Source organism: Hemibagrus wyckioides, linkage group LG25 (genome assembly GCF_019097595.1).
Source record: "Hemibagrus wyckioides isolate EC202008001 linkage group LG25, SWU_Hwy_1.0, whole genome shotgun sequence".
Classification (NCBI taxonomy): Eukaryota; Metazoa; Chordata; class Actinopteri; order Siluriformes; family Bagridae; genus Hemibagrus; species Hemibagrus wyckioides.
In genome coordinates this window covers 4,547,987-4,689,187 of record NC_080734.1, presented here as the reverse complement: position 1 = coordinate 4,689,187, position 141,201 = coordinate 4,547,987, and the positions used below count along the sequence as shown (strand labels likewise).

Below are 141,201 nucleotides of genomic sequence, written 5' to 3'. Positions count from 1 at the left end.
GTCAATCTTTTGCAGAGGGTCATTTTTTACGTGAACAAAGGAGACCACGGTTTTAACAATCAAGAAATGGACATGAAGACAATATTCCGAGCGTTTGGACCTGACTTCAGGAAAAATTTCCTAGCTGAGCCGTTCGACAGTGTGAGCATTTACCCTCTGATGTGCAAGCTGCTGGGAGTCGATCCAGCTCCACACAACGGCAGCCTCAGTGACACTCAGGCCATGCTCCTGGATCACACAGATCCTGGTAAGACGTGACTTATTGGTGTTGTTGTAAGATACCAGGATACAGTGATCTGTCTACAGATCCTAGACAATTCAATTCAATTCAATTTTATCTGTGTAACGCTTTTAACAATGTCTCGAAGCAGCTTTACAGAAGAACATAAGAAATACTGTACAAAAAGTTCAGGATTAATATTAGACTTATATTTAAATTTATTTGTATTCATCCCAAATGAGAAAGCCTGAGGCGACTGTGGCGAGGAAAAACATCCTTAGATGGAAGAGCAAGAAACCTTGATAGGAACCATCATTGAGCATCTGAAGGCTTCAGCATGTTGGAGTTGGTGTTAAATCTATAAGAGTGATTATAAATGATTATAAACACCAGAGAGTGATTATAAATGATTATAAACATCAAAGAGTGTGATAATAAATGATTATCTGAGTTTATTATAGATTTAACACCAACTCCTCCATGCTGAAGCCTTCAGATGCTCAGTGATGGAGACAGCATATGTAGAATGATATTTTGTGTATTCATTAGAAGGTTGTTGTCCTTAAAGGCCACATGGGGATGATGTATTCTTCCATAAGTTGTGTCTTTTTATTCAGTACATGTTAATGAAATCAGAGTAAAATGTGCCGTGTTTGTTGTAATGTCTCCACACCAGGACGTTTTCATGTCCATTTAAAACCTTTTAACCTGTTAAAACACTTCTGTTCATCTTATAATACTGTATATTAACCACTGTACAAGATTAGTGCACCGTAAAATAAATACATTACATAGTCTTCCATAATATACTGAGTATCTATTTAAACTATTTATTTATTTTTATTTATTTGTTTATTTTGTTTCAGGTGGACACGCTGGGAGAATCCAGACATCTCTCGGGCTTTTTGTCATCATGATGTTCATGTTGCTCCTCCTTTGAACTGCAGAGATTTATTAAAATGTACTAAAAACTAATCTATAATCAAACTAAATGATAAAAAGACTAATGCTAATTTATTTATATATTATATTATGTTGTATTTAATCACAAAGAATTTTAGTGATGCACTATGTAATCAAGGTATTTGTGAAAAACAATGGAAATAAAAAATAAATTATTTTAAGGAACTTGATGGATGATTCTTTGAGAGGGAGAGAATGAATGAATGAATGAATGAATGAATGAAAGGAAGGAAGGAAGGAAGGAAGACTGCAACATTCACAGAAAACTCTGATGGATAAAATCCTGCATGGACTGATCAGTAAGCGGCTCCGTAGTCTCTGCCTGGAACACTAGACAGAATGGTGGGAATATTCCTTGCATAGGATTCCAGTCCTCTTACACACAGGGCAACTTCGAGTCACCATCCATTGTCTATACCCGCTTTATTCCTAATCAGGGTCACAGGGATCTGCTGGAGCCTAGGCAAAAGGCAGGGGTACACCCTGGACAGGTCACCAGTCTATCACAGGGGCCACAGACAACCACACACACTCACAGGCAATTTAGAATTACCAAGCAACCTAATGTACATGTTTTTGGGCTGTGGGAGGAAACCGGAGGAAACCCACGCAGGAAGAACATGCAAACTCCACACGGAAAGGCCTTTTCTTGTTCGAACCCAGGACCTTCTTGCTGTGAGGCAACAGTGCTAACCACTAAGCCACCATACTGCCCCTTATACACACATCAAATACACACAAATACTGCTGCATTTAACTGTATGTTACTGTAGGTATCTGGAAGAGGGTTGACTGATTAAAAAAATTATTCACTTAATATCACATTACACAATATAACCCTTTATTGTTTTTTTTTTTTCTTCAAAAGCATTTATTTAACCTTTTCTGAAAATTTCCCTCCTTAAGGCTTGGTGACGTTTCTAACAAAGACAGAACAACAGTCACTGTACCTGAAGGACAGACGGATGGCGTATCATTTAGTGCATGAAACGTTTCATTTAACAGCCGCTAAAATCTTCGACACCAAAAGATATTTTGTTTTATACTCTGTATAAATATCGATAAGAAAATACAAAGAGAACTCCACGTATATTTTCTATTTCGACGTTTCATGTACAAAATACATCCAATTTTTTTGAAAAAATTACCCTTATTTTCATGGAATAAAGATCTAAATAATAGTGTGTCCTTGAGCTGATAATACAATTGTACAAAATACAATTTCCTTTGATTAGAATTTCTTTGTCTTTAAGCCAGAATAGTCCTTTTTTTTAATATATATATACAAAGTAAAAATAAACCATTATTATTTAACACAACAGATGTGAATTTCATCGAAAACATTCCCCAAGTTATTACAAAAGCTGCTTTAAAAACCTTGCTACATACTTTTTTTAGGGAAATGAGAAAACAGTGAGCGGAGGTCATGTAGTCTGTGTTTAAATCTACATTCAGACATTTGTTAAAGACATCTGTCATGTTGTTACAGCAACAAGAAAAAGTCATATCACATTCACGCCATCCCTTTGGTTATATTAATAAAAAGTTCATTGGATTTGGAATAGATTCGGCTAAATAAAACCCAAAAAAACAAAACTCATCGCCAGTCATCGTCTCTGTCGTTGTCCGTCTCGATCACGTACTCCTCGTCTTCATCGCTGTCATCCTCGAACCTCTCTGCCTGCTCTTGCTTGAGCCTGGCCAATGCCGCCAGACGCTCCTCTTCCTCTCTCTGTCTCTGAGCCGCAGCTTTCTTCTCCTGTTCGGCGTGGCTCTTCATGTGCGCGCTGCGGCTCTTCACTTTGTAGAACACCCTGTCGGAGAAACCAGCCGAAATGACGCGTCATTATGAAATCCAGTAAACATTTACACTACAGTAATGCAAGGAGTTCTCCATCCTGATTGGTCAGGAGGTGATGGTTATGTTTCTATACCAGCAGATTGGACAGCAGCCAGAGGCACGATGGATAACAGAGGTCAGTCTGACCTCAGATCAGAAGATTCTAGAAGATTCGAGTCCAACCTGACTGGTTCTAAATTATACCTTTTTTATTATTTATTTTATTCATAAACAGCAAAAACTATATTCATATCACCATATTCACATTCATACCATCAGCCATTGTACTGTACTCATATGAATGTATGTATGTATTGAAAGCAGCAGGTACAAAATCAAATGCAGTAGGTAAGAATCCAATACAACATGTACAGAATCCAGGCAATAGAAGCTGAACCAAATGCAGTAGGTACAGAGTCAAATGCAGTAGGTACTGAATCAAATACAGTGGGAGCAGAATAGAATGAAGCTGACACTGAATCGAATGCAGTAGGCAATGAATCAAATGCAGTAAATACTGAATCGAATGCAGTAGGTACTGAATCAAATGCAGTAAACACTGAATTGAATGCAGCAGGTACTGAATCGAATGACGTAGGCATTGAATGAAATCGAATGCAGTAGGTGCGGAATCGAATGCAGTAGGTGAGGAATCAAATGCAGTAAATACTGAATCGAATGCAGTAGGTACTGAATCGATTAAAGTAGGTATTACATCAAATGCAGTAAATACTGAATTGAATGGGGTAGGTACTGAATTGAATGCAGTAAATACTGAATCAAATGCATTAGGTACTGAATCAAACGCAGTGTTTACTGAATCGAATGCAGCATGTACTGAATCAAGTGTAGTGTGTACTGAATCAAATGTAATAGGTACTCAACTGAATTTCAAAGTGTGCTGAATCAAACGCAGTGGGTGCTGAATCGAATGCAGTAGGTACGGAATTAAACGCAGTGGGTAATTAATCAACTGCATTTGGTACTGAATCGAATGCAGTAGGTACTGAATCAAATGCATTTGGTACTGAATCAAATGCATTTGGTACTGAATCAAATGCAGTAGGTACTAAATCAAATGCATTTGGTACTTCATCAAACGCAGTAGGTACTGAATCAAATGCAGTGGATTCAATTTATTGAAAGTAAATTGTTCATTTACAAATTTAAAAAATGGTCTCATTGCTGTATTGCTGTGGTATCAGGATAATAGAAAACTGTCAGGATGTGCTGTTAAAGGAAAAGAATTAACTCTGGGAATTTAACGATAGCCCCATTACATCACACTACACCATCACTGATTAGTTTCCTGTTAGACAGGAGATTATGTAGGACACATCAAGGAGTGTTTGTCCTTCCCTCCAGCATGAAGTGAGGGTTTAGTGTGTTGCTTGTTAGGAGTGTTGACTAAAGAGGTGTGTCTTTAGTCAGTGACTCAGATGTTCAGGCAGTCAGAAGTTTATTCCACCTCCTGCCTGCCAGAACAAAAAACAGACATGATTCATGACTTCCTGGTGTTTTGAGGAACAGTGGGATGGGCCAAGTTATACGAGTTGCTCTAAGCAAACAGAGTACACAGCAGGGTTCATATTCATATGTGTATATATATATATATATATATATATATATATATATATATATATGTGTATATATATATATATATATATATATATATATATATGTATACACACACACACACACACACAGTATGTATGAACCCTGCTGTGTACTCTGTTTGCTATATGCAGATAATTATATTTCTATTTTTATCATAACTAATTTTAAAATATTATTTTATTCTACTTTTTATGGCGAAAAGCATTTCTCTTCTATACAGGTCATACCGTGGGTGTGTATGTGACAAATTTGGTTTTGTTAAACGTCTCGAGATAAACGTGATCCGTTTCTGGCTCTTCGGGCGAGCGTGTGTGTTTTAAACGTGACATGAGCAGCTATAAACACCGCAGCGGTGCGATGGAGGAGAACTTCGAAAACAAGTGGTGCTGCTGCATTCTGCTGAGGATTACGCTGTAGTCAAATCGGGAGATAACATGAGACTAAACAGACACACGAGTGACCTCTGGGAGGAGAAACAGCTGGAGCTGGATCCTCCTGAAATTTGGAAGTGAGGGAGAATCCGATGTGGATGATTCGAGCTACATGAAAGCTGGTGGTTGAGAATTCATGGCATTTTCTATAACCATGAGATTCATCCTTATACATACATGTTTTACACACACTTCTAAACTTCTTGGAATTTCTTTTGGTTATATATAAATTCTAAATCATTAGGTATGAATTTTTTCCCATTCTAAAGTCAGAGGTGGATACATCAAGCTGGAGGCGGGGTTTGTTCAACATAAAACCCATTAAATGTGCTGTAATGATGTTCATGATGTACAAGGAACAGCCTTTCAAGAAGCATCTGAAATGAACACATCCTGTTTGTTTAATCATTTTACTGGGATGCAGCTGATTAACAGGATTAACCAATCAAAGTCATGGATTTTTCCAGTTTCTTACTTGCTGAATAAATTTAGAAATTTAGACCATAAAGAACAACCTACGTTACAGTTCTACAGGTGAAGACATGAAACTATAAAGATTTCTGAGTGGAAAGAACAGCAAGATGGACTGTTTACTCTCTCACCTTTCAATCACTACAACACTGACCAATCACAGGTGACTGAGAGCTTGTGTGTGTGTGTGTGTGTGTGTGTGTGTGTGTGTAAGTGTGGGGAAGAGGTCAGAATTTGGTTTCCTCCGAAAGTGTGTGAGAAATCAGGCCAGAGAATTATTCAAATCAAAACCACACACACACACACACACATACACTTTCTCACACTCACAAGCTCTCACACACTCACTCACACACACATTCACACTCACTTTCTCTCTCACACACACACACATTCTCACACTCACAAGCTCTCACATACACAATCACACACACATTTTCACTCACTCACACACATTCACCTTCTCTCACACACTCACATTCACATACAGACACTCACATACACATTCCCACACTCACAAGCTCTCACACACACTCACTCACATTCCCACACACACAAACTCACTCAATCACACACACACACACAAACATTCTCACACTCACAAGCTCTCACATACACAATCACACACACATTTTCACACTCACTCACACACATTCACCCTCTCTCACACACTCACATTCACATACAGACACTCACATACACATTCCCACACTCACAAGCTCTCACACACACTCACTCACATTCCCACACACACAAACTCACTCAATCACACACACACACACACACACACACACACAAACATTCTCACACTCACAAGCTCTCACATACACAATCACACAAACATTCTCATACTCACAAGTTCTCTCACACACACACACACACACACTCCCCTCACCTGCTGCACTTCTTGCATGGAAATATGCCCTCAGGTTCTCCTTGACTCTTTGGGGCACTCGCTGGTGCACTTCTCCTGGCTGCACTCTCGCGTGGTTTTGGGGCGAAGAAAGGCGGAGTCCGTGTTTCCTGCCTCAGTGCGGTTACCTCATTCAAAGAGACCACTTTGGGGTTGCTCAGCACTAAGACTTTCCCTTCCTGAAAAAAGGGACAGAGATTTAAACCAGATCCAACACTGTGAATTAACCTGTAAATAACATTCGTACAGTAATGTAGAGGTCCTCTGTTCTTTAAAGGGAAAGCTACACAGCAGCAGAACACACACTACTGCACTGCAACCGAGGGTGTGACGTCTCTTACAATGTGTTATGTCAGGAGTAAAACACATGGGGGCGTGCTGTTATAAGAAAACAAACAACGACGGCACGACCTGATGAAGCTCAGTTACTCTATTACAATTACAATTCCTTACATATTAATAAATGACACATTTTTATTTATTTTCTATCCGTTTTTACCTACATTTCTTGTTAAACAAGTCAGTTCATGCCATCATGCACATCACTTTCCTCTATCCTTCATCATAAAGACTTCAAATATTTACCTCTGACACTGGAGACTCCTTCCTTAAAATATTAAAATAAATATAATATTCTTTACAGAAAATCTAATCAACAGTTACTCATTTTTCTTTGCTTAAATCACACATTTTACTTTTTTTATATATAATATTATGCAGATCGTCCACCATACACTACCTTCAAATTCTTGTTATGCACATTACTTATTATTATTAAGCAGAATTAGAATTAAAGCATGTAATGAATTTTAGTTTAGTTTACATCATGAACTGCGTCACTTCCAGGTCTGCTCTGAAAGTCTGGTGATGTTAGAAAAGCTCCAATAATTCTTTTATTCATTATGAGTGTATTTTACCAAGTTAGAAGGTGGAACTTATTTCTTCCCCATTTTCCAATTTGAAATAGGATCTAAAACATCGAATATTATTATAATCCTTCTTTTGTGTTACACAGCATTTATTACAACCCTTTGGAAGTTGATCATATGACTAGTTTAACATTCTCTTTTAACATATGGGAGATCTCTACACTCCCTGTGATGTGTCCGGCAGTCAGAGTGATGGTGTACTCACGCTCTTGCTGACCTGAAGAGCCTTGGTCACGTTCCGGAGGTGATCGGTGCCGCCGTCTTCGTGCTCCGCCTTGCGTTTGCTCTCGTCTCCCGCTTCCGGCTGTTCTTGTTTGATTTGTGGGATCTGCAGTGAAAGAGAGAAGACATGTTCAGATAACAAACTTAAACAGGTTCATCGAGTCTGAGATCCGTGAAGATTTTCACACGATACAGTGGCGTGCAAAAGTTTGAACACCCCATAGAGAGTGAAGGGAGAGGTCAGTATTTTAACAAAAAATAACCAAAAAAAAAACCCTCAATAAAAAACAAAGAAATAATAAAATAATTTTAATAATTTTTAAATCATATAAAGTGTGGATGTTTAGGGCCAGGTATGTTGCGTTCATTTATTTTTCATTATTTTATTTTTTAAAGCTTAAACCAATATACTAATGACCAATGTTGTCCCTGAAATGCATCAGAGGTACACTCATCTAACTTCTTGTTACTAGATGCACAGTAATTGATGGTACTCATCCAGATCATGCACTAAAAATAAATCTAAAATGGCAAGCAAAGGACAAATACAAATGCTTTTTTATATCTTTATCGTTTTAAAGCCCCGGTTTCTTTCCCAAGTGCCCGCTTCCAGCCATCTTTCCCCTGACGTACAGCAGACCGCCAACCAAGCAGGATGAAGACTAACACTAACACACTCTTCCTCCGCAAAACATGAAGCCAGACACCCATGTCTTCTCAAACTGCATCACAGGGCAGAATAATGCTGCCTAATCTTTTAAAAGATACAGTTTTTATTTTGTTTAGTCATATTTCAAGTCTTTAGCTGCCTTAATAAGAAACATTGGAAAAAAAATTAACTAGAATATGTAGGCAGGGGGTGTAAACTTTTGAGTGCATAAACAGAACTGGTGACTGAGACTGAAATATTTTGTCTATATATATATATATATAGATATATATATATATATATATATATATATATATATATATATATATATATATATATACACATATATATACACACTATATTGCCAAAAGTATTCGCTCACCTGCCTTGACTCGCATATGAACTTAAGTGACATCCCATTCCTAATCCATAGGGTTCAATATGACGTCGGTCCACCCTTTGCAGCTATAACAGCTTCAACTCTTCTGGGAAGGCTGTCCACAAGGTTTAGGAGTGTGTTTATGGGAATTTTTGACCATTCTTCCAGAAGCGCATTTGTGAGGTCACACACTGATGTTGGACGAGAAGGCCTGGCTCTCAGTCTCCGCTCTAATTCATCCCAAAGGTGTTCTATCGGGTTGAGGTCAGGACTCTGTGCAGGCCAGTCAAGTTCATCCACACCAGACTCTGTCATCCATGTCTTTATGGACCTTGCTTTGGTCACTGGTGCACAGTCATGTTGGAAGAGGAAGGGGCCAGCTCCAAACTGTTCCCACAAAGTTGGGAGCATGGAATTGTCCAAAATGTCTTGGTATGCTGAAGCATTCAGAGTTCCTTTCACTGGAACTAAGGGGCCGATACCAACTCCTGAAAAACAACCCCACACCATAATCCCCCCTCCACCAAACTTTACACTTGGCACAATGCAGTCAGACAAGTACCGTTCTCCTGGCAACCGCCAAGCCCAGACTCGTCCATCAGATTGCCAGATGGAGAAGCGCGATTCGTCACTCCAGAGAACGCGTCTCCACTGCTTTAGAGTCCAGTGGTGGCGTGCTTTACACCACTGTATCCGACGCTTTGCATTGCACTTGGTGATGTATGGCTTGGATGCAGCTGCTCGGCCATGGAAACCCATTCCATGAAGCTCTCTGCGCACTGTTCTTGAGCTAATCTGAAGGCCACATGAAGTTTGGAGGTCTGTAGCGATTGACTCTGCAGAAAGTTGGCGACCTCTTCGCACTATGCGCCTCAGCATCCGCTGACCCCGCTCCGTCAGTTTACGTGGCCTACCACTTCGTGGCTGAGTTGCTGTCATTCCCAAACACTTCCACGTTCTTATAATGCAGCTGACAGTTGACTGTGGAATATTTAGGAGCGAGGAAATTTCACGACTGGATTTGTTGCACAGGTGGCATCCTATCACAGTTCCACGCTGGAATTCACTGAGCTCCTGAGAGCGACCCATTCTTTCACAAATGTTTGTAAAAACAGTCTGCATGCCTAGGTGCTTGATTTTATACAACTGTGGCCATGGAAGTGATTGGAACACCTGATTCTGATTATTTGGATGGGTGAGCGAATACTTTTGGCAATATAGTGTATATATATATATATATATAGACAAAATATTACAGTCTCAGTCACCAGTTCTGTATATGGGGGGGTGTAAAAACTTTTGCACTGGTTCTAAATGTAAACGTAATTAACGTGTATGACTGACGCTACCTCAGGTACGCGCTCTTCTGGTTCAAGAGGGCCGTAGATCGGGATCCCGCTGCGTCCGACTTTCACCTGTTTCTTATAGGTGTAATAAAATTCCACACACTGTGCCACTGTTTTAGTCTGCACCTACACACACACACACACACACACACACACACACACACACACACACACGGATTTACACAGGAACAAAGCCTCGTACAAACTGAGAACTCGGGACATAGAACAGGAAACAGATCATTTTAATAATTTTCAAATAATCATCCGTACCAATTTCTGCACCAATAAGAAGTCCTTCCTGTAAGCAGAGATCCCTTTGTTGAAGTAATGCTTTTCATCCACAGTCCAGCAGTCGGACCCTGACGGAACACAAAGCGTTATATATACACTTTACAAATCTTTCCATCACATCAAAACTGGACTGAAGTAAAACCCTTATAACTGGACTGAAATAAAAACTTTATAAAATACAGAACCATACAAAAGAATTAGCGTGTCATTATTTTAGAGTTAAGTTTATTTATAGCTAATGTCACCTGGTAAGCAATACTAGGTTAAATATGGGAAAGAAACATGCTAGCTAATGGAAAGAATGGCTAGCTAATCAAACAATCTAGGTAATCTCACTAGCAGGCTAGCTAATCAAATGCTAACTGTGGAAACCAGTCACTCGAGTCGCTAGCAAGCAAGCAAACCTTATGTTAACTGCTAGAAGAATCTAAGCCTGGATAAAGTCCTTAAACACAAAGATTGAGGTATTTGAAAGAATTTTAATGTAAAATATACATATTTATAAAATTATAACCTTGTGACTGCCAGTGCGCACTCTTACCTGCATAGTGGTAGTTAGTGAGGTGATGATCTTTGGGGAAAATAGGTTTCTTCAGCAACAACACTTCCAGAGTTTTCTAGAGAAATGAACAGAATACATTTTAATCTGCGATAAGAATGAACTGTGAAGAAGTAAGAGATGAGCACTATGGCTAAATAAATAAATAAATAAATAAATAAATAAATAAATAAATAAATAAATAAATAAGAAGATGGATGGATGGATGAAGCAGCAAACAGATCAACAGACAGATAGATAGGATAGATGGAAGGATGTGGGAGTGGATAAACAGACATACAGGCAAACAGGCAGAAAGGTGGACAGATGGATGAATAGACAGGCAAACAGATAGAAAGATGGATGGGTGGTTGAACAGACAAATAGACATACACATACAGGTGGATGGAGGGACAGACTAATGGATAAATAGACTGAGGGGTAGGTAGATAGGTAGATATTTGGATGGATGGATGGATGGATGGATGGGCAAATAGATAAACACATACAGGTGGATGGATGAACAGACTAATGGATAAATAGGCAGACAGGTAGGTAGATGGATGGATGGATGGATGGATGGATGGATGGATGGATGGATGGATGGATGGGGAGCTAGATGGATGGATGGACAGACAGACAAATGGAATGCACAGCTTCATGGATAAATAGATAAACAAATAAATTAGATAGACATATTAACATAAATTAAGAAGACAGAGTGAGAATGACAGAGACAGACAGACAAAATGGATGTACAGACAGAGAGACAGACAGACAAATGGATGTACAGACAGAAAGACAGACAGGTGGATGTGTGCATAAATGGAAGTACAGATGTATAACTAAACAGATATAATGACACACAGGCAGACATAAATGGTTGGAATGAGTGGAAGAAGGGACGGACAGACAGAGAGAAGAGAAGGTAGACAGGTAGACAGACAGATAGACAAACAGGTGGGTGGGTAGATGGCTGGGTAGACAGACAGGGAGACAGAGACAAAGAGATGGATGGGTAACAGACAAGTAGTCAGATAGATGGATGGGCAGAGAGACAGACAAAGAGACGGATGGACAGAAGACAGAGAGTTAGACAGACAGACAGGTAGAGAGTGACAGATAGATAGATCGGTAGACAGACAGGTAGACAGATAGATAGATGGAAGTGTAGACAGACAGTCAGGTAGAGTTACAGATAGATAGATGGGTAGACAGACAGATGGGTGAAAGGGTAAACAGAGATGTAGACAGACAAATAAGTGGACAGGTTGACAGACAGATAAGTACTGAGACAGACAGATGGATAGATGGACAGACAACCAGGTAGATAAATAAGTGGCTAGGTCAACAGACAGACAGGTACAGAGACGGATAGATAGGCAAACAAACAGGTAGACAGACAAATAAGTGAACAGGTTGACAGACAAACAAGTATGAAGACAGACAGAGAGACGGATGCATACACAGACAGATAGATGGACAAAAACATGCAGACAGATAAATAAGGGGCTAGGTCAACAGACAGACAGGAACAAAGAGGAATAGACAGACATAAATAGACAGACAAAGACAGATAGACAGACAAACAGGTAGACGGAAAAAAATGTGTCTAGGTCGACAGATTGACAGGTACAGTGACAGATATAGGGGTGGATAGTTAGACAGATAAACAGACAGACAGACAGATGTCCACCGTCAGAGAGAGACAGTTAGAGAGAGCTTACCATGACGTCACCTCCGTTCTCGTGAAGACAGTGGTGCATGAGCTCCACGTTGGTTCCTCCTCCACACAGCACACTGGAGCAGGCCAGGTTCATCAGATTATCCACTGTAGGATGAGACACGTGACAGAGTGAGAATGTGAGTGACTCAGGAAACGTCAGGGAGCAGGTGTGAGGGAGGAGCAGACCACGGTTCCTCGGATTAGCCATCATGACTCACCTGTCTCATTTTGGGAAGGTGAAGATTCCACCTGTGGCAGTGGGAGCCACACCAGCGTAGCTTTGTGCTGATCCTGTTCCACCAGTGACTCTTCCTGGAGCTCGGGGATCTCTGCCTGGTACTTAGGGCCGATGTTTATTCGCCTGTAAGACAGGAGATCAGATCCACTACGCTGACAGGAAAATGTCTGCTAATGTGCTTTGAATCTGATGTGACAAACATTTCCGTGGTTTGAATGATAATGTGGAAGAAATCAAATGAAATTAGAACAAACGTTTATCTCATACTCACGGTTCTAAGCTGACGGGCGTGGCCTCTCCGATCAGAGGGAGCATCGGAGGAGTGATATCAGAACTGCCTGCAAAATCACAACAGAATAATCTGTTCATCGCAGTCAGGCTTGAGGAGCACATGAGCCATATAAACCATAATCTATAATATAATAATATAATATAGAATAATCGAATCTAATCGAATCTAATCGAATCTAACAGACTGTAAGCACACTGTATCAGTTACTGTATGACAGCATGATGTTGGTGAAAGAAAGAAAGAAAGAAAGAAAGAAAGAAAGAAAGAAAGAAAGAAAGACAAACAGACAGACAGACAGACAGACAGAAACAGAAAGACAGACGGGCAGATAGATAGAGAGTAAGACAACTAGTCTGTCTGTCTGGTTGTCTTTGTCTCTATCTGTCTTTCTATCTGTCCGATTCTTTCTTTCTTTCTGTCTGAAAGACAACCTAACCTAGATAGAGAAATACAACCGGGCAGATAGACAGACAGATAGAGAGGAAGACAGACAGACAGGCAGGCAGACAGATAGTAAGAAAGAAAATCAGACAGATAGACAGAAAGACAAACAGAGAGCTAAAGAGACAGAAAAACAAGCAGACACATAGACAGAGAGACAAATAGAGGAAGAAAAACAGACAGACAGACAGACAGACAGACAGACAGGCAGGTAGATAGATAGAGAGAAAGACAACCAGACAGACAGGTGGATAAATAGATATCCTAATAGATAATAGATAATAAACACAAACAGCAAAAAAAGCCAGACAGACAAGCAGATAGACAGACAGACAGATATAATTGGACATGAATATACAGACAGAGACAGCTGATAGATAGATAGATAGATAGATAGATAGATAGATAGATAGATAGATAGATAGATAGATAGATAGACAAAGGAACAGGGACAGAGATTTACAGACAGAGAGACAGAAAGACAAACAAATCAATCAATCAATTGATAGACAGACAGAAAAGCAGACAAAACAAACAGACAGGTAAAAGTTTTAACGTAGAATCATTATATTCCCGATCTTTAGTTTTTACCACATTTACATCTGGATTATACCATTTTTGTGCTTTTATTTAAATGAAGTATACAATCTAAGACTTTCTATCTCTATAGCCCTGTATGATACATGAATCATCAACTCATTGCTTACTTGAGCGCAGGAGGCTCCTGGAGGCAGTTTTAGGAGTTGGTGGTGGAGGCAAGCCCTGATTTCCTGCTGCTATCGAGGATAGGAAGGTGGAGAAGTAAAGTCCAGAGCCCTCGCGCACTGGAGACAGGATGGGTGGAGGAGTGTAGGGTGGCAGGGTTAGAGGGTTGTCCAGGAGGCGTACAGGGGAGCGCAGGTGGCTCGGGAAGGGCGAGATGCTGGAGTAGATGGACGGAGCGATGAACGTGCACGGTCTGGGAGGAGGGATGACCAGGGGCTCGGGTCGCGGCCGGCGCTTCATCTTGTCCGGGGATCTTCCATCCTCCATGGCGTCCTCCTGGGGGGTAATAATGAAACATAAATAATGTAACAATAAAATAAATATACAAATTTGTATATAATGGGAAAAATAACAAATTAATTAAGTTGTGCTTTTTGACCACTGTTTTTCTTCAGAAGTGTATAAAATTTCTTAAACTTACAATCCAGTGGCTTAAGGGAATAAACCACTTGGGTTCATGTAAGATGTTAGAAGTAAATAATAAACTAATTAGAGATGTGCTAAAGCGGAGTTACTGTTAACACCTTAAAAAAGTATGTCTTCAATGCGTTTTATTCCATCACATGATTCCCTGTGATCGAGCCATTACTATAGCAACGATATGATATTAGACCGATATCTTGGTTTGAAGCTGCACGACTATCAAATCTGCTGTTATAGAAAACTGATAAAGCACTGTGATCTAAAGAAATTAAACTTTCAACATTTCAAGTCCTTGCAAAGTCATTTTTAAAAGGATTCCTATGTCGTATTATCCTGATTAAGAAATTTACACAAATACGAAGCTTTGGCAACCCAGAAGCACTATTTATTAAAATATGTAACGTAACCTAAAATGATAAATGGGACAGATTTAATTAGCAGATTCATGTTTAAGTAAGAACTTTAGCATTCAAATCAGCTGCTGAAAAGCTGATCAATTTTAATCAACCTATCTAAGTACATAGTCCTAGGAACAATCGATATACAGTGGAGCCTCGCCATAGGAATTTAATTCGTTCTGGAGGCGAGATCTTAAGGTAAAAACGTGTATTGTGAAACAAATTTTCCCATCAGAAATAAGGTAAATGTAGATAATCCGTTCCAACCGCCCCAAAAAATACCAATATTCCCAATACGAAGCGTATGTAAACTGTACGGCTGCTTACAAAGAAATGACCCAAGACAAGCATTCTATGTCAAGGCTCCTCACAGGAAGTTGTGCCACCAAGCTTGGGCTAAAAATAGAACAGACCACCCACACCACCAATCTGTCAACAAAAAAAACGCCCCAAAAATCACCTAGCTTTTGAACGCATGCTGAAGACAATGTTGGTATCGTGGGTCGACTCTTTCCAAACAGCTTTTACTGACAAAAAATAAAATTTGTAAAATTGGTAAACTCGCGTCAGTTGGCTTCGCTTGGCTTTCCACTGATGCTAACAAGTTTTGAACGGCTCCCGGACATACACACAACGTAGTACGCCAAAAATGCTTCGTATGCCGATGCTAAGTCCTTGCAAAATTTCAATTCTTAAGGTGAAAATTCGTAAAGGAGGACATTCGTATGCTGAGGTTCCACTGTGCATATATTTAAATATAATAAAAAAATCCATTTAGTTGTAAGTCTGATAAATGTCAGATGCTGAGGGTGTTTTTATTTTATGCTACAGCACTGTTGTAATATTCCACCTCGTGATTGTGAAATCACTGAGTAAGCTTTTACGTGACATACTGAACATTGTACCTGGTTGAAACTGTCAGAGGCTCGTAAGGAGCGTCGGCGTGTCACGATAACGGAGGGTTTGTGCTCGGACGGTTGAGTACTTTCTGGAGGAAGCCTCTGCTCACGCGTCCAGCCGCCCGTCTGCTCCATCTGGACCTGATTCCTCCTCACAGGTACAGACACAGGGATCACTAGAGGAGGCATCCCGGTCTGTCTGCTAGCTGTACTCTCCTCACGCTGCCCAGACGTCACGTGATAACAAAGAATGAAACAGAAAACTAGAGTTAAAGGTGAAAGATGGCCAGAGAAGTGACATGTTGAATCACATAGTAGGATGGTGTCCAAAATATTAAAACTAGCTGCTTTATCTTTTAGGTGAAAAGCTTCCTGAAAAAACGAAAGTACTAAAATACAGCTAGTCAGCTGTATTGTAGAATGCCACATTTTCACCTGAATGAATATAATAAAAAATAAATAAATAAATAAATAAAAAAGCAAACAGATCAGTTGACTCGGCAATAAAACTCTAACATTCTAGCATGATGGCTGTGGGGGTCACAGATCAGGTGTGTGACCTGTACAACAATCCTAATAAAGCACTGAGGTGGTTTTCACACTGCGTACATTTGTGGCTTTAATCCAGAGTCTGATTGTTCCTGGTTTTCCCCTTAGCAGCATCTGTGTTGTTTCAGATTCACCTGATTCTACTGAATCCCATTACAAACATCATTACAAACACAAAAGAACACCATATCACCTCACCATATTTTGGTGTTTTTATTATTTTGGTGCTATTATATTGTACACATTAAGGTGTCTCACCTCTCCCATGTCCCACAGCGTTCCCCTGACACTCATGCTACATGTGTATTGTGTGTTGAAACGAATTATGTCATGACGTCATCAGATAAAACACACCTGCAGGTTACTTCCTGAACGCGTTTTCCAAATACAAGGTGTACACAACTCAAGATGTAAACAAAGGTGTAAACAACTCAAGTACAAGTGAACTCCAACCTCCTACAGCTAGTCTCAGGTTCGGTACCGCGCCGCACTTCCTAGTCCACGTGACAGCTTTCATATTACTGATTTCACATTAAAGCGGCAGTGTGAAAATGTCCTGACCAGCCACAGTTCTCTAAACCTGGAGTCATCACCTGGAGGGTGATGCAGGTACATGAAATTATTTCAGAGAACTGAACCTGAGAATGGAGCCAAGGCCAGAAATGTATTTAAAAAATAGTAGTTTAGTATGTTAAATTTTATATGTAAATTATTTAGCTTAAAGCAGCTCATTGGACCAGAGACCAGCTTTAGGGGTGGAAAGAAAGAAAGTTTTGTATGGATTTTTTTTTTGCTTTCTCTGGTCTGATCAACAAACTGACTAAACTAAACTAAACTAAACATAAATAAAATAAAATAAAATAAAATAAAAAATAAAATACAATAAAATTAAATTAAATCAAATTTAAAAAATAAAATAAAAATAATAAAAATAACAAATTAAATTAAATTAAATTAAATTAAGTGTGTGTGGTTGTCTGTCTATGTGTGGCCCTGTGATGGACTGGCGACCTGTCCAGGGTGTACCCCTGCCTTTCGCCCAGTGTGTGCTGGGATAGGCTTCAGCAGATCCCCGTGACCCTAATTAGGAATAAAGCAGGTATAGAAAATGGATAAATGGATAAAATAAATAATGAACAAAACGTTAAAAAAATTATCCAAATGGTCAAAATGTGAAGAGTCAAAGTACAAAACATCAAACTCTAATAGTTAGATGATCTTCAGGATGTTCATAAACCAGGAATTTTATTTAGTTAGGCTTTAGATTTTTTTTCTGGAACACCTCTAGATAGAACTCTGGTCCATCTCATTACCAACGTGTTTGCCAGAAACATCTTTAAAGTCTTCTTCAAACAGGAAGAAAGCAGTTGAAGAAAAGCTATTTCAGATATTCGACCTTGCCGTGACTCTGACCCTGTTTGGATCGATTCCATAAATCTAATCAGTTCATTCGTAGGCTACACAGATAACTCCATATAAATCCCGCAAACATTCCACCACTCGTTCCCGAGATATCACGCTAACGAAAATCTCAGACGGATAAACAGTCGGAAAGAAAGGAAAGGAAAGAAGGACGGACAGATAGATGAAAACATAACGCATCCCCCACTCGGTAGCATAAAAATGACAGCAGGGTCTAAACCAAAGCAGCTGTGATGATTCTGCAACCGCATGAAGCACGAAGCAGGAAGCGAGGATCAGGACGAGGGTTCGTTAACGCTGTCTCATCCTGCTTCTATTCAGTTCAAAGAGAAATGATTCTTATTCCAAACAGGTTTTCCAGGCCAGATCCAAATGCTGCTTTGCTTTTTTATCAAATTTAAAAAAAATTTTTTTACTAAAGCACAAGCCTCAAAACTTTATCAAAACTCAACGACTTTCTGCGGGTTAATCTTTAGCACTGGTTAAAGTGGGGAGGGAGAAAGAAAAACAGGAGAATGGATGAATAGTGCTTGCACATGATATCTCTTAGCAAACACGGCGAGGTTGGGTGCATCGGCTCCTCCCTAAAGCTCTCTCTGTTGGTGTGTGTGTGTGTGTGTGTGTGTGTGGGGCATGTTTGGAATGTGTAGGTGTGTAGACATGCAGTGGCACTCTTTAGAACAAATCTCTCTCTCTCTCGCTCTCTCTCTCTCTCTCTCTCACACACACACAGCTTTTAGTCATGCATGATGTAATGAGGAGGAGTTCATACAATACACACGCATATTTAATATACGTTTATAAAACTTTGTCTTATTATACAGCCGTCACTTCTATACCTCTATATTACTTCATCACATTAGTTACTTGGGGTTTTTTCCATATGTCTCTATATAGTTGTGATTAGAGTGTGTGTGTGTGTGTGTGTGTGTGTGTGTGTGTGTGTGTGTGTGTGTGTGTGACAAACCTGGGCTATAATTATCTCTGATTCACAATGTGGAGAGAATTTAAATTTAAGAAGGTTTTTTTTCTCCTCGCTGCTGTCACCTCCAGATCATCTGTTCATCAGTGATCCTAATCAACATCTGGATTTAGACAGCTAAACTGCCTGGTGACGATGTTGTTAAACCTGCTGCGCGAATAAAATGCCGGGGAAAAAAGTGAATGATCTTCATATTTCACTCATTTGCACTGTTTTTTCCTGCTTTGGCTGCTGCTTTTATTATTATTGCATACTTTACATAGTGCTACTGAGTTCTGGATTCTGATTGGCTGGTAACAGTGTCTGTTAATTTAATCTTTACACCACATGGCATGAACCTGATTGGTCAGAACGTGTGTATTGTTTTCATATAACAGCAGTTGTTCCGGCTGTAACATAAATGTCAGGGTTATATTGATGTGATCGTTATAATACGGTTTACATGGTAACAGCTTATAAGTATTGACTAATACAGCAACTGAGCCACATACCCAACAATGTGCTGTTGTAGGAAAATAATCAGTTGCAATAATAGCAGTAGTTACTTTGATTCACTTCCTGTTACAGCACACCCTGAAGTGTTTTATTCCTGTTATACATCAATAGGTGCATTTACATGGACACTTGTAATCCGATCGTAACAGGACTAGAAGCACAATCAGATTAAAAAAGTGTCATGTAAAAACGTCAATCGGATTTACGAATTGCCACATCCAATTAAAATTTCAAATTAAAAAACACTTAATCGGATGGAATATGTTCCTGGAAAGTTCTGCGCATGTGCAATGACGCAAGAATGACGTATGACGTACGGATGTTGATACGAATGACGTACGGATGTTTTCGTGGACTGTACGCATGTCTAAAGATCTAATCCAATTCTAATCATGTGTCATATAAACGCGCATAACAATCTGATTACTTTATACCGCGTTCATGTAAACGCTGCGATCGAATTCGTCAATCTGATTGAATTCAGTCCGATCTGATTAAAAAAGTGTCCATGTAAACGCACCTAATGTAAGTTAATGGCCAAAGATGGCATTAGCACGACAAATACACTGATAACTATTGAAACTGATAGACGATCATGATGCTAATCTGGTCATATTTTTCATTAGGGTGTGAGCTGCATGCATGTGGATTAATGCGGCCAGTCGTTCAACACACAAACATCTTTTACACACATAGGAAAAGGAAGACTGTTGTGATGACCTGGAGGTCCATTCAGGGTGTGTTCCCATCTCCGGATACACCATGACCCTGGCCTGAATAAAGCATCCAATCAGGATGAATAATTATGTCTACTGTGGTTATGTTTAATCTCGAACCTAATACACAGCAAAAGAAAACATTAATTCAGGAGCCAAATCAATAACAATGGCTTTTCAGGCACAATCTATGGCCCTAATTAGGATGTTTCTGGGTCTATACTGCAATACAACACTGTAATGTCAATGATCAAATATTTTAATGTGTCATCTTGAACAATAATGTGGAAAGGAAAAGTGAGCATGAACAAACCCGTTCGCTTGAAGCACTCTCACCTTTGCGGGTAAAAACTCCATCTCCGAAGCCTTCTGAGCCAGAGTCTCGAGGTTGATCTCTTTGGACGTCCTCCTCCGTCTCTGAGTGCTGTGGATGACCCCTACCAAGGGTCCGGGAACACCAGCGATGCCTCCGTTGCGAGCCGGTTCCTTCGCTGGTGGGTTGCCTGGAGGGGAGATGCCGTCCTTTGAGAGCCTTCTGGAGCGCCGAGGGAGAGCCTCAGTTTTGCCTTCGGTTTCTTGTGTCTCTTGAAGTGCTTGACCAAGCGCTGGATCTTTGTTCATTGGTGACTGTGGACTTGGATTCTGTCTTTGATGAGGCACCGTACAAGAACCTGCTTTGACCTGACTGTTGTCCGGTTGCGGTGCTGGTCTGGCCAGCTGCTGGTCTTGCTGAAGTGGTTGCGAAGAACATGATTCTGGTTGCAGCATGTTTTGCAGTTGGTGCAGGTGATGCTGCTGTTGCTGCATCTGCTGCAGCTGTTCCTGGATCTTCTGCTGATGGTGGTACTGCTGTTGAATTTGGAGCATTCGCTGTTGTTGTTGTTGTTGTTGTTGTTGCTGTTGCAACATGTGCTGCATCTGCTGCTGTTGCTGTTGTAACTGCAAGAGTTGCTGCTGCTGCTGCTGCGATTTTGGTGGTTCGCTGTAACCCAGATTCTGTGGTGCACTGTTTCCTTGGAAAGCTCGATAGAAACCTGAGGTCTGAAGTTGCTTATTAGGTCCAAACGCCACCTGAAAGGGCTGTAGAGTAGAGTCGGGCATGGAGTGGCGCATGGTGTGAGGCTGGAACTGTGGGTCGCCTGGTTTTTGGCCCTGCTGATGAGACTGGAACTGGGAATGATGCATGGCTGTCATGGTATGAGAGTCCCATTCCATTCCTGGTGCCAGAGCTTGCATTGGTTCGGAGTAGGTCACGGAGGAACCTGCAGACATTTTCTCTTGCTGCAAGTTATCCATGTCATGATTGGTCTTGGGTAAAGCTTGGTGTCCTCGTGCATCCTCCATTCCACAGAGAGAAGGTCCAAAGTTTTGGGGCAGTTTAGTTGAATTCGGTAGGCCTGGAAACCAAGTGGAGGAATGCACTGGCTCTTGAGACACCCATTTCACTGGACCAGACTGCTGAAAATGACCCCATAGTTGGTAGCCTTTCTCAGATTTAAAAATAGCTGAGTTTTGGAGATCAAAACTGGGGTCAGTCCCTCCTCCGGCACCGCTGTTCGCTTGCTCCAACGCCGCACCCCCGGCGTTGTAAAAGCCCTCGCCTGAATGCTGCGCCAGTTCCTCAATGCTTTCGATATTCTGTTTGCCCAGATTACTGACGTTCCCTCTCTGATGAGGAGAGAGGCTCATGATGAGATTGCAAAATTACGAAAGGGTGTGCAGAAATGCTCATCAGTCATCAGAAAAAAGAAAAAAAAAAAAAAACCACCGCTCTACAAGTCTGACTGCCTTCGTCAGAGCGCCTTAGTATGCAGATGTCACACAGAAGAGGGAAGAGAACACGAATTGCACTTCCTCCCTTGCCTGTTCTCCTCTTCTCCAAACTAGTTATGCTGTAAACAGCTAAGTGGTTTGTCATCCCTCAGGCAAGAGTCTGGAAAACAGTAACCGACGATGAGTCTAAAGGATGCATGACATTTTTTCACAGTAGTTTGTCTTGTTAAGTGTTTTTCAGCTTTAAAACGTTTCAACCTGTTTCACTGAGCACAAACTTCTTCTCACCTTTGCTTCTCTTCTCTAACACAACCATTGCAATTCCTAAAGTGCTGTTATTTGGCTGAATAGCTGCGTTGTGAGCCGAGAGATCGTATAAAATATGCCTGCTAGACAGACCATGATCCTGAACCTGTACTCTGGACAAATATGTACAAATCTCATACGATCTTAATAACACTTCCCAGTGTTACACTACAGTGCTACACTCAGGTCAATGTGTAATAGTTAGGTTAATGGCTACCGAACAACTACTTTCACTTTAGGTATATGTGTGTGTGTGTGTGTGTGTGTGTGTGTAACTACATAGATGGATTCCATATTCAATTTACTTCTTGTTACGCATTCTGTAAGTTGTTTCCGGAATGAGATTTGTCATTCCTTTAGGGAAACTTGATTTTTCAGTCCAGCACACAGAACAGTGGCAGAAAGCAAACTGCAGCAGGGGCGTGGACGGTGCAGTGCAAGACAACAAGAATTACAGGAAGTGAAGAGGGAAGGGGAAGAGAGAATATGGGAGAATGAGAGAGAGAGAGAGAGAGAGAGAGAGAACTTCTAATCATATAGCCTGTAACAGACCCTTAAAACCACTTTTAATGATCATAGCAATGTATAAATATTATCATTATCATCACTCTGTGCAGGGCTTTAAGCACTGATTATGCAATTCACTTTTTTTGTGCTTAGGCCTCTAAGGACACGTTGTTTAGAAATAAACACACATGCAAGCAACTTAATTGCAAATGCAAACAACACAGGAAGGCATACGAGCAAACTATCTAAGGCTTCACGTGCTGCTTTAAAGCGCACGGGTCCACTTACTGTGTTTAACGCCGCAGTGTCGCCTTGCCTTCTGTCCGTGTTTATGTCTTCAGGTTCGGGTGACAGGGCTGAGTGACGCAGAAAACCGATCCAACCCAGAGCAAAGTCGACTCTCTGGCATGCACACGGCTGCACACTGCTCACTATTACAACCCCACAGCCGGGTCACAATCGACCGCGACTCTATAGGAAGTCGTGAAGCCTTACGACGTCGATGTGTCAACATCTGAAGGGCGCAAGCTGGAAATAAAGTTACACAAAGTCGCGCATTCCGCTGCGTCGAGCGTCATTTTTGCCTTGAGTTCGTGTGTTTTACCTTAGGGGCACACTCGACTTCAAACACACGAACAAAAAAACCCGTAACTATTGAATCCTTAAAGCTCTTTTTTCCGTGTGTAAAGTTTCAGCTCATATTTGCATGTCTTCCGCGAGACTTAAGAGTCGGGTTGCACGGGTTTCAGATAGTGACGGATGATTCACGAGTCAACCGACTCATTTGAACGAGGCTTTTTTTTTAGAGAATCGATTCACTCATTCAAGTATGATTTTCTTTCTTTTTTTTTTTCTTTTTTTCTGTTATGGATTATCTATTAACTTATTTTTTGTAACCACTTAACTCGTAGGCTATCCCAGGAATGCTGGGAATGATGTTGTCTGGATGGGACACCAATACCATGCACACACATATTCATACATTCGTTCATGCTTAGGAGCCGTTTATCCAAACAGATCCACACACATACTTGCATGTTTTTGGGAGGAAACCAGAAAACCCAGAGGAAACTGACGCAACCTGGGATCGAACTTTAGAGCTGCAAGGCTGTGACGCTAACCTATAATCAGGCGTGGATTGTGAATTGCAAATATGGTGTATAATTTAGTATTGTTGTGGGAGGTTACAGATGATTCCTAAAACAGAAAAAAGAACAATCAGTGCTGGCAATTTTGCAGGGAAAAGTAGTGACGTCAAAGCCTAATTTGCATATCTTTGGAATCGACAGGATAATTTGCATATCACATATAACATGTTATGTATATAAAGTACAAGAATAAAAGAAACAATTGTACTTTGGAAATATACATGAATGAACAAAAACTATCCATAAAATAAATATATTTAGGACATGGGAATGAGTGTAATGAGTCAGTGGGTGGGGTTATATTGGTCCGCACACAACAAATAATAGTCCTATATAATAATATAGTATTAAAATGTACATAGATTATTGCAAATATTAAAGGTAACAAATATTGCTTTTATTATTTTTTATTGTTCCAATGAATTGGGGTGAATTGGTGATGAATCAAACAAATCTAAACTCGTTCAGTTCAGTGATTTGTTCAGAAGAGTCGACTCAGTAAAGTGACTCATAATGGCACTCAATAGAACGACCTGTTCTTTCAGTTATTTATCAACACAAAAAAGCCACATGACCCCGCCACCATATCAGTGTGTTTAAGATTTTATTGAAGGCCACGGACTGTTTGAAATGTGACTTAACTGCGAATTAACTGGTGTACTCGCATTAAAATGGATATTTTGGAGATTTTAGTGGGATGTGGAAGAGTTTAATAGGATCTTTTGGTTACTGTTGCTGAAGTTACAGTTTTCATCAGTGGATGAAGATTTTCCAAACCTGCAATAACCGTTTAAAAAATCCCAACAACACTGTTGTCCATGATACTTTTGTATCATCTACACACACACACACACACACACACACACACACATGCTACCACCAGCTTAATAATTACTGCTGAGTGGTTTTTCTGTGGTGGTCTCCTTTTATGTATGGGATAGAGTATGAGAATGTGTATGTGTGTGTGTGTGTGTTGGGGTTAATCTGAAAAATGTAACACATCCTCTTAAATGGTGTATTATAAAGTTGAACAATACGAAGTATGTTGAACATTTACATTTATGGCATTTGGCAGATGTTCTTATCTAGAGCGACTTACATTTTATCTCTTTTTTTATACAACTGAGCAATTGAGGGTTAAGGACCTTGCTCAGGGGCCCAGCAGTGGCAGCTTGGTGGACCTGGGATTAAAGCTCATAGCCTTCCAAACAGTAGTCCAACACATTATCCACTAGACTACCACATCCCCATATTGAATAATTGGTAAATATTGATGTGTCTGATTACAAATGCATTACCGTTAATCTTACTCTCTGTTGTACTCTATATTGGCAAAAGTTTTGGGACACCCCTCCAACTCATTCAATTCAGGTGTTGTTTTTCAGGCGTTGGGCTCGGCCTCTTAGTTCCAGTTAAAGGAACTCTTAATGCTTCAGCTTCATACCAAGACATTTTGGACAATTTCATGCTCCCAACTTTGTGGGAACAGTTTGGGGATGACCCCTTCCTATTTCAACATGACTGCACACCAGTGCACAAAGCAAGGTCCATAAAGACATGAATGAGCAAATTTGGTGTGGAGGAACTTCACAGAGTCCTGACCACAACCCCATAGAACACCTTTGGGATGAATTAGAGTGGAGACTGTGAGCCAGGCCAAAACTGGGACGTCTGCCTTTACATGCACATGAATGTAATATGGAGTTGGTCCGCTTTTTGCAGCTATAACAGCTTCAACTCTTCTGGGAAGGCTTTCCAGAAGGTTTAAGGGTGTGTTTATGGAAATTTTTGACCATTCCTCTAGAAGTGCATTTGTGAGGTTGTGACATCTGCCAGAGAGAGTCTTACCTGGTCAAGATAAACTTTGGAAAAGAAAAAGAAAAACTCTAGACAGGTCCAGGAGTCTTTATCTCTTTGCTGGTACCACTCACATACATGTAGAGAAAGCACATGCAAGGCAACATATACACCACTCTGGCAACGTTACAAATATAAAACAAAATGACATGAAATGAAGAGACAATAAAAAAAAAGAACTCAGAGAGAGAGCAACCATCTCTCTATACGCACACTCCAATGCGCATGTACGCTCACTCCACACACACACATACACACACACACACACACACCTGTCGGGAGTGGTCGTCTTAAAGGCACAACAACACATTAAAAGGAGCAAAACATTAGGTGGCCATTACAAGGTCAGGCACTGATGTTGGACGAGAAGGCCTGGCTCACAGTCTCCGCTCAAAAATGTCTTGGTGTGAAGCTGAAGCATTAAGAGTTCCTTTCACTGGAACTAAGAGGCTGAGCCCAACCCCTGAAAAACAATACCTGAATTCAATGATTTGGAGGGGTGTCCCAAAACTTTTGGAAATATAGTGTAGATTTGCCATACAAATCATGAAGGGAATACACATGGAGCCTTTCCAAATCCGCTAAACAGACACGACTCCAGATCGGATTCATCTGCTATCTGGGTAGGAGGTGAACTGCTGCTCTTCAGAAAGCTTGGCAGAAAAGGTCACAGGGCAGCTGGATGAGACTAGAGATCTGCTTGGGGACTGGGATTCCACAAGATACAGTATGTGTTTGTTCACCTTTAGTAACTTCCTGGTCAGGGATGCAATGGTATATTTTATTTTTAGGCTACCAGTTTTTTTTTTTTGGGAAATGCATTTCTGCATTTCCCGCCATTTTCAATCAATCCCTGAACCACAAAGATCCGATTCATTATCACTAGCAGCATCTCAATATTTATGACTGTAACATTAATGTATACATTAACAAACCCCTTCAAATACCTTATCATCTCTGTAATAGCTCATACACTGGTAAAAAATTGATGGAAAATATGGCGGTTTGTAAAGATATTGTTGACTCAGTGGTTAGTTCCTGCAGATACAATCGTTCCCCTCACCAGCTTCTCTTCCTGAACACACAAAAGATTCGAGGCTTTTGTGTTTTACTATAAATGTTTTATTTTTTTTTTTATTTACTTATTCTTTTTTCTTCCTTTTTGCTGTTACATTTAGAGTTGAAGGAATTCTGAGAGTAGGGGGTGCTCCGGTACCTTCAACAACCCTGCTTCCCATGTCCTTGGGTAGGGTTTATAATTAACCCCACCCCACCCCACCCACCAAAAAAAAGGTTTTGTCCAGGTGTTGACCAAAAAGTGAACTTTTCGGTCAAACAACCCTAACTTGACATCGTGAATGTTCTATAGCTCCAAGCCTTGACCACCCTACATTTTTTAATATTATAATATGCCACTAATATCTCTCTTAAAACTTTCACCTCTATTGTGATCATGGGCTGTGTCTCAAATCAAAAACTCTGACCTTACACTCTTACTAATCTAGAAAATCCAGAGAATTGGTACACAAAACAGGTTGGAAGATGAAATGTAAGGTTTTTAAAATTAAAACCTTGACCATAATCAGAAAGCCGGTTAGTGTTAGTCCTCAGTCTATAACTGTATATACTCTGCTAGCTTGTTTAGAGAAGGCAGACAGACAGAGAAATTCATTGATTTTTATTTCGCAAGTGCATGATGTCAGTTATAGAAAATGGATGGATGGATGTACAGATACAACTAGCTCTGATGTACAAAATTTTGTTTAAGGTCTTTTTATGATTACATCAGCAGATACTGGATACGAATCTGCAGTATCTAGGTGAAATGATCTACATTATTATTATTATTATTATTATTGTTAGTAGGAGTTATAGAAGTGTTAAGCTAATATTTAGCATTACTAGTAGTAGTATTTTGTATCAGCAGTAGTAGTTGTAGTTTTAGTAATAGTATTTAGTTTCAGCAGTAGTAGTAGTAGTTAAAGTAATAGTATTTAGTATTAGCAGTAGTAGTAGTTATAGTAGTAGTATTTAGTATCAGCAGTAGTAGTACTAGTAGTATTCAGTAGTAGTAGTAGTATTTAGTATCAGCAGTAGTATTAGTAGTATTCAGTAGTAGTATTCAGTAGTAGTAGTACTAGTAGTATTCAGTAGTAGTAGTAGTATTTAGTATCAGCAGTATTCAGTAGTAGTAGTATTTAGTATCAGCAGTAGTAGTACTAGTAGTATTCAGTAGTATTTAGTATCAGCAGTAGTATTAGTAGTATTCAGTAGTAGTATTCAGTAGTAGTAGTACTAATAGTATTCAGTAGTAGTAGTAGTATTTAGTATCAGCAGTATTCAGTAGTAGTAGTATTTAGTATCAGCAGTAGTATTAGTAGTATTCAGTAGTAGTAGTACTAGTAGTATTCAGTAGTAGTAGTAGTATTTAGTATCAGCAGTAGTAGTAATAGTAGTAGTAGCAGTAGTATAAGTAGTATTCAGTAGTAGTAGTAGTATTCAGTAGTAGTAGTAGTATTCAGTAGTAGTAGTATTCAGTAGTAGTAGTAGTAGTAGAAGTAGTTGTCGAAATTGCACCGCTCTCAGACCTAGAACCGGAGTTGAAGTCTGGTGACGCGTCACCTGACCTTGTAGTCATGTGATCTGTGGCGACATTGTTAGCTTCGAGAGTGAAGGAGGAAAGCAGGGAGCAGCTAAAACACCGTGTCTAATGCTGGCTCTGTTCATTAGGAGTTCATCATGGCTTGGACGAAGTACCAACTCTTTCTGGCTGGTTTAATGCTCACTACGGGCTCCATCAACACTCTGTCCGCAAAGTAAGTTCTTTATATTTTATCATGTTCATGTCTTTTTCTTCTGTTTGGTCTTGATCAGCCGCATTGCATTCAGTTGTTTATTAGCGGCATTTAATATATTTAGCCGTGTATTTCAGGAGACATAATGTTAGTGTTTTTAATATTTTTAGGAAAATGTTAACATGTGATTAGAGTTAGAAATGTCAGAGAAGAAATTTCATTTAGTGTTTTTTGATAAACACACACGGAATTTCTAAAGGAGAAGGTTGTGTGGGGGGGGTGACTCGTATATAAAAAATGAATTGTTTGATTATTTGAAAGCATATACGTTATAAAATATACTAACAAAACTAAATCAGTGTATTAACTTATAAAACAATAATATTTTTCGAGCTGTGTTTAGAAAAACACGAATATCACGGTTTGGAAGACCCCTACAGCGGACCGTACCATTTCTTGTTGACAGCGATTTACCTGCTTATTCCATGTGGTATAATGGAAATAAGCCTTTTAAATATCTGTAAAAGAAAATGGTTAATTGCTAATTAGCTGTCTAGGTTTAATTTAGTCTTTCAAAATAAATCATTAAAGATATTGATATATCATGAGCCAAGGACAAATGACCGTTTACATACCCTTAGGTAATTCACACAGTACCACATACATGGTGCATTTTGTAATCTATGTGATTAATAGAAATTAAATGATTTATCCCCTGTGTATGGTTAGGAGAGTCATTTGAGATGGTTCTCTCTTTACGTTCTTGCTTAACGCTTTGTCCAGCAGTCCTGCGTGCACATGGACAATGCTGAGTGTGCAGTCCGATAACCACTAAACATATGACATTATATTGCTGATATGGCTGGATTTGGTTTTTTATGACGCAGTATTTGCATCGTCAGTGGATCTTTGTCAAGCATATTTGACTAAACAGTATGCGAACATTTCATCCAGAACAAAAACCTGAATGTCTTTTTATTCAGCAAGTGTGTCTGTAACATGAGCTTCTTTTCAACAGTCAGAAAGTGATACAGATATCGAAAGTCAAAGTGAAAGGATGAAATAGGAGAAGAAAGTATTTCTCATCTCAGGTAGAGACTGGTTACTTTTTCTATATTAGGTAATGTTTTGTTCACACCCTTAGCAACAGGTAATTCAAAGCACATGGCAGTCACGCTCCTTTTTAATAGCCTGTCTGTGAGAGAGAGACAAGATTCCCATCATGAGATGAGACGAGATGAGAGGTCACGAGTGCTTGACCTTAATCAAAGTCTAACTGCTGTTCGGAGAGAAAGCCGATCACTCATGTGAAGCTCTCGTCAGCAGGATTTGACTTGACGTCTGGCTTGAGTAAATGGCGTTATCTCTTTAATCTGAAAGAGCCATTAATGATCAGACAAAAGGGAAAAAAGTGGCTTGTTTCAGCTTAAAGTTCTACACAAAGCCACTGACACGTCGATGAAGTCATTACTGCATGGCTGGCTGTTTTCTTATCCGCATTTTTCCACCTATTATCCTGTTTTCTTTCCTTTAACACCTGAAAGTCTATAGTGGACTTCAGACAGAGTGCACAACATCTAGAAATCGGTCAATAGGAGTTCACAAGCAGCCTTCACATGACATAAAACAATCTCCAGTAAACAAATTACATTCAGCTGAAAAGTCTGAAAAGCTGTGATATTTTTTTTCCTCCATTTGGTCACATCTTTGTTTCCCCTTTTTATTCACATCAGCAAGAAAATCATTTCATTTGATGTCCGGCGACAGCAAAACAGTCCCTTGCTTTTAAAAGATTATTGTGATGATTAAATATGTGACTAAAATTCGTATATATTCATTATTTTAACAGATGGGCTGACATGTTTTCCGCTCCTGGCTGCTCTGGTGCTCCTCTTCACAGCTTCTCACATCCTTTCCTGCAGGTAATATTCCCTTTTTAAAAAAATTATATTTTTATTTATAATGACTCACTAGCTGGATTTCTGCCAGTGCTAATTATCAGGTTTTTAATTAGATGCATCCATCATCGTTTATTTGTGATGCATCCAGATGTCCTGTTTCGTTAAAGTTACTACCTGGAAGTATTTTTTTATTTATTTATGTATTATAATTTTTTTATCTTTATTCATTTTTATTTGTTCATTTTTTTTATCTTTACATGCCCAGACATATTTAATTCCTCTTGGACCTCAGCAATTAAGAATAGTCATTTTATTTATTAAGGAATGACACATTAAAGTTTTTATCCATTAAAAGTTGCATTACATGCTGTGTCATGTGCATCAATCTAGTTAGAAACAGTATTTCCTCAACAAGCTTCTCTTAAATTCTTTCATATATTTATGGCATTCGACAGGCCTGCTTATCTGCGGCGACTCGCAGAAGACTTACAGAAGTTATTAAGATGAAATAAATGTGATTATAATTTTCTGGAGATAGCGCAGAGAGTCGGGAAGACGTCGGAAACTTGCCGACATCCGAGACTCCTGGCGTTAACGTTAAGTAAACTTCACCGTGTCAACGATTACACCCGATTTTATTCTGTCGTATCATGTGAGGTCCCTGTGTTATTAGTTTCTATTGAAAGTATAACGTAATATAATCAGCTTAGAGTTGAGGAAAATGTTAATCTCTTTAATTACAAGTGTCAGTAATGTGACTGATTAAAGAAAGAGAGGAAGAGAGCGCTGACTGAGTCACGAAACGTGATGAACAGATCGGCTATCAGATGAAAGAGGAAGGCGATCTTTTCGAAATAGTGCGGCTTGTGTCGTCGTCGGGATACAAACTCGTGACGATCGAGCTTGGCTTGTTCTTACTCATGTTCCCTCTTCTGAACCTCGGTATCATCAGTTCGTCCCGCTGCTACAGAGTGACCGAGAGTGAGAGCTGCTGACTCATCCTTTTCTCAACATGTCTTCTGCTTTGTTCTGTCCACTCTTTACACTCACCCCCGTCTTTCTGACCACATCTCTCCAGGCTGTGTGCATGTTTTTGGGTGAGCTGAGCTGCCTCGCTGTTTTCTACATCCTCATCTGCCACGACCGGAGCAGACCAGTGCCCACAATAGAACCAGGTCAGAGCTTCAACCCCCTCCTCTTCCTCCCACCCGCGATCTGTGACATGGCAGGAACCTCCATCATGTATGTTGGTAAGCAGGAAACGATTTTACCTCTGTGTGTGTGTGTGTGTGTCAATCTCACATATCTTGGCTTAACCAGCTTCTCTCATATATCTCATGAATAAATAAAGCACAGATACTTTGCCTCAACTGTGAAATTCTTAAAAAAGAAATTCTGTCCATTTTAGTTGACAATTAGAATTTAAATATGAAATTTTTAGAATAATGGCTTTAAAACTGAACTTTTATACATCATAAATGGGAGCAAAGTAAAAGAGCCAAAACATAAATACTAACATAGTAAAGTGTTAACATGGTGACAGTTTTGTGGTAAAATTTGTTCTCTTTCTCTCTGTTGCTCTCTCTCTCTTTCTCTCTCTGTCACTCTCTTTCTCTCTCTCTCTGTCGCTCTCTTTCTCTCTGTTGCTCTCTTTCATTCTCTCGCTCTCTCTCTCTCTCTCTGTCGCGCTCTCTCTCTCTCTTTCTCTCACTCTCTCTCCACATCTAGCACTAAACATGACCAGTGCCTCCAGTTTCCAGATGTTACGAGGAGCGGTGATCATCTTCACCGGGCTGCTGTCCGTAGCGTTTCTGGGTCGTCGGCTGGCGGCCAGTCAGTGGATCGGGATTCTGATCACCATCCTGGGCCTGGTGGTGGTCGGACTTGCCGATTTCGTGAGCGGGAACAGAGACGGTGAACACAAGCTCAGTGATGTTATCACAGGTACACGCGAGGCTTAAACCTTCCTTATATGTCTTTTATTATTCCATTTCTGCAGGGGAATTATTTTCATTGCACAGTGGTTACAATTAAATATTTCGCTGCACATCAGGTTCTAACATTCAAAGGAAGGTCATGAGAACACTGGTTTTACTTGAGGAAGGGGCAGGGCTTGTAGAGCTTGTAGAGCATTTTAATTTGTATATTAATAAAATCTGCAGTCTGGTGTTTGTTTTTAGTGTTCTTTCATATCATGACATATGATTTATTATATTTATGATTTAACATGTTTTCTAACAATATCATCTTTAAAATGAAATCCTGTGTTCTTTGGTCTGCAGGTGACCTTTTGATAATCATGGCGCAGATCATCGTGTCGGTACAAATGGTCCTGGAGGAGAAGTTTATTTATAAGCACAACGTTCATCCTCTAAAAGCAGTCGGGACTGAAGGTAAAGTTTCAAAGCGAAATAGAAATTCTGTCCAATGCCGATTTACTTTAAAAATCCCTTAAAAATACTTGCAGCATAATTGATCATCCCTGCTCTGTATTTATTCATCTAAATTAAAGCATAAGTATGTGTGGAAAAACATTATATTTTATATTGTGTACTTTTGAATACATATAGATTATTTAATTTTTTTTTATATTTATTTTTCTTGTAATCTGAAGCATTAATAAAGTTCTAGCTCATCTTATATTATCCATGAGTTAAAAAAAATACATTTTTACTTTAGTTGATGTTTGTAATTCATTTATTTATTTGAATGAATGTGAATGGAATGCTGTTTTTCATTGGCAAATTTCTTAAATGAGACTGAAATAACATTAGTAACATTCTGTATTTTAATTAAAAATTTATTCATAAATAAATGTGATCCCAACAAACCTTATATAATGGGGGGGTGGGTATATGTTAGGTATATTAGAAACATAGGTATATATTTCTAATAATTTTTTTCTGTAGCAACCGTGTACAGAGGGTTGCATATGGAGAACCTTACACATAGTCTACGATTAATAATTGTAATCAGCCTGTCATAATTAATTAATATGTAAAGTTATTTCATGTAGTCTATTAAGATGATTTAAAGGAAGCGTAATGTAAAGCATCAATTTTGTAATCACAAACTATTTATTTTTAAGTAGTTAATTCCGACAACAGCGAATAAAACCTACGTCCTCTTGTCTCTCGTCTGTCCTAGGCTTTTTTGGTTTCGTCATCTTGACCATCCTCCTCATCCCCATGTTCTACATCCCGGCCGGGAACTTCGGCAGCAACCCAAGGCAGGTTCTGGAGGACGCACTGGATGCTTTCTGCCAGATCGGCCACAAGCCTCTGATCATCCTGGCACTGCTGGGCAACACGGTGAGCATTGCCTTCTTTAACTTCGCCGGCATCAGCGTGACCAAGGAGATCAGCGCCACCACACGCATGGTGCTGGACAGCCTGCGCACGCTGGTCATCTGGGTGGTGAGCCTGGCCCTGGGCTGGGAGTCATTCCACGGGCTGCAGATCCTCGGCTTCCTCATCCTGCTGCTGGGCACGGCGCTCTACAACGGACTCCACAAACCAGTGATGGCCAGACTGCCCTGCTGGTCCGCAGAGCAGGAGACAGACACGGGAGACGCTGGTGAGAGAGAGAGACTGCTCGGCGCAGAGAAAGCTGCACAGGAGAGTTAACGATGAACGGAAATGGACTCAATGGAGTTTTCGACTCAGCCTTCTCCATTTTCCGCTCGAGCGCTGAACGGACTCGATGTGTTTGGACTTCCAGGGAACATTTTCAACTCTGAAAATCTCTGGGTTTTGTATTTTTAATTTTTGGAAATTTTTTTGGTGATAATCACTGACAAGCACACTGAGCTGTTACTTTAGTTTCATTTTTGTCACTTGATTATTAATTTTTTTTTTTTTTTTTTATTTCTCATAATGCCATAATAATTTGACCAACGGTTTAAAAAGGGATAATGAAAAGTTTTGGTTATTTTAACATTTTAAACATTTTTTACTAAATAATTTTAGTATTCTTGAGGGCAAAATACTGATTATTTTTAGTCGATATGTGTAATGTGGCACCTTTTTCAAAAGTGGGCATTTTTATTTCCTCTTTAACTTGGCATGTTATATGTATTTTTTATAACAGACAGTACTCAATGTATCAGTCAGTATAACAGTGTTAACACTACTAGATATTAAACTGAGGTAAAACGGTGAGATTCAGTCATTATCAACATGAATAAGAACCTCCAAGTCTTTGTTCTGTTACTTGAATATCGATGGCTTATAATGTTTGGTGTGAATCTCAGTTTTAATTAAATCACCTCTTCATTTTCTCTTGGTCTCCCTGTTCTTTATTTATTTAAGCCAGAGGAATTCTTTGAAAGGGGAAAAACTTTTATAGGTCACTTGGCAATTTACCTATAAATATTAACATTCTATGCTGTTATATTTAGTATTTATAAACTAGATTTATTTGTTCAGTAATAATATGATGGAGAATTAAAATATATATTTGGTATTTGAGGAAGGATTTAGAATAGAAGTTCAGTAGATTTAACGCTGTGTGATCAGAAAGGAAATACAGTATATTTAATATGCTATATTGCCAAAAGTTTTGGGACACCCCTCCAAATCTTTTAACTCAGGTGTTGTTTTTCAGGGGTTGGGCTCGGCCCATTAGTTCCAGTGAAAGGAACTCTTAATGATTCAGCTTCATACTAATATTTTGGACAATTTCATTTGGGGATGACCCCTTCCTGTTCCAACATGAATGCACACCAGTGTAAAAAGGTCCATAAAGACACCTTTGGGATGAATTAGAGTGGAGACTGTGAGCCAGGCCTTCTCATCCATGTGCTGTGGATGAATTTTTTTCTGGAGGAACTAATAGGTCAGTGTAGTTTCTGAGTTCATTATAGACTTAACACTAATTCCATCCTGTTGAAAGCTGACTGATGCAACGGCAGTTCAGAGACAGCGTGATAGTCTCCGAGTGGTTCTATACACAGCAATCCCCTGGGTCACAGGCTGTCCATGCAGATCTATCCCCAGCTGCACTGAGCACCACTAAGTGACGAGACTCCAACCAGGGGTAGAGCATCTGGATGGATCGGGCAGGTCCAGAAGGAAGAAGTGGTCACCCTAGGAACTCAAAACACTGGGATGTATAACCTGACAGAGAGAGAGAGTTGTCTTGTTTTTGTGACAAATATCTACTTTGATTTCAATAGAATGTAACATTTTGTCATATGGCTTGGGATGATTTAAACAGACATGTTTGTTTTTCTGGTGAGAAAGGGCATCCATCCAGCCACCCTACCTCCTACCCCATAGCCTAGACATGTAAAGAATTGAAAAGTTGCTTGGTGCTTACTAGATATTTCTACAGCTCCATTAATGTTGCTGAAGGTTTTCCTGGCTTTCCTGATTAATCCTGATTCTTGTTCTTCTGTCAAGTTAGGAAGGATGTCCAGGTCTTGGTGAGGTCACTCACTGTGGTGCCACATTTTCTCTACTTGTTTTGATGACCTTCACACTGTTGTGGAAATTTTTTCTACCCCTCGCCTCACTGATATGTTTGGTTACAATAAGATCCCACGCATGCTTCATAAGCTCTTTGTGGGCCATGGCATCAGCAGAAACTCCTACAGAATCAGCTGACTTTTATTTCTGATGAATCAGAATTGCTTCACTGATGACATGGGTATGATAATTACTTTGGCACATGAGTTTGAATGTGGTTAAATCTGAGCACAGTCACACGGGTGTGCACTCTGACGCCACCAGGTTACTGCATGTTTGATTTCTTTGTTCTATAATGCTTATATTTGCTTTTCAGCTGACTTTTGCTGGTTCTTTCTCTATATTGCATTAAAGGTGACAAAAGTTAAACTATCAAGTGGTTTCATTCTTTTTAATATAAAAAACAACTGTGTGTAGACTTTTTTTTAAAGATCCACTGAATATTACACATAAAGGAGTGTCTGGAATCTGGGCAGCATACCATTCAAATCATTTAAGGTACAAAATTAGACATAAAAAGACCTTAATTAGCTTTTAGAGTAAAGCTTTAAGGTTTTTTTCAGCATATAATCTTGCAATGCATGTGTAGGTGCAATACAATGCAATACACTATATTGCCAAACGTTGTATTGTGTTGTTTTTCTCATAATGCCCAGACACTTTGGACAATTTCATGCTCCCAACTTTGTGGGAACAGTTTGGGGATGACCCCTTCCTGTTCCAAAATGACTGTACACCAGTGCACAAAGCAAGATTCATGAAAACATGGATGAGTGAGTTTGGTGTGGAGGAACTTCACAGAGTCCTGACCTCAAACTGATAGAACACCTTTGGGATGAATTAGAGAGGAGTCTGTGAGCCAGACCTTCTTGTCCAACATCACTGCCTGACCTCACAAATGCGATTCTAGTGGAATGGTCAAAAATTCCCATAAACACACTCCTAAACCTTGTGGAAAGCCTTCCCAGAAGCTGTTATAGCTGCAAAAAGCGGACCAACTCCATATTACATTCATGTTCATGTAAAGGCAGACGTCCCAGTTTTGGTCTGGCTCACAGTCTCCACTCTAATTCATCCCAAAGGTCTTCTATGGGGTTGTGGTCAGCACAGTGACCAGTCAGGCCAGTCAAGTTCCTATACACCAAACTCTCTCATCCATGTCTTTATGGACCTTGCTTTGGTCACTGGTGTGCAGTCATGTTGGAACAGGAAGGGGTCATCCCCAAACTGTTCTTACAAAGTTGGGAGCATGAAATTGTCCAAAATGTCTTGGTATGAAGCTGAAGCATTAAGAGTTCCTTTCACTGGAACTAAGGGGCCGAGACCAACGCCTGAAAAACAACACCTGAATTCAATGATTTGGAGGGTTGTCCCAAAACTTTTGGCAATATAGTGTATCAATATTACAAGTAGAATAATTTTTATGTATGATTAAGAAATCCTGGTTAGAGGAGTCTCCGTGACGTCACAGCCTGGCAGCAGCGCGCGCTCGATGGGAGAGATGAGACGGCTCTAAAGGCGCTGCGAAACGCCGTCAATTCATTTAGCCACGTTTATTATTCTTTTTTTTTTTTATTCCATATGTATATATATTTTTAGATTTTGATTTTCGGTATGAAATTAACATGCCACCTTTATTGAATCGCCACGGCATGTGGACAGCTTAATAATGTTTTCAAGCGGCACCTCGGGCTCGGATTGCGGCAGCTGCAGATGAAGGTAACTGCTTTCAGTAACGCTAGCCGTTATTCTTTCCTATCCCTACCCGTTTTCTGGAAAGTCCCGCCTTCCTCGCTGGGATTGGTTGATAACAAGCGTTTCCCGAGCTTCGATTGGCGTTTAGTTCGTATTTACAAGCTGCCAACCAATGGCATGCGTCGGATCAGAATATCGGTGGGAAAATCTCCTAAGCTAACTAAATAATACGGCTTATTTTTTTTTTGCTAAATATGAAGCAAATGAGCACGCTGCTGGTGTTTTTCTGTAAAGAAACATGAATTTTGTGGTCCATGATCTCAGAGCGATTTCAGTAACATAGTAGGTAAAAATAAGACAAAATAAATGTCACTAGCAAGCTAGCAAAAGACAAAAAACGTGATTCAGTGCTAATAAACGCCATGTAGCAATATAGCTAATCAGCTAGCTAGGTATTTAAATAAAATTAACACTAGCCCGCTTTTAGTCCACTAGATATGTATATAGCGCTAAAAGTGCGTTGCCAAGGTTACACTCCTCCCTATGAACGTGGGTAAGTTAGCTAGCTGAACAGGGACTAGCTGTAAATAACAAGACTTAGCTAGCTGCTGTGATTTTAGCCTGCGACTGTGTGACCTTTGAGATTTAAGATAAAATGAAATAGTGAATAATATGGAGATTTGTTCACAAGCTGCAGTGTAAAGGATGACTTGCCGTCTTGAGCATCTTCTCCAGCCGCAGTGGGAAACTTCTCAGCAGGCTTCATGCTGAACAAACAGCGTCTGCGGTTTTAGGGGTTTTTAATTGATTCAAGGCAACATTCCTGTGTTTAAGGCATTGTTTTTTTCCCCCAACAGCTGTTTTAAAATTAGTCTTCATTAAATTCAGTTTAATTTCAGTCCTATTTCACTTCTATTTTTTTCCCCCTAGCCAAAATGTTTTAGGAGGCTCGTACAGTTGTGCTCGTGCCTTTTCTCTCTTAATTTCTCTTCTTAAAGACGTAAGTGATGCTAGGAAACAGATTATATTTATTTATATGTTTTCAGAAGTAAATAACACTTGAAATGCTTGCAAGAAAGCTGAAAGAAAGATTAAAAGGGGGAAAATAAATAAATAAACAAAGAACAGTGCTAATGTGTTGCTAGGGTTGTTAGGTGTTATGGGGTATTTATTTTTGGGGCTTTTGGGGGAATTGAACAGACATGTGGTATCTATATTTCCACTTGGGATGATTAAAAGTCACAGGGGTATGTATTGTTTGAGTTTGGGGCATTTAGAAGTCAGTGGGGGTATTTCTGTCTGGGTTTGGGGTAAATCAGAGGTCAGAGGGTTATTTTCTATATTGGCTCTCTCCGAGGCAGTTAGGGTGATATTTATATATTTGGGTTTGGGGTAATTAGAAGTGACAGGGTATATGTTATTTGGTTTTTGAGGCATTTAGTAGTGAGGGGGTTATTTTAGTTTGGGCAAATCAAAGCTTACAGGGTGTTTATATTTTTGGTTCTGAGGCAATAAGCCGTCAGAGTGATATTTCGATTTCGGTTTGGGGCAGTTAGAGATGATAGGGTATTTATTTTTGGGTTTTGGGGCAGTTGAGAGACAGGGGGTTGTTTATGCATATGCAGGGTGATATTTCGATTTGGGTTTGGGGTAGTTAGAGATGATTGGGTATTTATTTTTGGGTTTTAGGAGGGCTATTATTACTAACTGTATTTCCACTTTGGGGCAATTAAAACTCACAGGGGTATGTATTGTTAACTTTAGGGTCTTAGCAGTTAATGGGTATATAAATTTGGGTTAGGGGCAATTACAGTCCACAGGGGCATTTAGTTTTGGGGAAAGTTATTGGGGCAGTTAGCAGTCAGAGGGATATTTTTGGATGGTTCTGGGCAAATCTGTCATCACTGCGTGTTTATATTTTGGTTCTGAGGCAGTTAGCAGTGTGGATGATATTTATATTTGGGTTTGGGGCAGTTACAGATGATGGGGTTTTTATTTGTGGTTTTTGGGTGGGCTATTAGGGGTCACAGGGTATTCATTTTTGTGGTGGGTGGTAACTTTATTTCTTCTGTTGGGGCGATTAAAAATCACAGGGGTATGTATTGTTAGATGTAGGGTATCTTAGCAGTCAGTGGGTATATAAATTTGGGTTTGGGGCAATTACAGTTCACATGGGCATTTATTTTTAGTAGTTAGTGAGTATTTATATATGGTTTAAATACGATTATGGATATTAATATGGGGAAAGTTGGGTATTGGGGCAGTTATCAGTCAGAGGGATTTCTGGATGGTTCTGGGCGAATCAGTGATCATGGTGTGTTTAATATTACTAAGGCAATTAACAATCAGGGTGTTTATTTTTGGGTTTTGGGGCGGTTGACAGACAGGGGGTTGTTAGTGCATGTGAGTGAACTTGTGATGTCAAAGTCTGTTTGTGTACTTTTTTATAGATGTCTGTTGCAAAAGTCAAACTTTCAGCCTAAATGATTTTTGTCCAGTTTACAACGTCTACACAGGAGACTCACCTGTCTGTGCTCTTGACCTTTTAAGGAGTTTCGTGGGTGTCGCTACATGCAAATGAGCTGTCTCACGAGCGCACTTTGCATTTGACGTGTGACCAGCTTACATAAGCTAATACACTATATTGCCAAAAGTTTTGGGACGTCTGCCTTTACACGCACATGAATGTAATACGGACTTGTCCCGCCCTTTGCAGCTATAACAGCTTCAACTCTTCACAAAACTTTTGGCAATATAGTGTATGTAGAAAATCAGCCTTTATGAATTTTTTAGTTTGGGTTAGCCTAAGCAAACAATTATACACAACATGTGTGTAACTTTTTGTGTATTTGTCCTTTTGTGTGTGTGAGTTTTATTTAATCTGTAGCATAAAAGCAATAGAACACTCAAGGTTGTGTTGATGTGAACGATGCTGTAACACCATAGCACATTTGTGTCATTGCTTAATTAACAACACTGCAATCACAATTACAGTAAATACTGATTGAACCACGGGATGAAATAGTACCTGTAAAGTATAAAATATATCTGTGATCTAAACAATTTCAGTTAGTACTAAAGTGTAGTGATTATTCTACCAACATTGATCAGAGATCTGTCTGCTGCCACAGCTGTAGCAAATGTTTTATTCTAGCTTGCCTCATGATTTACGACTAATTGTCAGTGAACATGTCTCGGTTTGGCTTTGGCAGCTTCATTCTGTGCCCTGTGTTAGTCTTGGGACTAAAAATCAGGGCAGTGTCCTTAAAGAGGTCTTACTTTTGCTTCTCAAAAGGGACGAAGTATTAATAGGTCCATCAGCTGGCAAAGTGAAGTTTCATTAAATCTTCTCCGCTGAACGTGATCCGGTACGTCTTCAGCATCCAGGAGAACTCCTCTTTAAACCCTGTGTCTTTATTGATTCCTGTGTCTTTCAGTGAGAAGCCTGCATCACTGATGCCGGATGCTGATCACCTCTGGCTGTGCTCAGTCCGTGCGTGAGCACTAAGATGAGCGGAGCGGGAGAGCAGGCCGACATACTGTCGGTGGGGAACATGGTCCGGGACCGATGGAGGGTGGTGAGTAAGGCCTACAGACTCCCAAACCACCCAGGGAAAAAAAACTCATTCTGTTCCTCACCATATACATATAAAAACAAAAAACTATATATGTGTGGACAAAAATATTAGTACCACTAGACTTAAAATAAAACAAATTACCCCAGAAAAGTGTTCACAAATGATTTCAGACTATTACTTTTACCATATTTTAAATGTATCCAGGTAACAGAGTGGTTTTAAAAGGCTCCTTTTTTGCTGGCAAAAACTAGAGAAAAAAATGCATTTTCAAATTGTAAGTGGACGTAGCCTTATTCCGCTGTGGATATCAGGACTGAACGTGGTAAATGGAGGAAAAAGCAGAGAATGGACTAAGGAGATGAGGATCAATGTCATAGCCAAGGATCCTCAACGTAAAGGTTACAAAAGATCATTTCTAAAGAGGTTTATGTTCCCATGAATACGGTTCACAAAATTATAAGGACTTTTAAGGTCAGTGGGCCTGTAGGCTACATTTCCTGGATGAGGCTGCAAGAGCAAAAATAGTCCACGTGCAGATTGTTGGAATGGTTAAAAAAAGAACAGAGGAAAAATTTCAAAACGGATCCAAGTGGTCCTTCAAACTCAAAGTACAACAATTTCATTTCGCACCATCTGTCTGTGCCTGAATGAAAATGGACTTTATTGCAGAAGACCCAGGAGGAACCCTTTTCTAAAAGCAACTCACAAAAAAGGCCAGGCTGGACTTGTTGACAAACCACAGACCTTCTGGCAGAACATGCTTTAGACTGAAGAAACAAAATTAGAGCTTTCTGAAAAATCCAGTCAGCTGTATGGTTAATATAGGAGGAAAAAAAGCTTTCAAGGAAATGTGAAAAGAAAAACTTGATGTTTCTGGGTTGCTTTACAGCCTCGGGTACCAAGTGCCTTGAATCTGTGTGGGGCACAATGAAGTCTGTAGGCAATTTGGAGTGGAATATACAGCTCAGTGTCAGAAAGCTGGGCCTCAGTCCCGGGTCAGGGGTTACCCTTCGAGCAAGACAACGAACAGAAGCACACGTCAAACAGCGAGCAAGAATGAATCGGGAGGAAATGCTGGAGTGAATCTGAGTCAGGATCTGAATCTTATTAAATGTTTGTGGAAAGAGATGTAGAGAGTCTGCACTCATCAATATTGAGAGAGCTGGAGCACTTCACTAAGGAAGTGTGGCTCAGATGACCAGCAGTGTAGATATCTTATAGGAAATGTAGGAATCTTATTCAGACATACAAAAAAAATGTTAAATTACAGTCATTGCCTCCAAAGGCTGTGCTACAAAATATTAAATTAAGGGTGCCAATATTTTTGCCTATAGCATTTAAAACATTTTATTTCAAGTTAAATTGTAAATCCAAATTAAAGTGTCTGTTCTGTTTAATGTAAAAGGCATAATATTGAAAACCATGGCAATATTAAATACGGGCTTGGTTTAGAGAATATAGAGGTACCCGTATATCTGGCCATGTCTGTAAGCTGTTTGTTGCACCCAGCTCACTGCAGGTGTACAAAGCTGCATCGTCATCAAAGGCCAGAGCTCCAGACGATGCCAAATAGCTGTTTATTTATGATCTGGTGGTTGTATATGCAGCTTGTCGAATTAAATGACACACACGCATATAAGCCACACTTTTCTTCTTTTTACAGAAGCAGAGGTCAAACCAAACACGAATAAATGTCAGACCAAACCTGATCAAGATAATTCTCTGAACAAGAAAGGATGTGGGATGCGAGAGTCATAATTGTGGTTACTTTCACTTTGCGCAAGCTTTATCTCAACATCTTTGTTAGTGAGCTAATAGAAAGCTAAACATTTGAGTAATTTGCATCGCACTGTTGATTAAGAGTTTATTTAATAAAAAATAATGAGTGCCAATGTTATTATTGGTCAGTAAGGTGAAGTTCACTAAGGATATTATTTAATAAGATGTGACCGAGTAATTATATTAAGGCCACAAGTTATTTTTTCCTGCCGTGGTTTCATGAGTCAGTCAACAACTCTGTCAGTGCCTGTCGTGCAGTATAGAGAGGAATACAATTCTTCATTTCTAGGAAATATTTACAGTTCAAATACAAAGAAGAACTTCCCTCTGCACATTTTCTCCCACAGATTAAGAAGATCGGTGGTGGAGGCTTCGGAGAGATCTATGAAGTCCTGGACCAGCTGAACCAGTGCAATGTGGCTCTTAAAGTGGAGTCGGCTCAGCAACCCAAACAGGTCTTAAAGATGGAGGTGGCTGTTCTGAAGAGGCTCCAGGGTAAGAGTGCAGTCTGAAGTCCACCACATGCTCATGACTCATGATCTATACACTAGCATAATAAAGAAAGTGATTGGAGAGATGAGTTCAGAAAGAACTCTGATGCTCCTCAACCTTAGATTTAGTGTAGAGAAAGTGAGAGAGAGACAGGCAGGCAGACAGACAGACATACAAACAGAAAGGAGACAGAGAGAAAGCCAGAAAAAGAGATACAGAAAGAGGCGAAAAGACACATACAGACAGAGAGAGAGGGACAGTCAGAGAGGGAGAGACAGAAAAAGAAAGAGAGATACACAGAGGAAAAATGAGAACGAGAGAGGGGTGGGGAAAAAGAGAGATGGGGAGAGAGAGAGAGAGACAGACAGACAGACAGACATGGAGAGAGACAGAAAAACAGAAATAGAAAGACAAACACAGATAAAGAGAGATTATCATTAGTATATTTAATATATAATATCTAAAATAAATGGCAGTTATTACAAGAATGTATATAAATATTATTAAAATTCAAGAAGAAGAAAGGTTTAATCTTTTGTTTAGTGCTATTCTCATATTTAACAGAGAATGAATTAATGAATCATTTGAATGAATGTAGAATGAATGTAGAATCATTTACCAGGAGGAGCTTTGGGTTCAGTACCTGACTCCGGGACACTATATTAGTTGAAGAGTTTCTGTAGAGACTGGAGCAACTTTATCAGAGCAAATCCATATCAGACGGTCATGAAGGCTGTGCTTTTCCTTATGTTTGTACGCAGGTAAGGACCATGTCTGCCGCTTCGTCGGTTGTGGACGTAACGATCGGTTCAACTACGTGGTGATGGAGCTTCAGGTAGGTAACAATTTTTAACTAGTTTAAGAATATCATGGTATTAGTGGACCATTTAAAGGGACACAACTCAATTGTGAATAAATGAAACAATAAACAACAAACCTACAATTTTTCTTCTTCTTTAGAAAGATATTTAGGAAAAAGAAGCTGTGAGGGATAAAAAAAGAAAACAAAAAAATATGCAGAGTTGCTGAGTCCAAGAAAAGAAAGTTGTTTGGTTTAATTTGGGTCAGCAATGCCCTGTTCTTCTGTGTTTAATATCCATCGTTGAGGGAGTTTTAATGCAGTCGTATCCCTGCACTGAGAAACACAGGTCTAGATGCAGAGGGTTGAGAAATTTTTTGGGAGTCGTTGTTGAACACACAGATGAGAATGACCTTGGCGTAGGTATTGATGGATGGAATCACATTTAATCAGTAACAGTGAGGTAACTATGACAACATGACTGACCGTAACAATCTTAAACGCGACGTAAATAGAAAACCGACCATGCTGTTTGTAGGAGCTGATAACCGGCTGGTTGAATAACCATCTTATTGATCTGTAACCGCAGGGAAGGAACTTAGCCGACCTTCGGCGCACGATGAGCCACGGTACGTTTTCGCTGTCCACCACGCTCAGGCTTGGCCGACAGATTCTGGAGGCTATCGAGAGCATCCACTCAGTAGGCTTCCTGCACAGAGACATCAAACCGGTAAGCAGTGTTTTATTTCACTGTAACCTACAGACAGGCTTTAATATCATAAAATACAGTCTCCTAATGAATTAGCGCTTGGTGATTTATACTTGTGTAGAGCGTGTCGTCTCACACCACGCGCTTTACTAAATCTTCTGAGCTTTTATTTTCCTTTCTAGTCCAACTTTGCTATGGGGCGACTGAAGACTACTTGCCGAACGTGCTACATGCTCGACTTCGGTTTGGCACGGCAGTTTACAAACTCCTGTCAAGAAGTCCGTCCGGTAAGTGGTCATTATTTATATTATATTATATTATATTATATTATATTATATTATATTATATTATATTATATTATATTATATTATATTATATTATATTATATTATATTATATTATATTATATTATATTATATTAAAAGCACTCTTGAATTCTCAATTCTGATTGGCTCTAACAGTAATGCAGCTACATTCAGAGAGAGCCAATAAACAGTTACCAGTAAACAAATTAAAAGTGTGATTTTAATAATAATAAAAATCACTGATGTGGTGAAGTTTATGAAAAGGTGTCTCCAGTGTGCTGTATCAAAGCTGCCCCTGCACTCTTCCTTAGCTGGAATACACAAAGAAAAGAATTCCACTTTGCTGTCCATTATAAAATGTGTGGCCATTATAAAATCATCTTCTTCTTCAAAATAAAGATGCTTTTGACACTCATTTGTCTTCATCACATCATCCAGTTATTTTCCTGTACCAGCATAGAACAGAATGATTAATACCTTACATAAAAGTATACAGCGGCAGTAAACATACAGAACTAGTATATTGTATGTATTCTTTTGCCTCTTGTATGTATGTATGTCTTTTTTATTTTTTATTTTGTCTGTCCTTATCACTTAAAGCCTCGTCCAGTGGCAGGATTCAGGGGAACTGTGCGCTATGCCTCAATCAATGCACACAAGAACAAGGTATGTAATTTCCAGCTTTTTTTTTAACATTCCGTACCGAGGTTCATACCCCGAACATTCAAATTCACTCACAAATCATTCGAACTTTTCAGTACAGAGTCACTGCTCCAGACAGGAGTCATTTTCTTACGCATCTTCTTTCTTTGCGCAGGAAATGGGTCGGCATGATGACCTGTGGTCTCTATTTTACATGCTTGTGGAGTTTATGGTGGGTCAGCTTCCCTGGAGAAAAGTCAAGGACAAAGTATGTGACGTTTCCTCAACTTGCTTTTGGCAAATTCTTGTAATTATATAATTAAATAATTAACAGATAACAATCTGTTAGATACAGTAAATCAAGCTTGATGTATATAAAAAACTCTATGGTTTTATTTATACTATGGATAGTTAAGGCTATAGTTTTGGGTTTTTTTTCTTATTTTGCTTTTTAAAGTTTTTTTCCTGTGTATGATTTCTAGCTCATTTGTCTCCTTGTTTTTCTTTCTCACTCAGGAGCAAGTAGGAAACCTGAAGGAAACCTACGACCATCACCTCATGCTTAAACACCTTCCTGCAGAGTTTAGCGTTTTTCTCGACCACATCTCAGGCCTGGACTATTACACTAAACCAGACTATCAGGTACTTTACCAGATTTCCGTGTCGTGTACTACCGAGCTGTTAGACGCTTTCAGTGTGTCAGTGCAGTAAGAAATAAAGTACCGTGTTGTGTTCCAGCTCCTGATGTCCGTGTTTGAGAACAGTATGAAGACCTATAATGTTCTGGAGAATGATCCGTATGACTGGGAGAGGAGTGACTCAGAGGATTCACTTACAGTCGCTGCTCTAGCAACCACGGGCCAGCAGCTGACTCGACTCACACCAGCGTACTTGGGGTATGTGTATTACACACAAGACACCAGTTAGGTTAACAGTGATGCTGGGAATACAGAAGATCCTGTGTTAATTATATGCTCTGGAACGTTCTGTTATGTAACTGCTTAATATTCACACAGCATGGCCAACGCCTCTGCAATACCGGGTGACATGCAGCGCGAGAACACAGAGGATGTCCTTCAGGGCGAGCGGCTCAGTGAAGCAGACAATTGCCCGCCGATCCTGCCTCAGCACGCTCAGGGAGCTGACGTATGGGAGGAGATGGAACGTAGCCGAGAACGCAACCGCAATCACGTTCAACCGCAGATCCGAAAGGTACTAAAAATGAAAAAACTGGACGGGAAAATAAAAAAGATGCATTAGTAGTAATCAGACACACACACGTCACGTATGAAGTGCACTCACCGGTGCTTTTGTAGATAAAAGTCTGACTGTTTCTACACCAGGTGGCCAGCGAAGATGAGAGGAATAAAGAGGGCAATCAGAGCCCCAACAGCGGCTCGGCGCAGGGCTCTCCGAGGCGGGTACACTCCGAGACCTTACTCATCGACCGCGTGGCTCCGTTGTTGAGGAGGATGCGTCACAGTCACAGCATGGGCCTGGACAAGAGACTGACTCCTGAACCTAAACCTACTATTGAACGATTCCTGGAAGCCTAGTCAGTGTCACAGCAACACACAATTACAAAGCCGAGTCAGACCCTCTTTAATTTAATTTTATTACAGCTTCACTAATGAGCTCACTAGTGAAACTCACCTTTCAATGGGAACCTCTGTATCTTACTTCGTGGTCTGTTGTTGTTGCTAAAGTATATACTACAAAACCCGTTCTGTGTATTATAAGCACAAACATCACCATGTGCAGAGTCCAAATCTAAATCTATTTTAAAAAAATGCTAGTTGATCATCCACCATGCAAAAAAGCTTTTTTTCAATTTAATAGAGCATTTACTCTTGAAAATTGATTTTGTGTTAAAATCCATGGATTAACACTAGCCATTCGGCTAGGACAAAAGTATTGGCACCTTATAAAAAGATGGATATACTGAGGTAGCTGATGCTCTGCCATGGCTGAGTCACATTACATAAATAATTTGCAGCACAACACAATTATCAAGCGCTCTTTCACTGTTTAGTCATCCTTTAGTCAATCTGGTGGGTTTTTTAATCAACATACACATATGGACTTGTTCTGTGTTTTGAGTTTGTTTTGATTTATGAAAAACATTTACACAGAGCTTCACTAAAAGATTGATGAAATGATAGCCAATTGTTTTTCTTCCTCCAAGGTGAGTGTCGTGAGATTAACGGTACCTTTTCTCATATCTGCCCTTTCGTCTTATTTACAGTTTGGGAAAGCAGCGACCAGTCCTACCTCAGGAGAGGATAGGATGTCGTCCCGAGCAGGGTTCTCTAGAGGATGAAGAAGGGGCAGCCAGCAGCGGTTATGTAGCAGTGAACCTCAGCCCAGTCCCACAAGAGGGTGACTCTCAAGAGTGGGTGCTGGTGGAGCTGGAAGGAGGCAGCGGGTCTGCGTGCTCTAAACCCGACGAGGAGGAGCGCTCCACCAGCCCCCTGGCTCTGCCTCGTACCTGGTCTGACCCCCTGCCTCAGCGAGTCAGCAGCCTCAGCGGCTCAGGAGAACTCCATGCTGCTCTCTGTCACACCGGACCTCCGTTTACCCGTCTACCCGGGTTGCCAGGTCTAACAGGGATTTCTGGCATCACAGGGCTGAGAAGGCTGCCTAGTATGCAGCCAGCATCGATTGTGCACATTAACAGAAGTCAGCTAGAGCAGGTTAGTGCTCAAAATGTGCAATTCACTGGGTCTTTGTGTCTCTATATTTAAATCTGTGTTTTTTCAAAACATGCATTTCTTTTGCAGTAACTTTTTTTGAAGAAAGCCAAGAAAAGAAAGTTAATAAAATGTTTCTACAGGGTTTGGGGAATGTGTTTTATATGTTCTCAAAGCAGAGGTGTCAAAGGATGTATGTTAGAAAATTTTCATGTCAGATAAATACAAATTTTCTTTTCCGTCCCTCTTGTCTGTAGTTATCCAGCACTTTACCACAATCTATCCACCTTCAGCAGAAGGGTGAAAGTGATCCAGTCCAGGACTCTCCAGCACTCGCTGCAGAAGACGACTCCAATCATCCCCCAGTGAATTCATCACCCAAAACCTCCTCCCAGCCACCTGCCCCAGTGAATGACAAGCTGAGCCTTGCCAAACCAACAGAGAAAGACGTAGAGAGTGACTCAGGATGTCCTGATGTTGGTCCTTCTACGACTCCAAACCAGGGCGAGACAACTGGAGACACAGTCGACGCAGGCCCTGCCTCCCTGGTCCCGGCTTCTCCTCGGGAATTGTCCCCGCGGGCGAGCCGCATTCCCGTGCGTGACCCAGACTCTCCCACCAGGAGGAGTTTTGCTCCACTCTCACCCTCCCTCTCTTTATCCTGCGAGCACTTCCCATCAGCCCTGCTTCGTGACAAGTTCTCCTTCCCCTCAGAGCGAGGTTCTCGCGCGTCTGACTTCCAGGGAGATGATCTGCTCTCGCTCTCCTCCTCCTCGAGCCCACTGTCCAGCAGGAGCAAGATTCCCAGACCCATAAGTCCCACGTTGGTTCCAGACCAGTTCTCCTCTCGCTTCCTGCCACGCCCACCTCCCGGAAAACCACCCCTCCGTCCAGGGGGAGAGAACAGGTTAGAAAATGAATCTAAAAAAAAAAAGTTAACAGAAATGTAAAGAATACTAGATAGCATCGTTCCTATTACATCATTGTTTGCATCTCTTGATTCGGATTGGTCAGTGGGTGTGGATTAATTATCTAAAGCAGCATGGCTCAGAAAGCAGCTCCAACTGCAATATGGTATCGTTTCTATAGTAACAGCTTAAACAAGGGTACATTTATTTAGCATTTTTAACACGAGTCTCCAGTGTCCGCTCTTTGCAATAGAGGTAATGTTTTCCACCACAGGAAAGATGATAAGCTCCAATTCTTAAGTCTTGTTAGCTTTAAGAGAGAAAGGATTAAAGGATTTAAATCTGCAAAACGGTTAGTGCTAAATTGTTTCACGTTCTACATCATTAAATGTCATGATGAATGTATAAAAAGTATGATATGTTCTTTGTTTGTTAATATTGTTAGTGTTGACAAAAGTCTGAGTGATAACAGTCTAAAATTATTCAAATATATGAAAGTGATGCTATACCGTGTTTTTGTCCTAGGCGCAGACGTTACCGTATCCGAGCCAGCAGCACCAGCGATACGGATCTCCTCGACAACCTCACCCAGCTGATGCAAGAGCGAGGAGGCGTGGCCATATCCCGCTACCAGCGTACCACTTCCTCCATACAGCGCTCCTTAAGCTCCTCCCCTTCTCGCTTCGAGGGATGTCACAGCCAAGCGTCGCACAGCGTTTTAGGCTCGCTGCCGTCACGGATGTGCGAGGCACGAGTCAAACGCGGGGCCGGTTATTGCATTGGAGGCAGAGTAGGAAGCCCTGAGAGCAAAACCACTACCAAGGTGAACAAATAAAAGAAGAAAAGTCTTAAAGACACTATTCTGATGGACCAGTGATGACTTCATGGATTTTAAAGGACTTGTTTTAAAATTGATAATAACGAGGGTGGAAAAAAACGAACGGATAGAAGAGAGAGATGTGGAAAATTGTGGCGTGAGTGAAAATGCAAATGTAAAAAAAAAAAAAAATAATGAAGCCAACAGTGTTGGTTGAGATTACTTGAAAGCATTGTATATAAGCCATTTGATCATACCTCTGACATTCCCATACTGCACTCCACTGCTCATGACATTCGATGTTTCTTATTCGTTCTTATTCACGTTTAAAGCGTCCGTCTCTCACATATCCTCCTGTGGAAACGTTCAAGCGTCAGGATTTTTGTTCAGATTCCCTTGAGGACATGTCCACGTGCGATAATTTTCAGTTTCACGATCCTCCAAATGTAGCCGCTCGCCCGTTTGGTGTTTTTGCTTCTTTCATCATGCGCAAAAGAGCAACAAGTCTATCTTGGCTATCAAGTACAGAAAGTCTATAACTACTAGTTTAACATTATACAATAGCCTCTCTCAGGCTAATTCATCACACACTGCTGCTCTTGGTTCAGTCACACCAGAAATTATGCAAATCACAGTCTATTATCATCATCACATGATTCATACATACTATGACCTTATATTATTATGATACATAGTCAATCGGCTTCAAAGATTTGGGTCACATCTACTACCCGGGTGACACCGAGACTATCTGCTATAAAGAAAAATAAAGTTTTCAGCTCCATGGTCATCTTCTGTAACCTTAAACCTAATAAGGACTAAATATGTGTTTAGAATATTGAACAATTCCCACATAATAGCTAGATAGCTCTCACTTATCATACAGTAGCAGAGAGTTGAGACGCCAACACGTGCTTTCTATAAGCCACAGGATTTTTTCAGAAATACTGTTCATGCTACACAGGAGGAAAGCGCCGTCAGCCCTCTTCCGCATACACAGAGTATCGCTGAGCATTATTTTACAAATGATCATCATAATTGTTAGCTCTGCATACAAGCATTTACTGTAGACGTGAATATGACACAGTGCTCATGAGTACATGTTAAGCTGGGTTTAAAAAAATACATCACAGAAACCTACTTGTAAATAACAAGAAAAAATAAATAAAAATACCATGTCGCTATAAGACGTAGCTGTGAATAGCTAAGGCGTGCATCAGACCTGCGTTTTCACAGGAGTGTATTATAGACAGTACACTACATGTACAGTGTGCCAATATATTTATATCATTTTTACCTAGTCGCTTCTGGATGTTTTATTTTTATTTTTTATTTTTTTTTTTTTATTCAAAACGCTGGAATAAACATATAGTATTTGTTTTTAAAAAAATTTGTTTTTGCATACACATTTACATGATTTTTTTTTAAACATTTTTATTTAACATTCAACGTTTTTTATTATTATTTGTCTCTTGCTCTACCCATCATTCATTCTGTATAAAAATAACAACAACAACAAAAAAAACATTATGTATAGTCACATATGTTACAAGCAAGCATGTGTATATATGTATTTCAGGGAATGTACGTACTGTAAACTACGTTAATTATCATAGAATGTATTTATTTATTTATTAGACGTGTTAAGACGACAATGTAGCCCAGCTGTTTCGTTACTGAGAGGGGGGTTTTTAATCTCTCTGGCGCTCGATCAGAACGAAAGCTCTTGCCGGTTCAGACATCCGAATGGCAGATTAGCACTGTGGGGAGAATCTGTCGCTGTAGCGCTCGGATAATGTGACGAGCAAAAATCAAAAATCGGCGTGATATCGATTTAATCCAAAAAAATATATACTAGCTGTACATTTTTAATGCTTCAATGATGTGTGTCTTGTCTGGATGATGAACCAGAGCGTTGCGGAGGTGCATGTCAGATGGATTTTAAAATATTAAGAATAAGATCAAATCAGGATTATTAAAAAACTCAAGCGATCTTGTTAACATCTGTGTTCATCCCGCTGTAGCTGTGTGTGCTGTGGAGTTAGGCTAGTGCTTTTCCTCTCGATCTCTGGAAGTACGCATTTACTTTACCTCCATCAGTCGAGCCACGCTATGATATATAATATGATATATATGATATGATATAATAACACAGCCTACCATCTTTAAGCAATGTACAGAATCTAATGTGTATATAGATATAAATACGTCCCAAGAAGGGAAAAAAAGCTTCATGCTTCATGTATTTTGCTAACAAACATCATTCAGTTACCCACTACATTGGAATGTACATGTATTCATATAAACATAATAAATACTGACGTGCAAGATATCGCTGCTTCATGTTGCTCTGATTTTTTATACAAATCTCTTTTATTTCTCCTGGATTTCATTTGTTTTTTGTTTTATTTTAAAAGAAACTGGTCTTGTTTGGGGTTAAACGTGACTGGTATGTGTTATTGCGTCATTGATGTTGAGGGCCAATCAGATTGCAGTATGCAAATGAAGCTCAGGTAAGATCATTCAAGGGCTGTAATTCATAGAGTCTGATTTCTAAAATGTAATTTTTTATTTTTAATGTAGGTTATTTTTTTTTATTTTTTTTCTTGTTGGATAATATTTTGTATCCAAAATAGACAGTAAAAAATAATTTATTAATGATTAAATTAATTTATTAATTAATAATATTTATTATTTTTAATAATAATAATAATAAAAGAAAATCTAAAAAATGCACATTTAAAAAAAACCTGACTTGATAAAAGGCATCTTTTTACTTGACGCATGACGTAAACCACACCTGCGTACATTATGTACATCTAAAAGATTAAAATCCATTTTAAAAAATCCTGTGTGTCTGGATCATCCAAGTCGAATTGTAAAACGTTTAACAATTTCATGCTCGGTGAAGTTGATGCTGAACACTGACACAGGCTCTGTTCCACCTTTCCTCCATCGTCATGATTGTTGTCACGATCTGCATCTCAAATCCTAAACTTTCATCTTATGTTCAATAATACTTGTAAGAATCTGGACAATTTAACAGACTGATACACAAAACAGATCTCGCTTTAGGCTTGAAGACTTCAAATCCCAAAGCTAATCATAATTAACTGAACCAGTGAATGAGACACAATGGTTTTTGTTTTGTTTTTTAGGAACTTTTCTATGAATATATATCGCCCCTGGTAGTTTAGGGAAAAACAGAAATCCTTCTGAAACACTACAAAGTGACTACTTTCATATGAGCTTTAACATGGACACAACAGAAACAGGAGCAAACTATATTCTTTTAGGCCTCTGGAAAACATTATTTGGAAATAAATGTCAAAATCTAGCATTAACTTCTTCAGCAATTTGATCAACAGTAGCTCGTCTGTTGGATCGGATCACACGGCCCAGCCTTCACTCCCCATGTGCATCAGTGAGCCTTGACCGCCCATGACCCTGTCTCCGGTTCACCACTGTTCCTTCCTTGGACCACTTTTGATAGATATTGACCACTGCAGACCAGGAACACCCCACAAGAGCTGCAGTGTTGGAGATGCTCTGATCCAGTGGTCTATCCATCACAATCTGTTCCTTCATCAAACTCGCTCAAATCCTTACACTTGTCCATTTTTCCTGCTTCTAACATCAACTTTGAGGACAAAATGTTGACTTGCTGCCTAATATATCCCACCCACTAACAGGTGCCATGATGAGGAGCTCATCAGTCTTATTCACTTCACCTAGGAGTGGTCATAATGTTATGCCTGATCAGTGTATTTGTGTTGCTTCACATTTTTGGTATAAAAGCTTAATAGACTGGAGCCAGCTGCAACCTTATTGGTAGAATTCAGCAGCTGCCCCTTCTTCAGTTTGTCTTTCAGTAAACAGAATCCGTAAACAAGCTGAGGATGTGATGGAGCATCGTTTATTTTATTAAGACAAAGCATACAAAAGAGATTTCTGTAATAAAAGTTTACAGTAAACACTGAACATTCAGGATGAACAGGAGGCTTTACTCTAAAAACATACAGGACGTTTTTTTTATTTACATTATTGGTTTTATTTCCACTCTTTTATTAATACCTTATTAACAGCCTATGGAAAGTTCATCAGTCAGGAAACCAAGCCGATGTTGGAGATGTCCGGAGAGATCCAGCTGAGGAAGGTTCTCCGGAATGTGAAGAAATAAAAATATGAAGACAGGATTATAATCAGTCGAGGATTTAAACCAGCCTTCTGAGCTCAGCGTGGATTAAACCATTTTATTTTCTGTTCAGAAGAGCGGAGCAGACTGTCTGGGATCATCAGGCATCACGCTGATGGAATCTTCCGCCTTCCCGCACAGCATGCACAGCATTGTGTATTCCTGTTTGAAATTAAAACAATAATTATTGTTAACAATTCATTTGTATTGGCTTTGTGATTAATGCTGTACGTAAAGGGTCTGAGTATCCTGAACAGCGTTTATAAATAACGTGTATTATTAAAAACACAAAGTAACTTTTTTTTTTAAGCTGTGGTTGCTCGCTCTGCACCTAGATATCAACACACCCAGACATTCTCCTTCTACCTTTTTGTTAGTAAAGAGCGTTTGCACTTCCTTGGTCTTTACACGTTCGCATTGTAAACACTGGGTCTGTAGCTCCGGCCTACGTCACGCGTGACCTTCTGACGTGATTATGTAGTAGTAGCATCCCAGAGTTAGCACTAGACGAGCTTTTGTGGTTAAAAAGTATAGAATGTTTTATTTCTCTAAGAAAATGAGCGATGGTTTGTCAAGATAAGACTCTTCTTCCTGGGCTGGGATCGAGATTTAGAGCTGCATTTAAACTGTATTTTGGAAGGTCAGACTCACGGCCACCAGTGAAGTCCACTATATGGAGAAACATCCTGAAATGTTTTCCTCAAAAAACACCATTTCTTTATGACTGAAGGAAGAAAGACAATCTTAACTGAATTGACAATCTAACTGAACATCTTAGATGACAAGAGGGTGAGGAAATTATCTGTAGATTTTTGTTCTGGAAGTGAACTTCTTTAATTTGGAGAAAACTGTTCACGCACCACAGCATACAAATTACGGCTTAATAACAGTGGCTCTGATTTTATTCCGGCTTGGGTTTCTTAATATCCGTGCACTCAGGACATTTACACCATCATCTCAAACACAACGGCTTTATTCATGGAACTCTCAGGACGAAAACCTCAGAGTTTAAAGTTTTCAGACAGACAGGTTTTTGCTTCTGGTTTCACATTGAGGTTTTTTCTTTTTTTGCTTTTATTAACTCCTAGAGAGAGATACACAAACCTGTTAAGGGAAGGATTGTTTAAAAGGGAACCGACTTGTTTCCAGATGTTCCACAACGTTTAATGCGACAACAATTTTCAGAAATGCATCTAAAATTGTAAGCATCTGCAAATGGCTGTGGTGTGAGAGGAATAAAAGACATGATGTTAGAGGAAAATAATCACCTGTATGTGCACAGAGATTACAGTAACTCTGTAGTTTACTACAGCAGCGTGAATCACGGCACTTTAGTTATGAACTTTTCTTGACAAAATTCACCATTTGTGCTCAAACTCTTCTTATAATATATTTCTATTCTCAGTACATCTAAAAATGTTTGAATGTTCGTTTTGGTTTTGGTTTTGGCGAAGAACCCAGTAAACATGTAAGAAGCAGGATCTGACCTGATAGTCGTCCACCACTGAGAAGGTGTACTCGTGTCTGGCTATGACGTGATCACAATTCTTGCACTTATCTGTAAGGAGAAAATAATAATAAAATATCACTGTGTGGTTTTGTTAAGAAACTCGTTTATTTAAATAAGAGTTTATGGAGTATTTTAAGGTTTCTAAGAAGAGAGGAAGAGAAAAAGAGAAGGATAGGAAAAGAACTAAAGGAGAATAAAAAAAGACAGGAATAGAGGAACAAAATACAGAGAAAGAAATGGAGAAAAAGAGAGAAAAAACACTAAAGACACTGAGTATCGAAAACAGCTTGAGCTTCTTTTTATTTAAAACCCCTCACGTAGGTAAGTGACGATCTCCTCCTCGTCTTCGTTCACCAGTGTTTTGTCGCTGATGAGCACAAAGTCTCGCTGATGACAGCTGGCACATCCCACAAAGTTCATCAGATACGAGCCGTTATCCAGGCAGGTGTTTCCCTGTAAACATCACAGACGAGTCAGGAGAGACAGAAGAGCTTACACTTATCTAATTAACATGGAAAGCTGTGTTTGTTTTGATTTGTGGGCAGAGAGGGGGGGGGACAGACAGACAGAGGGGGGAGAGAGAGAGAGAGAGAGACAGACAGAGGGGAGAGAGAGAGAGAGAGAGAAGAAATGCAAACAGGGGGAGACAACAGACAGACAAGGGGAGAGAGAATATTTACGGTTGCTCTAATTGTAATCATGGCTTTTTAGCTCAGCAACACTGCTCTTCTATCAAAACCCTAGATAATAATAAAGACATGGATAGTATCGTGGATAAAAAATATTACGGTCTGATGTTTTTTGGCGATATCACCCCACCCCTCCCCTCCCCTCTCTCTATCACTGCTCATGAAGCTTCAGATGAGCTCATAATAAACGGAGTCAAATGAGTTCATCATGTCACACACAAAGACTTATAAACTGATTATTTTCCGGGAGTGTTGATGGTGAAGAATAAATAATTCAGTAAAAAGTTGCTGAGACCCCGGCGCACAGGGACGAGTGTATCGTCATGTCTGCTAAGCTAATAGCTAGCGGTATACACGAATAAATAAATAAATTTAGTCAGTGTTACTTATTATAAACGATGTTAAACTCACCCTGTCAGGATATTCTTTCTGTACACAACCCGTACACATTTTATATTTAAAAAATAAACTAATAAATAACGAGATTTATACAGTTTAAAGTAGCTATTTTTATTAGCGCTACTTCCACACTCTCTTCTTCTCTGGTATAAATGATGTGGTGTGTTGGGTTCAGCGCCCCCTTGCGGTATGAAGAGGGATCGCGTCCTGTAAAATACGTTACAGTAAAATATACAATATATATATTGTATATATATATATATATATATATATATATATATATATATATATATATATATATATATATAATACCAATATAGTAAAATATCCTATTTTATTTATTTATTTTTAAGAAATATTATCATACGAAATTAAGCAAATTAACCACCACAGTGCTGATTGATCTGGAGATTAATTATACATAACGATAACTCTTACGCTTGGTTTCGTATAACTGTACGGTGAAGTTCTCTGTAAGGAGATGTGTTTGTTTATTAAACATTTTTTTTGGAAGGAGTCTCCAGTGTCAGCACTTTTTAAACTGTCTCCAGCATAGAAGAGTTTACTTTTTTGTTTTGTTTTCTTTTGTTTGTTAAAACAGTGAAGGTTGATGAGAGAACAGCTGTTCTATAAAACATGATCTAACTGGCTTCGTGAACGTTTCACGATATTAAATGTAATTATAAATGCATAAAAATGTATGATTTGTTCTTTAATAAATGAGAAATGTTTTAGTGTTAGTACAACAAGTTGCTGTTTGTGTAAGAGGTAATGATGTTATGAATGATGAAATTAATCAGTGACGGGTCGGTGTGATCAGCTGTTCCTTTTATACCACAACACTTTAATCCTCAACACTAATAATCCATTTATTTATTTATTTATTTCCAAAATGGACATACTGGGTGTTTTTTTTTTATCTGTTTATAGATACTTTTAATGTTAAAGATCGTCCAGAAAACAAGTGAGTTCCTGTTATCACTTAAAGCAGCTTTCTTATAATAATTTCTCTCTCTTTCTTGTAGAAAAAAATAGTTAGCTGTTGCCATAGAAACGGTCAGAAAAAGGAGGGCTATTGCGGAAAATTAAACAACACCTTCTGACCAATCAGAATCGAGAAACGAACACCAACCCCAAGCTAGATACCCCAGCTGACATATTATTATTATTATTATATATATATATATATATATATATATATATATATATATATATATATATATATATATATATATAATATTTTTCTTTCTATTTTTATTTTAATCCTTATAGGTTTTTTTTATTTCCTGTTTATTTTTTATGAGATAATTAATGTTGAGGTAATGTAGCAATCCGGACGCTAGGTGGCGATGTTAGCGTAACAACCGCAAACCGTTAGCATCGAAGAAGAGCGGAGGTGCTGCGGAGCCGAGAAGCGGCGAAGAAGAGCTATTACACTTTAAGCCCTGATCTGAGATCAGTGACGCAGCTCGCCTCCATAGCTCATAACCAGGGTTTAGTCAACACTCCCTGACCCCAGATCAGTGCAATCCAGACTGTTATGGTTTCTCAAACGGAGTGTGTCCGTGCCCATGTGGAAAGTTACGGTGGTCAGTTCTCCAGCTCGCTTATTATAAAGCACAAAGTAAACACCTTTTTAAAAACAAGTGTAAACATTACGAAGGGTTCCCTTTTCTGCAGTAAAGTGAGAGCAGTTTGTAAAGTGGCTAAGAAAAAGTCGACGTCCGCTGGTGTGGAAGGAGGAGGTGAAATAAAACCTCCTCATCCATCATCATCATCATCAACAAAGGCAGCAGCAATGACGAAGAAGAAGAAGAAAAAGAACAATAAAGGAGTACTGACAAAATGCAACATCTGTCTGAACCAGTACAATATCAAGGTGGGTTATATCTAGATGCTGGATGATTACATACAGGTTATGATCACAGACAAGCAGCTCAGAAGGTCCTAAATCCCATGCTGAGTATTGTTATCAAGCTCCATATCTTTATCAGATCAGATGTGAGATGTTTTCCTGATGACATGACATTGACAAACCGTATACGTGTCTAGAATAGGAAGAACTGTGTGTTTGCTGTTATCCCAGAGTTCTCAGACATCACGGCATTGTCTACAGCTTCCTGTAACTGGTTCATCAAAATCCATCTACTTGCTGTAGCATTATCCTACACACAGTCACGGGGAGCCTGGAGACTATCCCAAGGGATGATGGGAACAAAGCGGAGATCACCCTGGACAGGATACTGACCTGTTCACACACGACAGACCGTTGTTTAGAGATTCCTAACAACCAATAACAGATGTTTTCGTGCTGGTGGAGGAGAATCGAACCCCCTGCCTGAGAGGAGAAATGTGCCTCAGGTCATTAAAATAAAAATACTAATACTTGACTGGACCCATTGAGACAGGAGGAAGACATGACATCAAGACTTTCTAGTCGCTGGAGGTCAAATGAGTCAGACACTTTGTTTCTGACTCTGTGCCTCCAGTTTTGCTGCTACACAGTAGGTGTGTTTATTGTCCTTCACTCACACTGTTCACTGTGTATCTGCACTTTACACCTTTAATCCAGAGTATACAAGTTACACTATATAAAATGAAGACATCACAAACCCCATGTGACGTAGTTATACTGTTTGTTCTAGCATAAAGATTAGAACAGGGTCTGCTTAAGGCTTCTTTTAGCCTGTTCTCTCTTATCAGCATGTACACCCTGTGAAGCTCCTGTAATATTAAGGCATGTGGAGCTGTAGGTGTTGTCCTTCTACCTGACGTGAAGATCCTGACACACCTCCACTCCTCTCATCCTCCATCCTCCTGCATAATAACAGAAATCTGTGCAATTTTTGGACTGCAGCAACCTTCACAAATCTCTCCTAATGTTCCAGTGAGGACGTCAGTTTCAGATCAGATCGCTCGGATGTTGACGGATAGAAATGAATTGAGATGGATAAGATTGTATTGTGTCATACACCGATAAGGCATAACATTATGACCACCTCTGTAATATCGTGTTGGTCATCCTTTTGCAGCCTGACCCGTCCTGCACTGTGTATTCTGACCCCTTTCTATCAGAACCATCATTAATTTCTTCAGCAATCTGATCAACAGTAGCTCGTCTGTTGGATCGGATCACACGGACCAACCTTCGCTCCCCACGTGCATCAATGAGCCTTGGCTGCTTATGATCCTGTCTCCGGTTCACCACTGTTCCTTCCTTGGACCACTTTTGATAGATACTGACCACTGCAGACCGGGAACACCCCACAAGAGCTGCAGTTTTGGAGATGCTCTGATCCAGTGGTCTAGCCATCACAATTTGGCCCTTCGTCAAACTCGCTCAAATCCTTACACTTGTCCATTTTTCCTGCTTCTAACATCAACTTTGAGGACAAAATGTTGACTTGCTGCCTAATATATCCCACCCACTAACAGGTGCCATGATGAGGAGATCATCAGTCTTATTCACTTCACCTCTCAGTGGTCATAATGTTATGGCTGATCTGTGTATGTTATGATTCTTCTGTATCAGCGACTGCAATGTTTATCACTCTGTCTTTAGTCTCAGAGTTGCATAAGCATCTCCTGAGCATCACCGTATAGATATGTGACCCTAAACGTTCTTATTTCTCTTTTATTTTCCCCCCTGACTAGAACCTGGATAAACACATGCACAGCCGGACACACCACGAGGCGATCGAGAGACTCAAAGGCGGGTGAGCAGATCAAATGTACACGATGGGTTTGTATAGTAAAGTGGTGTCGATTTTATTTTTCCCCCTTAATGACTGATACTTCTTGTTCTCTCAAGGGAGATGCACAAGTGTTGGGCGTGTGACGTGTCCCTGTCAGGCTTGGAGCAGTTCAGCAGACACATTGAATGTGAAGAGCACAACAGCAAGCTTTTCTCCCTGAAGCAGCGCACAGAGAGGGGCTTTAAGGTGGATTACAGCAACGACGAGCTGAAAGACCTCTGTGTTCAGAGAGATCACAACCGCATGCTGATCAAGTAAGTATACCAAAAATGTACACCAAAATCAGTCCCCTGGGCCAAAAACAGCCAGAAGCATGGCAGATGTTTATTCCACCAGGACTGTATGATAGGTGGCGAGGATGGAGGAGTCTGTGCACCAGTGCAGAAAGCTTCAGTTTGAGCTTTAACACCACATCGAAGCTTAAAAACATATTAATTGCATTTAATACAAGTTCCCCAGGGACCAGTAAGCTGAGATAAACAAACAAAAAAAGCCAAGTTTTTGTAATAAATGAAAAATCTAAAGTACAGGAAGTTAAAAAAAAAAGTCATGTAGGATATATAAAAGTTCTTAGTCGAAGACAGGATTTTTTTTAAAAAAAAACTAAATTGATCTAAAATTTATTTTTTGATTAAAAAAAACCCTAGAAAAATAAATAATCAGAGAATTAATTTTATGTCGTATGTTAAGGGTTAAAGTTTTTCATAATTTATGAATTATTTAAGAATTTTACTGTGATTTAGCATGCATATAATGTAAATAATGTTTTTCTTAGAAAAAAAGAATTATTTATTAGTTTTTAAGTAAATTGTTTAATAATAATAAATTACTACACTAAAAATACAACAATAATAAATAATTTATTCCTATAAACACAAACAAATAAATAATAAATAAAAACAATTTATTATTATTTATTATTATGAAATAAATCATGGGGAGAAATACTCGGACAGTGAGAGCACAGAGGAACCTGAAGCAGATAAAAAGCAGCGACGCTTCCGAGCAGTGATCCTGGAAAACCTTTCAGGAATCGTGAAAGACTCTTTCTCTAAAGTGGAGAAGCGTTTAGTGAGATCTCTCAGGTATTTTGAACTAAACTGGTCGAAGTGGTCACCCGTGGTGTTTACAGGACTTTAGTAGAAGCGTGTCTCTCGTAGTGTCTAAAAACACATCACAGGATTAACTAAACACTCCAGATATATTCCAGAGAGTAGATGAGATTGTTTGTTTGAGATTTTTTTGTTTTAAAGATATCTCTCTTTTACTCTCAGAATGCAGAGGCATAAAGAGAAGCTGAATAAATTTAGAGAAAGAAAGGCAGCGAAGATGCAAGAAGCATTTTATCAAAAGCCATGGGCAAAAAGGTTCAGCTGTCTCGGATCACACTCGGGGACATCGGCCTGGACCGACGATAAAAGTGTCACCTTTCCACCTAATAATGAAAACAAGCAAGAAACGATGAACGCAGAAGCTGTTCCCGAGTCTAAAAGCGAAGAAGGAGCCCAGACTGAAGGTAGTGTTCAGAAGAAGTCCATCACATTGTTCACAAAGAAAGACGTGGACTTCACAAGTGATGAGTTAGCTCAGAGGGACATGTTTTCCTCCTGGGAGGAAGACAAATCACAGCAGGATAAAGTTGTGCTCGGTCAGAAGAGATCGTGTGATGACAACACTTTTGATTCTCCACCTGTGAGGAAGCAATTATTAAGAGATGTTCCATCCACAATGCCCAGATTTACTCCGTCTGAAGAAGCTGAGCGTGTGAGTCAGCCTCCATCTGCTGCTGTACCACTTACTGCTCCAGAACAAGATCACTTATCCACAATGCTGAAAAACATCCGGAAGTCTCTAAACAAGGAGCGTCCGCAAGTCGGTCCTTCAAAAGATCCCGATCCCGAGCTCAGACCTGAAACCACGCTTTCTGACATCCCGCGTTTCTCCTCAAAGCCTCCACAGATGTCCAGAAAGAGTCAGAGATGTGACGCACAAGCCTGCAAGACCAAGAGAACACCATCTCCACACAAACAAGACGACAACCTGCTAACCTCCACAGGAGCAGAACCACAGGAGAAACCAGAACCTAGCCAGACCAGGAACGTCCTCCCGACCTTGTTGAACCGATCGGTCAGCAAAACGGAAGCCAACAAACCCAACCTGAAGGCGGCGCGAGGAATCCGGACGTGTCAGAAGCCGGGCCTAGCCGCCAAGACCCAGGTGCTGAAGCCGGCGCTGCAGAAGCTCATTAGCTCCAAGAGCTCGCAGTGGCGTATCAACTGGAAGGAGATGTATCAGGAAGCCACACACAGGAAACTGCAGAGAGAGAAGGGCATGCCCAGGTGAGTGGAGGAAGGGAAATTAAGGACGAGGTTCATTCTCTAAAATACAGTAAATCTCCTCTACATACATGGTCCAGTGCAAAAATTTGTGCACCCTCTAATGGGTGTATTGGGGATTAGTCCCACCTCACACACTGGGATTGATCCACTGTGACCATTACCAGGAGTAAGAGCTTACTGTAGAAATAAATTAATTAATTTAATATTTATTTATATAAAATGTTTGCTGGTAATTTTCGAATACCTGCTGTTTTTACAGAATAAATTAAAAATTTTTTTTTAGAAATAGTAATTAATTTTTAATTTAATTTTTTTTTAAACTGTGATTTTGCATTATTATTATTATTATTATTATTATTATTATTATTATTATTATTTTCTTTGACATGAAAATTGAAGTGACCCATAAATTATCTTTGACCCATAAAATATTTTATTCTTCTCAAAAGTCTTACTTACTTCTTACTTTGACTCAAAGATGGATATTTTTAAAGACCTAAAAGATGCAACAACTGTTCACTTGCAATTAAAGTTTTATACCTAAATTCTGACTAATCATAATTGTTTTAAAAAATCATTTGAAGTAAAAAATAACGTTGATGATCAGCTGTAGTTTCTCGAGTCGTAACCACGGCGACCGCTTTTAAAGGTTCGGGATTGAGCTGGTGACTCCGTTACCTCCTGATCCACAAGAAGACGACCTTCAGCACTTCGAGCTAGACGAGGGCTTCCAGTGGGCGTCCATCGAGTGTGACGCCGTAACTCCACCTTGCTCGGGCGAAGACTGGGAGAGACAAGACCTCAGAACCTCAAGCACAAATCACACTTTGTGGTCAGCGGAAGAGAAAACAACAGACAGTGGCGAGAATCCCAGCACCTCAGGAATGAGCAGACTGTCTCAGCTTGAAAACGCCGATCTCCATGAGGACAACACGTCAGAAACCCAGGCTTTAGCGAGGCGACAAAACTCGACACCTCTAGATAGCGTCGTTTGTGTAAAGACCGAGAAGTTGGACGATTATTCCACGGAGACGACGCTGGAAAAAAGTGACCACGACAGAATCCCGCCCATCCCTAATGCTCAAATAAAACAGGAAATACAGGTGAGAATCCTCCGCTGTGTTAATAAATAAAATGTGGAATAAATAATAAGGTCAAATATTTTCTCAACAAATCCTCTGCTCCTTCCACAGGACTTTCCCCACACGGATACTCTGAACAAAAATCTGCCAAAAAGTAAGAGAATACTGATCTTTTCTGACACAAAAACACAAACCTGAGAATGTAAAGTGTAAATATTCATCCAGGGGTAAACAGGCGATACACTTACCCACAACTGGTGGTGGTTTTTAAGCTTCTTGATCTTCATGATGCTCTTTTGTGTAGGTGTGTTCTCTAATCAGCTCCAGGAACAGGTGACCTGTATTGAGGTCATTCACATGACACTTGAATTGCACAAAGACTTCTGATGGTTACTAATTGCACCAAGAATTAAAGAATTACAAACCCTGACCCGTCCTGCACTGTGTATTCTGACCCCTTTCTATCAGAACCAGCATTAACTTCTTCAGCAATCTGAGCAACAGTAGCTCATCTGTTGGATCGGATCACACGGGCCAGCCTTCTCTCCCCACGTACATCACTGAGCCTTGACCGCCCATGACCATGTCCCCGGTTCACCACTGTTCCTTCCTTGGACCACTTTTGATAGATACTGACCACTGCAGACCGGGAACACCCCACAAGAGCTGCAGTGTTGGAGATGATCTGATCCAGTGGTCTAGCCATCAGAGCTTGTCCATTTTTCCTGCTTCTAACACATCAACTTTGAGTACAAAATGTTGACTTGCTGCCTAATATATCCCACCCACTAACAGGTGCCATGATGAGGAGATCATTATTCACGTCACCTCTCAGTGCTCAGAGTATTATACCTGATCTGTGTGTAATCCTAATGAAGTCCCTTCACAATAATAGCAAATGTGAAAAAGCTCAATACTTTTGCATGCCAGTGGTGCTGCACAGTTACAGTTTATATATGTGTGTGTGTGTGTGTGTGTGTGTGTGTTTTAGGTCAGGTGAATGAACTGTTAGTCATGTCTTTAAGAGAGGTGGAGCTGTGCAGCTCCCTGGAGGATGTAGACAGTCGACTGCTCCGAGCTCAAGCTGCTCTACAAACTGCTTTTCTGGAAGTTCAGCGCCTTCAGATGATCAAACAGCAGGTCTGCAGGCAGTCGAATGTTTCTGAACAACCATCTTTTAACCAATGTTTTTAATCCAGCTTTTTTGTTTGGTCTAAAACAGCATAAAACCCCTGGAAAAGTCCTGAGATTTATCTTGTTGTTGTTTTCCAAATGAATTTTCTGGAACTTCTCATCCTTCTTATAAATAATTTATAAATAAATCTGTCTTTTTGTTTTTTTTGGGAAAATATATTCCCAGCAAGTGTCATAGTAGTATATATATATAGTAGTATATACAGTATATACAGTATATATATATTTTAAAGGTCTTATTTATTTATTTATTTATTTTTTTTTATTTTTTTTTTTTTTTGTTTATTTTTTTTAAGGTAACTGCAGAGATGTCGTCCCTTAGAAGCAAACGTATCAACATCCTGCATAGAATAAAAGGTAAAGGCATTTTATTAGTGAAATTATTGAACAGCTTGGAAAGAAAATCGGAATCTTTATTACTATTTATTTTAATAGTTAGAATTTATGAATTAGGTTTTTTTTAAAATATCAGTTAATAAAGTAAAGTTTTTTTCTTCTTCCTTCAATGGAAATATGAACAAATAAAAACAATAAATTATGGACTGCTAGCTCTTCTTAATGTTTGTACTCTTCACACTTTGTCCAGATTCCAGACCGGACCAAACACCTGATCCAGATTCTCCCGGTTCTGCCGTCCTGACTCACCTGAGCTCTGCAGAATCAGAACCCAGCGGCTGACCGCTCTTCTTTTCCATCAGAGATTCACACCGACTCTGACCATCTGAGACGCACTGATTTAATCCTCTAGGCTCTGAGTGAAGATGGACACACACCGAGCTCTCAGGAAGTACTGTTACTGTCACTGTTCTCGGTCAGTGTGGCACGGAGGCCTGGCCCGATACCAGCCTGTCAGCATCGCTCGGTACCGTGTGCCGAAGTGACCGCAGGTTTACGCTGCTGTACTGTTAAATGGCCGAAAGAGTGAACTCTGAAACCTCATGAAGATCCCAGGAGCATGGGTTTAGGAGCTCTGTGTGCTTTAAAAGGCCCGACCTGTTTCTATGAGACGTTTCCTAAATAATATGTTAATTTTAATTCTTTAATTAAATTAAAGCCTTTAGATTTGTTAAAAGTGTTTTTTTTTATTCAGCAGGTTTATTTCCTGGTTCTGTTTTTTCTTGTTTAAAGAATTGGTTTGCTGTGGTTCCTAGAAAATGAACGCAGTTTGCAGGAAGTAAGGAGACGAGTCTCTTTTGTTCTTTTTATTCAGGTTTGTTTTAAGTCATGATACCTCGAGAATAATGCTGCATTTAAGAAACAACAGAACTCTTTCTCTCTCTCTCGCTCTTTCTTTCTCTCTTATTCTTTCTCTCTCTTTCTCCCTGTCTCTCTCTCACCCCCTACCTCTCCCTCCGTCTTTCTCTTTCTTTCTCTCTCCCTCTCTCTCTCTTTCCATCTCCCTCTCGCTCCCTCTTCCTCCCTCTCTATCTCTCCCTCTCTCTTCCTTTCTCTTTCCCTTTCTCTCTCTCCCTCTCCATTCTCACTCCCCCCTTTCTCTCTCTCTCTCTCTCTCTCTCTCTCTCTCTCTCTCTCTCTCTCTCTTTTTCTCTCTCTCTCCCTCCCCCCCCCCACTGTCTCTTCCTCTCCCCTCACTCTCTCTTCCTCTCTCTCTCCCTCTCCATCTCTCTCTTTCTCTGTCTCAATCTCTCACTCTCTCTCAATCTCTATCTCTCTCTATAAACCAATGTGCTACAAAAAAAAATGGATGCTCCTCAAAACAGTGTTATAAAAATTCTTAAAATTGCTCAAGATGAAGTCTCTATCCGGTTAAGTAGGTGAAGCCGATTTATATTTGAATTATTTATTTCTTTTTACACAATAACACATGAACATGTCTTCTGGATCATAACAAAGTTTTCCAAAGTGGGGTTTTTCCTCATAATACCACATAATACTTTACTCCTGAGGTCACTGCATTTTCTTTCTTTTTTTTCTTTTCTTTTCTCTTTTTTCACGTTCTTCATATTTTTAAGTTGATTTGCATTATCAGTAAGAAAACGATATCTACTATTGCAATTTTAAAGCTAAGAAGTGCTAATTCACTGTCCACTGAGCGTCCATGTCAATGTGACATCGCTTGCTGAGCTCGGGTCCACGGAGATCTTTCTTCTTCTTCTCTTTCCTCTACATCAGACACTGGATATTCCAGGTTAGGAGTCTTCGTACGCAGGAACTAGCATGAGAAACATTTAATAATTGCTTTCTTATCCAATCCAAAACACACTAAAGTTGTGTGAATGTAAGAAATTGATTTTGTGAATGAATTATTCTCAGTTGCATTTTTTAAAACAATTCTCCTTTAAAAGTATGACAAGAAGTGCAAATCGAAATAAATCAAAACACAAAATAACAAAAACAAAATGACAATTTAGAGAAACTGGAAAAGGTAGGTAAAGTTTGTGAATGGAATTGTTCCCTCTGATTGGATGAGACATCTGTCACTCAGGACCTACAGGAAGTCCAGCAGGCTTTGGCAGTAGAAAGTGGATTGGTGTGTGTATGAACACAGCTCTGCTCTTATAGCGCTCCTTACATCCTTTAATCTGGAATAGTTTGGTCTTCCGAACATTCCTGCATTCTTCTGGTGTGTTTTTAGAGATCGCAAACTAATCTTTACGCCATGATACGCTATCAGTATATCCAAAATCATGCCATCCTTCCTCAAAGTATGAATGAAATCCATTTTCTTATAAATATAAATATATGTTTGTTATTTTCTGTAAGATTTAAAGTTGCACTACTGGAAACATATGGTTTAAACTGAAGGCAGAACTCCACACATGTACAAGAAATAAAGTTAGATACACAATTTCCTACTTCAGTATATCCTGAGTGACAGATGTCTCGACCAATCAGAGGGAAGAATTCCATTCACAAACTATACCTTTACCTTTTCCAGTTTGTCTGAATTCTCCTTGTGTTTTCGGATTTGTCTTTTTTCCTTTTGCACTTCTCAGCCTCCTTCCAAATGACTGAACACTTTACAACTTTTACATTTAAGGCATTTGGCAGACATCTTGCAGAAGTGCTCTTAAAATCTCTATCAATAAATATCTCTAGATACTGGTTCAGTAAGCCATGACTAATGATAACATCAACTCAAACTGAAATAAAACTCCAGATCAAATCCTTTATTCGAATCAGTTTCATAAATGAGATCATTGGAATTGTGTTGTTTTCCCCCATGAGCCATCATAGAAACAGATTAGAGACAATAAAAAGGGAATAATTAACTTCACAAAGTGTGCTATATAATGAAGCAGCACTGTCCCTGGAGTAAACAAATGGATCACGGTCTTCTTAAAAATAACAAAAAAGTCTTGTTTGTCTGGTAATCTGTGATAAAAGTCTAGTAGAGTCATCAGCACTTGCTCTGCAGTCTTTGGACTGGTCTAGGAGATGGAAAGATTACTGTGTGACCATCCCTAGGCGTACATGGTCAGCTGAAGCCACTGCAGAGGAAACATGAGGGAGGAGTTAAGAGGCGTGTGCTGACATTTAATAATAAAGACTGTATTTGTGTAAGTTTTGACTTTCACCTCGAGGACATTGAGCTTGATGAGACCATCTCCGTCCTTGTCGAAAGCTTTGAAAGCTCCTGTAAGAAAATATATATGCTTTAGGATCCGATGAACATCACTCTAACTGTGAGGAGGAATTTTGTGATATTTGTTGATATTTAAAGATGGCGTTTCTACTCCTCTTCCTCTTCCTATTCGTCCTCCTCCTCCTTCTAGTACTATTTCTACTCTTCCTCCATCTCCTCCTCCTCCTCTTGCTTGTACTATTTCTACTCCTCCTCCTCCTCCTCCTCCTAGTACTCCTCCTCCTCCTCCTTCTAATACTATTTCTACTCCTCCTCCTCCTCCTCCTCCTTCTAATACTATTTCTACTCCTCCTCCTCCTATACTCCTCCTCCTCCTCTTCCTTCTAATACTATTTCTACTCTTCCTCCACCTCCTCCTCTTTTTTGTACTATTTCTACTCCTCCTAGCAATCCTCCTCCTCTTCCTTCTAGTACTATTTCTACTCTTCCTCCACCTCCTCCTCTTTTTTGTACTATTTCTACTCCTCCTAGCAATCCTCCTCCTCTTCCTAGTACTATTTCTACTCCTCCTCTTCTTTCTCTTCCTCCTCCTAGCACTCCTCCTAGCAATCCTCCTCCTCCTTCTAGTACTATTTCTACTCCTCCTCCTCTTCCTTCTAATACTATTTCTACTCTTCCTCCACCTCCTCCTCTTTTTTGTACTATTTCTACTCCTCCTAGCAATCCTCCTCCTCCTCCTTCTAGTACTATTTCTACTCTTCCTCCACCTCCTCCTCTTTCTTGTACTATTTCTACTTCTCCTAGCACTCATTCTCCTCCTAGTACTCCTCCTCATCCTCTTATTCCTCCTCCTCATCCTTCTAGTACTATTTCTACTCCTCCTCCTACTTCTAGTACTATTTCTACTCCTCCTCCTCCTACTTCTAGTACTATTTCTACTCCTCCTCCTACTTCTAGTACTATTTCTACTCCTCCTCCTCCTACTTCTAGTACTATTTCTACTCCTCCTCCTACTTCTAGTACTATTTCTACTCCTCCTCCTCCTACTTCTAGTACTATTTCTAGTCCTCCTCCTCCTCCTACTTCTAGTACTATTTCTAGTCCTCCTCCTCCTCCTACTTCTAGTACTATTTCTACTCTTACTCCTCCTCATTTTAGTACTATTTTTACTCATTCTCCTCCTCCTCTTCTATTCCTGCTCCTCCTATTTCTCCTCCTCCTAGTACTACTCCATCTACTCCTACTACTTTTCCTCCTCCTTCTAGTACTACTCCTACTTCTTCTTCTACTACTCATACTCCTCCTGCTCCTCCTAGTACTTTTCCTAGTACTCCTGTTCCTCCTCCTATTCCTATCACCTCTAATCCTCCTCCTCCACCTCCTCTTCCTACTCTTACTATTACTCAATAATAATTATAGTAGTAATACATGATGTTTCCTTTCATGTCACTATGAAAAACATGCACACTTACTGAACATCCCTTCGAGTCGCACTAAACAGCAGATATAGCTGTCGAAATCCAAGTACAGGTGCTCACTGGCATAACGCATAGCGATGATTTCGTGGAGTTGAGGGTTGAGCTGAAAACCTGAGGGAGTAAAATATAGAATAAACAAAATGTTAATATATGTTTTTATAACACACGTCCACAAATATGTCCTGATATCTCCTAGATTCTTCAAGATGCTATTATTATCATAATTTATGACCATAATATAATAAGTTAAGACATACAGTATAAATCCAGGAAAAGTCAGTAGTAAAGGATTAAAAAGGAGATTAGTCTGAAAACATGCTGTTAAGGATATTTCTTTAGATGATGCTCCCACCACCATGCTTCACTGGACATACAGTGGATATTGTAGATACAGTGGATATTATGTGTGAGACATGTACCTGCATCGGCAACAGCATTTCTCATCTCAAAGCTGCTGATGGTGCCGTTTTTGTCCGTGTCGTAGCGAGTAAAGATTTCCTGCAGACAAAATACCACTCATTTTTAAAGTGATTTTTTTAGAAGAATAAGAAGGCTTTATTATCACCGCACATAAACTATATTGCCAAAAGTTTTGGGACACCCCTCTAAATCACTGAACTCAGGTGTTGTTTTTCAGGGGTTGGGCTCGGCTTCTTAGTTCCAGTGAAAGGAACTCTTAATGCTTCAGCGTCATAACAAGACATTTTGGACAATTTCATGCTCCTTTGTGGGAACAGTTTGGAGATGACCCCTTCCTGTTCCAACATGACTGTACACCAGTGACCAAAGCAAGGTCCATAAAGACATGGATGAGTGAGTTTGGTGTGGAGGAACTTCACAGAGTCCAGACCTCAACCTGATAGAACACCTTTGGGATGAATTAGAGCGGAGACTGTGACCCAGACCTTCTTGTCCAACATCAGTGCCTGACCTCACAAATGTGCTTCTAGAGGAATGGTCAAAAATTCCCATAAACACACTCCTAAACCTTGTGGAAAGCCTTCCCAGAAGAGTTGAAGCTGTTATAGCTGCAAAGGGTGGGACAACTCCATATTACATTCATGTGCATGTAAAGGCAGACGTCCCAGAACTTTTGGCAATATAGTGTACATTATAGCACAGTGGAATTCTTTTCTTCACATATTCCAGGTGATATGATATAATACATGATACAGCACCCCTGGAGCTAAGAGGGTTAAGGGTCTTGCTCAATTGCCAACAAGGCTCTGGCTAGACATTACATGCCTAGCGGACCATTAGACTGACCTTCCACTGCTTGATCTTGTTCCACAAGTGCTTGAACTCTTGCAGGTTTAATCTTCCTGTTCCGTCAGTCTTTCACAGAGCAAAGGTCAAGGTCTATATCTGGTATTCTGTCTCACTCAGCAGCATCTCAAGCAAGGTTTCTCTATAACAAGCTGAATCCATGCATGGAAATAAAATTCAAGGATACATCCATGAGTGCTATCATGCTTCTGCAGCTATCCAGACTGAATCCTTTGGCTTTCAGCACTTTGTCTGATCAAACAGATGAGAACACGAACAGAAAAGTGAACCGAGACGGTTCAGGGAATTTTATGTTTTATATGTTTTACACATTTTCCTGAATTGGATTTCTCACATTGGCTCACTGCATTGTTCAGGACGCTGGTCAGCTCTTTGGCATTGATCTGCAGATCCTGAGAGAGAAATCCACATGGAGGGTGTGAGTATAAGAGCTGATTTCATGACACTGATGAGATCACGTACACTAGATATCTTTGACCTCACATCTCCAGAAATCTGCTGAAAAATGGCTCGGAACTGTTTCTCCTCCTCAGTCTCTTCGTCCTCAGTGAGCTGAAAGTTAAAAAAAAAAAAGATAGATGTTTACTGACATTATGGTTCATCTGTTAATGAATAACTGATCAACTGAACACTCAGAGAGAAATAATGCAGTTAAAACAAATGTTTTTTGTTATTGCATATTTTTTATGCAAACTTTTATTGAAACATTTTGTTAAACAGGTTTATTATAAAATTTATAGACATTTGACATTTTTTGTTAAATCATTTCTTCTAAATAATTTATTTCTATTTTCTTGCCTACTGTGTATACAGTAAAAAGATTTATTTATCTGTTTATCTATTTATTTGTTTGTTGTTTTGCAGAGTTGCTTTAAATCAAATAAGTGTCAAACATTTTTCTTTCATTTCTTTCTTTCTTTCTTTCTTTCTTTCTTTCTTTCTTTCTTTCTTTCTTTCTTTCTTTCTTTCTTTCTTTGCAGAGTTGCTTTAATTCATACAAAAGTACCAGATCATTTCTTCTAAACATTTATTTATTTAATTCATTATTTATTTATAGATAGATAGTTGATTAGTTATTTGTTGAGTTGCTTTAATTCATACAAAAGTGTCAGATCATTTTTCTAAACATTTATTCATTCATTTATTTATTTATTTATTTAGTTAGTTAGTTAGTTAGCTAGTTAGTTGCGGAGTTGCTTCAATTCATCCGAAGTAAAGTCGTATGAATTTGATTGATAACACACTGACATGATTTATCAAAATGCTTCACCTTGATTTTCTTCTTCTCACTTTCCAACTGTTGAAGAGAAAAAGAAAGACGATTAAAAATGTCCACCTCATAAATCAAAGCTTTCTACAAAAGAAAACCGTAACATAAAGTGTATCGTATTTTTTTAACAATATATATAATCACAAAGTAGCCTTGCAGAACAATAGCACAGAAAATGACACACAGGTTTAAGTGAAAGATGGAGATGTTAAATAACTAACCAAATACGGCTCAGCCTCGATCACTGCACCCAGCAACCTGAGAGAAATCATAAAGAACTGATCAACTACACACAGTGACCAGACATGACCTGATACTGAACAAACACACTGAAAATAAACACAGAAAAATATATATTTCCCATCAGAATGCATGACCATGTGGAAAGAGATGCATCTAGTTTTAAAATAAAAATCCTCTGCACTGTAAGTGACAAATGTCTCACACACACACTCCTGAAAACATGACTTCCTACCAGATCTGTGCCCACATGACTCTGAAACTCACTCCGATGTGCTCTTCTTCTCGGAGAAAACCCTGAGGAGGAAGTCGGACTCGTTGTGAGGTTCGAAGGTGGACGGGACGATGGCGTACTCCCCGGGGCGCAGGTGGAAACGCTCCGTCACCTCCCGCAGGTTGATGTAGGATTTGCAGCGAGCGATGGAAGCGTTGTACAGGAAGAAGTCTTTGGGAAGGTGCTGCTTGTTGCCGTGCATCTGTGGGTTAAAAAGACCAGAGGAAGTGAAAATACTGGAGATGATGGAAATAGAAAGTCTTTGAGTACAGATCTGTATGTTCTATATTTGTTTCTCTTTCTATGTATTATTTAGAAACTGACCTACTGAATATTCATTTAAGTGTCAGTATGTTAGCAGTGACTATAAATAAAATAATTTACAATATCGCTTTCATATGTTTTATACGAATATATAATAATAAATGACTACTTTTTATTATACAAAATAAAAATAGAATAGGAACCAAGGAAAAAGGAAGGAAGGAAGTGTGAAGGGAAAAAGTAAGGAAGGAAGGAAGGAAGGAAGGAAGGAAGGAAGGAACAAATGAAGAAAGGAAGGAAGGAAGGAAGGGTGAAGGGAAAAAGGAAGGAAGGAAGGAAGGAAAGAACAAATGAATGAAGAAAGGAAGGAAGGAAGGGTGAAGGGAAAAAAGGAAGGAGGGAAACAAGTGTGAAGGGAAAGGGGGAAGGAAGGAAGGAAGCAAGGAAGGAATGAATGAGGGAGGGAGGGAAAAAAGAAGAAAAGAAGGAAGGAAGGAAGGAAGGAAGTGTGAAAGGAAAAAGGGAGGAAGGAGGGAAGGAAGGAAGGAAGGAAGGAAGGAAGGAAGGAAGGAAGGAAGGAACGAGAGAAGGAAGGAACGAGAGAAGGAAGGAAGGAAGGAAGGAAGGAAGGAAGGAAGGAAGGAAGGAAGGAAGGAAGGAAGGAAGGAAGGAAGTGTGAATGGAAGGAAGGAAGAGAGGAAGGGATATGGAGTAAATGAAGAAAGGAAGGTATGGAGAGAAGAAAAATGGAAAAGCAAAGGAAGAAAAGAGAAGATCAAAAGAATGAACAAAAAGTGAATGAGCTAGGGAATAAGCTAAGGGAAGTAAAATAAAGAAAGGAATGATATGAGCAGGAAGTGATGGGGGAAAAGACGAGAAAAATGAAATATTGAGCAGGAAAATGAATTAAAAAGTGAGAAACAGAGAAAACAGGTTTGAGAAAAGAAAACATACAAAGCAAAGAGTAGAAAGATTATAAGAAAGCAGAAAGAAAGAGAGTGCAACAGAAATGAAATGACAAGACAAACAGAAAAAAGGAAAAACAAATAAAAGGAAGGAGGAAATAATGAAAATGAGAGTGAGTGTGAGTGCAGGAGATGTGCTGTTAGATTGCAGTGTGTAAATAAAGAAGTCTGATCTCCTGCACAGATCTGACATCAGGAGATAAATAGCATCCTGTCACTCAGTCGTAGTCGTACCTCCTTCGGAACCTGAGACAGAGATTAGAGAAATAAACACGGGAAATAACATCAGTGACACTGAAATATTAAAAAGTAAAGGCAAAGTAAACTGTCCAGTTCCCCATCACATGATGTTGGTAAATTCAGTCAGTTTACCTTGTAGATGGCGAAGCCGATGGCGTGGAGCGTGGCTCCTGCGTGACTTTCTCTCCTCCTGCCCTTCTGCATGAGCGCCACCACCACGGTGCAGCCCTTTTCCCCGTCCTCCGGCTCGTCGTCGTCCACCTCGGTGAGACGCAGCCGGTACTGAGGGTTTGTCCAAAAGGTGTCTGCGTCACGCCGGACAAAGAAGGTGTCAGTCTCACAGAAATACAGAACGTCTCTGAATCAGTTGTAAATAAATGAGGTTAATGGCATTAATTCCAGAGCGGTGATGGAATCTCCAGGTGAGAAATTGTTGATTAATTTTCTATAACCAAACGACATCGGCATGGTGCTGATTACAAGGTGAATTACAGGAATTAATCTATTTGTTCTGATAAATTTCTCTCATAATAAACATTCAGAAGGACTGTATAGGAAATGCTCACATTATTTCATAAAATGAATAAAAGAAGTGAGAAGGGAAAAAAAGAATGATGGCAGGAAGGAAGGAAGGAAGGAAGGAAGGAAAGAAAGACGTGGGTAGGGAAAAAAAGAAGGAAGGAAAGAAAGAAAGAAAGAAAGAAAGAAAGAAAGAAAGAAAGAAAGAAAGAAAGAAAGAAAGAAAGAAAGAAAGAAAGAAAGAAAGAAAGAAAGAAAGAAAGAAAGAAAGAAGCATGAAAGGAAGGAAGGAATAAGTGTGAAGGGAAAAAAGAAGGAAGGAAGGAAGGAAGGAAGGAAAGAATAAGTGTGAAGGGAAAAAAGGAAGGAAGGAAGGAAGGAAGTGTGAAGGGAAAAGAGGAAGGAACAAAGGAAGGAAGGAAGGAATAAGTGTGAAGGGAGAAAAGGAAGGAAGGAAGGAACAAAGGAAGGATGGAAGGAAGGAAGTGTGAAGGTAAAAAAGAAAGGATGGAAGAAAGTGTGAAGAGAAAAAAGGAAGGACAGAAGGAAGGAAGGAATAAGTGTGTAAGCAAGGAAGGAAAGAAGGAAGGAAGGAAGGAAGGAAATGTGAAGAGAAGGAAGGAAGTGTAAATCCACCTTGTCATTGATTATTTTCCAATAACAGCATGCCCTGATGTGTTTATTCCTTACATAACATCCACACTCTTCCTGATGTATTTTATTGATTATGGTGTCACTCTGCTCCACCTGGGTAATTCCTGCAGCCGCCCGCGGAGCAGCCTCTCACCCAGCGGCCCTCATTCACTGATACAGTCCATTTGAGCAGATTGTCATCCTGCAGCGTGTCAGGGGTCAGATTACAGATCTCAAGCTTGGTGAAGGTTTTCTGGAACTCTTCAAAATACATCCTGACGGGAGGAGCGAGCCGAGAACAATTAAGATATCTGAAGCAGGGTTGCCATAAAATTCCATATTGTGGTTTAATCAGTGCTACTGGACATGCTGTTACACATAACAACATTAAATGAATATTTTACTGTTTTTCAACTAAGTTGCTGCATCTGTAATATATGTAAGAATTTCTATATCTTTCCATCTACCAAAAAGAAAAAATCTCCAAACCTTAAACGCATTTGCCCTTGAAACTCACATATAATGGAATTCTAAGGGAAGTTGCTGAATCCTGACAAATACAAATTTAATACAGTGGAACCTTGGCAAACAAATTATACATCAGAAATAATGTAAATGCAGATAATCCGTTCTAGCCGCCCAAAAATATGACCAATATTCCTAATAGGAAGCGTATGTACACTGTATGTCTGCTTACAAAAACTGACCCAAGCCAAGCATTATATGACATGTCAAGCTGGAATATTCCTTTAAGCTAAAGCCTGACTCTTTAAGGAAATCTGAGGACTAACCAAAACTCTCCAGCCCCAACAGGCTGAAGTTTCTGTTTTTCTTCTTCAGTAGTTGCAAGCTTTGTCCAGTCGTTACACTTGCAAGATGGTGGAGGAGCGACTCCCCACGGGTCACGGACACGGACCAAGCGGATACGGGTGTCCATGCCGTCCTGCTGTTTACCCTGCAAATACAACACAACTATTTAAAAGAAGAAGACTTACATCTTCTTCTTGGTGATAGTGGTGGCGCAAGTAATTAAGGCTCTGGGTTATTGACTGGAAGATTGGGGGTTCAAGCCCTAGCACCATCAAGTTGCTGCTGTTGGGCCCTTAAGCAAGGCCCTTAACCCTTTCTGCTTCAGGGGTGCTACATCATGGCTGACCCTGCACTCTGACCCAAGGTTAGGATATGCGAAGAAAGAATTTCACTGTGTTGTAATGTATATGTGACAAATAAAGGCTATTTCTAACTTTTTGTTTGATGAAAAAATTACTTATTAATACTAATTCATGGGACAGCCAAGGCAGAAATGTTTACCCCAGCTAATGTTAATATTTGAACGACTGAATGGTTAGGACTAGGCTAGGATTGGATTAAGATTACAATGTTTACAGGTGGACTTATTATTAGCGTGTGTCTAGAGTTATGGTTTACCTAATGCTTACAGTTACACTAGGATTATTGTTGGCAATGAGTTAGGGTTGGTTTTGTGGTTAGCCTAGCTTAAGGACTAGCATAGGGTAGGTGTTGGACAAAAATGATAGTTGGCTTTAAGGTTAGGAATTGGGTGGGGCTAATAAAGCTAAAATTTAACTAGCAAAAGGGAATCTTCTGCAATTGTGAAGTGACCAATAGCCAGAAAGCTCTGGATTGTAATCACGACATTCAGTCAACACTATCCCATGTTTCTGCACTCTATAATGCCATAGAAAGAGGTCATAGAAGTCTGGCATTTTAGCCTACTTTGGAGAGCCTTCACACTTTGCCCTATTACTGGAAAGAAACCGATCAGTACTCCAAAACTGTTCAACATAACATAACATTTTTGGACCCTCATAGAGCCCAAATTATATACATAAACAAATTTAGATAGTGTGTAAACTGCCAGATGTCTATTCTATGCATACTGGCAATGATAACACCATGAAGGTGCAAATAATTTTATATTTTAACTCTATTGTTGGGCTAAAGTTGGTCAAGGGTTAGCAATGGGCAGAGGTTAAGGTTTGTTTAGGGTTAGTTTTGAGGCAGGAATAAGGTGGGGCTAGGGTTAAGTGTGGGCTAGGAATAAAGCATTTGCTCATTAGGGTTGACTGTACATAACTGCAGAATGGACATTGTTCATGTCACACTGTCTGGTGTTTAGAATAATTTATAATCACACTCTCCGGTGTCACCCAAATGAGGACGAGGTTCCCTTTTGAGTCTGGTTCCTCTCAAGGTTTCTTCCTCATACCATCTAAAGGAGTTTTTCCTTGCCACAGTCACCTCAGGCTTGATCACTAAGGATGATTTTGTCTAACATCTAGGACTTTTTGCACTATGTTTTTTGTCTCTTATGTTTTGTAGAGCTGCTTTGAGACAATGTTCATTGTTGAAAGTGCTATACAAATAAAATTAATTAAAATTGAATAGGGTTAACTTGATGCCTCAGTCCTCTATTTACAAAGATCCATTTGTCTAGGGTCTGTAAGTCCCAAAAGAAAGCTGAATTAGAATGCATAGCAGGATTGGTATTAAAGATGAGTGGCATAGACATCATGACTTGGTTATCACATTGGTCACTTACCTGCTCAACACCAGTAACTGAGTAAGCATGGCCTCTCATTAGACCTGTAGATGTTTTGGTCTCACTAGCAGTTGGTACCAAAGCCTAAAAACAAAAAAGAATTCTTATTAGTTGGGAGAATGTTAACACTGTGTTTAGGTGGACCTGTTGCCCTGCACTTGATATTAGTTCTTTGAAGAGTTAGCCCTGGAAATGCCAAAGCATAAAACATATCCACAGTTATTAACTCATGTACTCTCAGCATTAACATTCAAGAGTTTGTGATTCATTCAAGGTATTTTTTGCTATGAAGTAATCACAGATGTTCACAGAGAATTTCAAGATCAGAAAGATCTTATTGCAACCAATATGAAATGCACTTACATCTATAGAACAACCCATAAGTGAACCTCTTTCCAAGGCCTTTCTCATGATGCTGTATATTTCTTTGGGTGCGTCTGTAATCTCATAGTATTCTGTTACTCCTCCAGTGAAATCTTCCATGGCCTCCAAAGTATTTCCACCTTTCAGAGCCTCATAGGAGCCATGCAGCCTAGGACCAACAAAAAAAAGTTCCCAGCTGCTCCTTATGCACTACACTAGTCTTAAATCCCATACAAGTACAGTAATACAAGTACAAGTTAGACCATGAAGTTCTTATATTTGAAAAATCTACTGTAAATATTATTATGTAAACTCACTTGGCATAAGCTTTCTCCAGAAGCGCGCTCCAGAACTCATTCTTATTCCCAGACCGAGTAAACACCAAACGGTTTTTGTATGTGGGAAGTCGATCATCCACAAGGACGTCCACCCACTCACCGTAGCGCCAGAACTATACAGTAAAAGAAAAACTGTATTATTCAAAATCATCTAGTTTCAACTTAAACTATGCCTATTCATCAAAGGAAAACAGCATCATGGTGCAAGATCCCCCAAACCTGGAAATGGAAAATGCCAGCATAGTTCTTAGTGAAGCTCTGGTCTGGTGGAACGACTCGGTACCGAAGGGTTTCATTCAGAGTCAGACAGGCAATGGCAGCCAGGAACCAGCAATCTCCTGCAAAGTGTAGAAATTAAAATGACATATTGTATGGATATTAAATGAAAATTATTTATTTACATAGGTTTACAATCCATTCAAAAAGTAGTGCAAATGAAACAACTAATATAGTTAAGCAGCCTTTATTTGTCACATATACATTACTGCACAGTGAAATTCTTGCTTCACATATCCCATCCTTGGAGGATTGGGGTCAAAGCACAAGGGTTAGTCATGATGCAGCACCCCTGGAGCAGCGGGCTGTTGTTGGGGGTCCTTGCTCAAGGGCCCAACAGTGGCAGCTTGGTGGCGCTGGGTCTTGAACCCTGATCAACAAGCCAGAGCCTTAACCTCTTGAGCTACCACTGCCACCATTTATTGGTTGTATGTAGTCAATAAGTCAACAATATAGTCAACAATTATTAAAAATTAAAGGAATCCTCAAAGGTAACCATTTTGTAAGCAATGGCTCAGACTTTTTGATTCTGGAGAATTAAAAAGAAAGGAAGAACACAAGTATGATATGCATGCCCAAACTGTGTTGTGCTCCCAAAAAGATACCATACTTCAGAGTATAACTTGATCATTTGATCTGTCTATGGTATGCTTTGTTTGAAGTTGCTTGTAGGTAGTGTGGTTTTGGAAGTGAGTCCAGAGATTTACACATTGGTTGGTAATCCGCTTTTCCTAATGGGGGTCGCAGTGACAAAAGGCTGAGGAGGTTATCCCAGACCTAACTATCCCTGGTCATAGATTCCAGCTTCTCCTGAGGAAGCTCCGAATGTTCAAGCCTATGGAAACAATGACTATGAAATATGTCTCGATGCCCATGCTTCCAGCAGGTTCTGGGTCTGCTCTGAAGTCTCTGTCCAGCAGATAGTACCTGAGGGCTGACCTTATCAGGCTGCATGAACAACCTCAACTGGATCTTCTCAATTAGTAGGCACAGTGGCTCTACTCCAAGACTATCTTGGAGTGCCAAGCACCAACAAGAGTAAACCCAGAAACTTCATTTCTGCCACCTGTACTGTTCAATCACTACTTAAAGCTTGTGACTATAGGTCAAATTAGGTAACCAGAGAGGAGAGCCTTTTGTCTGAAAACTTTTTGTCTGAAATCTTTCTAAACAAAAGTTTTTTCATGGCCTCTCCAAACTAGCTCTCCCATGCTCAATCTTTGCTGGCGGTCCTATACTTCTCATATGAGTCTTCCATGAGTATTACTCAGAGGGCCTCATTTTTCAACTTGATGGTTTCCCTTACTACTGGTCTACCAGGGCATTTTGGAGTTGGCCTTATGACCAACATCATGAGAACTGTACCTAACAATCAAAACTACATGGAGGCAGCCCTCATGTCCATCTAAAACTCCAACTCAGGCACTCAGTCTGGGATTAGTAAGTCTCCCCAAGAGTCTGAGGCCTACAGACCTGTGTCTGATATCAAGTGTCTACTCCACACCTTTCCATTTAGTTCACCCACTAATCCTGGCTCTTTCCACACCAGCAAAGTGACATTGCATGCTCCCAAAGCAAGCTTCCATTGCAAAGGTCTAGTCAGTCTAAGACTGTCTATTACATGCCTGACACCCAACTGGCTTTGCATCTTATTACTATCCTTCACTTTGCAAGTGGTAACCCCACATGATGCCTTCATGTTGCTGACTGGATTGGCCTGGTGATCTGCAGACACCATCTCCACATCTGGCTCCACTGATGGGTCCTGGCATGTCTAATCCAGACAAGGTGGTCTAATCTATGCCATTGGGATCAATATTTGTGTGACCCCTCCCCCATATCCATTCATCAACAGTGGCCATGCTGGGGAATTATTCTCCTGGTGACATAGCCCTGAGATTCACTGAAGAACATAATCCTATTCATCATGATGAGGTCTTCAATCAATTAGCTGGTGATACTGGATTTAAGTGCAACAATAAATCTGAGGTTTTATCGATGCTTTAAAAGGTTTGAAAGGCAACCAGTTAGCTTTTAATTCCATTTACATTTGCAGTTGGTAGAAGAGTTGACTCTCAGTGCCAGTCCCAAGCCTGGATAAAAATGGGAGGGTTGAGACAGGAGGGACCAAATTGCGCGGGTCAATTGATCCGCTACAAACAGCGGACCCTGCAAGTGTGTGGGACAAATGCTAAGAAAAAAAAACCAACAACATTTGCAGTTGGTAATCCTTCAGGTTTGTTTTAGCAAATTTGAATTTGGCATGTGTTTAGAAAACTCCCTTAAACACCCTGCATAGTAATACAGAACACTTCTCATTTATGGCCTACAGTGATTACGCTGCCCTGATTAAGCCTAGAATGAAATTTACAGCTCATCTGTATCTCGTAACTGATCTATATTTGCCCAGTGTGATATATGACTTGAGCACAAGGTCTAAAAAGTTTGTGCTCATCAGTCAACAAGCTGAAAATGGATGCTCATGGCTGAGGTTACAGAATTCTCCTCATGTGTTTCCCCCCAACCCTTTTCAGTTCTGTCAGCCTGCCCGATGGTGGCTTGTTATATCACGGGATCCCATGGCTAATAGATCTAGTGATTCAGCACATGTCCTGATAACCTTAGGCTATGGACAGAATTTTTTGCTCCCCCTCTCTCACTCTTACCCATTCCCACCTGGCCTTGAGAAGTGCTACTGAGTATCAGCTGTCTGTGTCTATCAAACGTTACACTCTGGAAACTAGTCACAGCCAGTAAAGTGATTACTTCCCATTTTCACTTTCTTTAACTTTATTCAAAAGACTTAAAGCAGTTGGAACCTTAAAAACATGTACATTTTTAATGTAAATGGCCTACCAATTAGACACAATGTCTTAATTAAGAAGTAATATTATTTAAGAACATGCTACTTTTTCAATAAAGTATCTTAAATGGAATCCCGGTGGCCCAGCGTCTAGGAAATCATGCTTTCACTACCACAACCCTGACTTGATTCCTGTGCAGAGAACCGGCCCAACCACTGGGGGTTGCACAAGCCAGTGTACTTGCAGTGCCGGTCTCAAACCTGGATAAAATTGGAGGGTTGTGTCATTAAGGGCATCAGGTATAAAACCTGTACCAGATCCAATAAGTGGACCAATGATCCTTTGCAGTATGCAGCTCATGCATAGCTGGTGCAGCCCAAAGATGAAGAACAACAAGAAGTCCAAGAATCCTTAAATGTCCCAAGTGGAAGTCACCCCTTTTAGCCACAACCCTGGTTTTGATTGATTAGCTATGGCTTACAAAAGCAAGAGGTCACATTATATTTATTAACCTTACTCCTGCTACCTAGCACATAGCTAGCCGGCTACTAAAAGTAATCAAGCTCACATTTGTCACAAGTTAGCTAAAGTAGGATTTCAGTACTGGCATCTTGATATAGCAGTACAAGCATGGTCATTCTCAGGGATTCACCCAGAAATCAAATTGGTGTTTACATGCTAATCTCTTTTATGAGCACAGAACAATGGACATATTCAGTATTTTGTGTAGAGCTATGCAAACATAAAGTTATAAACCAATTGCTAGCTTTTGCTTTATAACATCAGGACATTCTATCATTCCTACTTCTATGCTTGATTTCTCAAGTATGATTTTGAACATCGCTGAACATTTTCGCTGAACATTGTGCTATCAGTGAAACCTGACTGTATATTCCACATGTTTTGGGGTCACTGGTCTTCTCCTATTAAAGGGCACTGTAACAGTGCTAACAATAACAATGTCCCTCTCTGATACTCATTCTGAAGGTCATTTGCCTCTCATCAGATATATGTAGTAGCTTAGTGAAACATAATACTGACTATTCATTTCAGTGTTCCTGTATCATAAAAAAGAAAAACTATAGCTTACTCATTATATTAACTGTTACCCTGTATGCCTAGATAATGATTGCTTATTTTAAACAACATACAGTATATGTAGGTCTAATCTTAGCTTGAAGGCTATATACCAAGGGTATGCTGTGTGTGCTGCATTATCTCTCTATTGTTATTGTTCTCTTTAAAAAGGCCATCTTGCCTGAGATAAGAAACTGATTGCCAAGTTTAGCAAATGTCAGAGACATAAAGACGCCACTTTGAGTCACGTATCTGACCGAGAGAGACTGCAGACTCACACCAGACATCATCTGTGTTTAATCAAATTATCCTATTATATTGTGATTTGTGGGAATAGAAGATGGTGTTTAAATAAACAAACCAGTTTCTGGCTATTATATATAGCCTCGGTGATAAATAAAGTATTTGGGGGAACAATCAAGGCCAGAATGGTGTGATACGGTTCCCATGGAGTTACATTTATCACCTTGAAACTAATTCTCGCGTTTTATTCCTCTTAAATCAAACCAAGTCTCCAATGATTTCATGTTTTTTATTAATTGCTGAATGACATACTTTTTCACCTTTTCTATGGATGTTGACGAACCCCTGCAAAACAAGTTAGTTCCTGTTACGGCTTGCGTTATAGCAGCTGTAAACAGTCTAATGTACAGCTTGGTGTCATGCTTTGTATATTACAGGCTTTTATTTGGCTTTTAAAGAGAGACTTTAGCTGTTTAATTGTACACTCTTTCACATTCTGACTAGTGCTTGCTATTCTCCTGGACCTGGGGTCAGCAGGCTTTATGGTTAGCTCTTATGAAATAGATAGCCTTCATTATTTACTAAAACAAGTGGAATATTTCACAATGGCAACATTTAGGAAGTGATTTTCTGCAGGTGTGAACGCACACAGACATGAACTAGTTCAAGGTCATCTGTGAGAGTGAAAAACAAACAAAAGAGCAACACTAACATGATTCAACCCTCATTAAACTACAGGGAGCGTAGTTCCTTTAGTTCCACACCCTCTGGGATTTCTCAGATGAATTAATTAACCGATCAATGAGTAAATCAGATTAACCACTCACCCAGGTCTCCCTGGCAAATATCCATCCTGTTTGCTCCTCCAACAATGAACTGTGGATTGTCACAAATTTCCTGTTAAGAAAAAGAAAGGGGATGTGTTAATACATATTTCACAGAATCACATATTGAACAGTTCTACTCAGGATTAGCTGTTAGATAATTAGTTCCACGATCTACCTTCAGTTGACCTGAACTTGACGATTGCTGTATTAAAGCATCTGCTTCCGAAAAAGAGAACAATTTAATATTTGATCAGAGTGATTTCCTAAATAAAGTGTGTGTGGTGTGAAACACGGTGGACTTTGGTGTGTTGGTCTGTTATTTGATTTTTGTGCATGTAACTGTTGTAAAATAGCATATCAGCATATCAGCAATGTTATGCAAGGCGTTATACATGATGCTCGATCAAGCACATACCCATCTTAATTCAGTCCTCCAGACTTTTAGCCTATTAGCTTCTACAAATTCTGGCTTTATGCATGGTTAAAAGAGTGGATTTAGCTGAACTTTGTCTTGCTGAACTCCTGAAGCCATATAGCCCATACTCAGCTCAGGCACCGGTTAGCACGTTCGACTCACATCTCCATCGTCCTGGGTTTGAGTCTCGTTCCCGCTCACTGTGTGTGTTGAGTTTGAATGCTTGGTGGGTTTCCTCCGGGTGCTCTGGTTTCCTCCCATAGTACAAAGACATGCTACTAGGCTGATTGGAGTCTCTAAATTGCTTGTTGTGTGTGTGTGTGTGTGCCCTGCGATGGGTTGTCCAGGGTGTATTCTGTCTTGATGCCTGATGACGCCGGAGATAGGCACAGGCTCCCCGTGACCCGAGGATAGATCGGATAAGCGGTACAGACAAAAAATTTAGTGGCTTTCCACATGATGGTACACAAAACAGACTATAAACATGGCTACAGCATCCAATTTTCCCAATTTCCCAACTATCTGGACTAAATAGTATCCAAGATTAGAATGAGCATGTCCCAAATGGTAGTATTTTAAAAAAGAGCTTTCCAAAGGCACCCAGATGGTCTACTATTTCCAGTAGACTGCATGTACAGTGTATGTACGTATGCTACAGTTCTATTTATATATACAGTATATACACACGTGCAATATTTGTGGAATGACTATTAACTGTTGAGTGTGTGTGTGTGTGTGTGTGTGTGTGAGAGAGAGAGAGAGAGAGAGAGAGAGGGAAAATAAATCGAAGGGATGGTCAATTAAATAAAATTGAATAAATTACGTAATGAATAATGAATGATATTAAGCTGAAACGCAAAGAGAAGTTTATGTTGTTTATGTGATGGTGTGCGTAACTAGGCAACAACGTTCTCTTCCATTAAAGGGCGTGTACATTCATATCTCCTAGTACAGTGGAACCTGGGTATAGGAATTTAATTCGTTCTGGAGGCGAGTACCTAAGGCGAAAATGTGTATTGCGAAATGAATTTTCCCAGAAGAACTAATGTAAATGCAGATAATCCATTCCAGCCACCCAAAGGGCAGTGCCGGCTCAAGTGGTTAAGGCTCTGGTTTGTTGATTGGAGGATTAGGGTTGGGCAATTGAATCATAGCTATGTTCACCCTGTTCGTATGCTGAAAATGGTTCATATGTCGATGCAAATTTCTTGCAAATTTTAAATTCTTAAGGTGAAAATTGGCAAAGGAGGGCATTCGTATGCCAAGGTACCACTGTATTTTAAAAAGCTTGTACTTTTTCTTAGCAGAAGGATTACATAATCTTAGCGCATAGTATAAGTAGTGCATAGTATAAAACAGATTAGGATGAAACAGCTGTAAAGTTCACATTCACCTTTAATGCACTATTGATCACATACCTGGACATAATCACTCTATCACCGCCTTACAGTATATACAGACTCTCAGTTCATTCAGTCATATAGTTACGAGTAGGTTTCTAGTTTCTGCTTCATGACTCATGACAAGTATCGTTGATTGTACGTAACCTGACCTGCTTAACATTTTGGAATTGTTTGCTTCTGGTTTACAAAAGAAAACTAACCTGCATTTTCTGTGGCCTGATATTTAGAGATTTAAACAGAATCAAAATCCGTATATATATTGCGCAGGACAACAGAGAAAATTGAAAGCATCTGAATATGAGTATAAATAACTTAAGTGTGAAAGGGTAAACACTGGCTCACTGCACACTGGTCTTCACTCCTCCCACCAGCAGGGCAGCTCACATTACTCTGTAGCTTGCCATTATGGACATCAGCTCATTTTACACACATTCTGGACATACATATGTGCAGCTCACTGTCTTCTCCCTAAGTGCAATTTAATCTAATATTTTTCCAAGTGCAATAACTGTGACATATCAATCAGCATTCGCCTACTTTTATGCTTATAACTATATTATTACTATTTATAAATCATTCTTTTATATATTTGCAATACTGCTACAGCCATTGGCCACTTATACTGTAAGACAAGAGAGCACAGATACACCGATCGGGCATAACATTATGACCACCTGCCTGTTATTGTGTTGGTCCCAACTTTTGCTGCCAAAACAGCCCTGACCCATCATGTACTGTGTATTCTGACCCCTTTCTTTCAGAACCAGCATTGACTTCTTCAGCAATTTGAGCAACAGTAGCTTGTCTGTTGGATCGGATCACACGGTCCAACCTTCTCTCCCCACGAGCATCAATGAGCCTTGACCGTCCATGACCCTGTCTCCGGTTCAACACTGTTCCTTCCTTGGACCACTTTTGATAGATACTGACCACTGCAGACCAGGAACACCCCACAAGAGCTGCAGTTTTGGAGATGCTCTGATCCAGTGGTCTAGCCATCACAATTGGGCCCTTCGTCAAACTCGCTCAAATCCTTACACTTGTCCATTTTTCCTGCTTCTAACACACCGGCTTTGAGGACAAAATGTTCACTTGCTTCCTAATATATCCCACCCACTAACAGGTGCCATGATGAGGAGATCATCAGTCTTATTCACTTCACCTGTCAGTGTTCATAATGTTATGGCTGATCTGTGTATAAACATATTTGATTGTAATTTTATATCTAAGCACTTCAATCAAAATGTGCTTTGCTTTGTAGCTGGAGCAGTAAAATTACTGAATACTTTTGGTCCATTGTGGTGTAAAGGTGCTTATGTTGTTACCTTAAACTGAACCTGGCAACTCAATTGACCTAAAAATCTGTGACTTTTGGTTGAATGTGATCCAGTTATTAAGGATTTACATCTTTTGTGCATGTATTGTATTGTGCGCCTGCTGTTAAAGGGTTAAATCTAACTCGTGGTTTCAGTATAAGACTTCTTCAAGCTTAATGTAGATCACTATAAGCAAAAAGGTGACATTTTTAAAACTTGGATTTTAAGAGAAAAAGAAAAGAAAGAAAGAAAATAACAGAAAAACTAAAGGTTTTTTTTATGGTAATGAAGCTAACACACTTGATTATTAATGATTAGTGTTATTTGTGAGGAGCAGTTAACTCCAAACTGAGGTGTTTTTAGATTTAAGCTCAAAAATGATCTTTTAGTAGCATCTCTGAAGCCTTTTGTGTGAAATACAGCTGCAGACGTTTACAGACCCGCTGCAGCTGTTGTGTGACACACCTCAATGGCCTTCAGCAGTTCGTTTCCTTTTAGCTCCACTGCACTGTAAATTAAAAGATCATACACACACAGCTAGAGAGTGTAGCACGTCGTGCATGCCATACATCCGCACTGACATTTCCGTTCTCCTGTCAGTGTGTCACTTACATCTCTTTACTGCAGGGTGTCTGTGAAGTCCAGCCTTGAAACCACAGGTTTAATGAAGAGCCTGTAACATGACGACTGTCAGCGGTGTACTACATTAGTGCCACCATATCAGCTTCACTACTAAATTTATATACCACCTGTCAATCACTTCCTATAACACGCAAACCTGTAAATCAGAGGATACGGCTGTTCTACAACTAGTCTAGAGAAAATCTGAAAGTTAATGTGAATGTTTTTATGCTGTGGAAAAAGTGACATGATAGAGATTAAATAAATGGTGTTATATAATTATATATACGATATATTGCCAAAAGTTTTGGGACACCCCTCCAAATCATGGCAATCAGGTGTTGTTTTTAGGGGTTGGGCTTGGCCACTTAGTTCCAGTGAAAGGAATGCTTCAGCTTCATACCAAGGTCCATAAAGACATGGATGAGTGAGTCTGGTGTGGAGGAACTTGACTGGCCTGCACAGAGTCCTGACCTCAACCCCATAGAACACCTTTGGGATGAATTAGAGCGGAGACTGTGAGCCAGACCTTCTCATCCAGCATCAGTGACTGACCTCACAAATGTTCTTCTAGTGGAATGGTCAAAAATTCCCATAAACACACTCCAAAACCTTGTGGAAAGCCTTCCCAGAAGAGTTGAAGCTGTTATAGCTACAAAGGGAGGGACAACTCCATATTACATTCATGTGCAGGTAAAGGCAGATGTCCCAAAACTTTTGGCAATATAGTGTAAGTGTGTAAGTGCACAATGCAAAAAAATGGAAAATTATTGAGAAAGGTTCTTAATAGTCAGAAAGGGCTTTTAACAAGATTTTATAAGAAGCTAAGAATGATTTCACAGTAAAAGTCCATGAATAATGCTGCACTAATACCTGAGTTAATAACTCAGGCTTGCTCATTAGGGATAAATATATTAGGGGTAAATAGTAACTTTAAACTTTATCATTTTTATTCTATGTTTCTATACATCTCTAAAGCTGTTTAAGACAATGTCCATTGTTAAAAGTGCTATACAAATAAATTGAGTTAAACTGAACACCTACTTATCTGTAACATGAACTAATAATGAGTACAGGCATGAACAAATGAAGAACCAACCTTAACTATGACGTGAATCTTATGGATTCACATGTGAATAAATAATGACTACTCTAAGTACAAGTTTGTAAATTAATGTATGAATTATGATAGGGAAAAAATAACCCGAAGGGTCAAATAAGTGTATATATACAGGGGTTGGACAATTAAACTGAAACGCCTGGTTTTAGACCACAATAATTCATTAGTATGGTGTAGGGCCTCCTTTTGCGGTCAATACAGCATCAGTTCGTCTTGGGAATGACGGATACAAGTCCTGCACAGTGGCCAGAGGGATTTTGAGCCATTCTTCTTGCAGAATAGTGGCCAGGTCACTACGTGATGCTGGTGGAGGAAAACGTTTCCTGACACGCTCCTCCAAAAAAACCCCAAAGTGGCTCAATAATATTTAGATCTGGTGACTGTGCAGGCCATGGGAGATGTTCAGCTTCACTTTCATGTTCATCAAACCACTCTGTCACCAGTCTTGCTGTGTGTATTGGTGCATTATCATCCTGATACACGGCACCGCCTTCAGGATACAATGTTTGAACCATTGGGTGCACATGGTCCTCCAGAATGATTCGGTAGTCCTTGGCAGTGACGCGCCCATCTAGCACAAGTATTGGGCCTAGGGAATGCCATGATATTGCAGCCCAAACCATCTTCACGCCGTAACTCTCCCGGATGTGGGAAAGACAGTGAAGGTGGACTCATCAGAGAACAATACATGTTTCACATTGTCCACAGCCCAAGTTTTTCGCTGCTGGCACCATTGAAACCGACGTTTGGCATTGGCATGAGTGACCAAAGGTTTGGCTATAGCAGCCCGGCCATGTACATTGACCCTGTGGAGCTCCCGACGGACAGTTTTGGTGGAAACAGGAGAGTTGAGGTGCACATTTAATTCTGCAGTGAGTTGGGCAGCTGTGGTTTTATGTTTTTTGGATACAATCCGGGTCAGCACCCGGACATCCCTTTCAGACAGCTTCCTCTTGCGTCCACGGTTACTCCTGTTGGATGTGGTTCGTCCTTCTTGGTGGTATGCTGACATTACCCTGGATACCGTGGCTCTTGATACATCACAAAGACTTGCTGTCTTAGTCACAGATGCGCCAGCGAGACGTGCACCAACAATTTGTCCTCTTTTGAACTCTGATATGTTGCCCATAATGTTGTGTGCATTGCAATATTTTAAGCAAAACTGTGCTATTACTCTGCTAATTAAACCTTCACACTCTGCTCTTACTGGTGGAATGTGCAACCAATGAAGATTGGCCACCAGGCTGGTCAAATTTAGCCATGAAACCTCCAACACTAAATTGGCCAGTGTTTCAGTTTCATTGTCCAACCCCTGTATATATATATATATATATATATATATATATATATATATATATATATATATATATATATATATATATATATATATATATATATATATATACATATATCTATGTATATATACAATATATATATATATATATTTAATTAAATAAAGAAACCTTTATTTAGTTTGCTCAGGAACTTTGATGGTTCGATGTAAAGCCAAAGCAGGGAAGTCTTGAAGATCCCTTTTTTCACTTGTAGTACAGTAATGCGATTATAAACACATATCCTAGTGACATCTGCAGTGTGGTAAACATCAGATGTACAAAAGAGCTGCATGTTTAGAAATGAAATATACTAAAACGTAATAGTACAGCCTGTGTAGCGCTATAATGTGCTGAGAATCATCAGTGATGGCATAGTGAAGCTACATAGTGCAAATGTTTTGTTAATTATTATTCACTCATAGCACAGTGTTTTATTCGTCTTATACCACAGCGAAATGCTAACTGTTAGGATTTTTTATTTACTAATGAATTAAAAGTGAAGCTTTTATATCCTTTTATCCTCTTCTCTCTCTCTCTCTCTCTCTCTCTCTCGAAGTTAATAAGACATTAAGCTGGTCATGAATTGAAAGTTAACGTTCCAGCTCAGACAGTAACAGAGCACCGGTACTGCAGACTCTGTGTGAGATTTGATCTGTTTATGAGAAGTGTTCTGAGCTCTGTGCTTCACCACTGCATTTCTGTCTGAGCTTCTGCTCGAGCTGTAAATCACAGCCAGTGAAAGCCTCAGATTATCAGGTTTGTTCTCTCTCTCTCTCTCTCTCTCTCTCTCTCTCGTGTCAGCTGTCGGAGAGCCATAAAACTGTGTTAAGATCCCAACCAGCATGCTGCTGGATCACTCTCTGTTTTTCTTTCTTTCTTTCTTTCTTTCTTTCTTTCTTTCTTTCTTTCTTTCTTTCTTTCTTTCTTTTTGTCTTCTCTCTCTGTTTCTTTCTTTCTTTCTTTCTTTCATGCTCTCTCCCTATCTCTTTCTCTCTCTCTCTCTCTCTCTCTCCTTATCTCTCTCTCTCTCTCTCTCAGTCTCTGTGAGGCATGGAGTGTCAGCTGTCTGAGAGCCACAACACTGTTTTAAGATCCTGAGCAGCATGTGATCACTCTCACATTCCTGCAGCATTTATTTATTTATTTATTATTCTTATTTCGTCACACAGCAGAGCTGACAGGAAGTAAGCTGAATCTGCAGACTGGTCTCTACAGCAGTAGATGACAGGGATTACGATTTAACATAGTGCGCCTTTATGCATACATATATTTATGCATCATGACATAGTTATGTCAATCTTATGAAGCAGTGGTGGAATAAAATGTTTTTAAGGTTTTTGGGGAAATTTTCTGCAGAACTCTTAACTCTTTTTCCTGGGGGCCAAAATATGGAGTGTTCTCCTGTGTCTATATTGAAGACTGAGTGTTTTGGTCATGAAAAGAAAAGTTCCAAAACAACAAAAACAGTTCATTTTTTCCCACAGAAATGTTTGTATCTTCAAAGTAAATGTTGATCTCAAACCCATTTCTGCTCTCTGAGATGTTCTCCAAGTGCTTGTTCATCTAAAAAGCAGCTCAGATTTCATCTTCAACCAGTAAAATTCTGTGTAAGGTTCTCCAACAGAGGGAAAAACACACGTCTAAAACACACTGAAAGACGACAGACTCGTTTTAGATCAGACTCACAGACACAACATCACTCATTTCTTTACACTGATTGAAAACGTCTCATAAGTTCATTTCCATTCCACCATCAGAACAGACACACTTTGCTCAACACTGCTCCATAAGACTGACATAACCGTGTCATAAGCATATCGTGTGCATTGTCATTTGTTTGGTTTCTATTTGTCATGATAAGTGAAACTAATTTTTTAATGAAAACATTCTAGCCATTCAGAGACAAAAGTCTTGTTATGACATTCAGTAACGTCTGCATTATATCATCTGTCATGAAGCATGCGCTAAATAGAGTGACTGTAAGCTACATTCAGGGTCTTCACTTTATGGAAAATAATCAATGTTACTGCTGGCATCCCAAACCTTCCTATAACCATACAGTGTTTTATTTCTTCTAATATCACAATTTTATATCACATATATATATTTTAATATCACAATATTACATTTTTTTTTATTTAATAATGAGAGCCGGGTGTTGGACCCCTTAGTTCCAGTTAAAGGAACGCTTAATGCTTCAGCTTCATACCAAGACATTTTGGACAATTTCATGCTCCCAACTTTGTGGGAACAGTTTGGGGATGACCCCTTCCTGTTCCAACATGACTGCAAACCAGTGCACAAAGCATGCTCTAGAAGCACGTTTGTGAGGTCAGGCACTGATGTTGGACGAGAAGGTCAGGCTCACAGTCTCCACTCTAATTCATCCCAAAGGTGTTCTATGGGTTTGAGGTCAGGACTCTGTGCAGGCCAGTCAAGTTCCTCCACACCAAACTCACTCATCCATGTCTTTATGGACCTTGCTTTGGTCACTGGTGTGCAGTCATGTTGGAACAGGAAGGGGTCATCCTCAATCTTTTGGGAGCACGAAATTGTCCAAAATGTCTAAGTGGCTGAGCCCAACCCCTTGATAAAAAACAACACCTGAACTCAATGATTTGGAGAGGTGTCCCAAAACTTTGACAATATAGTGTATATACAGAAAAATAACTTGATTATACACCGTTCTTGTTAAGTAACAACACTTATTTTAATCCATCTGCTGTACACGTATGAGCTGTTGCTACAGAAACGCCAACGTATTAGAACGAGCGCAATCAAAGCTGCTGCTTTAGAAAACGAATCAGCTGACCAATCAGAATCTGCGGTGTGGTATAATGCATTATAAAGCGATTCTTTCTCTTCCTTTGGAAAGGAAAAGTGATAATCACAATGGTTCAAAGCCAGAATGAAATATAAATAAGACTCTGGAGTAGTGACATGATGACATGATGCTGGTGTGTGATGAGAGAGAAGGTGCGGTGTGGTCCACTCACCGAGGGACGCTTCCACACCAGATTGAGAGGGAACTTCTGACTGTAGTAAAGAGACGAGTCGTCTGCAGGAAACAGTGGATCTTTAAACAACACCTTCTTGCGCATGTATTTGTCCCGGAGCTCCAGGAAGTCTTTCAGTCTCGTGGCATCTTTCACAGCTTCGTTGCGGCTCAGAATGGCAGAGTAAAGATTCCCCGGCGTCTGAAACGCAGCCCCAGGAGTCTCAGGAGCCGCTTCTGTAGTAGGAGCTCTGGCTTCTGACACCCTCTCTTGAGCTTCATATTTCTCCTTTTCAGAGGTTTTGCTACTCAGGCTCTTCTTCATGACTGGTGCTGGTGGAGTAGAAACTAAACTCAGATATTCAGGTGGCTGAAGTTCCTCAGCTGATTTCTTCTTCTCGCCCTTTTGCACGTTCAGTGCCTTGATATTCCAGGAGTCACACCCCTGTGCCCTCTGCCATGTGTAATAAACACACACGTCTAGCACACACACACACATGCGCACACACACACGCACACACTGCTATCCTCTATTAATAGATTTAGGAGCAGGCTCTCATTCTCTCCCTCCTTTGGACAGTAAAATGGCAACAAGTGTAGAAACCCCAGAAGAGTTAAATATCATTATTTAAATACAGACTGGTGCAGAAATATTGGCACCCTTTGGAATATAAACCTTATATACAAGGTGTCTGAAGAGTCAGGAATCAGTGAGAGTTAAACAACATTATACCTGATTTTACTTTTGTTTGTTTGCATTTTAGCTTATTATTTATATGATTATTTATGACTTGATATTTCTTTCTCCCCCCCCCCATACCAGTAAAGTATAAAGAAATTAAAAAATTTACATTTCGTCTGTAAATGAGGTGTAGAATGTATAATGTTCATGTGTCTGCCATTTACTGTCAATTTCAAACAAATCTGTCTTAAAGTTCATCTTATTTTAAAACTAAGCTGCTATCTATCTATCTATCTATCTATCTATCCATTTTGTTTGTTTGTTTATGGTACTGATCTAATATCCAAGTTTGGTATCAGGTCAAAACCAGCAAGAAATAATAAATAAATAAATAAATAAATAAATAAATAAATAAATAAATAAATAAATAAATAAATAAATAAGTAAATAAATAAATAAATAAATAAATTTCTGAAAATGGCATTTAAAGATACATGATTTTATTCTTTTGTTAGGACTCATCTTTACTAGATTTATACTTTATGTTTTAGGTTTATTATTTTATTACAGTTTTTCTCAGTTACTTTGGAGCATTTCTCAGATCAGAAATGAAATTCTCAAAACTACCTGTTCAGCCGCCACATCATTTAGTCACTTGTGCACATCATATGAACATTTCTTGTTGCTTTGATCAAATTGCAAATGCTTTTGTACTTTTTTTTTGAGAGAGAATACCTAAGGATTTTGGAGTAAAGTACATGCTTTTGCAAGAAATCCAATGTGCTGTGCTGTTTGTACAAATTGTTTTGAGAATGCACTTACTGGTTTGCAAATGATTCGAGAAATGCTCCAAAGCAACTGAGAAAAACTGTAAAAGCTCATGTTAAAGCTATTAAAGTCTCCTGTAAACTTTGTTTTCCCTCTGTATATTAAGTTCTTGACATTTTAATTCTTCATTTAATTCATATAATATTTATTTAATAGCTTTTTAAATGTTTTAAAGGAACAATATCAGTGTGAGTATTGATCAGAAAAGAAAAGGTGGTGAGCTTATCCTTGTTCATTCATTCATTCATTCATTCATTCAATCGTCTGTTCCTCATTTGTTTGTTTGTGCTTTATTATTATTATTATTATTAATATTAATATTATTATTATTATAGACTTCTTATGACATTTCAAACCAATCATTCATGATGAACATTTGTGATTTATAAATGAATGCAGAAACGTATGATTATAATATTTATTTAATTCAGAAACTACAACAAAAAAGGGATAAATCCTCTAATTGTTTTAATCCGTCAAAAATCACTGTCATTTTAATGACTGCAGATGGCACTAGGCACACAAGCCTCGAATCCGTCACCCACGAAGAAAAATAACCCCGATCAGCACTGAATCGTCCTTTTTTCCGTACCCATATTTGAATGAACTCTGTCTCTCTCCTTTTGTTATGATTGGCTGGTTGCACAAAACCCTGTTCCAACTCTGCACTCGGATTGGCTGATGATACGCATTCTCCAAAGTGTTTACCAATCAGAGCGGGGAGGCGGGATTCTTCACCGAGTACGGGTGGGGAAACGGAGGCGGCGACGCACACACGGGCAGTAGTACGGCGGAAGGTGTCTCGCGTCTACGTCTGTCGCCATTTGTGTGTATAGCGTTCGCCGAAATGTTCACGTCGACTTAATGAATTATTATTTTTTTTAAGAATATGATAGAAAGCAGACAGTCGATAGTTTTGATCGTTTTTTAAGACTTCCGTAGAGCTTGTCGAATTGTCAGTCTTGTGTTTAAAACAAATAAAAGAAAAGACGCTGTCGGTATAAATAGCTAGCATAGCCTAGTTCTCACGAGCCTAGCTGTTTTAACTTAGCTTCAGCTTGGGGTTTAAAACTAGAAAAAAGCTCAATTTTTGGGTGACTGGTTTAATCTGGTATGTTTTAAATACGGATATTTTTCCGAGTTCGGCTCTATTAGTTTAGTGATTTATAAAAGCGAATCAGTGTTAGCATAACTAGCTGGCTCCATCACGCCCCTTTGGCTCTGCACAGGCGCCGCTTTCCGCTAACAAACTCATTCTGTTTTTCTACACACAGACTCTTCTAGATATACGTTTATATATTTTTGCACAACATTATTTCTGAGTTGTGTAAAACTGTGGATGTATTAAAAGTTTGGATACTAATTTTGCGGCGAAGCAAGCTGGCGACACCGCACATCTCCGGCTGAACCAGGTGAGTAAAAGCCTTCAAAACGCATCAAAAAATCACTTTTGGGACCTGTTTATATCATGATTCCGACTTTTAGATTTTGTCTTGACATAAAAACATATTCAGCATTAATCCTAATCGAGCCTGGATTCAAACCCCTGGCCTAGACACCCCCCCCCCTTTTCCCTTAACTCTTTTCTTTTTCAGCACTTTAATGCGTGCGCGAGAAGTTGTGGGTGACGTCACACTTCTAATTTGCATGCCCAATTTCGAGCCCTTGCATGATTTTATGACGTATAGATAGAGGTAATATAGTGTTACGTATTATTCCCTGTACACCCACCAGAGCAGTGTGTTTCTTTGTAGTTGATTGGTTTCATTGATTCCCATCGCTTTACAGCTATAGGATGTTGAGGTTCTCTTTGGGAGGGACACGGTTGGTCAGGATTAGGAACGAACGAGTACATCAGAGGGACGGTTCATGTTGGACGTTTGGGCGGGACAGCGTTAGGGAGGTCAGATTAAGATGGTTTGGACATGTTCAGAGGAGGGAGAGTGAGTATATTGGTAGGAGAATGTTGGACATGGTGCTGCCAGGCAGGAGGCAAAGAGGAAGGCCAAAGAGGAGGAATATGGATGGAATAAATGAGGATATGAAGCTAGTGGGTGCAAGTGTTGAGGATGGAGAAGATAGGGATAGGTGGAGAGAGATGATTCACTGAAGGGAAAAGCCCAAAGAAGCAGAAGAAGATAGCTATGTTTGAATGTTGTAAAGGATCCGTGAAACAAAGTTAGTTTCACTTATCACTTGCGCTACAGCAGCTGTAAACAATCTATTACCTGATCATCAACCTCATCAATTTTTTCCTGAAGTTTTTCCCATGGTTGAAAACTTAGTTACAAATCATTTATACTGGAGACTCTTTCCAAATTTGTTATAAAGACTTGATTATATTTTTTTGTTTTGTTTAGTTTTCCCCCCAAAAAAATAATTTAATTACACATTATTGGGGTCCAGTGTACAAGTTCCTAAGTAAGCGAGAAAATATAGAATTAGACAAAGCTCAGTGATGAATTATTACGAACACACACACACTGGCTTTAACACACCTGAATGAGGTCATCATGTAATCATCACACCGGACATGAGCTGCAGTGTGAGGCCGGGTGTGTTGGAGCAGGGAGGACAGAAAGACGTGAAGTGGAGCAGCAGAACGGGACTGGAACAGTTAACACAGGTACGAGGAACCAGTTGGACCAGTAAAGTAGCTCCAATGCAAATCAACCGTTCAACTTCTGCAGCTACGGCTTCAAACACTTCTGCAATTCTGCGGTAGATAAACAGTGATCAGATTTACCGAGACAAGCGCAGAAGAATCTCATCCTTTTCTGTGATTCAGCGTCCGTGTATTCGTCTCTTCCAGAACGTTCTTTCAACACACTGTGTACTGAAAAAGCTCTTCTATACCTATACACTGTATTGATTTAGAATCTCGCTGCGTGTTTAGGGTTTAACATGATTAAGTGAAAGATAGTCAGAGAGATTAAGGAGCTGATTTATTTTTGTTGTACAGAATGGTGCTCGAATTCCTAAAACATATTAAGATCCCACTTTATTAAGTTGTTTAATAAGTATTTGAGTCTGTTGAGTCGAATTGATTCGTTCAATGAAATGTTGAGATGTACAGATTGTTCAGGTCTGTCATCCCACCTCCTGAGCAGTATAGAAAGTCGTTATTTTATAACATGCTTCATGTCTGTGTTTAGGAAAATATTTTTCCACACCCAGTCCAGCCCGGTCTCCTGCTGCCTGTGCTGAAGTACTAAAAAAATTCCCAGCTCAGACCCATAAGACTCATTTAATTCACTGACTCAGACACCGATCTCTTAAACAAGAGGGAGAAGAATCTCATGTCCCAAATTAAACGCTGATCCTGTGAATGATAGAGGAGCAAATTTCCGTTTTGTCCAAAATGGTAAACACATTAGCTCAACGCTAATCTGTTGAATGAGACAGAAAGGAATCTGTTACAAACCGAAATGATTCACTGAACAAGAACGGAGTGAATCTATCGCATCTGAAATGATTCACTTATTTGTTGATCAGCTATTGAACAAGAAGGGAGCGACTCTATCTTGCCTGAAATGATTCACAGATTTGTCGAACAAGGAGCAAATCTGTATCGTCTGAAACGATTCACTTGATTTGTCGAACAAGTAAGGAGCGAATCGTATTGTGTGAAATGGTTCACTGATTTGTAAATCAAGAGAGATGTGAATCTTTTACAACTGATCATTCACTGACTCCTTGAAGAAGCAAGAAGTGAATCTGTTGGAACCAAAATCATTCACTGATTTATTAAACAATAAAGGAGCGAATCTGTCTTGTCTGAAATGATTCACTGATCTGTTCACCAAGAAAGGAGTGCCACTCTCTGGCCGGTAATGATTCAATGATTTGTTGAACAAGAAAGGAGCGACTCGTTATTGTCTAAAATGATTCACTGATCTGTTGAACAAGAAAGGAGCACCTCTATCTTGCCTGAAATGGTTCACTGATTTGAACAAGACAGGAGGGAATGTTTTATGACAGACAATTCACTGAATAATCAAACAAGTCTGTTGTATCTGAGATGATTTACTGATTCTTATTCAGTCCTGAAAAAGAGAAGGTGAATCTGTCTTGAGCAAAATGATTCAAGAGAGGAGGGAATCTGTTAGAAACAAATGATTCACTGATTCACTAAAACTGAAGTGAGGAGTAAAGAGTTCTGTTAGAACCAAAATGATTCCCTGAACAATAGAGGAGTGAATCAGTCTTGACCAAAATGATTCAGTGAATCTTTTGAAACCGCCTCTGAATGAGAGTGGATTAATTTCAGATATTTAAGAACAACACATCCTAACTTTCTTTTCTTTATCTGTTACTTTATTTTTTTACGTCGTGGAACTTCTGTGAAACTACGTCCGTAAACAGTCATGCCCTCATCAGCCTCTCAACTTAATAAACACAAGCTTTTCACATTACCAAGAAAGTAGAACGGTCCTGTTTTGAAATGTTTCAAGGAAATCCTTCACCTCAAAATGATGACCCTGACTTTCTTCTTTCCTTCTCTAATGAAAGCCCCATCAGAGCAATGTCTGGACTTTTTATTTGTTTATTGGGCAAAAATGATCTGAGCAGCAGCCACACACTGAATAGTTACTGTAGAAATGCTAACATATTATTATTATAGAGACTACTAATTCTCTTCAAAAACGGTCCTGCCTGTGAAACTGGATAAAATAAAGATGTTTAGATGTTTAATCTTCCTGAAATGTTTTTCATCTAAGCGTTTATTGCAGGAATTTGACATCACTTATTTTTGCCGTCTAACTGAGTTTGAAGTAAACAGGGTTTCTGTTGTTTTCTCATTAAACTCGTCACTGTTCTGGTTCACTGCTAATTTGTTTGATTGAGATTAAATTGAAAAACTGCTGCCGTGTTCCCTTAATTAAATTACTGACGTGCGTTATACAGTCTGACACGTCTGTCTTCAATCTGCTCCGCTTTGCAGATATTTGTCTCCCACCCTCGTGGTGCGAGCAATCCCGACCTCGTTTTTCAAGCCAGGCTCGTGCACGGAGCTGCCGGTTATCCATCCATGATGTCTGAAGGAGAAGCAAAACAAGCTCCGGCTCAGACCTCCGCCATGGAGGCGAAATCCGAGGCAGCGGCCCCCACGCCCACCGCTCAAGGCGTCTCGTCGGTGTCTCCCCCAGTGTCCACGGTAACGCAGGCTCCGCCGGCACCTACGACAGCGACCGAAGACGAAGAAGAGGAGAGCGAAGACGAGTCCGAGATCCTGGAAGAGAGCCCGTGTGGACGCTGGCAGAAGCGCAGAGAGGAGGTACTGCAGCTATCTTGCTTAATAAATGGTGTAATCGTAGATAAAGAGTGGGTGAACATGTTTTATTTTCAATTTTTTTCCAGGTTAACCAGAGAAACGTTCCAGGCATCGACAACGCCTACCTGGCCATGGACACAGAGGAGGGAGTGGAGGTGGTGTGGAATGAGGTCATGTTCTCCGAAAGGAAGAACTTCAAACTGCAGGAGGTACGGCTGAATCAGCAGGAAAACACACAGATACGTGCGTGTGTGTGATAAGATTAATTACAGAATTCAAATATTGGGTGTGTATTCATGTTGTTAACTTTGAGGAATTACCTTATCTGGGAGTTGGGGTGGATTCGGTACTTGGGTGAGATCTCTAACAATTAAACATTTTTTGTTGTTGTTTTTCCTTTTTGAGATTGCTCACATTTCCACCATTGTAAACAAAGCTCTGCCCCCATAATTTATAATGGTGTAGTGACAGGACTTTCAAGTGCATTCTGACATTTAACTGCTTGAAAGCCAAGTTACAACTCTGTAAACATGTAACGTCTCCTCGGGATCGATCGAGTGGCTGAAAAGCGTTAGGGGCGTGTCTGTAAAATGATTGACGTCAAGACAATCGACAGCTCCAATACAATTGTTCTAAGACAATGGCTTAAACTAGTTTTATTTTTATTGTTTCTACATAACGTCCCATGTTGTTTGGTTTAGTAAGGAATTAATAATATTGACACCTTTAATCGTAGGCCATCTGCCACGTCACGGTTTCCCACTTCGTCACGTGTGTGATTCGACTGTTGACTTTGAAAATACGTCTGTTTGTACTCTGATTAAATTCCTTAGTTGTTCTCATCAGTATTCTTTTCCCTTTTTTTTTTTTTTTTGTCTGGCTGTGTCTCCCCAAAAAAATTTCACAACCCATTCCCTCTGGACTCGTCCTAAAACGCACTGCCGTTTCTCTGCACGGATCGTTTTGTTTTCCGGCATGGTTTACTCCCTTTAGTAAACCAATTACATTCAGTTCATCCGTTCAGCCATCTGTGCATGTTCTCTTCTGCACACACTACGCTCCTGTTCACAGAAGCACATCCTGCGCTTTAATTAAACACAATAAAACCCACTCGGGTACGGATTAGACGGCATTTGAGAAATGTTCTGTCCGCTATCCGATAAGCTCACGCTTTATGGATCAGGAGTAAATCTGGCTGGAATGTGAATATATATGTATATTTTCCCCCATTTATGCTCATGCAACCATGAGAGTTAGACTGTACTCCTGTTCTGGCATGTCTTACTCTAGTTCCTTTTTTTGGGACACATTGAGAGCACACAAACTGCGCCAACGTTTTTGCCTCTGAGAACAGATGCACCTTGTCTACAGGGTCATGCACTAACAAGGTAAACTCGGAAGGATCCGCAGGCAAACAAGACAAAGTCATAGAACTTTATTGCTTTTTTTCTTTTTTCTTCCCGTCTTGTGCTTGTTATCTCTCTACACGCTACGTTTTGTTTTTGTTTGTTTCTGTTTTTAAGTAGGGCTTTCATTAAATGGTGAACATGGACTCTTAATTTGTCTTCTTAAAGGGACATAAACCTCTAACGTTACAGCCATAACATCATATAATGCTTTAACTGCACATGATTTGATTTAAGGGTGTTTTTCTTTTGTTCCAGGAAAAAGTGAAGGCAGTTTTTGATAACCTGATTCAGCTGGAGCATCTGAATATCGTGAAGTTTCACAAGTACTGGGCCGACGTGAAGGAGAACAGAGCCAGAGTAAGTGATTTGCTTAATAAAAGGTTTATTATGTGCTTCAACTCGGAGGCAGGTGTGAGCTGAGCCCCAGTTTTGGGTAGTAGTGGTGGTCTTTACTATGTTTTAATGTGAACGTTATAGTTTAATTACTAGACATGTAAATGTTTGAGACACTGACCTTCAGCACATGTAATGAGAAATGAATATAAAGGAGGTTTGATAAACTGATATTTGCTCTATATCTTCACACTAACATTTTCTCAACCTCTACAGAGCTAATTAAGGATTTTGCTCAACATATTCCCATGATTTTCAGTTTGTAACTTCAGAGAAGTATAAAAGTAAAGGATTTCACCCTAACATGTTATCTATTGCACTATTCAAAGCTCTAGACTCATATGGGGATGTGGTAGCTTAGTGCTTAAGGTGAGAGTTTGAACCCCAGGACCACCAGTCTGTCACTGCTGGGCCCCTGAGCAAGGCCCTTAACCCTCAGTTACTCAGTTTTATAAAAAATGAGATAAACATCTCACTCTGGATAACGGCGTCTGCCAAATGCCATAAATTTAATGTAAATGTCATGTATGTCGTGTGTGTGTGTGTGTGTATATGTATATATATATATATATATATATATATATATATATATATATATATATATATATATATATATATATGATTGACCTTTATTTAACTGTTATCACTGGCATCTTGTAGACAAATAATCAACAGTATGGTGGTGTGATCAGGTAGACTTGCTCTTACCACCATGAAGTTGATTATTTTCCATTAACAGCATGTCTTGAAGTGTTTTAACTCTTATAACATTTGAAATGTTGCCATTTGAAAATGTTTACATTTTAATGAACAATATTTTTCTAGTTATGCTTAATTTAGTCTAGTTAGTTCCCTAAACAGTTGTTACCTCACCAGCCTCTCTCTCTCTCTCTCTCTCTCGTGCTCTCTCTCTGTTTTTCCAAATTAAAATAAAAACAAAGTGGTACATCCCGTCATGTTAGCAAGACACAGAAAGTAAATGAGCGTCTTCGATAGCCCAAGATTATATGGAGCATCCTCTATACACGTCCGGGTGCATGAGCTGTTACTATAGAAACGATGACACATTAGAACCTGAGATTTATTTATACTGACTTCTTATAAAACCGTGACACTACAGTCAGAGCTGCTGTTATAGAAACCAGTCAGGTCTGAGATTTCGGCAGCGACCGTGCCATAATATAATAATGCCATAATATAATAATGCCATATTAATAACTTTATTATGACTTTAGTACACTGGGAAAACGTCCTGTGCTTTTCCGAGAGATCCATGCAGCCGTTTTTGTGTTATTTTGTGTTGCAGGTTAAACTGAAATGACATTTTGTTCTTTTCCCATCAGGTTATTTTTATAACAGAGTACATGTCCTCAGGGAGTCTGAAGCAGTTTCTGAAAAAGACAAAGAAAAACCACAAGACTATGAATGAAAAGGTATGAATATTTCAGAACTATGAATGTTGATTAAGCTGGATGAGAGAGAATATATGAATGGCCCATGTTTAAAGACAAAGCCTGAATTTTAATATATTTATATATATTTTCTTTTGATAGGCATGGAAACGGTGGTGTACTCAGATATTATCTGCTTTAAGGTCAGTTATAAACTCTTACATTTCTTTACTCCCTTAACTATGCACTTCCTTTTACTAGTAGTTACTCATTAATTAACTAACTCGTAGTATATAGTAAAACGGTTTAACATAAATGATTAGCAGACATTCTAAACAGCACGACATACTCTTTTGGACATGGTTTAATAGAAATGATGTATTTTTAATTGATCAGAGGGGGGAAAAATACTGCACAGGATTTCTTTCTCTGTGTGATAATGTTAACTTTTTTCCTTACTTGCCCTTCAGTTATCTGCATTCATGTGACCCCCCCATCATCCATGGGAACCTGACCTGTGACACCATCTTCATACAGCACAATGGCCTCATCAAGATCGGCTCAGGTGGGCCGCCGATCTAGTACAGGGGTTCTTAGTGTGCAAAAAATAAAAGGAGGGGTCAGTTTTAGTGAAGAGATTTGTGGATGTGTTTCGCGTTTCCTGTTACAACTTTGAGAAATGTCAGATACAGGAAAGTGATAACTGATTATGCGTGAGGCCTACGGTCAGAAGATTTACTATGAATAAAGAAGTTTGGTCATATTTACAGATAGCCAGAACAGGAAATGCCCAAAAACCAACCAGAAGTGTGATTATTTCTTTAAAACAGCATGATAAGACATATCATGCTGTTTTAAATAAATAATCATTGACAAGGTGATGTGATAAAACAAACTTTACTGTGTTTTACCCTAAAGTGGATTTTTTTCTCCTATAATACATCCTGAATATATGAGGAATTTTAACTATTACAAATGTTAATTTATTTTAAAGCAAAATGTCACACTTTTTTCCAGTTTATAGTGGCATTTTATGTAGTGGAGCATCAGTGAGGCATGTTAGTTCCTCTCATCACTTATATTACCACAGCTATAAACAGCAGTTTCCTCATCACCATCTTACCTCTGGAAGTTAATAAAAACAAACACAGCTACCACATTACATGTGACACTTAAAATCAAAAGCTCTGATGCTGAAAGTTAAACAGATGATTGTATCTGCGATTATCCGTTCTATTAGATTAACTAAATCTATTATTACTAGGCTTGGATGTGTAACATATGGAGCACTGCCATACAGGTCCTTGTGTCGCAAATTGGTGCGAGTTCCTGGTGTAGAAATTGAATCATCACCTTCTGATGAATCCGATTGGCGAATCTAGCATCTTCACTGTGGCTTAACGATAAACAAGAGCAGATCATAACGACTGAGCCACTAAATATTAATTGGGAAGTGAAATGTCTTAGATCTTGTATTAATATTGTGATTTTTTTTTTTTGCTTTTTTCTGTCTTTCTTCACAGTTGCTCCAGACACCATTAATAATCACGTTAAAACATGTCGGGAGGAACAGAAGAGTTTGCATTTCTTTGCACCGGAATATGGATGTAAAGGACCTTTTTATTTATACTCTTTAATTGCTTGAATACGTCAGTGCAGATTTGACTCTTGGTTGTAAACGTTTGACACGTTTCTCTCTTCCCTACCTCCAGATGTTACCAACGTCACCACAGCCGTGGACATTTATTCCTTCGGAATGTGCGCCTTAGAGGTGAGTGATGAGTGCGTGTGAAGGTGTGGAAGTGGAAACTCTAGCTTCAGCCAGGCATTTCATTTCAGTCTCTCTGTTCGTAGATGGCCGTGCTGGAGATTAGTAACGGAGAGTCGTCGTACGTGTCGCCGGAAGCCATTAACAGTGCCATTCAGTCTTTGGAGGATCCCTTGCAGAGAGTGAGTCCGGGGTTAAAAAAAAAGTGTTCGGTTCTCGTAAGATTTGAAGTTCTTACCTGTGACATGTTCCTCAGATACAAGTGTCAGTACAAGGTGTTGGACTACTGATCACTAAAGTTCGAATCCCAGCTTCACCAAGACCCTTAACCCTCAATTGCTCAGTTGTATAAAACGAGATAAATTTGAAGTCGCTCTGGATAAGTACGGCTGCTAAATGGCAGAAATGTAAACGTACCAGTGTATTCATAAACAGTGTGTGGCTAGGTAGCTGTAGCTAGCTTTATTTTAAGTTCAGCTTTGTTTATGAAAAATATGACAGCTTCTCTAGGCTCAAGATAATTCATATGTGGCTTACATACACAATATTGTGCTTTGGATATATTTCTCTATTGCTTATGCACTGTACAATATGTACTGGATCATCTAGTGTATGAATGTTAGAAGGGTAGTATCGTCTCAAATGGAACACCTAACGTTATAAGCCGCTTGCCAGTCGATGCTAAGTGACGTCAAATGCACTAGCTTTAGCAGAATACTGGGAATTTTTACAGTGTTGAAAAATATCTCACACAACATGGGCTAATTTGAAAGATATTTCTAAGATGTTTCATGCACCACAGTGTCATCAGCCATCTATAGGTTTTAGTTCTTGTCCATTGTCAGGGCCTGGGGTAGCCCTGCCCCTTTTTTGTCTACGCAAGCCAGGCTGCAAGTGTTGACTGTATGAAGTGTCTAACATTTTACACTTCATATTTTTATTTCTACTTCTTGTTCACTGCTCACAATATTTAAATTACACAATGACATAGTGCAGAAGTTTGGGATGCACCTTCAGTTCATAAGGTCTACGGTGTGTGTAAGCTGTTGATTGTGTGTGAATCTGCAGGAGTTTATTCAGAAGTGTCTGGAGACGGACCCCAGTAAAAGGCCCACAGCTAGAGAGCTGCTTTTCCACCAGGCTCTGTTCGAGGTGCCTCAGCTCAAGCTCCTGGCGGCTCACTGTATCGTCAGCCACCAGCGTGAGTCTCCTTTTCTCGATCGCTTTGCTGTATGCATGCAATATGGCTGTTTATTGATCTGTTAAGGAAATGCTGTAGCTATGTTTTTTTGGTTTGATATTTTAGTAAATACTCAGTCCTGAGGTGAGACAGTGGTGTTTCTGCATTGGGTTTTAACACAACAATCTGCTTTGTGTTGTAGACATGATCCCTGAAAACGCTTTAGAGGAAATGACTAAGAACATGGACCCCAATCGGGTGATCATGGAGAGGAAGGAAATGCAGCTGAAGTGAGTGTCTGACGCCTTTAATCAGGAGATCAGGCTGTGTGGAATGAGGATGTGAATCTGTGAAGGAAGACTAAACACACAATCAAGTTCACTGGTTTCTCTCTCTCTCTCTCTCTCTCTTTCCTGTAGGTTGTCCCAGTTTCCAGCACTGGAGCTTGACAAGTTCCTTGAAGATGTGAGGTGAGAAATGTGATAAAGTATTTTTGTAAGAATTAAAACACTCATCGTAGTGCTGCATGAATCAATCTAATGAGTCAGTGTTAATACCCTGAAGTGGATTATTTTTTAATAACAGAAGTGCTGAAGGGATTTATTCCACTTGTATGATAAGAACCTGACACTGGTTGCAACTTTTTCTTTGTTAAACAATGATACGTTATGTGATTTATCCATGTATATCAGCTTCTATCCATTTTAGTTACTTTCATCACTTACTCTCATCAGGCATAACATTATGACCACCTGCCTAATATTGTGTTGGTCCCCCTATTGCTGCTAAACCAGCCCTGACTCATGGAGGCTTGGACTCCACTAGATCCCTGAAGGTGTGCTGTAGTATCTGGCACCAAGATGTTTGCAGCACATCCGGGCTTAGAGGATACTTTTGATAGATACTGACCACTGCAGATCGGGAACACCTCACAAGAGCTGCAGTGTTGGAGATGCTCTGATCCAGTGGTCTAGCCATCACAATTTGGCCCTTCGTCAAACTCGCTCAAATCCTTACACTTGTCCATTTTTCCTGCTTCTAACACATCAACTTTGAGGACAGAGCATTAACTTGCTGCCTCTAATATATCCCACCCACTAACAGGTGCCATGATGAGGAGATCATCAGTCTTATTCACTTCACCTCTCAGTGGTCATAATGTTATAACTGATTGGTGTACATTATAAAACCTATACACAGTAGTTCTTTTACTGGTTTGTCTTTTATTCTCTTAACATTAAATATAAGACAAGCTTGTCTTATTAAAATCTTTCCTGGAGATGACTAAGAAACTTGACTTCCAAATTTTTTCACTATAGAAGCTATAATGCCTCTGTTAGAGCTGCTGCTGTAGGAAATGATTCAACACCACCTCACCAATCCACAGTGCCGTGTTATAAACTTGAACATGCTGTAAGCTGAAGTCAGGCTCTCTCATTCACGTGTAGGAACGGGATCTATCCGTTGACGGCGTTCGGCATGCCTTGCCCTCAACAGCCCCAGCAAGAGACAGTGAAGTCCCCCATCATCCCGCCCTCTGTGAAAACCCCCACACCAGAACCTGCAGAACTCGAGACCCGGAAGGTGAGCAACACAAAGCCATGATGCCGGTTTAGGATTAGGAGACGTCAGCCACGTTAACACTCCTAACCACAGAGTTAGGCGAGGGAGATGTATCCGGGGCGTCTTGCCTTTCCATATTTACTAAATGCACCAGACGGAAACTTGGATTCGGTGCTGAGCCAATATCCAGTTTCCACCCGCCTTGTTCCTACTCGAGATCATGTGTAACGTGAGAAAGTTGTGCCACTTAGGAGACATGTCAGTGGCGACATTTTCACCTTGTTGACTCGCCAGACTGAGGTGAAAAATTGCAGGCAGAATTTTTTAACATCACATGTCCTGAGGAAAAATAATAAAAATAAGAGGAAAAAAACCCTAATATTTTGCCAGTGTATACAAAGGTACGACAGGTAATAAGCACCTATGTCCGATTTTTGTCTTTAAGGTGCTTCAGATGCACTGCAACATTGAGCCTGTGGAGGAAGGAGCGAAGCATCACGTGAGTCCTTTTTATTCCCACACACGTCGCTCATGTCATGGTTCACACCACGTCCTAATATCCTGCTTCTTCTTCCTACACAGCTGACCTTACTGCTAAAGCTGGAAGATAAGCTGAATAGACATTTGAGTTGCGATTTGGCACCAAGTGAGTACACCGAGTACTGCACACACATTGCTCCACAGACTGGATTTTGGATAGCCTGCAAGTCGGTTTCTCATTTGTGTGTGACTTGGATATGAAATAATAAACCAATATTTAGGTTGGATCGTATGTTTTCTAGAGACGGATAGTTATATCGATTTTTTTATTCCAGTAAGAGCAGTTCTGACGGTGGCACAGGTTTATATTCCCAGTCTCGTTCTAGTACTTGGTCGTTTCCATAGCAACAGTGTGCAGTCACTTGTTTAAGGAATAAGAGTTAATCAGTAATGGATTTTTTTGGAAGGAGACGCCTATTTACCATTTACGGAAGGAGTCTTCAGTGTCGGAGAGGTTCAGTGGGTTCTGTTAAAAAAATAATTGGGGAAAGTTTTCAGTACAGATGATATTAAGTTCAGGAAATGAAAAAAAGAAAGCATATTGAAGGAAAAAACTGTTTAGCTGCTGTAACGTGTTTCGCAGATGTTCCACAACCTTAAAAGTAATTATAAATGGATAAAAAAGTGTGTTCTGTAATTAAGGATTCATTGGCAAATTGTTTTGATATCAGAGGACGCATGAACAATCCGTGGTTATAACAGCACCTCTGCTTCATCACACCATTCATTTCATTTGTTGATTATTTTTGTGTTATGATCGTTATTAATTATGATTATTTAATTTAAAAGAATTTTCTTAAATGCAGATTTTGACAAGCTAGTGAGCAATAAAGCGAAGGTTATGTAAAAAAAAAAAAAAATCAAGTTCATTAAACCCCGCCTCTTTTCATATTTTATTGGATGTTTTAATGAAACTGTTGGCATTAAGGCTCATTTCTGTCTATAAACAAGAGCGAGCGAGAATATTGTTTTTTAATTCAGTTTAAAATATTTAGGTTTTAAACAGTGCTATGAATTATGTTTTGCAATAAAGCTCATTTTGTGTGTGTGTGTGCGTGCAGATGAGAACGTGCAGGAGCTGGCAGTGGAGCTGGTCCAGCTTGGCTTCATCAGCGAGGTAGGCGCTTCGGCATTGTCGGGGTTTTTTTTGTTTGTTTTTTTTTTCCCTCCGATAAACACAACGCCGTCAAATCCAAAGCTCCTATTTCATGTAAATGTTTGCTTTCTGTCTTTATGTAAACATCGTGTCACATTCCGATCTGGTTACAGCCTCATTAGAATATCTTGCGATCACATGCTACAGAATCTGTTCAGTCTGCTGTGATATTTCTCCAGACTGCTAGACAATTATTATTATATCAAGCACAATATTGTTTTTTAAATGATTTTAATTGAAAACAGAGCCTCCGTGGATGATTCGCCAAACCTTTAGGAGTATATAAGATGGCTTGCAGGATGGGAAGGATATCGTGTAGTTAAAGCCGTATTAGCGTCAGTATAAAATGAGCTGCAGCATGGTATGTAATGCATTAAACACGTGTATATAAAAGGCACGTGCGCCGTAACAGACGTCCCGGTGTAGTGTATCAGAGAGTTATTGGTAATGAAATAATCCTCGCTAATTGGCTGAGCGTACTGATCTGTCCAACTTGGCTCTCGTGTGAAAGCTGATGCCACACCATCTGCCCGGCTCTCCCACTCACGCTGTTCCCTCTCTTATTTTAGTTTATTAGTTACATATCACCTTCTCCTCATCCGTTTCTACAAGCGGTTTGTTAAAGCTATTAAAAATAATCTGTTTTGAATATGAAATGGTTCAGGACTGTAAATGGTGCCAGAATTTACAGGTTATCCCTCTCTAGTTTGAAAAAAAATCATAAAAAGCCAAATCACACGAATCATTGTTTCTGCTCAATTTATATAAGTGATCTTTGACCTCTGCATTGGTCTTATAAGCCACTGGAAAACGTGTCTTTGGTCTGTTAAAATAAATAAATACAGTAAAATGTAGCTTGTGGTTTCTTCCAGTTGTTTCAGCACAGATCAGGCATTTTTTTTTTACCCTAACGTCCACCCAGATCACTTCTTGACCAGTGTGTTTAGTGCAGCAGATGGTGTGGTTTCAAGTCATGGATTGTACTTGAAGTGCATCACGTTGGATCACCACGTGGCAGACTTCCTTCCTGTGAAAGAGGAAGTTGTAGAATTTCAAATACTTCGTGCAAACATCCATAATAAGAAGTCTGCTGCTGTATGTTGATAATGGATCTAAAAATCAAATGCTAGTATATCTTGTACACTTGGTGCGGTTGGCAGCCATGCTGATATGATTCACACAGAAGGCAAAAGCCGAGGATTATAGCTGATTGGATTAGAGTGATGGAAGGTATGAGTAGGACAGGAAGCTGCCGGTTTGGTTATAGCCTTTATTCCCAGTACACAACAACAGGATGACCATCAATCTATGACGATAGAGAAACTTGGCAGAGTTCAGAGAGAGAGCATGAATGAACATAAGAGTAACTCTAAAACTAGCTTTGTGTCTAGACATTCACAAAAAAAGAACTGCATGTAAATTGCGGTAGATTCTTCCCTAGTTTCTTCCCTAATTTGGAGTTAAGAGGGCATGTTTCTTCTTCTTGTTTCTACTAATCAAAGGTCAGACATTTCCACGTTATGACCAGATAGCTAGCCAAGGGTGAAAAATGTGTAGTAGTTACTATTTTACCAAAAGTTTTGGGACACCCCTCCAAATCATTGAATTCAGGGGATTTTATTCTCGTTGGTGAGTCTGTCAGGTCCATATCCAGTTGCAGATTTCTTCATTAGTGATCAGTGCTGATTATGTGGTTTACATTATGCACATTATCATGATCTTCATCACTCCTTCGTCTCACTCTCTGTATCTGCGCCTCTGTCACGCAGGGCGACCAGCCGCGTCTCGCCACTGTGCTGGAGGAGGCCTTCACGAAGTTCTACAGCCGTAACGGCTCCCTGAACCCCGTTACCGTTTCCTCGTAGCAGTGGGTGGAGATGTGCGCCTCTGTTCGCCGCCGCTCCTCATCCTCACACACGGGACAAGACTCTAGCACTTGCTCACTCGACGGACCGGGTGGAAGCTAGGGGTATTTTTTTCGCAGAAAAAAAAAAAAACGGATCAGGAGACCTCGTCCGGCGCTCGCACGACGATTTCCTGCATTTCTGTTGTTCTTCACGCCGCTGTAGGTGGCAGAAATCGTTGCCTGACGTTCGTGTACATTCATTTCTCTCTGTGTAGCCGCCACCTGCTTCTCTGAGAAAGTTATTGTTCATGTCAGTATTACAAGCTGTGTTCTTTTTATTTTATTTTTTGTTTTTTGTTTTTTATATTATTATTATTATTAATATTACATACAGTATCTCTGTGGGATGGGTCATGGTTCAGGGTGTTTTTCTGTTTTGTTTTGTTTTTGTTTTTTTTTGAATGGTTTATTAGTGGAACAAGCCCTTTATTTTTTTTATTTTTTTTTAGAAAGAAATGTGTGCGAATGATTCTGTCTCGGACGAGAGGGAACCCGTCGTTTACTGCTTTATCAAGTTCTCACGACGCGCCATGTGACCCGGTGGCAGTTGTTCAAGCTTTTAAAGGTGCAATGGTTAAGGTTTTTTTCCTCTGTTCAACTTTATATCCATTTTAAAAAAAAAAGGTCTGAACATGAAACTGAATGAAAGCGTCATAAAGCCGTCGCTTCGCGTCTCCTATTCGTGGTAGGTTTTTATAAAATTCTTCTCTCTCTCTCTCTCTCTCTCTCTCTCTCTCTCTCTCTCTCTCTCTCTCTCTCTGTGTTTGTGTAACCCTGTGGCAGATGTATCCCAAAGGTACGATTAGGTGTTTGTTCTGTTACAAAGCGCTTTATATGCGCGTAAATATGTGGTTGCTGACGCTTTAAAGGAAAAAAATCTTAATTAGAGCATCTTTACTATAATTATATAGAATTAACTGTGGTTAAATAATGCAAAATTTCACTTAAGCCAATACTGTGAAAGGGAGGGGCTGTCAGTGTTGTTTTGGGGGTTTTTTGGGGGGGGGGGGTCGTAAAGGGATGTGGGATGGAGGAGGCGGAGTTTAGCAGATTATTTATCATTTACATTCTATACCTTGAGATTCTCAGCGTTTTAGCAACTGTTTGTGAATGTATGAATTTTTCATTTGCTGTACATTGTTACCCGTGAGGTGTGTTTGCGCGTGAAGGAAGGACACGCCCGAACGTTTTTTTGTTTTTTTTCTCTCCTCTCGCCGCTACTTTCACTAATCTACAAATTACAATTCAGTTTAATGAAATGTGCCTTCTACAGACGAAGAGTCGATAACGGTTTAAAACAGCAAAGGCGTTCGACACGGTTCCGCTCCCTGATGTGTTGCTAGTGACATGCTTTTTTGACACGCGTGCACGGATCAATAGATCAGTCCAGCTACCTTTTTTGCTAACACTTGGATGCAAAACATGCTTTTCGCGCCTCTGAAGATTTAAAGCGAGTCTGATTTTTTTCTTTTTTTCTTTTTTCTTAAGCAGTGGAAGGTTTGAAGGGAATGTTAACGGAGACGGTGTAGAAATGTTTCTCTGTGGTCGCTGGTGTTTGGGTACAGAAGGTAAAAGGAGGTAAGGTAGAGGTCCAGCTTGTTGCTGGTTTGCACATTTGTAAAGCATCCCCCCCCCACACACATACTGTATATGAAGACACTTGGGTTGTGATTGTGTTGGGCTTCTGAACATTTGCAGTTAAAATGTCAACAAGGATCTTTGGTGGATCTTAAGAGCCGTTCTTGGCTTTTAGTATTGTCCAGTTCAGATTAGCAAACTTTGATCGGTTGGTCAGTCAATCAGTCGATCAGGTGAGACATCGTGGCTTCACTCATTGAGTTATAAAGAAGAGAAGATGTGGAGTTCTGATCAGCCGGAAATTCAATACATCTAGCTTTTCTGTCAAGTGAAAGAAGCTAAACTTCAAATTATTATAAAAACCACTCAGAAATAGACACATTTGTTCAGAAGCACATCACACTCCTATGTGCTGTACACACTGGCCAGAAACCAATTATTATAATGTTCAGTTTTGAGCTTCTCTCTTTCTCTGTTCTCGTTTTATCTCCCAAAAAAAAACAGCAAGTAGCTGATAACTGCTTTTACAACCCAGTTCTCTTTCTGTATCTTTTCCTAAACAACAACGAAAACAAAAAAGTTGCACCATTTCTTGATTATAAAGATGACACTTCTTCAAGCTTCTGAGTCTTTTCTGTGTGAGTCATTTGAAAAGAAACAGTAGATAAATAAATAAATAAATGGTTTATGAAACAGGTATGTCGATTTACAAACTTAAGGGCTGCTTTGAATTAAAAAAGGAAATGTTTGACAAGTGACGTATCTCTTTAAGAAACCCATAGGAAAATCCCCAGGAAAAATCACGGGTACGTATAAAAATGAATCAGTTATGTTACAGCAGCTGTAAAGATCCGTTCCCTCTCCAGATTCTTATTTATCTCTTAAGTAAACAAAACAGCTTGTCATGTTACAGGGAAAGTGGAAGCATGAACCTGTCTGTCTTGACAAACTTCCCGTGTTGGAAATTTTCAGTTTAACCAAAATGAATCGGAATGGAGCAGCCCTGGTTCGAATCATACTGGCGCTGAAATGAATCTCATCGGATCAGACCTGATTTGAATCACACTGGTGCTGAAATGAATCATATTACTGCTTATATAAATCACATTGGTGCTGAAATGAATCTTATTGGATCGGACCTGATTTGAATCACATTGGTGCTGAAATGAATCACGTTGGATCAGACCTGATTTGAATCATATTACTGCTTATATAAATTGCATTACCGCTAAAATGAATCGAATTGGATCAGACCTGATTCGAATCACATTGGTGCTGAAATGAATCTCATTGGATCGGACCTGTTTCAGGTCATATTGGCGCTGAAATGAATCTTATTTTATCGGACCTGATCCGGATCATACTGGAGGTGAAATGAATCATGTCGGATCAGACCTGATTTGAATCATATTACTGCTCAAAAGAATCACACTGGTGCTGAAAAGGAATCCTACTGGATTGGACCTGATTCGAATCAAGTTGATGGTGAAATGAATCTTATTGGTTTGGACCTTGTTCAAATCACATTGGTGCAGAAATGAATCCTACTGAGTCAGACCTGATTTGAATCATATTGCCGCTGAAATGAATCTCATCGGTTCAGACCTGATTTGAATCATATTGCCACTGAAATGAATCACATTTGTTCAGACCTGATTTGAATCATATTGCCACTCAGATGAATCTCATCGGTTCGGACCTGATTTGAATGATATTGCCTCTGAAATGAATCACATTGGTTCGGACTTGATTTGAATCATATTGCCACTGAAATGAATCACATCAGTTTGGACCTGATTTGAATCACATTGGTGCTGAAATGAATCACGTCAGTTCGGACCTGATTTGAATCACATTGGTGCTGAAATGAATCACATCGGTTCGGACCTGATTTGAATCAGATGGGTGCTGAAGTGAATCACATTGGTTCGGACCTGATTTGAATCCTTTTGGCGTTAAAAGAATCGTTACACAATTTTGATGGTATGATTTGTATGTCATATTATTTATTAAGATTAGGAGTCTAAACCTCTTGCTTGTGTACAATCCAGTACCTTTGATATTATACAGTTTGTTTTGCTTTAGTAGCCTCTACTTGATTCTTTTGTATAGAATGTGGTGTAGGCTTTCCTTCAATATGCAAACGATGTCGCCTTTCAGAAGTCTGAAAGCGGGAGAAGAAGAAATGTAGGGTTCAGTTAATTAAGGAGTCTTTGAAAAAAAAAAAACTGTATTTTTTTTATTACTTGTTCCAAAAGATCTTGGAAGAAAACATTAGCCCTTGCACAAATGCACAATTAAACATCAAAACTGAGTGTTATTTTCTTACTCAGAAATCAGCATGCAGACCAAGACCATCAATTCTGTAGCTCGTATTTCAGAGGGGGAAAAAAGTACATCAAGGCAGAAAAATAAATATCTCATTAAAAAACACCTCATCGACACGTAAAAAGGCGACAGGTCCAAAGACGTGAAAACGTACAAATCGAGAAGAAGTCAAATTCCTTTACAACGCGTATAATGTAAAAAGGAATACAAAACCGTACAAAGCACTTTATATTCACATTACTGACATTAGGTATTGGCTTTTTATTGTTTAAATATTGTATTGAGGCACAACATGAGCCATTGAGCCTGATTTCCTTTTTTTTCTTTCTTTTATATGAAAATATTCACCGAGTCCAGCTGTCCGAATACCACCGCTGTAATTTTTTTTTCTTTTCGTTGAAAGAATTTTACCGACTTGAGTTCAGGATTGAAAAGAATGAACCTGTGTTGCTTTGTTTACTTCTGTAGCACCACAAATCAGACGTACAGTCAGCTTTGTGTCCTCGAGAACCTCTGGGAATCTCGGAGCCGTGAAACTGGCCGGCTCTCGGTCCGCCCGGGGAAACCTCAACGGCGTGTTTAATCCCTTTATTCAGATCGCCAGGACGGACAAACTGATCCAAAGCTTTTTCAAAAGGAAGAAAAACTTCCATTGGTGTCCTTCGCTGTGATTATTTCCTCAGACACTGGTACATGAGACCTCGGGGGTTCAGGACGTAGCGCTCCGAGTTGAGGAACTTGAGGTACTGAGGAACGGTGGAGCGCGGAGCCACGTAGGACACGCCCGGAGAGACGGCCATGACCTCGGCGATCTTCTGTTTCATCTCTTTGATCTCTTGGTCCTGCTTCAGGAGTTTAACTGCAGACAAATACAGGCAAAATGAGTTCAGATTATGGACAAATCTGCTGTGTTTGGATGAAAGCTTTAGTTTGAGGAATCCACTTAAAACGTTTAAATCCAAACAAAAGTTCAGCTCTTCTTAAAAGCGTTCCCTTAAAAACCACATACTCAAAATGGTGCTAAACCGGTATGAACGCTTCGACGCCAATTAGCTAGCAATTTTAATGAAAACTTGCTGCTGTAATTTATGTATAATTAGTGAAAACCACAGCTCTACTGAATTCTCCATTCTGATTGGTCCAAATGTGTCAATTATCAATTAGTTGGTTTATTTGTATGCACTTGTTCAGTTCATTCGAAGGCACTCCACATGATTTAAAAACGTATATAATAATGGTGAAGTTCGGCGTAAGGACATGTTTCGTAGAGCTTTGTAACAAAAACTCATTTTTTTCTTCTGGACCTTCAGGACCAAGAGCTAATAATCTATGTTTCCGTAAATAAATATACGCTTGTGAGGATTGGTTATAGAAACCAGTACAGAATTTCTAATGGATCTTAATGTGTTTGTGGCTGTATGTAATGGTAGTTTAATGGATTGTGCTGTTTCTAGTGGTTTCTGGTGGCTCACTGATAGAAACCATTAAGCCAGTTCCTATTAAGGTTTATTATGTAATGGAAACAGACGATATTTGCTATTGGGTTTCAATGCGTTTTTCTTTTTACAGCAGTAAATATCAGACTTTCCTACTATTTTATCCTGAAAGATGAAACCACCTGAAAAATTCATCAAACCCTTTAGACTTTAATGCTGTTTTGTCCAAATATCTGGTTTTGTGAGATGCTCACTAACCTTGCGCTATCTCCAGCTGTCTGCGGGCGTCGCCCAGCGCTGAGAACAAGTCCAGTTTGAGACGAGTCTCCGCGCTCAGGTTGTATTCTAAATGCTGAGCTTTATCCTGCAGAGAGGAGAGAGCGGAGAGCAAGGCGTCGGCCTCCTGCTCTGAACATCTGAGCTTCTGCAGGGACTAAAAACAAGCAGGAAGACACCAGGAGTGAGATGTTCACATCAGCATTAGGAGGATTAACATAGATTAATCTAGGGTTTTATTTTATTTGAGAGCTGCCTGAAAACTCGTCCTGAATGTCATCTCTGTACCTCAATGAGCTGATAAACGACATACGTCTGTCTGCTGTGCGTTTTGCAAATTCAATTCATCTTCATTTGAAGAGAAAAGGAGTGAAGAGAAAGACTGTAGTGAAGGTAAAAGAAGAGAGGAGGATTAAACGGAAGAGGAGTGAATGAATGAATGGGGAGGGAAAAGAGGAAAAAGAGTGAGGAGACGGGAAAGCATGAAAATTTAAGATTGAAGGAATGGAGGAGAAAGAGGGAGGATTGAAGGTAGAGGGGAGAGAGAAAAGAGGAAGATTGAATGGAATAGAAAGAGAAAGGATGAGAAATGAAGAAGATTGAAGTAAAGGCAAGAGGTGGGAGGTGAAGGGCGAGGATTTGATGGCAAAGGGATGAGAAAAGAGAAGGATTAAATAGAAAAGAAAGAGAGAGGGTAGAAGGAAGGGGAAAGACAAGAGGGGGATTGAAAAGAAGGGAAGGGAAAGGAAGAGGATTGAAGAGAAAGGAGAAGGATTGAAGGGAAGAGAGGAGAGGAGAAATTCATGGGGAAGAGAAGAAAAATGAGGAGGATTGAAAAGAAGGGAAGTAAAATCAGGGGGATTAAAGAAAAGAGAAAAGAGGAGGATTGAACGGAACAGAGGAGAAAGGAGGCTTGAAGGAAAGAGAAGAGAAAAGAAATTAGGAGGTTTGGAGGGAATAGAAGAGAAAAGAGGAGGGTTGAAGAGAAAGGAGGAATTGAAGGGAAGAGAAAAGAAAGGAGGAGGATTGAAGGAAAGGAAAAGAAAAAAGAGGAGGATTGAAGGGAAGAAAAGAGGAGGATTGAATTGTTTGTTTACAGACAGATGCAGGTTGAGCAGTCAGGCTTTACCATCTTTAACATTCACTGATTCACATTCAGGGTGAAAATATTAAATCACACACACACAGTATACAGCCAAGTGCAGAAGTTTGTACTTTATTAATTACCACAAGTAACCGTTAAGATTAATTTTTTGGAATTCCTCTTTCATTTTTGAAATGATTTCAAGCCTCTCCTTTTTGATGGTCCTTTCGTGTTTCATTATTTATCACTTTTGTTTTTGTTTTTTTCATAGTTTCTCTAAACACACTGTCTTTTATCTTCACATTTTATGCAAATGAATAAATGAACTCATTTTAATAATTTACCTTAACATGTCAACATGGCTACAACCTTTTTAGCTCATTAATACAGTGGAAATTATTAAAAGAATTGTTTTAGAGGAGAAGAAGAAGCGCTAACCTTTGCACTCAGCTGTATCTCATGATATTTGCAAGACAGCAGTGGCACATAGGTAAAATGTGTGTAGGCGGGTTATAAAAAATGAAATAATAAATGATTTAATTCTTTTGATATGATGATGGTTTTATCATTTAGGGAAGGAGTCTCCAGTGTCAGAGCTTTTATAGCAATCAGAGATTAAAGTATCGTTTTCATTTTTCAGACACAGGAGAGTGTTTTAGTAACATGACAAGCTGACTTTTTGTCTTCTTAACTTCCAGACAGAGAGAACAAAAAGAGAGACTGGTGACAGATCGACTGTCTATAGCTGCTGTAATGTAAGTGAGAACAGGAAATTCTTTAACAGCGTAAAAATTCTTACTTGTGTTAATGGAAATCAATGAACTTCTGTCTGTAACAGTAACACAGACGCTTCATCACTGATTAGTTTCCTATAAATGCATATCCTAAAATCTTTTATTCCTAAAAATAGCCATCGACCGCTGAACATACACCTATTCGCTGCACTGTTCGCAAAAAAAGGGTTTGGAGCTTCAGCTTTAAGAGCAGTGCAGCAATGAAGGATACCGTCAGCCAATCAGTGTGATTATCAGTTAATTCAGTGTGCAGTGTTCTGACCAATCAGAGCCCGCTATGCTTCAGGAAGCTTCGGAACTTGATAATGGACCTCAATTGCTTTTCCGCTGTTAAATGTGTACATCTGGTACACTGAACATTAATTTCATGGTGAATTAGTCATGATTTGAGCTTTTTCTGACAAGTTGCAGGGTAAAAATGATCCATAGAGCAAAAAAAAAAAAAAAAGGCATGCTTTATGCTGTACTAAGTGCAATAGTTTGTACACCCTTGAGAATAAATGAGTGATATATCATTTACAGAATTACAGACTTTAAAAAAGTGCAGATTATAATAATAATAATTTGCCTTTATTTGTCACATATACATTACAGCACAGTGAAATTCTTTTTTTCGCATATCCCATCCTTGGAGGTTGGGGTCAGAGCGCAGGGTCAGCTATGGTACAGCACCCCTGGAGCAGAGAGGGTTAAGGGCCTTGCTCAAGGGCCCAACAGTGGCAACTTGGTGGTGCCACTGGGGCACCACCAAGATTATGTGTTTAGGATATTAATAATAGAAACACAAATAAAATGATGTGCTCAGGAGGTGTTTTATCCAAGTCATTCCAAGATACACTGGACCTAAGACGGGACTGGGACGTCCAGCCTGGACACTCCAACACCTACTCATGCTTAGGATTGTTTTTGTGAGATGGAAGAAACTAGAGAACACAGAGGAAACCCACGTTAATCCGAATGCAGGACGAAACGTAATCTGCTGGACCGAAGCAGAACCATCCACTAAATCGTTTAGATTCAGGTGAATCGTTTCATATTTAGGTGTAAATATTCTGTAATAACTGTGAGGGATACAAACTTTTGCACTCAGCTGAACCACCAAAATAAATAAAAAATCACAGACAACATAAACATGAAGCCATCCAAGCACAGAACAAGCATAATGAGTGGAACTCCTGCCTGAGACACAAAAGAAAATCAAACCACCCATATTCACAGATGTCAAACACAACGGAGGTGGACCAGACGTGAGGCGACGTCTGGGAAAAATGTTTAGTGAAACACAAAGGTTACCTCCACTTCTTTTTCTAGCGCTAGCACTCGATTGTCTTTCTCCTGATAGTCCAGCTGTAGCTGTTTGTACTCTGTGTCTAGATCTCTAGCTCTTTTCCTTAACAGCTGCGTCTCACTGTGTTCCTGCCTAGTGGACGGGAGAAAACATAGCAAGCGTGAGCCGACACACAGCACCACGCTACACCCGCTGCTCCCGGTCTTCGCTGGATCGTCAGATTTTTTCTCATTTGAAAGGCATCAAGAAAGGGGAAAGGTAAAACAATCATGGGTGTGCCATTGAGCAAGCAGCAGCATCGTAGGGTAATAAATCAGATTGCACACGGATATGTACAGTCAGCTCCAAAATTATTGGTACCCGTCATTAAAATGAATGGGAAAAGCTGATATAAAAATGTCTTTGGAGTGAATTGGGTTCGTCTCACAATAAAAATATTAAATATATCGAACCTTTAGTTGAAGTAAATTTATTCCAAGACGTAAGCCTTTCCAAACAAAGTAACACGTCATAAGTTTTGGCACCCTTGCAACAGTTTTGGCGTGAGACTCATCAGTACAGAATATCTCCAGATTCTGAGGCTGACGGGACATATTCAGACCTTCATTTCTGACCTGTTCGATGCGTTCCGCAGTAAAAAAGCTGCCTCGTCGAATTTCTGGGACCGCACTTCTGCCAGTTGCTTTTCGACGACTAATCTGCTCTCCGTCTCCAATCTGGCTTTCTTCTCCAATATGGCACAACTCTGCTTGTCCTTCTGTCTGGATTTACTCAGATACTGAAGCCTGAAAGAAAGAAAGAAAAGAAGATATTTCTTACAAATTAGCAGAATAGCTCTATTTTAATCATTTTAGAAGGTTTGGTCACATGACCTGGATGTAGTGCTATTTCTATCAGGGTAAGAGGTAAGTATACATCAAGACTCTGTTCTGTTCTGGCACCGAGGTGGTGGAATGAACTTCCTCTAGGTGTCCGAACAGCCGAGTCACTGACCGTTTTCAAACAATGGATGATGACCTACCTCTTCCTGAAACCAAAACTTAATGTTCCTGTGACCTTGACAAAACGAAATTCTTTTTCTCATGCTCAGAACTTAAAATGCTGTAAATTAATGGTTAAGGTATTGGATTACTGACCAGAAGGTTGTGAGTTTCAATCCCAGGTCCACAAGCGTCTATATATTTATAAAATAATGCATGGTCTCTTAGGACTTCCATACATTCCATATGCAGTGCTGTCATGTGAAAATAATCAACGATGGGGTTTGATCAGGCGGAGTTTACACCAGAGTTTAATTTTTATCCATTTATGGTTGCATTTAATGTATGTATATATTATGTGTAAAGAAAGTAGAAAGTTATCACTTACATTCTAGCAGCTGTAAACAGTGGTATGTTATATATTAAGAATATATATATATATATATACACACAGTGTTGCAATACCTTCAGATGAAACTGAATCATATAAAACGATTATAATTCTCGAATGCAATTGGTCTGAATATTTTCGTTGATTAAGCCGCGATCCTTCTAAAACGTCACCGTTTCTATAGTAACGAGTTACACGTGGATTACTTTGCACGCTCTTGTTAAAGCTGTTCGATCTGAAACGGCTGCTTGTTAGAATTTTCTTTCAGTTTCAGGTTTCTTTACTTATGATAACATGAAGAACCAGAAGATTTTTCCACCACGTTGTTGCAATAACTTTGGAGAAACCAGACATTTGACTCGAGGCCATTTGCACCGATTTAAACCATGAGACATTGTAAGAAAGCGCTCACTTGTTGTGCAGGAGTTCGTTGGCGTGTCTGAGCAGCGAGACTTCGGGCCGAAGGCTGTTCTCGCTGTTGGTGAGGTTACAGACATGACTGCGTAACTCCTGCTCGGTCTGTCTGCTCGTCTGGAGCTCCACCTTCAGCTTCCTCATCTCCTGCTCCAGCCTGTAGACATACACCATTTTCTCATTCACTGCACTTTAAATACAAGGTGAAAACTTTTTGACAATATCAGTACTGGGGGTTGATAACAGAATGGAAGCAAGGATGCAGAGTTCATTTTATGCTTTAAAAAATACAATCAGCTAATCACAAAGATGGCAGTCATATAGTATAATCATAACTAATAACAGGTATAATTTGGATGTGGCTCGTCGACAATATTAACTATAGGTGTGTGGTAGCTTAGTGGTTAAGTTACTGGGCTACTGATCAGAAGGTTGTGAGTTTGACCCCACCAAGGTGCCACTGCTGGGACCCCTGAGCAAGGCCCTTAACCCTCAGTTGCATAAATATTTAGATAAATTTTAAGTCACTATGGATAAGAGCGTCTGCCAAATGCTGTAAGTGTAATGTAGAAACAGATTATGTTGTTAAATAATGAAACATGTCATCACTTTGGAAGAAAACACTTAAGGACATGCTGTTAAAAAAAATTTATTTTATTATTTATTATTTTCCCCTCACCTAATATTACCTCTGCAAAAAAAATCATTTTAAGGGTTATGTGATTTCACGATCACAGAATTTCCTGCAAAATCAAGCGAACTCTGATATTCTCAGGAGCTTCCGATTCCGGTCAAAGTGACCACAGGTTTTCGGCAGATGTGTCTTCACATCTTTAGGAGTTTAAAAGAAAAATCCTCTGTTTGTGATTTCAGCAATTCATGTAGTTTCCCACAAAAAAAACCAACTATTTTTTAAAAACATTTTTAGAAAAACGTTTCGCACAAAAAAATCAAATTGTGGCAAATGTATAAATCACTATATGTATATTGTAATGTTGTGATTTATGTCGTAGACAAAGTGTCAGCAGTTTGCACCTTTAGTGTTTGTCGTGAATTTCCTCTCGCAGTTCTGTCTACTGTTTGCTTTGATTGTGAAGTGTGCTTCTAGTTCGATTCTAGTCCTGTCTTTGTTTATTTCTGTTTATTGTCCATCAGCCCCTCTGTTTAGCTCTTCATAAGTTTGTTCATTTCTTTAATTATTTGATTTGTCATTTTTCCCCTGTTGCTCCAGGGATCGAAAGCTGGCCACGAGTGCGTATATTCCGCTTGATTAGTACGACAAACCCAGGAATCACTGTCAATATTTCAGAGAACCTCAAACACGGATAAATCATAATGAAGAACCAAAAAAAAACTAGCGAAAACCAGAAATCAAAATATTAAATGTGACCTCAGAACAAAAGACATACACATCGGGGTTCAAATAAACAGATTCACACAATCAGGAAACACACCAATGACAGCGCAGGGGCGGAGTCATGTCTAGAACCCTGACAAAATCACATGACATGAACAAAACAAACAGAAAGGATTAATAGATCTGTATGTTTATGCTCTTAAAAGTAAAAGTGCCAGAATGTTCTTTCAGTTATAATGTAAAAGACTTTTGTTCTCGTTAAGAACTTGGTGCCAAAGAGAACAGAATGAATTCCAGCAGAAATCTGTGTTTTCCAGTTAATAGATAATGTTCTTTTCTGACACTTTTATTGCTAAGATTTTCCACATTAACGGACCAGCGGATTACGTGGCATTAATATATTTAAATATCTGAGTGTATTACTTAGCGATCTGCTCAGCATGAGGATTGTGAAGCCCCTGGATATTTGTGCTCCGTTCTCCTGCATCCCCTGCGTTGGAGCTGATGGCTTTGGGAGGGTTTTTGGGTTTCTTCTCCGCTTTGCTGGCTACGATGTTCACCGAGCTCTTCTGCACTTTAGCCTGCGGACCTCTAGAGACTCTCGGAGCTTTCCCGCTTTGCTCCTCGTGAGGTAGGTGTTCGTGAACGTCGGAAAGCTGAGCCAGACCAGAACGCGTTTCTGCCCCGTGATGCTTAGATCCTGGAGGCTGAGGGTTCGGTTCTCGTATCCTGGCGTCCCCTGCGTCTCTCTCCGTCCTCCCCTGCAGCCTGTGGAGTTGGAGACAGTCCTCGTGCTCCTGCTTGTCCTCTGATAAGACGGCGTCGTTTGGACACGGATATTGCATGGGCCCTGGTTTGGTCCGCCATTTGGATTCTGGAGGAAGAATAAAATGCAATATAAGATCTGTTTGACGGCACGATGGTTAGTAAATAAATAAAGAATAAAACGGACTTGCCTTCCACGCCCAGTTTTGGGTAGAGCTGTGTGTACGGAGGTAGGGGATGTTGAAGGAGATGCACGTGCAAGTCGTTCTCGCTCTGAACTGCTTTTTGTGTGCGAAGTTTCAAGATGCCGGAGAAATAGCACGTTGCATCAAATCCCATGTACACCAGTGGATATCCAATGCTGCGGGATTCAAGAAGGATGTTGTATAAACACATACACACACTGTACTTAAAGAGGAACCTGTATTTGTAATGTTCTAACATTTTTGATTTTCCTGATGCCGTTTTTCCTCCAAAATACCAAGCAGTGGAAACAAAAGCTGCAGCTCTTTCAGTCAACAGATCTGTAAAAATTTGCATTCTATGTTTCTTTACTTCTGTAAAGCTGCTTGGAGACAATGTCCATTGATAAAAGCGCTCTACAAATAAATTGAATCGAATTGAAATCTGTCCCCGATATAATTCGGCAATTAAAAGGCAATTATTTTATAATAGAGTAAATAATCCACCTTGTTTAATTGTGTTTGTGTGAAAAACATCAGAGCAAACAGAGATCAGATCTAGATCTAGTAGGCTTTTTAGTCTGTCTAATCACCTTATATGACTGCCACTGATAGACTGCATGAATCTACAGTCTGGGCTAGAAGGATATCAGCCCCAGCCTCGCTTCTTCACACCAATTCTATGTGATGAATGAAGCGATGGTGGTTCATTAGTCATGGTGTTGAACTAAGTTCCAGGAAAATCCCAAAAATTATCCAATTTGTTAAATGATGAAATCTGAAAAAGTGAAACCCTAAAGTCACTATGACGTACCAGTGTGCTGCAAAGAGGTGAGAGAGGTTAGCGTACGGATTCTTCAGGTCTCTCAGCCTGAGCGAGGTCTCTGTGTATACCAAAAGAATCCATAAAGTCACAGTCGACAGGCAGATGCCTTTCTCTAAAAAAGAAAGCAGACAGAAATGTTTTCAGAAGATCCATCGCTGCTCATTCGCTCAGCTCTGCTCTGTGAACACGGTCCAGAGTAACAGGGTTAGCGAAAACGAATCTCCTTCTTACCTGTGTGCCATATGTAGTTGAGTAACACGTATGTGCTGGCTGCGAAAAACAGCCAGTGGAGCGGTACAAAAATTAAACAGAATATATCCAGCGTGAAGGCAGCACACACAAACACCATACAGATGGCCTACAGAAGAAAACGAAAGCAACGTCAAATACTGAAACAAGAACTAACACTGTTGTTGAAGATTGTTTACTACTAGCAAAAAATATGAATAAATTAAAAAGGAACGCTTTGTCTAAACGTGTGGGCATTTCGAGGGTTAAGGAACCAGAAAGAAAACAAATTAAACAAGGGTTTCTCAGTACATGTACACTATATTGCCAACGGTTTTGGGACACCCCTCCAGGTCATTGAGTTCAGGTGTTGTTTTTCAGGGGTTGGGCTCGGCTCCTTAGTTCCAGTGAAAGGAACTCTTAATGCTTCAGCTTCATACCAAGACATTTTGGACAATTTCATGACCCCTTCCTGTTCCAACATGACTGCACACCAGTGCACAAAGCAAGGTCCATAAAGTCATGGATGAGAGAGTTTGGTGTAGAGGAACTTCACAGAGTCCATTCCTCTAGAAGCGCATTTGTGAGGTCAGGCACTGATGTTGGACGAGAAGGTCTGGCTCACAGTCTCTGCTCTAATTCATCCCAAAGGTGTTCTATCAGGTTGAGGTCAGGACTCACTCCAAACTCACTCATCCATGTCTTTATGGACCTTGCTTTGGTCACTGGTGTGCAGTCATGTTGGAACAGGAAGGGGTCATCCCCAAACTGTTCCCACAAAGTTGGGAGCATGAAATTGTCCAAAATGTCTTGGTTATATATATAAATACCTGAATTCAATGATTTGGAGGGGTGTCCCAAAACTTTTAGCAATATAGTGTACTTTTTATCCGTTTATAGTTACATTAGTTAGTTGTAGTTAGTTAGTTAGTTAGACAGTTGTCACATGCATCTAGAATCCACAGAAAGAGTAAATATTTTATCCTAAAGATGTCGCAAGACTTTAAAAAATGCTACAAAGCGCTGACATCGGAGACTCCTTCCATAAAGTAAGTGTCTCCTGACAAGTGTATTATCTTCATATCAGTGATCACACACATTATGACACAGTTTTTAATCAGTTTATCATCAATTTCAGTTTATGTGGAGGGTTTGACGCACTTGTGAATAAGCTGTTGCTATAGAAACGATAGCGTATTAAAACATTAATACATATAAACCTGTATAGCAGATGAGTGACTGTCGGAGCTGCCGTTATAGAAAATTAATCAGCACCTTCTGACCGATCAGAATCAAGAATTCCACAGAGAGGTGCTGTAGTATGGCACAATATACAATCATTAATGAATTAATGACAGGTCTGTAAAATATTTATTAGGATATACTATATATTAGCATAATAATGCCTCCTATTACTAACTCAGTGTTTTATATTCATATTAAATAAAATAGTGAATAAATCCATGTTAAAAGCCACGTCTGCGTGTGACACAAGGATGTAATGTGAACCGTGATGTAAAGTAAACGTGCGTACCAAGCCGTGGCAGTGGAACGTGGTGTAAACTGTGCCGAGGAAGAGCCAGCAAGGCCACAGGTACTCCAGTCTGAACTCCAGAATAAAGTCAGCCAACAGCACCACGATCCACACTGTCATGAACTTCAGGAACGAGTACGCACTACAACCAAGGAAGGAAATAAGGATAAGACAAATGGAAACAACCACACGGTCCAGCCTTCTCTCCCCATGTGCATCAATGAGCCTTGGCCACCCATGACCCTGTCACCGGTTCAACACTGCTCCTTCCTTGGACCACTTTTGATAGATACTGAACACCCCTGCAGTTTTGGAGATGCTCTGATCCAGTGGTCTAGACATCACAATTTGGCCCTTGTTAAAATCTATAATATATGTAAATTATATATATATATATTATAGATTTTACAAGCATTTTGTATTTTATAATAAACAATAAATAAATAAATGAAGTGGAGCTTTATTCTCAAAATTTTTTTTTATATGCATGAAAAATGAAACCTGAAATGAAAGTCATTTCATAATAAATTCCACCACACCGTTAGCTTGTCTATTTTTTTTTTAACGCTTTTTATTTTTTAGTGTTAAATTTCCGTGTAAATTCTTTTCCCCTGTATTTCTAGCCTTGGCTCTTCTGTGGATGAGAAGAGAGAAAAGATCAGAGGAGATGAGTACAGTGTGTGTTTTTCTCTCCTGACTGCACGCAGACACTGAGTGTGTTCATCTGTTCAGCAGAAACATAAACACGGCGCGGATTCCTGCGCTCGGGCTTCGCTTTGTGTCCGCGTGAAAGGGAACGGAAAGAGAAAAAAAAAACCCGTGAAAACGTCCTGATGATCGAATGATCAGTAAGAAACGCAAAACGAAGCTGTGGACGTGTATAAGGCTGTAGTGAAGGCGTTATGGCGCGGCATTGGCGCCTCTTTTGTTTTTCACTTCCTTTGTTCAGCATCCTTTTGTGTTCGGTTACCATGGCAACCTCTGATCTCATCACCTGAAGTGTTTTTTGACGCGGCTATTTAAGGAACGGCAGGGAAAAAAAAGAAGAAGAAGAAGAAGAAGAAGACACAGAGAATACACACACACACACACACACACACATACACACACAGTTGGAGGAAATCTGGCACAAATCACCTGTTTGTGACGATTAGATAAACGATTCGAGAAAATAAATAAATAATTTGAGAAACAGACCAAAAGGATTAGCGCGAGCTCTGCAACAGGAAAAATAAATAAAACGCTGCTTTCCTTCTTTAAAAAAAAAAACCCCCAGCAAACCCACATTTGTAAGGAAAACAAAACAAAACACAGGCTGATTGGGATGATGATGCACGTTATTCTTTAAATTGTAAAAATAGTAAATTATATTTATTGTAAAAAAAAAATAAATAAATAAATAAATAAATAAAAGTGAGCTTATTATGTAATTCGCATGTTATTATATTATTTAATTTTATTTAATTTTATTTTATAATTTTACAATTTAATTTATTTTTTTTATTATTATTTTTATATTATATAAGGCTATCACCTTATATTTATTTATATAATAATTTAACCATTATATGTAGCCTGTAAACGTTATTTTCTGCATCACAGAAAACAAAATCCAGACATAAACAACATCCAATACTCAGTTTATTATTGACTATTATAGGTGATAGTCTTATATAATATAATATAATATATAATGCAGGTCATCCAGGTAGACAAAAGCAACGCGTGCTGCAAAGAGTTCAGGTCTTAATTAGACTATTAGTTATTGATTTGTTCAACAGTGAGGTAATTGATCAGGCCTGATGATGAGGATGATGATGGTGGTGATGATGATGGTGATGATGGTGGTGTTGTTGTTGTGGTTGTTGCTGAAGTGCATGATGTCTCGCGTTTGTGTCTGAGAAGGTGGTGACATGGTTGGCGAAATATGAACCACAACAATAACAAGATGAAAAAAATGAACAAAGCCGTGAGGAGCTGCTGCAGCTGTGGAACCCACCTTTCAGAGATCTTCTCCGTCAGTCTCAGCTTCTTCATCTTCCGGAGCTTGGCCACGTCCAGGCAGCGCTTCTTCATCTTCTGGCTGTCTGAGTGTCCGTGTGAGGAGGCAGCGCTGGCAGACTGGCCTCACTGATGCCTTAACCTGAGGAGAAGACGCTTTGTGTGCGTGTGTGTGTGTGTGTGTGTGTGTGCGCGCGCGCGTGTGTGCGTAATGCTCCACGCCGCTGCTGCTCAACAAAGGTGCAGCTACACGGCTTCGTCCCAATCCACGCGATCCTGCACTAAGAAGTGTCCCTAAATAGTACATCTACATCTACACTAACTTCACCTATAGGAGGCGCCCTAGCTCTCTCTCTCTCTCTCTCTCTCTCTCTCTCTCTCTCTCACACACACACACACACTCACACACAGAGTCCATTTATGGACCTCTTTAAAGGTACACTATGTCCACATTATCACTGCCCAGCCATATAAAAGGTATGAAGGATAAAAGAACCACTTCTACGTCAAAAACCGGTACAGTTAGTGCTCCTTTACTCATTTACTCCTGAGAGTATGGACTAAAGCACCCTGACCCTCAGCCTCAGTAACCCGCACTAAATATTGTGGCCCTTTTAAGGTTTTCTTTGTGGCCATTTTATGCACCAGATAAATGTCCCTTAAACTATTAAATAAATCGATAGAAAAATCTGCCAGATAAATCTGATAAATAAACAGTTATTTGTGTATCACTACATCTGGTGTATAAATATTATGAAAATCTGGTAAACCCATACCTTCAGTATAAAAAAAAATCTGTTAAATATATCTGGTAAATAAAGAGAGAAATCTAGAAGATAAAGTGTTAAATAAATAGATAAATCTGCTGAATAAATTGATCAATCTGGCAAAAAAAATAAAAAAATAAATAAATAAATAATAAACCCAGTAAACAAATTTGGTAAATAAATCTGGAAAAAAAAATCTGGTGAATAAATAGATTATTCTGATAAATTGGTAAATTAATAAATACACTGATCGTGTTGCCCCCACTTTTGCTGCCAAAACAGCCCTGACCCGTCCTGCACTGTGTATTCTGTCCCCTTTCTATCGGAACCAGCATTAACTTCTTCAGCAATTTGAGCAACAGCAGCTCGTCTGTTGGATCGGATCACACGGACCAGCTCTCGCTCTCCACGTGCATCAATGAGCCTTGACCGTCCATGACCTTATCGCCGGTTCACTACTTTTCCTTCCTTGGACCACTTTTGATAGATACTGACCACTGCAGACCGGGAACACCCCACAAGAGCTGCAGTTTTGGAGATGCTCTGATCCAGTGGTCTAGCCATCACAATTTGGCCCTTCGTCAAACTCGCTCAAATCCTTACGCTTGTCCATTTTTCCTGCTTCTAACACATCAACTCTGAGGACAAAATGTTCACCTGCTGCCTAATATATCCCACCCACTAACAGGTGCCATGATGAGGAGATCATCAGTCTAATTCACTTCACCTCTCACTGCTTATAATGTTATGCCTGATCGGTGTATATTTAGCATATAAATGTAAACATCTGGCAAATAAATAGATAAATGTGTCACCCTCAGACCCTCAAACAAGGTTGACTGTAGAACAACCTGAATTAATCCTTAAAGATTTTCTGTAGAACCTACAATAAAGTGTTTATCAAAGCCAAGCTCTTGTTTTATAGCAAATAATCAGAATTAAATTGAATGCAAAGTGTGAGTGCAGAGGATGTAAAGACTGAGAGAGGGAAAAGAAGACTAAGCAGTGGATAAAATCTGTACATCAGAAATGCGTGTGCCCCACAGTCACCCCGTTTCCCGTACAAACGCCGAGAAAACAGATCAATGTCTCCTCATTCCACATTGTTTAGGTTACTTTGGGATCTGCTGTGTGGATTCTGAATTGGACATTTTACTGAGACCTGGCAACCGCTGCTTAATGATTTGACTTCAAACAGATAGCTTTTGTAACTCTCAGCTGAAGTACTTAACAGGGCTACTGTACTAATTCACTAGCTAGGTGTCACTACTTATAAGTCAAGCGTGATGTCGTCTCGACTTGTTTTGTTTAAGTTCAGGTCGTCCTACAGAGCAAAAAACTGTTTAGTGCCAAAAGGATATGACTAGATTGGAGTTATAACAATATATATGGAGTTGGATGCACCACCAGTGTGTCTTGCATAAATATTACATCCTAGAAAGACAAGCCAGACTACTTTTTTCAGTTTATTTCTCAGATCTTTACAATATGAAAACACAAAAGCACTTTCTGTACCTGAATACGGTAACATTTACCATGATAAAAGTGAGAAGGTCTGCGAGAAGCACATCCATGGACCCATGAATTGAATTAAATAATGATAAACAAATTCAAACCCAGACAATCTACACGCACTTAAAGCTGCATTGAGGAGTTAAATCAGGATGTTTCACAGAAAAATGAACCCTCATATATTTTGTTAGCTTCATCTGGATGTGTTCGTGAGAAATCAGGATTTCAGCGGGATTGCCGAGAAGAAAAGAGCAATGTAAAGCGTGTGAAGTTTATTTCTGGGTGATGGGGAAAGAGTTCTGGTCCATAAGCTCCCCAACTTTCTCCTGCAGTATGTGTACAACTTCAGCCAAAATAAAAACGTGTGTATCATCCAGGTCCTGAATGATGAACTTCTTCCCCAGAGCCGAGGTCTCATCCAGGTACAGGAGGAACTGCTTCATGGCAGGATCGCTGTGGTTTAAGGACAGAAACTTAATTGAATCACACATCTATACTGCTTCATTGTATACAAATATAAACATCTCACATAAATAAAAAGGGTTACCATTCCACAAGAACTCCTTTTAACACGTTCACCATCTTTTAAAATAGAAAACAAAAGTCAGATCGCAGCCCAAATCCTCTGAATAAGCGACCTTGGGTAGAGAAAGAGAAATAAAACAGGTTAAAGAGTTATATTAATATGGTCAACATGTCTTAATTAGCCAGCTAGCAAAGATGGAGTTAACATCAGCTGTTAAAACGAACCTTTCTACGGAAGACTGCAATAATGATTCATAATTCCACAAATCCTAAATGCGTGGATACATTCATTATTTAGCTATTTAATATAATAAAATAAAATATCGTGTAACGTTACCGTGTTAGAAAAATGGGTGCGCGTAAACACCGGGATTTACGGTAACAGCAAGGCGCTTGTAAATGTAAATATACGAAATAATGAATTTAACAGTTCTATAATTCACAATAAATAGATCAAATAATTCAATAAAAGTATATAGAAATATTGTTATTATTTCCACATCTGTTTGGCGTCACAATTTTTATTTAAAAAAAGGAAAGTAAATGTAATGCGAATGTAAGAAAGCGTTACGCCTGTGATATTTAAGGTATTTTCGTTGTTTATTTGATTAAATAAACGACATATTCCTGAAAAGCACCTATAATATTGTGATTTTTAAATATATGACATGAATCGATTTTTTTTTTTTTTTAAAAATATATAATTTTCAAGAAATACAAACGTACTACACGAAGCGCTTGTTTACCGTAAAACCTGATGTATATGTGCGCAGGGAATTTTGTTTCTACCGCAGTCGTGTTAGCAGGCTGTTATATCATTACCGAGCATCATCGCTCATCAAGCGCACGTGTGTTTAGTTGAATACGTCGCCTTTATGCCCGTCTCTGTACATTATATAAAGGAACGCTTTCTAAAATAAAGATTTTGTGTAAGGAGTGAAAGAAATACTCACAAAAGTGCGCTCCTGTTCCTTTCCTGTTGTTTTCGTCAAGAATTACAGAATGCACCCCCCCGCTAACAGCGCCACCTCCTGTACTGGAGTACTTAAAATCTCGTGCAAAAGTTTGTACTCCCCACGTACTGAATGGAGAAAAGTCTAATTTATAATGACTTCATAATTAAAATGCGTGAAAGTGAAATGTAGTTGTACTTTGTAACAAAATAAAAATCCATAACATAAAGAAAATTATTGTAAAAAATAGCCTGAAAAGGTATTTTGCCATCATGATCTTCTCAGGCTCCATGCTGGACATAAAGGATAGATTTCAATTATCAGAATTATCCCGTGATCATACACCTATTCCATTCAATCCAATCATTCATTCATTCATCTGTTCATTCGTTTGTTCGTTCATTCATTCATTTATCCATCTCTCATCCTTTCACTCAAGCCAATCCATCCAAGTATTCATTCATTCCATCCAATCCATTGATACATCCATCCACCCCTTCCATCAATTCATGCATGTATTCATTAATCCATCCATCCATCAATATATTTATTCATTTTATCCTTCCATTCCTTCTATCAATCCATCCATGTTTTCATTAGGCCATCCATCTATGTATTCATTCATTCATTCATCCACCATTCCACCCAATCCAATCCATCCATCCATCAATTCATTCAAGTATTCATTCAATTCCACTCAATCCAATCCATCCATCCCTCCCACCCTCTCATCAATCTGTCCATGTTTTCATTCATTCATTCATCCACCATTTCATCCATTCCACACAATCCATCCATGTATTAATTCATCCCATTTATTCATCAACTTATCAATCTATTCCATCCTTCCCTCCCATTTATCCATGCAATCCATCCATTGATGTATCCATTTATTTCACCCAGGCCAATTTATCCATGTATTCATTTGTCCATCAATCCATCCATCCCACACAATCCATCCATGTATTAATTCATCCATCCATTCAATCCAATCCATCATTTATTCATTAACTTATCAGTCTATCCCATCCATCTCTCCCATTTACCCATCTCTTCCATCCATTCAGTCCATCCATCCATCTACAGTAGGTATTTCACCCAAGCTAATCCATCCATCCATCCCTTCCATCAGTCCATCCATGTTTTCATTAATCCATCCATCATTCTATCCATCCATATTTTCATTAATCCATCCATCATCCTATCCATCCACGTATTCATTCATTAATCCACCATTCCACTTCATCTATCCATTTATCCAACCTATCCATCCAACCAACACTGGAGGTGATATTGACGTCTCTACTCCTAGGTGTAATGAGTGTGTGAGAGATGTTGTGTAATCTACTCACAGTCATGTTAGATTACTCTGCACTCTGCTGTGAAAAAACACATTCACATTTACACAAACATTTACAACTCCACTCTTCACTCATCAGATGACACACAGCCCCTTTATTGTACTTGTTGTGCTTAAGTGCTAGAGATACATTTTGGCAAAAAATGAAACCTTTATATCCTCCTTCTGAAGAATACTCTGATCAGTCACACAGAAATACTGATCGTGAAGTAGAATCCCTCGGGATTGTTTGAGGTAGTGGAAGTAAAGATCAAGTCTGGAGAGATGGCAGTCAGCAGGATGGTGATCCTTCTTTCTGGTTCTTAGTGTGGGAGGAAGAGTCGAGAAAAATAAATAATAACTCTTACAGGACATGGGGATGGAGTGTAAATGAAATCATACAATCATACAGGATTCTTTGCAGAAAATAAACCCAAACCAATCAGTAGGAGTAAAGACACTATTATTATTATTATTATTATTGTTGTTATTATTTATTTATTTTAATTTATTATTATTATTATTATTATTATTAACAATAATAATGATAATAATAATAATATTTATTTATTTATTTTTAATACGTTATGTAGATTTCCCGAGAAAGACGTGGAAAGAAACATTTAGTTTAGTATCTCTTCTCCAAGAGCGTCCTGAATAAACTGCAAGCTCCGTTTGTAGAGAAACGTGTCCTTCTTCTCGGGCTTGCAGATGTTCAGATGATCGACGGACACTTCTATCAGATCTCCAAGACCCAGATCTGCGAGAGGTAGAAGGAGATTGTGAAGGTTCAGTACTTTAACTCAGCTGAAACTTAACATGAGCTGAATTCATGACACTGAATTCGCATTGATTTCTGAAATTTATTTACTTTGACGTTTCACACTTGTTCGTTTACTCAGTTATTTAGTTTACAAATCAATATAAAGATGTAGGTTAGGATCATTCACTATTAAATATTGTGGGGGGAAAAAAAACGCAATTTTAGGTAAAGTAAGGAAATAAACCAATCAGGTGAACACTGTTACAGGAAAATAATCAGTGACGTGAAGAAGCGGAAATCCTTTTCCTACAACAGTTGACAATTTTCCCATAACAGCACATCCCCTAGAGTGTTTCAATATCTCTCTTCCACTACAGCGGCTTGCCAAGCAAATCAACTGACTTCCTGTTATCAGTGACGTTACAGCAGCTGCAATTCCCTCACTTCCTCTTGCACTCGTAAAACATGAGGTCCTGAAACTGGAGACTCCTTCCATAAATCCATCGACGCTAAATCAACACCACCTTACAGAAAACGTCACCGTATAAACAATGAAAAAGACGCACCAAAGACGTGAGTCGGATAAGGCACGTGTACGAGCGGTTACCATAGAAACGAGAAGGTATAAGAAGGAGTGCATTAATGCTGTATAAACCAGTGACTTGCTGGAGAAAATGAATCAGAATGAAACAAATAGAGGAGGAAAAAATCAATAAAAACTTGCCATACTACTACTACATTTGCCTTACTATTAGTTATGACTAGCGCAGCAACCACAAACAAGCATCTCCATCAGATCATCAAAACCTCCTCGTCTGTGTTTCACCATCACGTACCTGCCGACTCGGCGGAAACCACTAATACGTTCATCATGGGGCCGACAGCCGTGGGCAGAGTTTCGGCGAAGCTCAGGATCTTAAACTCTTTGTCTTTTGCGATGTTTAGGAAATTCTCATTCAGGTCTTGTAAAGCTGGAGAGTCTAAAAAAAAAAAAAAGAGTTATGAAGAGAGAATGAAACGAAAACAATGGGAAAAAATTGCAAACGAAGCAGGTCGGACCTTTGCAGAGCTCTCGGACTTCTATAGAGGGATAGAGGAGATAGCGGACGTTCACGGAGTACTCGGCCATGAAGGTGCCGCGGTGAGGAACGCTGTAGAACAACACGCCCTTGGTGTTCTTAACCAACGAGCTCAGCTCAGGATCCTTCAAGGCGTCTGAGAGCATCTTTTTCACCAGCAAGCCTGGAGAAACACACACAGAGCTCTGCACTCCTGGAGGTCTGACACACTGATGATGATGATGATGATGATGATGATGAAAAATCCACCCTGAACAGCTAACAATCATCAACCAATTTATTAGCCTGCTGTTCTATTTCCAGGGCAGCACGGTGGCTTAGTGGTCAGCACTGTTGCCTCATAGCAAGTAGGTCCTGGGTCCGAATCCCGGGTTCAAATCCCAGGCAGGGGCCATTCTGTGTGGAGTTTGCATGTTCTCCCCGTGCCTGCGTGGGTTTACTCCGGTTTCCTCCCACAGTCCAAAAACATGTACATTAGGTTGATTGGTAATTCTAAATTGCCCGTGAGTGGTTGTCTGTCTATATGTGTGTCCCTGTGATGGACTGGTGACCTGTCCAGGGTGTACCCCTGCCTTTCACTGGGATAGGCTCCAGCAGATCCTTGTGACCCTGGCTAGGAATAAAGAGGGAATGGATGGATGGATGTTCTGTTTCTGTGTTACATTACCAACAGTGCAGTGGGATTGCCCCAGCCCTTCATCTCAAAGAAAGCAATGCGGCGGCGGTTTATTCTTTCAATTCAGCTCTTTTACCTTCTCAAATTCTAATGCTAATTCATTACAGGTATCTTACTCATCATGTCTTATATCACAAAAAGTTGTATAGTTGTGTTGCATTCTGGGAATCCGTGTCCAGTGTTTGCACCGTCTAAACTACTAAGATGGTTGGGTTTTTCTGATCGCTGAAATGTTTTCTCTAGCAATAACGACGTCACCTGGAGACATCAGAGCGACATACAACCTCGAACTTGACGTAAATACAGCAAGCAAATCACTAAACGCATCAGAAAAGCGTTTCAGGGTGGAGATTTTCCTTTAACTAGCTTGCTATAAAAATAATAAAGCTGAAATGTGATGAAGGCTGGTTTATCTCTGACCCACCGATGACTAACCTCCCATACTGTGTGCCACCCAGACCACAGGCCGCTCGCCTACTCCTGCCGCTTTCAGCTTCTTCAGCAGCTCTCCGCTCCGATACGCTAAAGACTTCCTGCACAGACCTCTTAATGATTAAACTCACTAGAGATCTACTCAAAAAAAAAAAAGGATTAAATTTGGTCTTTCGGTCGTTACCTCTGGTTTTCAGCCGGACACTTGGCCCTCCAGTCACTCAGATGCGTGTCGTATTCCACGGACAGGATCCTGAGGTTGGGACAGTCGGCCGCTAACCACGACTGCCATAAAGAAATTAAAATAAATCATCGGTGCATTAGATCCAGATCAGAATAACAGCTTTCTGAGATGGAGCCCGTACCTTAGGCCAGCACTCGGTGTAATCTTCATGAATTCCTGCTGATTTTTCCACTTCTGTCAGATCACAGTCTTTCTGTCGCCACGTTTTGAAAGCAGCTCCCAGAAGGCCGTGCACGAACAGAACGTCCGCCTTTATGGGCTGGCTGCGTTCAGGAGAATAAACCTGGTCAGCTTGTTTACCTGCACAGATCATGCTGAATGTTCTAGACAGTCAGAGTGGATACCTGGTGCGACACTGCGGATGTAAGACATAAATGCCATCCTGGTATTTCTGCTCCTCGGTGTCTCGGTCCAGGTTGGCTAAAGCGCGGGCGGCGTGAGACGCCTGCATGATGTGAGGAGACTGCGCCATCTCCGCCAGGACGGGCAACCAACCTGCAGAGACACAGTAGAGCTCTGATTGTATATCGTATGTCATTTTATATATTAGAATTATATATTAAACTTATCATCTGTAGAAAAATGCAGATGATGTTAAATGCATGGACACTATTTTGCCAAAAGTTTTGGGACACCCCTCCAAATCATTGAATTCAGGTGTTCTTTTTCAGGATTTGGGCTCGGCCCCTTAGTTCCAGCGAAAGGAACTCACTCATCCATGTCTTTATGGACCTTGCTTTGGTCACTGGTGTGCAGTCATGTTGGAACAGGAAGGGGTCATCCCCAAACTGTTCCCTCAAAGCATGAAATTGTACAAAAATGTCTTGGTATGAAGCTGAAGCATTAAGCGTTCCTTTCACTGGAACTAAGGGGCCGAGCCCAACCCCTGAAAAACAACACCTGAGTTCAGTGATTTGGAGGGGTGTCCCAAAACGTAAACATTTCGGGTTAAATTTTTTAAGGTTTAGAATTAGAATTCTACATAAACCGAGATTTTTTGGGGTATTTTATTTGAAACACCACAGTGATGCTGAGTTCCGGAAAACAATAGTAGGCAGGTGGTCATAATGTTATGCCTGATTGGTGTATATCTAATACTCTATCGTTTCTACGGCAATAACTTACACAGGAACCCCACACGGCATGGTTCCACATAATCTACTGATGTGGAAGTTTCTGTAACAGTCAGAGGTAAAGCTATAACTTTAATGACATCTTCAAGAGGTTTTCTGGTTTGTTGGTAATAAAATAAACTGTATTTATTTGTAAACTGAGGGTTTGTAGCTGCTTAAGTGTACACATTAAAGAGGAGGAACTTGTTTTGTGAATGTTCCATACTGTTAAGTGCTATTATAAATGGATAACAATTCTGATCTGTTATTTAGTAATTAATAAAAAGTTGTTGAGTTACTGGTGATACAAGAGGACTAAACTATCCCAGGGTGGTCAGTTATTGAGATCTTTAATAAGTGAAGCATCCATGTGTGGAGATTTAGCCGAACCTGACTGCACGATGTCTGTGTGTAAGCTCTCGTTCAGTGCCAGGTTCCCGATGATGCGCACAATGTTGCGTTGAATCTTCTGCGAATCCCGTCGAAGCTGGTAGACTCTCTGTAGGAGCTGCAGTCCTCCATTGGCCACAATGTGATCACAGTGACTCAGGACCTGTGTAGTGAAGATAATGGGTGTGAATACTGCGCATTGTGTGTGTGAGTGTGTGTGTGTGTGTGTTCACCTTCGAGTGCTGTACAAGGGCCTGCAGGCAGAAAGACTCCACCTTCTCAGACGGGATGGAGGTGAGGCTCTGGGCATAGGGCAGTCCGTTTCCCCCGAAACACCACAATCCACCCTAGAATCACAAAAAATATGACAAAAAAGTGTTAAAATAACAAAGTATGCAAAGACAGAAATTATTATTACAGAAACCACAAACTTCCAGTGTTACAAAGTGCTGACACTGGAGACTCCTTCCATAAAGGTCCATAAATATTCCATCCTTGACATTAAAACTTCACCATATTACCGATTATACTTTGTTTATGTAGAGCATAAGCATCGTAAGATGTTACTATAGAAACAAAAATTTTTTACAACAAGCTGCTGTTACAGAAAATGAATCAACATTTTACTGACCAATCAGAATCAAGAATGATGGAATAAAATGAAGAATACGCCGTCTTATTTTTTTTATTATAATAATGATTTTATGACTGAATTTGAAATAGATGTATGCCATGTGTGAGAAAACGTGTGTACAAAAGTGTGTAGTTGTATGAGGGTGTGTGTAGGTGTATGAGGGTGTGTGTAGGTGTATGAGGGTGTGTGTAGGTGTATGAGAGTGTGTGTAGGTGTATGAGAGTGTGTGTAGGTGTATGAGAGTGTGTGTAGGTGTATGAGGGTGTGTGTAGGTGTATGAGAGTGTGTGTAGGTGTATGAGAGTGTGTGTAGGTGTATGACAGTGTGTGTAGGTGTATGAGAGTGTGTGTAGGTGTATGAGGGTGTGTGTAGTTGTATGAGGGTGTGTGTAGTTGTATGAGGGTGTGTGTAGGTGTATGAGAGTGTGTGTAGGTGTATGAGAGTGTGTGTAGGTGTATGAGAGTGTGTGTAGGTGTATGAGAGTGTGTGTAGGTGTATGAGAGTGTGTGTAGGTGTATGAGGGTGTGTGTAGTTGTATGAGGGTGTGTGTAGTTGTATGAGGGTGTGTGTAGGTGTATGAGAGTGTGTGTAGGTGTATGAGAGTGTGTGTAGGTGTATGAGAGTGTGTGTAGGTGTATGAGAGTGTGTGTAGGTGTATGAGGGTGTGTGTAGGTGTATGAGGGTGTGTGTAGGTGTATGAGGGTGTGTGTAGTTGTATGAGGGTGTGTGTAGTTGTATGAGGGTGTGTGTAGGTGTATGAGAGTGTGTGTAGGTGTATGAGAGTGTGTGTAGGTGTATGAGAGTGTGTGTAGGTGTATGAGAGTGTGTGTAGGTGTATGAGGGTGTGTGTAGGTGTATGAGGGTGTGTGTAGGTGTATGAGAGTGTGTGTAGGTGTATGAGAGTGTGTGTAGGTGTATGAGGGTGTGTGTAGTTGTATGAGGGTGTGTGTAGTTGTATGAGGGTGTGTGTAGGTGTATGAGAGTGTGTGTAGGTGTATGAGAGTGTGTGTAGGTGTATGAGAGTGTGTGTAGGTGTATGAGAGTGTGTGTAGGTGTATGAGGGTGTGTGTAGTTGTATGAGAGAGTGTGTGTAGGTATATGAGGGTGTGTGTAGTTGTATGAGGGTGTGTGTAGTTGTATGAGGGTGTGTGTAGGTGTATGAGGGTGTGTGTAGGTGTATGAGGGTGTGTGTAGGTGTATGAGGGTGTGTGTAGGTGTATGAGGGTGTGTGTAGTTGTATGAGAGAGTGTGTGTGTAGGTATATGAGGGTGTGTGTAGTTGTATGAGGGTGTGTGTAGTTGTATGAGGGTGTGTGTAGGTGTAT

At 39.7% G+C, this 141,201-nt stretch overlaps 11 protein-coding genes across 15 annotated transcripts in view; 5 read left to right on the top strand and 6 right to left on the bottom strand.

The window, feature by feature from the left end:
• zgc:153896 (uncharacterized protein LOC569930 homolog) overlaps positions 1-1,398 on the top strand; it is an 8,851-nt gene extending 7,453 nt beyond the window's left edge. Inside the window, exons 4-5 of the mRNA XM_058379636.1 lie at positions 16-247; positions 1,087-1,398. Coding sequence (XP_058235619.1) covers positions 16-247; positions 1,087-1,160 — 306 coding nt within the window. The 3' untranslated portion in view covers positions 1,161-1,398. The remainder of the gene's footprint in view (positions 1-15; positions 248-1,086) is intronic.
• A 604-nt stretch (positions 1,399-2,002) lies between these two features.
• Positions 2,003-23,500, bottom strand: mideasa (mitotic deacetylase associated SANT domain protein a). Of its 2 annotated transcripts, none has more exons than XM_058379591.1 (13): positions 23,030-23,500; positions 20,492-22,088; positions 15,998-16,213; positions 14,214-14,547; positions 13,045-13,111; positions 12,754-12,896; positions 12,537-12,640; positions 10,813-10,888; positions 10,251-10,339; positions 9,984-10,106; positions 7,590-7,712; positions 6,438-6,634; positions 2,003-2,997 (listed from the first exon to the last, which is right to left on the bottom strand). In XM_058379591.1, the coding sequence occupies exons 2-13, from the start codon at positions 21,842-21,844 to the stop codon at positions 2,781-2,783; spliced, it is 3,042 nt and encodes a 1,013-aa protein (XP_058235574.1). In that variant the 5' UTR covers positions 21,845-22,088; positions 23,030-23,500; the 3' UTR covers positions 2,003-2,780. The 2 variants fall into 2 exon arrangements, with proteins under 2 accessions (XP_058235574.1, XP_058235575.1); XM_058379592.1 differs by having other exon boundaries at positions 7,602-7,712.
• A 4,892-nt stretch (positions 23,501-28,392) lies between these two features.
• On the top strand, positions 28,393-34,721 carry slc35f6 (solute carrier family 35 member F6). Its single transcript, XM_058379645.1, has 6 exons — positions 28,393-28,562; positions 30,391-30,463; positions 31,521-31,692; positions 32,171-32,386; positions 32,725-32,835; positions 33,590-34,721. Exons 1-6 carry the CDS (start codon positions 28,486-28,488, stop codon positions 34,066-34,068), a joined length of 1,128 nt encoding a protein of 375 aa, XP_058235628.1. The 5' UTR covers positions 28,393-28,485; the 3' UTR covers positions 34,069-34,721.
• A 2,664-nt stretch (positions 34,722-37,385) lies between these two features.
• ttbk2b (tau tubulin kinase 2b) lies at positions 37,386-52,646 on the top strand. The gene is made up of 15 exons (XM_058379597.1): positions 37,386-37,629; positions 41,043-41,183; positions 43,310-43,457; positions 44,216-44,289; positions 44,843-44,983; positions 45,145-45,249; positions 45,867-45,932; positions 46,084-46,176; positions 46,425-46,550; positions 46,647-46,804; positions 46,925-47,120; positions 47,252-47,463; positions 48,154-48,601; positions 48,856-49,505; positions 50,032-52,646. Exons 2-15 carry the CDS (start codon positions 41,115-41,117, stop codon positions 50,339-50,341), a joined length of 2,796 nt encoding a protein of 931 aa, XP_058235580.1. The 5' UTR covers positions 37,386-37,629; positions 41,043-41,114; the 3' UTR covers positions 50,342-52,646.
• A 1,576-nt stretch (positions 52,647-54,222) lies between these two features.
• Positions 54,223-57,273, bottom strand: churc1 (churchill domain containing 1). Its single transcript, XM_058379665.1, has 4 exons — positions 57,129-57,273; positions 56,346-56,481; positions 56,006-56,076; positions 54,223-54,680 (listed from the first exon to the last, which is right to left on the bottom strand). Exons 1-4 carry the CDS (start codon positions 57,165-57,167, stop codon positions 54,588-54,590), a joined length of 339 nt encoding a protein of 112 aa, XP_058235648.1. The 5' UTR covers positions 57,168-57,273; the 3' UTR covers positions 54,223-54,587.
• Positions 57,274-58,628: 1,355 nt separating this feature from the next.
• znf106b (zinc finger protein 106b) lies at positions 58,629-66,662 on the top strand. 3 transcript variants are annotated; one of them, XM_058379613.1, is made up of 9 exons: positions 58,631-58,995; positions 60,771-60,832; positions 60,928-61,125; positions 62,146-63,210; positions 63,860-64,313; positions 64,404-64,446; positions 65,284-65,432; positions 65,783-65,843; positions 66,073-66,661. In XM_058379613.1, exons 1-9 carry the CDS (start codon positions 58,657-58,659, stop codon positions 66,162-66,164), a joined length of 2,463 nt encoding a protein of 820 aa, XP_058235596.1. In that variant the 5' UTR covers positions 58,631-58,656; the 3' UTR covers positions 66,165-66,661. The 3 variants fall into 3 exon arrangements, with proteins under 3 accessions (XP_058235597.1, XP_058235596.1, XP_058235598.1); XM_058379615.1 differs by lacking the exon at positions 58,631-58,995 and adding an exon at positions 59,085-59,624 and having other exon boundaries at positions 66,073-66,662; XM_058379614.1 differs by lacking the exons at positions 65,284-65,432; positions 65,783-65,843; positions 66,073-66,661 and adding an exon at positions 64,761-65,270 and having other exon boundaries at positions 58,629-58,995.
• A 1,921-nt stretch (positions 66,663-68,583) lies between these two features.
• On the bottom strand, positions 68,584-94,349 carry capn3b (calpain 3b). Its single transcript, XM_058379617.1, has 21 exons — positions 93,900-94,349; positions 84,695-84,764; positions 79,687-79,805; positions 79,447-79,580; positions 79,130-79,298; positions 78,767-78,850; positions 76,995-77,158; positions 76,318-76,478; positions 75,184-75,356; positions 75,046-75,057; positions 73,576-73,784; positions 73,290-73,326; positions 73,069-73,095; positions 72,282-72,350; positions 72,133-72,190; positions 71,965-72,029; positions 71,778-71,846; positions 70,931-71,009; positions 70,506-70,622; positions 69,026-69,084; positions 68,584-68,938 (listed from the first exon to the last, which is right to left on the bottom strand). Exons 1-21 carry the CDS (start codon positions 94,221-94,223, stop codon positions 68,912-68,914), a joined length of 2,226 nt encoding a protein of 741 aa, XP_058235600.1. The 5' UTR covers positions 94,224-94,349; the 3' UTR covers positions 68,584-68,911.
• Positions 94,350-96,177: 1,828 nt separating this feature from the next.
• nrbp1 (nuclear receptor binding protein 1) lies at positions 96,178-114,186 on the top strand. Of its 2 annotated transcripts, none has more exons than XM_058379626.1 (18): positions 96,178-96,820; positions 100,354-100,686; positions 100,770-100,892; positions 102,348-102,449; positions 103,829-103,918; positions 104,039-104,079; positions 104,347-104,441; positions 105,400-105,483; positions 105,589-105,647; positions 105,731-105,826; positions 106,713-106,845; positions 107,027-107,114; positions 107,244-107,294; positions 108,273-108,408; positions 108,833-108,886; positions 108,970-109,033; positions 109,989-110,044; positions 111,853-114,186. In XM_058379626.1, the coding sequence occupies exons 2-18, from the start codon at positions 100,441-100,443 to the stop codon at positions 111,946-111,948; spliced, it is 1,614 nt and encodes a 537-aa protein (XP_058235609.1). In that variant the 5' UTR covers positions 96,178-96,820; positions 100,354-100,440; the 3' UTR covers positions 111,949-114,186. The 2 variants fall into 2 exon arrangements, with proteins under 2 accessions (XP_058235609.1, XP_058235608.1); XM_058379625.1 differs by lacking the exon at positions 96,178-96,820 and adding an exon at positions 96,852-98,034.
• Positions 114,187-115,609: 1,423 nt separating this feature from the next.
• Positions 115,610-129,711, bottom strand: si:dkey-12h9.6 (macoilin). The gene is made up of 11 exons (XM_058379623.1): positions 129,450-129,711; positions 127,451-127,592; positions 125,920-126,046; positions 125,677-125,800; positions 124,872-125,041; positions 124,339-124,789; positions 122,557-122,715; positions 121,388-121,558; positions 120,779-120,905; positions 117,590-117,764; positions 115,610-116,754 (listed from the first exon to the last, which is right to left on the bottom strand). Exons 1-11 carry the CDS (start codon positions 129,524-129,526, stop codon positions 116,567-116,569), a joined length of 1,911 nt encoding a protein of 636 aa, XP_058235606.1. The 5' UTR covers positions 129,527-129,711; the 3' UTR covers positions 115,610-116,566.
• Positions 129,712-131,671: 1,960 nt separating this feature from the next.
• Positions 131,672-133,343, bottom strand: gtf2h5 (general transcription factor IIH, polypeptide 5). Its single transcript, XM_058379666.1, has 3 exons — positions 133,209-133,343; positions 132,278-132,368; positions 131,672-132,183 (listed from the first exon to the last, which is right to left on the bottom strand). Exons 2-3 carry the CDS (start codon positions 132,310-132,312, stop codon positions 132,003-132,005), a joined length of 216 nt encoding a protein of 71 aa, XP_058235649.1. The 5' UTR covers positions 132,313-132,368; positions 133,209-133,343; the 3' UTR covers positions 131,672-132,002.
• Positions 133,344-134,640: 1,297 nt separating this feature from the next.
• Positions 134,641-141,201, bottom strand: part of serac1 (serine active site containing 1) — a 17,703-nt gene continuing 11,142 nt past the window's right edge. The window contains exons 9-17 of the mRNA XM_058379621.1: positions 139,477-139,590; positions 139,244-139,406; positions 138,086-138,236; positions 137,863-138,004; positions 137,682-137,782; positions 137,501-137,598; positions 136,370-136,552; positions 136,147-136,290; positions 134,641-135,307 (exon numbers count right to left, since the gene is read on the bottom strand). Coding sequence (XP_058235604.1) covers positions 135,171-135,307; positions 136,147-136,290; positions 136,370-136,552; positions 137,501-137,598; positions 137,682-137,782; positions 137,863-138,004; positions 138,086-138,236; positions 139,244-139,406; positions 139,477-139,590 — 1,233 coding nt within the window. The 3' untranslated portion in view covers positions 134,641-135,170. The remainder of the gene's footprint in view (positions 135,308-136,146; positions 136,291-136,369; positions 136,553-137,500; positions 137,599-137,681; positions 137,783-137,862; positions 138,005-138,085; positions 138,237-139,243; positions 139,407-139,476; positions 139,591-141,201) is intronic.

Bases quoted from the DNA above. Each gene is read 5' to 3' on its own strand.
- capn3b (XM_058379617.1), bottom strand. From the start codon at position 94,223: ATGAAGAAGAGCCTGAGTAGCAAAACCTCTGAAAAGGAGAAATATGAA. The intron at 72,030-72,132 runs GTGAGAAATCCA...CTGTTTGATCAG, and splicing joins GAACAATGCAGTGAGCCAAT to ACAAAGTGCTGAAAGCCAAA. The intron at 70,623-70,930 runs GTACATGTCTCA...TTACTCCCTCAG, and splicing joins AAATGCTGTTGCCGATGCAG to GTTTTCAGCTCAACCCTCAA.
- gtf2h5 (XM_058379666.1), bottom strand. From the start codon at position 132,312: ATGGTGAACGTGTTAAAAGGAGTTCTTGTGGAATG. The intron at 132,184-132,277 runs GTAACCCTTTTT...CTTAAACCACAG, and splicing joins AAAGGAGTTCTTGTGGAATG to CGATCCTGCCATGAAGCAGT.
- slc35f6 (XM_058379645.1), top strand. From the start codon at position 28,486: ATGGCTTGGACGAAGTACCAACTCTTTCTGGCTGGTTTAATGCTCACT. The intron at 28,563-30,390 runs GTAAGTTCTTTA...TTATTTTAACAG, and splicing joins ATCAACACTCTGTCCGCAAA to ATGGGCTGACATGTTTTCCG. The intron at 31,693-32,170 runs GTAAGCAGGAAA...CTCCACATCTAG, and splicing joins AACCTCCATCATGTATGTTG to CACTAAACATGACCAGTGCC.
- si:dkey-12h9.6 (XM_058379623.1), bottom strand. From the start codon at position 129,526: ATGAAGAAGCGCTGCCTGGACGTGGCCAAGCTCCGGAAGATGAAGAAG. The intron at 126,047-127,450 runs GTACGCACGTTT...TTTCTTCTGTAG, and splicing joins CGTTCCACTGCCACGGCTTG to GCCATCTGTATGGTGTTTGT. The intron at 117,765-120,778 runs GTAACCTTTGTG...GCTTGTTTTTAG, and splicing joins CGCTAGAAAAAGAAGTGGAG to TCCCTGCAGAAGCTCAGATG.
- mideasa (XM_058379591.1), bottom strand. From the start codon at position 21,844: ATGAGCCTCTCTCCTCATCAGAGAGGGAACGTCAGTAATCTGGGCAAA. The intron at 13,112-14,213 runs GTAAGCAATGAG...GTGATTTTGCAG, and splicing joins CAGGAGCCTCCTGCGCTCAA to GCAGTTCTGATATCACTCCT. The intron at 12,897-13,044 runs GTGAGTATGAGA...CCTGTCTTACAG, and splicing joins ACGCCCGTCAGCTTAGAACC to GCGAATAAACATCGGCCCTA.
- nrbp1 (XM_058379625.1), top strand. From the start codon at position 97,942: ATGAGCTGCAGTGTGAGGCCGGGTGTGTTGGAGCAGGGAGGACAGAAA. The intron at 104,080-104,346 runs GTCAGTTATAAA...CTTGCCCTTCAG, and splicing joins CAGATATTATCTGCTTTAAG to TTATCTGCATTCATGTGACC. The intron at 107,295-108,272 runs GTGAGAAATGTG...ATTCACGTGTAG, and splicing joins AAGTTCCTTGAAGATGTGAG to GAACGGGATCTATCCGTTGA.
- churc1 (XM_058379665.1), bottom strand. From the start codon at position 57,167: ATGTGTACGGGTTGTGTACAGAAAGAATATCCTGACAGG. The intron at 56,482-57,128 runs GTGAGTTTAACA...TGATGTTTACAG, and splicing joins AGAAAGAATATCCTGACAGG to GGAAACACCTGCCTGGATAA. The intron at 54,681-56,005 runs GTCAGATCCTGC...AATTTCAAACAG, and splicing joins CAGTGGTGGACGACTATCAG to GAATACACAATGCTGTGCAT.
- ttbk2b (XM_058379597.1), top strand. From the start codon at position 41,115: ATGAGCGGAGCGGGAGAGCAGGCCGACATACTGTCGGTGGGGAACATG. The intron at 46,177-46,424 runs GTATGTGACGTT...TTTCTCACTCAG, and splicing joins GGAGAAAAGTCAAGGACAAA to GAGCAAGTAGGAAACCTGAA. The intron at 48,602-48,855 runs GTTAGTGCTCAA...TCTTGTCTGTAG, and splicing joins ACAGAAGTCAGCTAGAGCAG to TTATCCAGCACTTTACCACA.
- znf106b (XM_058379613.1), top strand. From the start codon at position 58,657: ATGGTTTCTCAAACGGAGTGTGTCCGTGCCCATGTGGAAAGTTACGGT. The intron at 63,211-63,859 runs GTGAGTGGAGGA...CCGCTTTTAAAG, and splicing joins AGAGAGAAGGGCATGCCCAG to GTTCGGGATTGAGCTGGTGA. The intron at 65,844-66,072 runs GTAAAGGCATTT...CACTTTGTCCAG, and splicing joins CATCCTGCATAGAATAAAAG to ATTCCAGACCGGACCAAACA.